At 51.5% G+C, this 122,936-nt stretch overlaps 4 protein-coding genes across 14 annotated transcripts; 1 reads left to right on the top strand and 3 right to left on the bottom strand.

Moving 5' to 3' along the window:
* Positions 1 to 7,047: 7,047 nt before the first annotated feature.
* Positions 7,048 to 10,617, bottom strand: LOC100343456 (putative testis-specific Y-encoded-like protein 3). The gene has a single exon (XM_051845132.2). It carries the CDS (start codon positions 10,418 to 10,420, stop codon positions 9,368 to 9,370), a length of 1,053 nt encoding a protein of 350 aa, XP_051701092.1. The 5' UTR covers positions 10,421 to 10,617; the 3' UTR covers positions 7,048 to 9,367.
* Positions 10,618 to 12,365: 1,748 nt separating this feature from the next.
* Positions 12,366 to 26,146, bottom strand: PLAGL2 (PLAG1 like zinc finger 2). Of its 5 annotated transcripts, none has more exons than XM_051845131.2 (4): positions 25,991 to 26,123; positions 24,115 to 24,180; positions 20,304 to 20,675; positions 12,366 to 17,375 (listed from the first exon to the last, which is right to left on the bottom strand). In XM_051845131.2, the coding sequence occupies exons 3-4, from the start codon at positions 20,561 to 20,563 to the stop codon at positions 16,139 to 16,141; spliced, it is 1,497 nt and encodes a 498-aa protein (XP_051701091.1). In that variant the 5' UTR covers positions 20,564 to 20,675; positions 24,115 to 24,180; positions 25,991 to 26,123; the 3' UTR covers positions 12,366 to 16,138. The 5 variants fall into 5 exon arrangements, with proteins under 5 accessions (XP_051701091.1, XP_069908063.1, XP_051701089.1 ...); XM_070051962.1 differs by lacking the exon at positions 24,115 to 24,180 and adding an exon at positions 18,588 to 18,709 and having other exon boundaries at positions 25,991 to 26,120; XM_051845129.2 differs by lacking the exon at positions 25,991 to 26,123 and adding an exon at positions 24,746 to 25,078.
* A 56-nt stretch (positions 26,147 to 26,202) lies between these two features.
* Positions 26,203 to 122,008, top strand: KIF3B (kinesin family member 3B). Of its 7 annotated transcripts, XM_051845118.2 has the most exons (12): positions 26,206 to 26,423; positions 27,919 to 28,040; positions 34,150 to 34,332; positions 35,474 to 35,586; positions 106,699 to 108,166; positions 109,459 to 109,560; positions 109,882 to 110,004; positions 110,118 to 110,236; positions 112,823 to 112,936; positions 113,507 to 113,612; positions 117,776 to 117,954; positions 118,606 to 122,008. In XM_051845118.2, exons 1-12 carry the CDS (start codon positions 26,291 to 26,293, stop codon positions 118,697 to 118,699), a joined length of 2,856 nt encoding a protein of 951 aa, XP_051701078.1. In that variant the 5' UTR covers positions 26,206 to 26,290; the 3' UTR covers positions 118,700 to 122,008. The 7 variants fall into 7 exon arrangements, with proteins under 7 accessions (XP_051701080.1, XP_051701081.1, XP_051701082.1 ...); XM_070051960.1 differs by lacking the exons at positions 26,206 to 26,423; positions 27,919 to 28,040; positions 34,150 to 34,332; positions 35,474 to 35,586 and adding an exon at positions 77,182 to 77,202; XM_008256144.4 differs by lacking the exons at positions 26,206 to 26,423; positions 27,919 to 28,040; positions 34,150 to 34,332; positions 35,474 to 35,586 and adding an exon at positions 77,457 to 77,612.
* LOC100342695 (small ribosomal subunit protein uS11-like) lies at positions 104,162 to 104,740 on the bottom strand. The gene has a single exon (XM_051845133.2). The coding sequence runs from the start codon at positions 104,672 to 104,674 to the stop codon at positions 104,291 to 104,293; it is 384 nt and encodes a 127-aa protein (XP_051701093.1). The 5' UTR covers positions 104,675 to 104,740; the 3' UTR covers positions 104,162 to 104,290.
* Positions 122,009 to 122,936: the final 928 nt, after the last annotated feature.

Here is a 122,936-nt window from a genome sequence, read left to right as displayed (position 1 = left end):
CACTGCCTCCCAGGGTCTGCATTAGCAAGAAGCTGGAGTCAGGAGCCAGAGCCGGGAGGTGACCCCACACATTCCACTGTGGGATAAGAGCATCCTAACAGGCATCCTCAGTGCTGTGGTTTTGACTTGCATCTACCTAATGTTAGTGACGTTGAGTATCTTCTCATGTACTGATTGGCCACTTGTATGTCATCTTTGGAGAAATGCCCATTCAAGTTCTTTGGCTATTTTATTTTATTTTTTTTTACTAATAACTTCAACAAACTTTTTTATAAATGAGTGAAATGAAAATATGTCTTTTTTACTTATTTACAGTAAATTTTAAAATAATCAAAGGTCATTGAAACTATTATTCTAATTTAAAGATTTAAAACAAAGTTTGATAGAACACTATGTTTGCAGGAAAACTGATACATTTCTTTTTTATTTTTAATTTTAGCTCCCACATATAAGGGGAAACATGCAGTATTTGTGTTTCTGTGTCTGACTTATTTCACTTAACATGTCTCCCATTTGCAACTGTTTTGATGCAAATGATAGAATTTCATTTTTATGGCTGCATTATATTCCATTCCATTATATTCCATATATATATATATATATATATATATCACATTTTCTTTATCCATTCATCTGATGATGGACATGTACATTTTTAAATTGCTTTTTGTTGTTGAGTTATAGAAATTCTTAATATATTCTAGATATTAATCCCTTACCAGGTAGATCTGGTTGTAAACATTTTTTCTCATTCTGTGAGTCATCTTTTCATTCTGTTATTTGTAATCTGATGCACAAAAGTTTAATTCTGATAAAATCCAATTCATTTACTTTTTTCTTTTGCTACCTCTGTTTTTGGTGTTATTTCCAAATCCGATGTCACAAATCTTTTCTTTTTGTTTTAAGAGTTTTCTAGTTTTAGCTATGAGGTCTTTGATTCGTTTTGAGTTAACTTTTGTATGTGGTAGAATGTAATGGTCCAAATCCATTCTTTTGCATGTGGTTAACCAGTTTCCCCCACCTTTCCCCCACTGAATGCTTTTGGCACCTTTGTCAAAAATATTTTTGTTAAGATTTTTTTTTTTTTAATTTGAAAGAGTGACAGAGAGAGAGAGAACAAGTGAGCTTCCTTCCATACCAGTTCACTCCCCAAATGGCCACATGTCTGGAAGTTGACAAGGCTGAAGCCAAGAACCAGAAACTCCATCCAGTTCTTCTTCCATCGGTGGCAGGGGCCCTGGTACTTGGGCCATCTTCTGCTTTCCTGGGCACATGAGCAGGAAGTTCAGTCAGGAGCAGAGCTTCTGGGACTCAAACTGGCGCTCCACACGGGAAGCCCACATTGCAAGCACAGCTGAACCCCCTGTGCCACAACAGCAGCAGCTGTCAAAAATGTTTCCACCAGGGGCCTGGCTGTGGCATAGCAGATTAAGCCACTGCACCAGTTCAAGTCCCAGCTGCTCCACTTGTGATCCAGCTCCCTGTTAATGGCCTGGGAAAATGGTGGAGGTGGCCCAAGTGCTTGGGCCCCTTCACCCATGTGGGAGACCTGGAAGAAGCTCCTGGTTCCTGGCTTCATCCTGGCCCAGCCATTTCGGGAATGAACTTAGCAGATAGAAGATTCATTCTCCCTCTCCCCTTCCTCTTCTCCAAGACTGATTTCCAAGTAAATAAATAACTCTTAAAAAAAATCTTTGACCATATGTGAGACAGTATGTGGTGGAGTGAGAAGACCATGCCAAGATGGCCGCTGGCAAGCGAGCATCAGTTACTCAGGAAATGGCTTCGAAACCTGCCTGGTAATGGAACCTACCTGGCAACATGCTGTGATTGGTTAGGGCATAGACCGCCCCTTGACTGGATTGGCTGCCTTGGCTATATAAGCTGCTGTACCAACTGAAATAAACGAGTCTGCAGGCTGCTCACCTCTGGCCCACTGTCACCTGACTCCCGGGGTCTGTGTGGTGACTCCACACCTCTTGCCCCTGCCGCGCTCTTCCTCTCAGAACAAATCCACAGCAACAAAAGTCTACTTAACTCTTTGAACGTAAGGAATAAAATGAGGATCCCTGGGCGTGTTCTCGTGCTGCGGTGTTAATGCTCCTGTTGTGGCTTCTCTGGGCTGCCCTTTTCCTTGTTCGGGGTTGAGCTGCCTGCCATTTCAGAGGCCAGGGCATGTTTGCTTGAACACCAAACACTGGGGCTTCACCTTGTTGGGCGCTGGCTATATTTGTCATCCTGTTCATCCTCTTCAGCCTTGTTCCGGGACAGTCTCAGTTACTTGGAAACAGCTAATCCTTCAGGTCTTGCTCACAAAGGCAAATCCAGACCAGTGCTCACTATAGAGCTGGTTGTTTGCCACTACTGAGACAACACCCCCCGAGACTGCCCAGTGCCAGTGCCACAGACGCCATTCCCGAGCTGGGGGAGCAGCAGGCAGTGTCCCGCTGAGCCTCACGTGTGCTCATGCGCCTTCTGCGGGTACCCACAGGGACCCTCTGCTGTGCAGGCTCCCACTCTGTCCTGGGCACAGGACATCTGCTCATGACCCTGCACCCCCTCTCTTCAACTGCTGGCGTTCACTGGTTCCGCCTCAATTTCCCCTTCCCCAGGCTCAGCCTGCAGCCCCTCTCTCGCAGCGCACGGGGGCAGTCACAGGGCTACCTTTGTTTCCCATTCGTCTGGAGTTCTGTCCTTGATCATTCAGTGTCCAGCTCCCCACAAAGCACCGTCTTCGGTATTGTGTGTGGTATTTCTGCTTGCTTCAAGTGGGCAGGTAGAGCCCACGCTGCTACTTGGAATCGCTAGAAACAAGTCTCTCGGGCTGCCTTTTCCCTGTGTGATCACAGGGTCCCTGGGAGGACCTGTCTGTGTTCTGCGAAGAGAAAGGGCGGCTCGCACAGTGGGTGCTCCGTTACTCCCACCTTCCCCAGCGCGGGGGACTCTCCAAGGCCTGCTTCCTAAGAATTCTAGTCTGGCAGGGACTTCACAGCTTAAGGAACTTCCCGCTTGCACAAACATTGTACGGGAGTCTGTGCACCCCCGTAGCCCTGATGCTCTGCCCAGTGCCAGTGTCAGAGGGTGGAGGTGCCAGGAGGGTGGTGACCTGCAGAAGGGCCACGTTGTGAGTGGGAGCTCAGCCACCGCACTGGCACATGCACACGCCCCTCTCCCCGGCACGCGGTCTAAGCCAGCCGTGGCATCCTGCTGCCTCTGCCGAGGACTAACTCAAGCGTGGCCATGGGACCCGGTTCCAGCCAGGAGACATGGAGTACAGGGCTGTCTCCAGTGGCTTCTGGAAAGGGTGTTCTCCACTAAAGGGGAGTGATGGGCAGACGCGTGTGCCTTCTGTGGAGTGGCCATATCCCAGTGTGACTTGCAGCTACCCCTACCATCGTGGCACTGACCTGAGGATGGTGGCAGGTGAGAGGAGGCCCAAGACATCCAGAACTGGTGACTCAGAGCCCCGAGCCTGGAGATTCAGGTTGGTGGAAAACAAATCCATCTGTTAGATGCGACCCAAAGCACTGCCCCTGGGCCAGCCTCCTGGAGGGCTGACGGTGCTGGTAGGGGAGGAAGTCCCCTGAAGGGACATTTTCCTCCTTTGGACGAGAAATCAGGCTGTGACAAGACAGGTCTGAGGCCACGCGGTGGCTGCCGGCAGCTTGTAGCTTTCCACCACAATCTGCGTCCAGGAGCCTGAGTCAGCCTTGCTGGGCAAGGGCAGACAGACACCGTGAACTTGTATGAATTTTTGTGCTGAAATCGTGTCCTTGGCAAAGATAGCAAAGTCCCCCAAGCTGCCAGCAGGGCAGGTGCAGACTGCATGAGATTGCCCAGTGTCGGGACAGACTTTCCTCCCACGGGAAAGAATTTGTCCCAAGTTCCTTCTCAGGTTCACGGAATAGGGCAGATGCTACGTGAGCAAAGCCCTGGGCCCTGGGCTGCTGTTTGCTCTACGTGCCACAGAGGAAGCTCTCCTTGCTTACCTGGCCGCCGCCCTCCACCCTGGGAGCCGTCTCCCAGCTGGACGGGCAGGAACAGGGTGGGGGCGCTTATTGCCTCCGCTCCCAGCTGCCTGGAGAAGGGCTGCCTTGGGATAGAGTCCCTATCCCTGGACTCGCCCCAGAAGGACTCTCAGCGCCCCTGTGCCTTTTACCTGCTGTCCCCTTGTCCACTTGGAAGACCCTCCGAGACCTCCTTCTCTCCATTACTAATCCACCAGCTGTGCCAGGCATACTCCAGGTAAGAGGGACTCAGCTGTGAATAAAACAGGGTCCCCAAGAGTAGAAAGCAAAGGGCAGATAGGAGCCAGCTCTGTGGCACCGTGGGTTTAGTTGTCACCTGGGATGCTGGCATCCCATATGAGCACCAGTTCATATTGGATTCATACTGGTTTCTCTTTTGTGCCCAACACCTGCCCCTGACACTCCCAGTGGCATGAGGGCGAGCCTCTAAGTACCCTGGCAACGCCGGAAGCTGGTGACCGCTCTGCCTGACCTGCACCTGGTGGCTGGCAGGTGCACTTTGATTCCTGCAGCTCAGGTGTGGACCCCGTGACATCTTCCAGGCCTTTAGGACCTGCACCGCGGTGCTTGATTAAGACAGGTGCTCAGGGGGCTGGCGCCTGTGACGCTGGCATCCCACGTGGGCACCAGTTCGAGATCCAGCTCCCTGCTGATGTGCCTGGGAAAGTGCTTGGGCCCCTGTACCCATGTGGGAAACCCAGAAGCAGCTCTGGGCTCTTGGCTTCCACATGGCACAATCCTGGCCATTGCAGCCATTTGAGGAGTGAACCAGCAGATGGAAGAGCTCTCTAACTCCGCCTTTCAACCAAATAATAAATCTTTAAGAAAAGAAACAGGTGCTCACCTGCTCTTCTGCTGCGCGCGCCTTCCACACCGCAGCCGCTGCACATCCCACTGCCTCAGAGCCCACTCCGGCTTGCTCACTTGTTCCTGCCCTGAGGGACTCTGTTCACCCACACTCCCAAGCCCCTCTGTACTGGACACTGGGGGCAGGACAGTTCTGTTTCCTGTCCTCAGCAAGCTCAAGGGTGCGATGGCAAAGCTGAAAAACAGGGATAACGACTGGTGTTTACTGAGCACCTGCCATGTGCCAGGGGCTTGCCGGGGACAGCAGCTAAGGGCAGTCCTGCTCCAAACCTGTGGCTCCCATCTCATGTAGGGGAGACCCTGGTGGTCTGACTTCCTCTCCTGCTGACCGCTGCCATCTCATGTAGGGGAGACCCTGGTGGTCTGACTTCCTCTCCTGCTGACCGCTGTGCAGCCACACCAGCCGCATGCTGTCTCCACACCTCATTGCTTCCTGCCCTCCTGCCCGGCACCTCCTCCAGCCTCATTCCGGGGTTTGCACCTCATAGCATTTGAAGAAGAGAACTGCACCTTTTCGGGGAAGCCCTCCCTGACCACCCTTCCTAAAAAGCCCCCTTCCCTGTGGGATTTTGTCAGCGTGCTTCTCGCTGCCGGATATTATGCTCTATGCTCATTTACTTCTCTGCCCTATTTTTTAAAAATCTATTTGTTTTGAAGGCAGAGCTATGGAGAGAGATCTTCCATCCACTGGTTCACTGCCCAAATGACTGCAACAGCTGGGACTGGGTCAGGCCAAATCCAGGAGCCAGGAGCTTCTTCCAGGTCTCCCACATGGGTGAGGGGTCCAAGGACTTGGGCCATCCTCCACTGCTTTCCCAGGCACATCAGCAGGGAGCTGGATCTCGAACTGGTGCCCACGTGGGATGCCAGCGTCACAGGCACCAGCCCCCTGAGCACCTGTCTTAATCAAGCACCGCGGTGCAGGTCCTAAAGGCCTGGAAGATGTCACGGGGTCCACACCTGAGCTGCAGGAATCAAAGTGCACCTGCCAGCCACCAGGTGCAGGTCAGGCAGAGCGGTCACCAGCTTCTGGCGTTGCCAGGGTACTTAGAGGCTCGCCCTCATGCCACTGGGAGCGTCAGGGGCAGGTGTTGGGCACAAAAGAGAAACCAGAGACTGCAGCCCAGACAAGCTCTGATGCCTCAAATTCTGGTTTTAGGCTGTACTTGGAAGATGACAGAGACTGCTCTGGGTAGGGACAGTCATGGAGGACTTCCTGGAAGAACTGTAGCCTAAACGGAAGGGGAAGGTCCAAACTGAAGACACTTGCCATCTACAGTTGCAGGCACTCTGCCCCCTGGCCTCCAGCTGCCCTGAGACCACCATAGTCTGCACTACACCTGACACCCCCACCCCCACCAGCCACAGGACAGTGCCTTGGCTCGGATGCAGGGTTCCTGTTTTCAGCAAGTAGCTCAACCCATCACGCAGCCTTGCCCAGGGGCTGTGCTGTGTCCCCAGCGCACGGTGCCGTCCCATCCTCTGCCAGGAATTGCCCCCAGCAGCTCCGTGTTCTAAACGCCGGCCCAGTCCTCAAAGGCCCCAGCGTCCCGGCTTCAGAGAAGTCTGCGCCCTCTGATCCCAGATCGCCTCCAGCCGGGGCGACCTGTCTGCCGGGCTGCGTCCCAGGCAGCCTCCGTCCTGGTGTGACCTTGGCGGTGACCCTTTTCACTCCCAGGAGTGCTCCAGCTGCACAGCACACTGCGGTCACCCTGCCGTCAGCCCACTGGCCTTCTCACCCTGCAGGAACCTGCAGGAACCCTGCCTGGTTCTCAACTTGGCCAGCGCCAGGCAGGGAACCCACACACGCTGGATGACGACACACCAGCCACTTCCGGGGGCGGGGTAGTGCAGCACGCAGCCAGGTCCCAGCTCGGACGCACGTGACGGGGGAGGGAAGATCATTTCAGAGGGAGGAAATCTGGAGGGGCGGCCAGAGGGTTCTGGTGCCACGACTGGGCAGGGGGCTCTCTGAAGCCTTGGCGGCAGGAACCTTCCAGAGGGCGAATGCGCACAGAAACCGGAGGCTGCAACGTGCTTGGTGCTAAGGAGCGGCCAGAGTGAAGGGGAGGCAGAGGGGAGATGCAGTGCGGGGTGCCCCCCGCCCCCAGCTCCCGGGGTTCCGGAAGGGGGAGTAACGGGATCTACGTTCTTTTCCCCAGACTTAAAGGTTTTTATTTTTCCATCATGCATATAGAAGACAGGAACGCCCCGAGTCTGTTCTGATGGGCCAAAGCCCCCGCAGACGCATTTCTGGTTAGGAGCTGCACCGGCCAACTCAGCGGTGCCAGCTACAAGGGCACAGACGCCCGGGTTCCCCTGTGGAGGTCACCGTCCCACGACACGGCCCCAGCCACCCGGCTCCCACTGCTTCGCAGTCCAGTGTGGTGGCCACACAACTCGATGGCAACTGTGACAAGTTATGGGAGTGTCCAAACGGCATAGAAAAATGACAGTGACAGTCGTCAGTGTCTTCCACTGAAAGCAACAAGCAGGCCGGTGCGCTGCAACAGCAGGGGATGCGAGGGTCTGCCTCACGAGCAGCAACACCCCGAGCGCACGGCACCAACATCCCCCGGACAAGGGGGCCTGGCCGAAAGGGACAGCTTGCGAAGCTCAGTTATCTGCTCTTTCTCCAACTTACAGAACACAGCAGCGGGTCCGAAACATGCACCCTCCTCCCTTCGCAGCCTCTGCCACCTCCCCAGGCTGGGGAGGCAGCAGACAAGGCCTTCTGTAGGAAGGCGCCTGGGCACACAGCCAGCCAGCCCCGCAAGCCTGGTGGGGGTGGTGGCAGTCAGAGGCAACCCAGCGCAGCACCCACAGGAGCCCCCAGGGGTTTGGACCTGGCAGCGGGAGAACGGAGTCAGGGTTACAGTTCTTCTAGAAGAACAGCATCAATGAAGTGATTAACCATCATGCCCAGGGACTTCCTGGATCCCGCTCAGCTGCCATGCACTGTCCAGGCTTTGGCGAAGCAGAGGGCACTGGCAGTCTATGGCACAGGGTCTCCCTCTCTGGAGACAGACACGAAAAGGCAAATTCAACGGGAAAGTCTGTCTCCTTACCTGTCTGCAAAACATTGCTTCTTCGGGCCGGCGCCGCGGCTCACTAGGCCAATCCTCCGCCTAGCAGCACCGGCACACCGGGTTCTAGTCCCGGTCGGGGCGCCGGATTCTGTCCCGGTTGCTGTGGCCAGGGAGTGCAGTGGAGGATGGCCCAGGTGCTTGGGCCCTGCACCCCATGGGAGACCAGGAAAAGCACCTGGCTCCTGGCTCTTGCCATCAGATCAACGCGGTGCGCCGGCCGTGGCGGCCATTGGAGGGTGAACCAACGGCAAAAGGAAGACCTTTCTCTGTCTCTCTCTCTCACTGTCCACTCTGCCTGTCAAAAAAAAAAAAAAAAAAAAAAAAAAAAAAAAAAAAAAAAAAAACAACAACAAAAAACCACATTGCTTCTTCCCTTGTTTTTTTGTTTTTGAGCTGTCACTTTAAGAAAAAAAAAAAAAAAAAAAAAAGACGTGCCGTACAGAGGCCCACGACTAGAAACGTTCCTGTCTGGCACCTGCTACCTGGCCGCCTAAAAGCAGGTGGAGGCAGCAGGGGCTGGCAAAGGGCCTGGATTCTGTGCGGGCCCGAGGCTCGGGCTCCTGGGAGGGCTCCCAGTCTCGCCCTCATCTGCAGCACACATCCAGACAGGCCGGCCTGGCGGAGCTCCTGGGATCAGGGGCTCTCCTGTGTGCTGGCACCAGGTCCGCCCGCAGGAACAGGCGGTTCCTGAGGCCCTTGTTGACCCAGGGACAGGCGACAGGGCTGACAGCGGGAAAGTAATGGCCAGGCGTTGCTGGGGCTCATGGGCCAAGAGCAGGCTGGGGAGCAGGACCGGGGCAGGAAGGGCAGTGTGACCACAAAGCAAGCGCTGCACTGCCCGCTGCTTCATGCCCTTGACCTCCTGACGCCCAGCAGACGCTCCGGGTGGAGGCCTGGCCTGTGGTCCTGGGGCCACAGCATGTCCAAGCCCGCTGGCACCAGCCCCCGATACACTTATTTCATCTTGAGTGATGCCTCTCGGAGCCACAAGGCAGGGCCGCCGTGGGCACAGGTAGCACCCCTGTGACCCCCAGCAGGTCGGGGCCTCGAAGCAACAGGCCTCCAAGAGGCAGCAGTCCCCCTAGGGATGCCCTGTGGCTGCCTGTTTCAAAAGTGGCCAAGGCCACGAAGCTGCTGGCAGCACCCAAGCACGGCACTGGGTGCCTGGTGTACATGCAGAGGTGACATGTGGCATCACGTGATGCCAACAGAACACGAAGCCCACGTGGAAACAGTAGGGACTGGCCTCGCATCTCGGGGCTGAGTTCACTGCACCTCCAGGGGAGCCTGAGGGCACGGGAGAGAAAGCAGGTGGCACAGCGCCCGCTGTGGCCTGAGCGCAGGAGGCAGAGGCGGTCCCGTAAGCGCCACATCCCGGCTGACCTAGCCAGACTGGAAGCCGTAGGGCCTTGGAGGGGACTCTGCAGGCCACCTTGCCAGGCCCCGCCTGGCTCTGTGGGGCCTATCCCCCAGCAGGTAGTACTGCAGGGGGTTGGGCCACAGGTCGTCTTTGAGAATCTGGGCGACCGTGTCGGCCTCCGGGAGGCTGTGCTGTGAAAACCAGCTGAAGAAGGTCCGGACAGTGTCGCGGTTCCTGTGCACCAGGGCGGGGGGCTCCTGGCCCAGGTGCCAACGGATGCGAGTTGCGACGGACACCACCCGGCCGGAGGCTCTGCACTCATACTCCTTCACGATCACCCTATTCCGGAAGTAGGGGTTGCTCCAGAATCGGAACTTGAACTTGCAGCCTGTCCTGGCGTGCCTGAGCTCCCGCACCTCCAGATTCATCAGGTAGCAGAGCATGTCTTCATCTCGAGGGCTGATCATGGCTGACAGCTGCGGGTGGTTCAGGAAGGCTGTGACCCAGAAGCCCGGAATATTCTGGATGATGAAGCTCCTCCGGGCAAGGTGCAACCGGCGCATCCGCCCAAACCGGCGCTCCAGCCGCAGGTAGGCCCTGTCGGCCTGGGCACTGACCGCCTCCAGCTCCCACTGGATTGCCTCTAGTGGGTCCACAATGAGGCCTTCCAGGTTGAGGGGGCCTGGGCCCTCCTGTGCCTCAGCGTCCCCCTCCAGCTTCTCCTCCCCCACCAGCTTCTCCTCCCCCATCGGCTGCTTCTCCACCCGCTCCACTGCCTCCTCCACGAAGATGGCGCCCTTCCCAGTCGTCACTTCCTCGGTCTTCCCGCCGGCTCCCGCCCGAGCCCCCCTGTCCTCTGAGCCACAGCTTGCTGGGGCCTCGTTCCCCACCGTGCCGTTCCCCAGGCTGGGGGCAGAGGCGGCTTCCCGGCGCCCGGGGGCAGGAGGCGCTGTCCCGGCGCCCGCTGCGGGGTCGGGCCGCCAGCGCGCCTCCGCTTCCCTGGACCAGGCGACGGGGGCCGGGCCAGCCGCCGGGCGCGCCGCGCTCTCTAAGGCCCCCGCCCCCTCGGCCGCCATCACCTGTGGGAGTCTCGGGCCTGGAGGGGCTCGGGGCGCGAGAGCCAGACTGCGGGTTCTGCAGGAGGCGAAGCGCGGCGGCGGCGGCGGGAGGCGCGGTCTCCTCCTCCGGGCGCGCTCCGCCCCTCGCGCCCCCTCTTCCGGATGTGATTTGCTGGGGTCCCCGGGCGGAGGAGCGAACGGTGCCTAGAGGCCTGACCGAGGGGGAAGGGGTCACAACCGGGGGGGGGGGGGGGGGGGGGCGGACGGGACCGGCCACAGAGGAGTCGGCCGCCGGCGGCGGAGGCGGGGGCCGCTCAGAGCAGGCACCCAGGCTGCAGGGCCCGGCAGTCAGAATCTTCCCGCCACAGCCGCCGCCCTAGGCTGTCGCTCCTCCCGGGCCTGCGGTGGACCGGCCAGGGCCGGGGCGGCCGCACAACTGCAGCCTTGCCGAGGGTCAATTACTCGGGCGCATGCAGAGGGCTCAAGAAGCTTCCCTTGCCCAAACCGACCAGACTCGAACTGAGAGCCGCAGATACCGGCGACTGCCTGGCACAGGGAGGAAGACACGAGGTCGGAGTGGAAAGACCGAGGGCAAGGGAGGGTCTTAGACCCTGCAGACCAGGCAGCAAGTGGGCATCTGTCTGCTTACGCCCAACGCGAGATGGCGCCTCCTGGGCTGCTAGGCTGGAACCAAGTGGCCCTTGCGTTGCACTGCCCTAGGGGTTCTTCTTTGCCCAGTACCACTCATCTCACAAAAATGTGCTCTAGTCTCAAGTGCAGCGTCTGTACTTGGGAGGCTTAGACCCCCGGAAGGCCCAGCTTCTGCACACCTGTCGCCTCAGCTCCCAAACAGGAAGCCAAGGAGGACCATGCAACTAATACCCCCACCTCTCCCATCAGCTTTCTCCTGCCCAATGGGTCCAATAGCGCCCTCACTTGAGCCCCCACACCTATCCTGGGGTGTACAGTCCCTCAGGGGCAGGGTGGACTCCCCTGGGGTCCTAGCCGGAGTTCTCTTTGGTGTAAAGCCTGACCATTTTTCAAGTAAAAAGAGATGAAGGGCTGGCCTGCTGCCTTTGCACATGCAACTCTTGCAAGTGTTCCTCCAGGGGCTCTTGGACCAGGCTCCAAGCGCTCTGCACTGCTTGGCTTCAAGTCACACAAAACAGATTCAGTCGGAGGCCTTGCTGTAAGGATCTCAGCCCAAGGGTTTCAAGACCCCGGTGAGGGTCACTGTCATGAGAATGGCCGAGCAACGATGTCAGGTGAAGCCACATCAGCCTCAAGTTTGGACTCTGGCTGGGTACAGTGTGGCACTCAGGTCCTAGCTCCGCCACTAACTGTGCAACCTGGGCAGTAGGGCACCATGGTAGACATGTATCCCTTCTTGGACAACCAGGATCCATTCCTCATCCTAACAGCAACCCAGATTTCCTGAGAAACCTCTCCTCATCTCAGCCTTGTCATTGGCTTACAGTGCCTGGGCCAGGAATGGCACAGAAGTCCACCAAGGCCAATGAGACCGGAGCTATGAGTAAGGGTCCCTTTCTCCTTCCGGTCAGTGCTATGTGAGAATGACGGGTCTGGAACCAGGTAGCAAAAGCCACATTGTAGGCCCTGGGGATGGTCACAAGTGCGCAGAGGAAAACGGGAATGCTAAGGCCCTCCCTGTTTGAGGCACCGCATCACCCCGACAGCCAGACTGTGCGACACCTGACAAGCTCGCTAACAGGAAATGTCACTGTTCAAAGGCTATGTTCTTTGGGTTTCCTGACCCTTGCATCCAGAAATGCCACTTACCTCAAGAACATCCACTTACCATCTTTCATTTTGAAGAACAAAGCTCACAGCTGCCAATATGAGGGGCTGTCACTGCCTGCCCCACACCCACCACCACCTCTGGCTGCCAGCCTCCCAGGTCCGGGCTCTCGCCAACCCTTTCCCAATCAGACAGGTTCACAACTTCCAAACACATCATTCAGAAGTTTTTAATAAACAACTTCATTATAAAAACTTTTTTTTGAAAATGTAATTCTGTAAAACATTGAAAAATCTACTTTAACAAAGATATGCCCTGTGCATTTTCTAATGGCACTTATATTTTACAATTAAAAACCTTGTTTTATATAAAGCCAAAAATACTCCAAGAGGTTATTCGCTGTGTTTACAAAGTGCTAGAAGGTTTTTGTCTTGTATTTTTCTCTTTAAATAATCTGGCGTTACGGAAGAGCGGCTCCAAAGCCTTGGCCGCTGGGAGGCAGGGAGGAGAAGTGTTTCGGGAGCCCCAGTGCCGAACAGGCAGACGGAGGGGGCCGCTGGGGGCTCCGCTCAGGAAGCCAGCAGGCACTGCCGGGGCGGCGCTGGACGACACCTCCATGGAGAACACCCCTTTCCCTGGCCAGACCCTCCTCTCCAGTGCTCAAGGTCACAGCCAATTCCTTCCACAGCAGGTTCAGAGATCCAGGAGAGGCCAGGGTAGGGTCCCAGAGGAATCTGGACTTTTCTGGCCAACACCTGCCTAAGGCAAAGTTTCTTATTACATAAATATCCTTGTTAAAAAGCAAAATATTGATCCTGTACAATATAACCTGTTAAAAAAATCGTGCTTAAAAATAGCTCCTAGATAAGGAAGGTGAGTGGGGTGGAGAAAACAGCTACAAAAAGGGAAAGGGGATTTAAAGGACTACTAGGCAAAGTTTAGGGCACTGGGAGACTTTCAACTTAGGACAATATCTACGAGCAAAAAAGTAATCACACCTGCTTCCCGGATTTCCATGAACAAAATGCCATTCGTCAAGGCTGGGGGAAAAACTCATCGGGCTCCTTTCCCTGCCTCCTGCCTCCTTCAGGTGGTGCAGCAATCCTCTGAGCTGTCACCTGGGCACAGGGCCTGCCCAGCCACCGTGCAGGGTGGGAGGGACCTGCCCCTGTTCAGGACAGAAGCTGAGGGAGGCATCGGGGAAAGGGGACATCACTCCTTTTTTTCTGGTCCCTGATTGGTCTGTGCCACATGCCATGGCCCCCGTCCTGGGCAGATGCCCCTCAGGCTCTCACATCCTCAGGACGAGTACTGAAATCTGGGACTGAGTCGGATAGAGCTACTCCTATCCTTTAAACCACTGGGCCGTAAGGCTTTTTTTTTTTTTTTTTTTTTTAATATAATTTTGGGAAGGTTTAAGAAACAGCTGAGTGGCTAAGAAAAAGAAAAAAGGCGAAGGCAGACAATATTCCTCTGCACCAGCGAAGTTCACAGTGACAAGAAAAATGTTTTGTGGGTTGTGAGGGCACTGAGAGAAGAGAAAGGAGAACCAGGATGAAGGGAGACGGGAGTCAGGGAAGCAAGGAGAAAAGCCGCGAGGCGGGGCCAGGCCCGTTACAAGATCTTAAACGGCCGCTTTGTCCGTCCTGGGTTTCCCAACATCAGCGTAGCGAGAGGGGAGAATTCGGGAAAGCGGCAGGAAAGGGCAGAGGACGGATTCCTCTAACAGCCCAGGACTTTACACTCTGCAGCCAGAGGTCCCTGTGCCTCACAGACAGGGCGCAGGGAGGGCTGCTGGCTCTCGTGCAGGCTGGCCACGGAGCAGCAGCGGCAAGCCCCCGCAGGCTCTCACAGACCAGTTCCTCTAACAGGAGTCCCGACGACATGCACAGCATGCAGGAGGCTGCGTCCCCAAACAGGCGCTTTTTAAATAAACCTTAATTAGTCCCTGGGACTCAACTGAAACTAATTTTTAGAAGCAAATCGCCTAGTCTGATTCTAACTTTGCCAGACATTTTGATATCTGGTTTTGTTCTTGTGCAGGTATCCCAAGCTACCTTGCCTAAATCAAAACACACTCGTTCACTCCATCTAGCTTCCAATCAGGGGCCACGGAGCTGAACTTTAAGGCTTTCACCTCTAACAAGGGTGCTGGCCTGGGCTGCAGCAGAAGCCTGGGTCTTGGACCTGCTCAGTTCCTGACGATAAACCAAAGGGAGTACAGATAGAAGGCAGGGCCGGGGCTTTGAGGGAACGGGTGGGAGTCTGAGGCAGTTCCTTGGGAGTTTGTCCTGAAACTCGAGTGGAGAAGCCAGCAGCAGGCACCACTGACGCAAGCGCCCTGAAACTGCCAGCTGCCAAGTGCCGGAGTTAACAGTAAAGAGGTAGAAGTGTGTTTCTGAATCAGAGTGGAGGTGTCTCAAGAGGTCCCACAGTGGTGGTCCCTGAGCTGCCTCCCTTCCAGGGTGGGAAGAGCCCACGCAGAACTGAGATGAGGTGGGGATGGGATCCGGCTGGGTTCTGGCAAGGGCTGTGCCGTGTGCAGCAGGGAGCCCCACATGTCAAGAGAGAACTCATCATTTGTTGCTAGGAACCCTGCTGGGCACTGGGGGCAAAACTGAGGAGGGGGGAGCACAGGAAGGTGGTGGAGGTTCTTTGTTGGAGAACAGAGAAGCCTATGCGGTGGCTCCGAGTCCATGGGGACTGCAAAATGGAGGCGACAGGAGGGACATCGCGAATAAGAAACATGTCCGCATGGGAGACAACGATGAACCCACGGATTAGGACTCAACTCTCTGCCAACTTCTAACTTTCTGAAAACTCTTCTTCCAACAACTCCACAACTTCCTGGTAGGGGGTAGAGGGAGACAAGGAGGGGCTCAGAGCCTCTCTGCAATCCACACCGGCCTACAACCCCTCCCCCCTCCCTGTAGCATCAACAGCGCAGGATATTGGGGGGGGCGGGGAGGATGGATGTGGGCGTGCCTTCTGGTTTCCTCCCTCTCCAGTTCACAAGGAGAAGGGGCCGTGATGTACTCGAAGAAAAGCAGAATGGCAGACCTGTGAAAGCCGCTCCAATCCTCTTGCCTGTCTCCGTGGACACTGCCGAGCAGGCCGAGCAAGGCCGGGACAGACGCAGTCAGGGAAGATGGCAGAGACTGAAGCAGTCCAAAGTCAGTTTATTTCCCCACAGGGGAAAAACGTGACCTCAAGTGAAGAGAAGTCAGCAAGACCCGACTCCGCCTTGTAAACAGGACTCCAGGTTACACCAGGGACCAAACGGTTCAGGCTGGTGCCGACTGGAATGGACTTGTGGGAATGGATTCACGGTGTGTAAACAGTGTCACTGCAATCACTCTAAGGCTAACAGCGTGGCGAGGGAGGTGAGATGGTGTCTGAGGCGACTGTAAACGGTACCGTTGCTGGACAACACTGACTGAAACAGAGGTGTTGGTGCAGTAGGGCTGGGGGTCGGGAAGGAGAGAGGCCCTCTCTCTCCTGCCTGATGGCTGCAAACAGGCGATGGAGCCAAGCAACCTTCTGCAGCAGGGCCTGACCAACTTCACTGCTCTGGGGTCTGCAGGTGGGGACCAGAAGGCGGGCTTCTTGGGCTATTTCTCTTGAGGTCATCCAAGGTGAAACCCTCTGTGTCTCCAAGAGGCCTTCCCCTTCTCCAAAGAGGAGGAGGTTCTGAGGAGGAGAGGGCCAATTGTGGCTCCCGATTCAGATCAAGATTTTTTTTAAAAAGGAAACATACCTGAAGTCCTATGGTCTGAGATCGTTCCACGGGCTGGGGCTGAAGACTCTGCCTAGAATTGATCCTGGAGCCTGAACCCCCAAACCAAGTGCTCCAAACAGACACTGGAATTTTTTGTGAACTCAGCTCTGAAAGCTAAGCTGCCTTCTCAGGGGAGGTGGATGGGGTAGGTACTAAAGCTCCCTGACAGAGCCGAGTGAGCGGGGGGCCTCTGGGGGGGCTACTGGAATGCTTGGTGGAAACGAGGCAGGGTGGTGGTGCTCAGGCCAGAGGTGAAGACAGGAGGCAAGGAGTGCAGAGGCCCGAAGTTCAGGGGTCCCCCAGCTCCCGGGGAATCCTGGGGCTGAGCTTGCAAAGTGGTGAGCAGGGGCTGTGCTTCCGCCTGAGAGTAGCCCATGACCAGGCCTCCTGTGGCCCCGGGAGGGTTACACGGGGGCAGGTTGAGGGGAAGAAAGCCCAGCAGGTGGGAGAAGTCCACATTAGCAGCGCAGAGGGCCTCGGAGAGGTTGGCGGGGCTCTTGGCGAGCAGTGCTTCATCTAGGAGGGCCGCCGCCGCCGCCGCCGCCGGCTGAGGTGAGGCGGGCTGGGGCTCGGCGGACGAGAGAGACAGGCTTCCAGGAAGCTCTGCCAGAAAACTTTCCACCTCCACTTTGGGCAATTTGTCGGGCAGGTATGAGGTAGATCCAAGCTGGTATTTTGGAGGGAGCTGAGCTGGGGAAGAGATGGGTGAGGATTCCAGAGGGTAGCTCATACCCATGGGCAGCGTGTTGTGCACCAGGGAGTGTGGCACGCCCGCACTGGGCATGGTAGGGATGTGGGCGCCATACATGCCCATGGGCAACATGCCAGGGAAGGCCTTGGCCCCCATCACGTCCCGAGAGGCCATGCACAGCACGGGGCTCAGCTCTTCCTTCACGCTGACTGTGGAGCTGCAGCTGAGGAGGCCCAACATGTCCACTGGCTCCGTCTTGATCTTGAGCAGCTCCTGTGAGTGGCTCTTCTTGACATGGCGTGTCAGGTGGTCCTTGCGGCCAAACCGCTGGGCACAGTACTGGCACAGGAAATCCTTACGGCCTGTGTGCACCACCAGGTGCCGCCGCACATCCTTCCGAGTATAGAAGCGCCGGTCACAGTGGTCACAGGGGTGCTTCTTCTCCTTAGCACCACCTGCGACCCGGCGGGAGTGGGCCTTCAGGTGCTCCAGCAAGGCCTGGGTACTCTCAAAGGTCTGCAGGCACACCTTGCAGCTGAGGTCACCGCTGCTGGCAGCATGCATGGCCAGGTGGCGCCGGTAGCCCAGCTTTGTATTGTAATTCTTACCGCACTCGGAGCAGTGGAGGGCCTCTTTGTTGGGGTCGTGGGTCTGCAAGTGATTCCGCAGATGGTCCTTGCGATGAAACATCTTATCACAGTACATGCACTGGTGGGGTTTCTGGGCCGAGTGGGTGGCCATGTGCCTATGGACAGGACAGAAGGGGAGAAAACAGCAGAGGAGGCGGCATCACAAGGGCTGACTGCACACTCAGGGTGTCCGTCAAAAGGGCAGAGAGCAACGGAACACGTGCCGGCTGCACTCCAGAGCTGTCCTGCCCACTGGCGGAACCACAGATGTACTGCTGGTCCCTGCAGGAAGTCTGGATGAGCCAGAAGTCAGAAACAATCCGACCATCCACTCTATCACTAGGGAATTTGTTCTGTAATTATGGAAAAGGACCCAATTTCCCAAAAATTGAGTCAGCTTTCTACTTGTAAGTACCTATAGGGAATAAGCTCCTAAAATACAGTGTAAATGGAAAAAGCACGGAGGTATATGTAGAATGGTGCTCTCTAGGTAGAAAAAAAGGGGGAAAATACGTATTTCCTTACTTGTATATACTTAAAGCATTTGTGGAAGGATGTATGAGTACAAGAAACTGGCATCACTGATTGCCTGTGGGGGGGAATTAGACAGCTTATCGATGGATGACTTATCACAGTTTTTTCTGTACACCTTTTGATACTGTATGAATTTTGAATTATGCAAATGCATTTCCTTTGCAAAAATCACATTTGAAATAATGCAACAAAGGGAAAACAAAATATATCTACATTTCCTGATCTGCAATGAGCTCTCATGATACCTAAGTCTACATGAAAATAGGACACTCCATAAAACATGTAACAAGATCCCCTTTGAAAAAAAGGAAGGGAAGGGGCCGGTGCTGTGGCATAGCAGGGAAAGCCACCGCCCACAGTGCCAGCATCCCATAGTGCACTGGTTTGAGTCCCAGCTGCTCCACTTCCAATCCAGCTCTCTGGTTCCTGGCTTCAGATCCGCACAGCTCCAGCCCTTGCAGCCAATTGGGGAGCGAACTAGCGGATGGAAGCCTCTCTCTCTGCCTCTCCTTCTCTTTCTGTGTAACTCTGCCTTTCAAATGAATAAATAAATCTTTAAGAAAAAAAAAAAAAAAAAAGAGGAGAATACAGGTTTGGAAGCCCCTGGCTGCCTGGGGAGAGGAAGAGCAGCTGCCCCGTGTGAGGACATTTCCCCTGCCCTGCCGCCACGCCCTCTAGCAGCGCCCCAGGGAATGTTCACCAGCACAGCACCTCAGTGTCCCTGGGCTTCCCTGCTTCCGTCTAGTTGGAAAGCAGCAATCCACAGCTCCACAGTATACTCAGGATCAACTTACCAAGACGTCAGGAGCCCATGATTTGCTAGGCCTTGCGTGCGCTGTTCTCTGGCGGAGGCTGAGGCCCAGGGCAGTGCCACTTACCAGTCAGTATGTGGCAGAGGCCAGATTTAAGCACAGACCTGCTGGAAACCTGCGTCATTTTGCTCGCTCTGGTATAGCACCCAGTGATCTCTTCCCAGGGGGAGTCACACACATCCACTCTCCTCACGCTCCAGCCTGGGTGGGCTGCTACCAACCTCCTGTGACGTAACTGACACAGTAATGGTAACAGGGGAGAGGGAGGTGCTGCGAGCTCCAGTCCGTTTCCCTCCTCTTCAGGGAGGAAACGAAGACCCAAGAGTGACCCACGTGGAGATCACGTGGAGAACTGTGGGTCCTGGCCTAGGACCCTTTCTGCAGCCTCTCAGGGGCACTCAGACCATCACTCAGAAAGTGACTGAGTGGTCGTAAGAAACAGGAGCACGCAGAGAACCCAAGTGTTCTGAGGACCACAGCACTTCATGAGGGCAGTCCTGGCTACCACACTACCCTGCTGCCTGTTTTAGTTCCTTCCTATCAACTGTTTCCCAGATGAGGAACTGAGGCTTTCTGTGGTCATCCTGTTCACGCTCCAGTATTAGAACAGTACACCCAAGGGGGGCTAGTCTGTCTGGCTCCCTACTCCGTCTCTAGCAGCGAGTCCTGTGCCTGGGACAGCAGGAGCTCAGGAAGTAACAGATGGGTAACTGAATGGCTGCCTGCATGATGGTCCATCAGCCCAATCTGACTTGTAAAGCGCAAGTTTATGGAACGGCAAGGAAAAATCAAAATTGTTTTCAACCAGGCTTGCCCTCCTGACCGAAACTTCCGTATAACAGGGCTTTTAGATTCTATTTCACTTTAAGTAGCAGTTCTTGGGCTTCCAAGTTTCAGAAAAGCAGCTGGCTCGGAGGGCAGCAAGGACTCCAAAGAGACAGCAGTCAACATGTGAACGGCAGGCTGATTCCAGAGAAGCACTGCACAACCTAAGCAGCTATGGGATCTGGGCTAAGTCACATGCCTGCACTGAGTCTACTTCAACGTCTACAGACTGGCCCAGATGCTCCCCTCTCCTTCTGAAGTTCTACACCGGTTCATAACTTCTGGCTAAGATTCTGACCACTGGCTGATAGGCATGGGGAAAAAGCAGGATTTAAAAAAATGTTCAGGGGCTGGTGCTCTGCTGTAGCAGGTAAAGCCACTGTCCGGTGCCGGCATCCCATAAGGCACTAGTTTGAGACCCAGCTGTTCCACTTCCAATCCAGCTCTCTGCTGTGGCCTGGGAAAGCAGAAGATGGCCCAAGTCCTTGGGCCCCTGAACCCACGTGGGAGACCTGGAAGAAGCTCCAGGCTCCTGGCTTTGGATCAGCCCAGCTCCATCAGCTGCAGCCATTTGGGGAGTGAACCAGTGGATGGAAGACTTCTCTTTCTCTCTCTCTCTGTCTCTGTATAATTCTGCCTTTCAAAAAAAGAAAAAAAAAAAAGGTTCAGTCTAGTCTGTTCATGGCTGACCTATCCTGTATGCATCCAATTCCAATATCCAAATCAAAAATGTGATCTTGACTGTCTAGTAAGTGACTTCAACTGGTTGGTGGTCAGACCCATGGGACAAATTAAACTCCAAAGCTCGCTCTGGCTTTATCCTCTGGGAACTTGAGGGCAGGAAGAGAGAAGAGAGAAGAGAATATCACCTACCTATACAGCTTGTACTTGGAGGCAAAAGCCTTGCCACAGTGTAGCTGAGGGCAGCTATATGGTCTCTGCTCTGGATGCGGGAGGCTGTGCGGTCTCAGCTTCTCCCCACTTGAGAAGGGTGTCCCCGAGATTTCACATTGGCACTTCACTTGACTCTCCGCCTCCCGGCCCCGAGGCCTGGGAACTAGTTTCCAGCCCACTTCCTCCTCCTGCTTTGCATCTTGAATCCAGGGGGGGACACTGGTGAAAAATGTGGTCATGGCAAGGCTAAGGGCGAAGGGCCATCTTATTCAGAAAGCCTCCCCATCAGCTCTACACGAGCCCTGCTCCGTCACGGCCTTCGACGCAGCCTTCAGAAAGCAATCTCTTCACCTGAAACATCAGAACACCTGGCATTAGGGCGCCCAAGCCAGAACACGGGCTGTGGAGGCAGCCATCCCACTCCAACCCCAGCCTTTTCACTTGGAAACTGTGTGATTCCCAGCCAGTTTCTCCTCTGAGCAGTTTCCTCATTTCTGTAACGGCAGAATGTTCTCCGCAATGACAGGATGTCTTGAAAACTAAAGAACTGCGCAGGCCGGCGCTGCGGCTCACTAGGCTAATCCTCCGCCTGCGGCGCCGGCACACCAGGTTCTAGTCCCGGTCAGGGCGCCGGATTCTGTCCCGGCTGCCCCTCTTTCAGGCCAGCTCTCTGCTGTGGCCAGGGAGTGCAGTGGAGGATGGCCCAAGTGCTTGGGCCCTGCACCCCATGGGAGACCAGGAGAAGCACCTGGCTCCTGGCTTTGGATCAGCGCGTTGCGCCGGCTGTGGCGGCCATTAGAGGGCGAACCAATGGCAAAGGAAGACCTTTCTCTCTGTCCACTCTGCCTGTCAAAAAAAAAAAAAAAAAAAAAAAAAAACACACACAAACAACTGCACAGTGGTAACTGTCATCACTATGCCACCGAGGTGGATAATAAGATCATCTGAGGAACTAACATTCCTAAGACGCCAAACTCTCTCCTAACTCCACTTTTACATCCTTTCCTTTAAACCAAGAGATAGCAGTTCCTCCTCCTCCTTTTTCCACCTCCCACTCATCTACGGTCTTCCGTTCATCCACCACTTTCCACAATTTTCTTCTTCATGGAGGTGCTAAGGAGCCATAAAATGCCCAAAAGGCCTCAGAGGATGAAGGCGGCAGCTTTACTCCAGGAATTTAAACCTGGAAAGCCAGCCCCTGAGCCAGATGTCTTCTTAACAGGTCAGTATCAGGAGGTTTGCCTGAGGAGGCAACTAGACAGCATTTTCCCATCCTGACCTCCACTGCCTGCCTGGGTCTCTGGGCTCAGACCATGTTTCTTCAGCAAAGCGCATCCAATATTCCAACGTGCTAAATGGGCCCTCCTACAGACCCACAGGGCACATTTTGAGCAGGTAACATACTCGCATTACTATCAAGTCACTTGCATTTCCCTATACTTAACATCTAGAAATCTTTTTTTTTTTTTAAATGGATACATCAGCCACTGCATGTAAGCTGAATCTCAGGAGCTAACGTGTGCCTGGGAAGTTCTGCTTTAAAATGGGTTCGTAGCCTTCTCAAAGAGGGAACCAAGTCTTCAAGTCGGATCCCTTTTCTTGTTGGAAAGAAATGTAGTGCAAAGGGAAGAGGATTGGAACATGGGTGACCCAACTCAGAGAAAGAGGACGGGAGTTGCTGTACTCAGACCAGAACAGACCCCACTCACACTCACAAGCTCACCACAGACTACCAACCACAATGCAACCTGCTACGTCAGGGGGATTCCCTTTGAAGCGTTCATGCCAGAATTTGCTCATGAGGCTTCTCCAAGTGAAGTGAGCAAAGGGGTGTGTGGGGCTTGTCCACGACAGTCTGCGGAGGGCTCCGACTGCACAAACGGGCTATGGGCCCCAGAGCGCTTGCTCAGCTCATTAGCACCTGCTGCCTCCAGTGACCATTCATCCAACAGACCAGCCGTGAGATGATGGATCAGCGGGTTCATGCCCCAGAGAGCTTTGCTCATCACTAACATGAGCTACGTCCTGTTCAGGAACCATTCCTCTTGTTGAAGAAACACTGCACTGTAATATGACAAACATGTCCCCATCACGAGTGGAGATTTGCCTAGAAAGGTCTGCACAAAGGTGGCTGCGCTCTGCATGAATCACACGCTGGGGAGGAGAGGTTCACCCTGAAGACCGGGCCCACTCCAGCCTCCCAGCGACTGGGGCACATCTGCCTGCTCCGCTGGCCACCTCAGGGGCCTCTGCCGTCTGGCTTTCATTGTTGAAGTTCCCTCCTTCACACGGGTGGAATTACCTGTTTATAATACCAGCAATTACTATGCACCTTGGAATCGGGTAGAGTGAGCCCGAGCGTGTATAGTGTGGAGCTTGGAAAGAATTTCCTCTACCTTCGAAGTCAAATCCTACACCCCCTTTGTACCTGAAAGTGTACCTGAGTCTCTCCAAAGTTGGGAATGGTAGCCACAGGGAAGCGAGTTACATCGCTCTGGCTGACTTGAGAGGGGGCCTGGCCCTGGAAATCCCACACAAACTCAGAAAGAGCAGAGCACAGCCCCCACCTCCCACACGGCCACTTCATCTGTTCTCCTGAGCGAGCACAAACAAGACGCAGCAGTTTAGCAGGCTGCTACTGAAAGCGTGAGTAATGGGCTTCTAGGAACAAGGCTGGTGGCGGCGGCGAAGCGCTCACGAGGTTGTACAGCTGGAAGCAAAGGCGGCAGGCGGCAGCCACGTGTTCCCCTCCATCTACCTGAACAGGGTTATGGCTTTCAGATGCAAAGAGCCGACACTCTGATCCTACTCCTCCACGCTTTTAAAAAGGCACAACAAAGTGCTTACCAACTGCTACCAGTCGGCTGATGGAGAACCAACACTGCTAGAGTTACCCAGAGCCCTTCTGGGGCTCCGGTCTCTCCTTTTAACATTCCTGGGCTTGGCTCACATAATCAGAAGTCCTGTTTCTTCAGACTTCTTCCTCGACAAAACTGTGAAAGAATTCTACTTCTCTTTCAAAGCTGCTCTTCTGGTCTCACACTCTAACCTTAACCACCACAAAGAAGCTGCCAGAACCTGTTCCCGTAAAACAAACACAATCCCTCCCTCCCAGCTACTGGTAGAACTCGGTATATTTTCAGCCTAAGATTCTTTCTGGCATCGGATCTGAAAGGCAAGCTAGCATGCGAAGAACCTTGGACTTGCTATCAGAAAAGCTGTCCGTCTCTGGCTGTGAAACCACGGTCAGCTACTTTACTTCTCTGAACCGCGCTTTCCTCCATTTCTACGACACAGATTGAGCCTTCTTACCTGTAAGAGTCTTAGGATTAAACAGTACTCTTGAAAGTGACATGTGTGTGCTGAGGCCAGCTGCCGCTTTCTGTTTAAGGTGACTTCCCAGGCCGCGGGGGTCCCCTTCCCAGTGCGGACTCAGAATGCAGCCTTCCCCTTTTTCCTCGCACCAAATCCTGGGCACCCCCCTCCCCCCAGCATCTCCTGGGCTACAGTGCTCCCTTGCACAGCCAGCGCCTCACCACACCTTTATTATCCCCTCTTCTATTTCTAAGGCTCCCTGCCCCAAGTAGGAATGCTGCCTAAAGACCATATGGCCTTCTCTGGAAGCTGGGACGGCCATACTGCTCCCCAGGCTGTGTCCTCCGCCGCATGCCATGATGCCTGCTGCCCTCTGATGAAACTAGTTTTTATGGTGTTACATCATCTCTATAGAAACTGCGTTCTTTCTCCATTATTAGCCTGTTTCCTCATCTGTAAAGCTAAAAATACTTACCTCACAGGCCTGTTTTAAGGATTATTTTAGTCAGGTATGCAAAAGTCTCGCATAGGGCTCGGCCTGCTGGAAGTGCCCAACAAAAGAGAGCTATTAGCTTTGCCTTTGTATGGAGTTGCGTGTCCCCACCTGCTGCTGCTACACACAAATTCTCCCAACTTCCCCCCAAAATACTCTCCAGCCAGCCTCCCTGCAGCAAGGAAAGGGTTAATCTCTGGGCGGTCTTAACTAGAGACCCGCAGAGGATTACCAGCTCACTCCAGCGGCCGCCCTAAAATAGCTTTTATCCTCCCTGCCCAGGAGCTCCTTGGGGATCTGAGGACAGTCCAACACCTGCTGAGGAGGACACACACCCAGAACTTCCCTTGGGGTGCACAGAATCCTCCCTTAAGCAGAACCTAAAATAGCAACTGGAAAATTATAAATAGACTTAAAGAAAAAAACCAAGTCCCGACCGGAGCACCAGAAACAAATCGAAAGAGAAGGAAGAAGGGAGTGGGCACAGCCGCCCCCTCACCCAGCCACGCTCGCTCACACACACACACACTCCAGGGTGGTGGGAGACTTAAATTACAGGGAGGCTGCAGTCTCAATGACTTGCATCACTCCAAGAAACATCAAATGGGATTACCAGGCGCTGCATTTACTCCCAGGCCGAGCGCTCTCAGTGGAGATGGGCCCTCTTTGCAGTTTCTTTGATCCACTATTTCCTCAGATTCCGGCTGTCTTCCTGCTCCCGGGGAGGCCCTGAGCAAATGGCTGGAACTCACCACAGCCCCATATTCCACAGAGGTAAAAACGGGTTTCCACAGCGCTCCCCACCCTCTCCCCAAATCTGGTGGCCTCCTCTAGGGAGGGGAGGGTTAGACACCCAAGGCCAGCCTCTAGCACAGTCCCAGGCTGACAGGTGGAAAAACACACAAGCCAGGAGACAGGCTACACTGGCGGTGAGGGCACCAACTCTCCCTACCCCCCCACCCCCCTCACCCCCCACCCCCGGCCAGGTCTCTTCCTCATCAAACTCCGCGGGCCACAACAGGGACTGGATTTGCAGGAGCCCGGCTGTTACACTCCCCCCAAGACTAGGAGAGACACGAGTGCATTCCGGGAGGATCTGGAGGAGGACCTCAGGGGTGGGAAGCAAGGGCAAGTATGGTAAGAAGGCACGAGCAAGTTCTCCGGGTCTCTGAGGGGCCCTCCGAAGAGTCCGGGAAGTTTTCGGGTTGGAGGGCTCCGAGGATTGCACACAGTTAGAAATCAAGTCTCTGAATTTTAAGAGGGTCTCCAAACCGTCGGGGATGGAGGCTGTCTCAAGTCCGGGGGTGAGATCCCTGAGCAGGGTAGGGCTTATTTGGGTTCTTCACACTCAGGTCCTGCAGGGAAGCCTCAAAGGGGGTTACGTAAGTCTGGAAAACCAAACAGGGTAAAAAGCGGACTATTCGGAGCAGGAAAGGGGGCATAACGTGGGTCTGAGTAGGCGTGTCCGAGGGAGGGAGCAGGTGCAGCTTATCTGCGTCCCCCAGACCCGAGTTCCCGGTAAGGTCAGCAGCACGTTATCTGGGTCTCCAGGGAGCCTGGGGGTCGCGAGTGGGGGACCCTCAGGGCTGCGACTCCAGGTATCGGAAGAGAAGGGGTCAGTGAGGCTCCTTCGGGGCCCCCAGACACAGGTATCAGGTCCCGGGAGAGTTTTCGTCACCCTGGGGCCTATCTGGGGCCGGGCTGGCGCAGAGACGGCCCCCGGTCGGTGGTGTGAGCGACCGCGCCGAGGGGCCCGAGTTGAGGGGCGCCGCCGCTCCGGGTGCCGGGCGCGCGGGCGCAGCGAGACGGCCTCCCGCCCCGCTCCCCGCCGTCCCCCGGGGCCCTCGCCGGCACTCACCGCGCTCGGGGCCCCGCGCTGCGGGCCGGGCCGCGCTCGGGCTCCGCCAGGCCCGCTCAGGCCCCGGTAGTGGCGGCGGCCGGGCCATTGTGCGGTGCATTGTGGGAGCCGCGCGAGCGGGCGCTCGGGCCGTGGAGGGGGCGGTGCCGCGGGATCTCTATGGTCCCGCCCGCCCGCGGGCTAGAGCGGCCGGGGCGGCGCGCGGGCGGCGCGCGGGGGCCGCCGGGAGCGGGGCGGACACTAGCGCCCCAGCTTTCTTCCCCGCCTCCACGGCGCTGCGCGCTCGGGCTCGGAGCCGACATGGGCGCCGCCGCGTGGGCACTGCCGCCCCTGGCGCTGCGAGTGTCTCTGCTGCTGCTGCTTCTGCCGCTCCCCGGGCTGCCCGCGGGCTCCTGGGACCCGGCCGGTTACCTGCTCTACTGCCCCTGCATGGGTAAGGCCTCCTGAGCCCTCTCCTCAAGTGGAGAAACTGAGGCTGGGAGTGGAGAAGCCACGCGGAGACACCGTGACAGGTCCAGGAGAGAACCCCAGAGCGGGACAAAGCCTGCTCTTCCCCTTTCTGCCCAAGTGTGAGAGCCCCGGGGGCCGCCGTGGCCAGCCTTGCATTTGACAGATGAGAAAACAGACTGGAGAGGTTGCGCGACTCGCCCAAGGTCTAAGTCAGCCTGGAGTCCGGGGTTTGGAGCTTAGCGGGGCCGCGCGTGATGTCACCGGGCCACGCTGGCGGCAGGCTTCTCCTTCGTGCGACAGATACTTATAGGGCCCTCCTGTCTGTGCAGGGAGTGCGGTGGTGAATAAAATAAACCCCTCTCGGTTGGGGAAGACAGACAATAAAAGATGTAAAAAGTAAGGAATTAATCGGTTTCTTAGGAGATGATGAATGCTAGGGGAAACAGGTAAAGGAGACTCTAGGGACCATTTGAGGGGCGCAGTTTGAATGGCCTGGTGGGTCACTACTGTGAAAGCCGTCACTTCTTACAGCCCTCCGAAAGCTTCCAGAGCGCTGGCCCTGGCCGTCTAGGCTCTGCGCGGTTTGACCCCGGTGGGTCATCCCCACAACTCCCTTCTGGCAGATCCTGCCGCTGCCGCCACAAGCCAGACTTGCCTCTGTTCCACCCCTCGCCCACACCGAGGTCCTTGTGCCCTTCCCCCTTCCTGGAACAGCCGGCCACCTCTCCTTCCATCCAGCGGGCCCCGGGCTGAATGTCACCAGAAAGGACTGCACTGGCCTCCACCCAAGTGATCCGGTCCCTGGCTGCCCCATCACCGGAGCTTTTCACGTCAGGCAGCGATCAACATGTATCACTATGTATTTGCTGTCATGGTGTGTGTGTGGGGGGGGGGGTCCTCCCCCACTGGCTGGTGGATACCTGAGGGCAGAGACCTGGTCCTTGCTGCTCATTCCTTAGCAGAGAGCCTGGCCCCTCGCAGCCTCTCAGTAGCATTCACAGTGGAAGGGACGGATGCCATGCTGGGGATGACAAAATCAGTGAGGGTCCTCTCTCCTGAGCATCCACAGGTTGAGGAAATGGCCAGAACGGAGGCCAGGACTGAGGAAGGACCTCTGAGGAGGAGTGAGGAGCTTGAAGTGGGAGGCAGAGGAGGGGGAGTGAGTGGTGCTCCTCATGCAGGGAGTGGAGATGCAGGTGCAGGGCACTCCTTACTGAGTGAGCAGAACAAAGGCAGGGGCGGGCATAGGAGATGTGGAGCCTCCTGGGGAAAAGCAAGGGTCAGAAGAGGCTAGGCGGAAGGAGCAGGGCCTGGAAGGCCTTGGGCATCCGGCCAGCAATCCAGACTTGCTCTCATGCTGCCGTGTCCCCTGTCCGCGTCCTGGTCCTCCTCCACCCATGGGTCCACACGCAGGAGCCCTCCATGCTAGCGCCCTCACTGCCCCAGGCCTCACCTCACCTGCAATGTACCGTTTCCAGGGCGCTTTGGGAACCAGGCTGATCACTTCTTGGGCTCCCTGGCATTTGCCAAGCTGCTGAACCGCACTTTGGCTGTCCCCCCCTGGATTGAGTACCAACACCACAAGCCTCCCTTCACCAATGTGAGTACTTCCCCCTGTTCACCCTGCCTGACCCTGACTCTGCCTCCGGCTCCCTTGAGCTTGTCCTACCCCCATCCAGAACTACTCTCTCTAGAATAGCAATGGCGGTCCTTCATCCAGCACCGTCGAGTGCCTGCACTGTTGTGAGCACGGCATGAGGATTAGCCGACTCCTCCCTGTCACATCCCTGTGAGGTTAGGTAACTCGTCCAAGGCCATGCAGCATGTGGATACTACATGCTGGAATTCAAGTCCTTGTCTGTCTAATTCCAGATCATGTAGCTTCAACCCGAAACCTCTGCTTCCAGTCCTGACTTGTTTGTCTCAGTCATTCCATTGATCCTCACACAATGGGAGCTATAATTGATTTCAAAGGAAAAACTAAGGCACAAGTTAGTTAATAACATGTTCAAGACCACAAACCCAGGGGCAGGCATTGTGGCACAGTGGGTTAAGCTGCCACCTGCATCGCCAGCCTCCCATTTAAGTGCCAGTTCAAGTCCCAGCTGCTCCACTTTAGAGCCAGCTACCTGCTAATCTACCCAGGAAAGCAGCAGAAGATGGCCCAAGTGCTTGGGCCCTTGCCACCCAAGTTGGAGACTGGGATGGAGTTCCAGGTTCATGGCTTCAGTCTCATCCAGCCATTTGGGAGACTGAACCAGCGCATATAAGTTCTGTCTTTGTCTCTCCTCTGTTTCTGCAACTACCTTTTAAATAATTTTGTTTTAAGATTTATTTATTTATTTGAAAGGCAGAGTTACAGAGAGGCAGAGGCAGAGACAGAGAGAGGTCTTCCATGTGCTGGTTCTCTCCCCAGTTGATGGCAATGGCCAGAGCTGTGTTGATCCGAAGCCAGGAGCCAGGAACTTCTTCCAGGTCTCTCATGTGGGTGCAGGGGCCCAATGATTCGGGCCATCTTCTACTGCTTTCCTAGGCCATAGCAGAGAGCTGGATCGGAAGTGGGGCAGCCAGGACTCGAACCAGTGCCCGTGTGGGATGTCAGCACTGCAGGTGGTTCCTTTACCTGTTACGCCACAGGGCTGGCCCCTTAAATAAATGTTCAAAAAAAAAAAAATTCCCACAAACCCAGCAGTCTGGCTCCAGTGACACCTCTTCCCATGAGGGCTGGCATGGTGATGCTTAGTGTCCTCTGATTCCTTGTGGTTTTTTGTGTCTTCTAAGGATCCCGTGTCCATCTTCATTCATATTGTATTCCCAAGGACCTGGCAATAGGAACTCAGTATTTCGTTAATTAACAAATACTTTTAAAGACATCAGAAATTATACTTAATATGTACAAAACAGTTCATTTTCTTTTTTAGATTTTATTTATTTATTTGAGAGGCAGAGTTACAGACAGAGGGAGAGACAGAGAGAAAGGTCTTCCACCTGCTGGTTTACTCCCCAAACGGCTACAACGGCTGGAGCTGGGTCTATCCAAAGTTAGCAGCTAGAAGCTTCCTCTGGGTCTTCCACATGAGTGCAGGGGCCCAGGCACTTGGACTGTCTACTGCTACCTTCCCAGGCTACAGAGAGCTTGGTCAAAAGAGGAGCACCCAGGACATGAACCGCATCCATATGGGATACCGGCGCTGCATGCAGAGGCTTAGCCTATTATGCCACTGCGCCAGCCCCACATTTTCATTCTTAACAGTCTTTTCTCTGCATCAGTTTTAGTTTTTCCTTTGCCTGCCTGTATTGAGAGAGGTTGTTAACAGAGGTTAGAAGCCAGAGTACCTGAGCTCAGCCTAAACACTTAGTAGTTTCTGTGGCCTGGGCCAGGTACTTGACCTCTTTGTGTCATAGTTTGCTCATCTGTGAAATGGGCTGGCATGAATTGTTCCTCTCTCCTATGGTGAGTATTGAATGCTGTGTATGTTGTCGTATTCATCTTAGCATCAGTTAATCAGTGTGGCAAGCCTGGGTCACAGGAAATGCTCAGTCACTGGCAGCCATCAGTGTCCGGGCTTTTTTTTTTTCCATCTTTTTTTTTTTTTTTTTAAGATTTATTTATTTATTCAAAATAGAGAGAGAGAGATCTTCTATCTGCTGGTTTACTCCCCAGTTGGCTGTGATGGCCAGGGCTGGAATGGGCCAGGCTGAAGCCAGGAGCGTCACTGGGGTCTCCCATGGGGATGGCAGGAGCCCAAGCACTTGGACTGTCTTCTGCTGCTTTCCCAGGCCCATTAACAGGGAGCTAGATGGAAAGTGGAGCAGCTGGAACACGAACCAGTGCCCATATGGAATGCTGGCACTGCAGGCAGTGGCTTATTCTGCTGTGGCACAAGGCTGGCCCCTGCACTCACTGTTTTATTTTAGCAATGCCCATCTGTCTCCCTCTGACTAGTTTGCTATCTGTCTCCTTGCCTCCAATGCCAAATGTCTTTCTGAGTCTTCATTTCTTGCTTTCTATGGGTTACTCAACCTGCCCCAATTGGGCTCCTCCCTAACTGTGGCCATTCTGGCTGAGGTCATTGAGGACCTCAGAATTGCTAAATCCAGGGATCATTTCTTAGTCTTTATCTCCCCTGACCTCCCAGTGGCTCCTGGCCTGTGGTTTCCCTCTTTCCTGAACTTCTCTGCTCCCCAGGCTTCCATAGTAGCACCTGTGCCAGCCACAGCCCTGAGCCGGAGCATTTCCTCTTTGCATTCTCGTGTGGGCTCCTCTCTCCACCCACTGTTTAGATGTTGCTGTGTCCCCTCTCTCTGCTTGTTAGCTCTGTGCCCTCTGTGAGCCATCTCGATTCTGTTTGCCTGGACTTCATAAGTAAACTAGAGATGGTTATTTTCCTAGCTCTTAGGAGCTTAAGCAGGGTCAGGCCTGGTTAGTACTGGGGTGGGAGAATTAGAGGAGCAGTGCATGTCAAATGGTAAGTGCAGCGCCTGGCACTAAATCATCGCTCAATAAATATGAGTTGCTATTATTGCCATCACTTGCTGTGCTATAAATTTCTGTTGACTCTTGTTATTCTTCCCCATGACTGCTCAAATCTATCTGAGGCCCACACTCCCTCTGACCACGGGCCTGGGTTTCTGACTCCTAGACCCTTGAGTCTAATGTATGTCCCACAGATATCTCAAATTCACAAAGCCAGAACTGAACTTGACACTTTCCCCTCTGACCTGTGTCCCTGCCTGGATTCCTAGCCTTAGCCTATTCCATGTCCCTTCAGCAGGGTACCAAGCCCGTAACCTAGAGGTCATCCTAAATGCCTTCCTTCACACACACGTTCAGCCCCCGGACCCTTGGCTTTGCCACCCTTTGCATCCTCTACCTGTCCCTGCCTCCCCAGCTCGTGTGCACAAGTTGGAGGTGCCTGTGAATGCATGTTGAAAGTGTAAGTTAGACTGGCACTGTGGTGCAGGAGGCTAAGCCTCTGCCTGCAGTGCTGGATCCCATATGGGTGCTGGTTCAAGTCCCCTCTGCTCTGATCCAGCTCCTTGCTAATGGCCTGGGAAAGCAGGCTCAGTGCTTGGGCCCCTGCACCCACATGGGAGACTCGGAAGAAACTCCTGGGTTCAAATTGGGCCAGTTTCGGCTGTTGCAGCCATTTGGGGAGTGAACCAGCAGAAAGAAGGCCTCTTTCTCTGTCTCTCCCTCTCTCTGTCTATAACTCTGCCTCTCAAATAAATAAATAAATAAATCTTAAAAAACAGTGTGTATGTGAACAAATAAAAAGATCTTTGCTGTGGCCTTCTAATTCCTCTCTCTTCTGATCTTACCATCAATATAAGTCTCTTTTTTGCTACCAAAGTGATCTTTCAAACAAGGCAAGTCTCATCTAATTTCTGCTTAAAATCCTTCATTAAAAACACCCCATTGCTAATAGTAAAGATGCCAAAGTCTATTCATTGGCATGCCAATAGCTCATGCAGGAAGGGTGCACTATTTAAATTAGCTAGAAAAATTATATTCTTAGGTTCCCATACCCCCAAATTTATAGGTTGACAGTGCACAATTGCACATTCACACAGCACACACATAAAGGCTCCAAGAAGTCCTACATTAAAGAAATCAGCTTGAAACAGCTTTCCCCAGGCTGTTTAACCCTGGAGACTTTTTATTACAGAACTCTTTGTCTACCCAGATGAGTGGGACATGTGTGGGAAACCCTGACCTGTAGAATAAAGTCCAGCTTCTATTTTTTATTCTGTGCTTTTTTTTTTTTTTTTTTTTTTGGACAGGCAGAGTTAGACAGAGAGAGAGAGACAGAGAGAAAGGTCTTCCTTTTCCATTGGTTCACCCCCCAAATGGCCACTATGGCTGGTGCGCTGTGGCTGGCGTGCTGCGCTGATCTGAAGCCAGGAGCCAGGTGCTTCTCCTGGTCTCCCATGCGGGGGCAGGGCCCAAGGACTTGGGCCATCCTCCACTGCCTTCCCGGGCCACAGCAGAAAGCTGGACTGGAAGAGGGGCAACCGGGACAGAATCCGGTGCCCCAACCAGGACTAGAACCCAGGGTGCCGCCACCGCAAGCGGAGGATTAGCCTAGTGAGCCACGGTGCCGGCCTATTCTGTGCTCTTTTAAGAATTGTTTTAAAATATGAAATATAGAGACGAATACAAGTACCCACCACTAGAGTGATCATCAGTAATATTTTCTCATCTTTGCTTCATCTTCTCTTTTTGTTAATAAAACAAAAATTTATAAAATATAAAATCTCACTTCATCCCTGGGGCAAACCTAGTCCCCTAATCACTATCAAGCTTTTAATGTATTCCGTGTGACATCTTCCAGGGTCTTCAAAGAGTTCATGGAAAAGTGTATTATGAAAAAATTATTCATGGATTTCAAAATTTTTGTTGCACCTGGGGCTGGTGTTAAGCGCCTCCTGCAATGCCAGCATCCCGTATGAGAGGCCTTGCTGCTCTACTTCTGATCCAGCTCTCTGCTAATGATCCAGGAAAGCAGCAAAAGATAGCGCAAGTGCGTGGGCCCCTGCCACCTACGTAGGAGACTCAGATGGAGTTTCTGGCTCCTGGCTTCAGCCTGGCCCAGTGCCAGCCGTTGCAGCCATCTGGGGAGTGAACCAGCAGATGGAACATCTTTCTGTCTCTCTCTCTGTAAATCTGCCTCTCAAATAAATAAAATCTTAAAGAAAAAATTTATTGAACCAAAATAAACTTACCTTTTCATTCTATTTTGCACAAACTTTTAAAGCACCCTTGTACTGCCGTGTGGTATTGAGCCTTCTTGTACCCATCTATTGGTGCAAAGTGCAGGAACTTCTCCAGAACAGATACCAGCAGGTAGAGTGAGCACTTGACATTCTATAAGATACTGACAGATCACATCCCAGAGTGCTGCTTCCACATGTGTGCGTCTCTGACCAGGCGTGTATGAGAGCACTTGTCTCCCCCTCACCCCATCCTCTGTAACAGCTGGAGTTAAGCTTGTAAATTTTTTGTTGGCCTCGCGGGTGAAAAGTGATGCCCATTAGAGCGGTGATTTCCTTTTTCCTGGTCCCAAGGAGGCTGTCCATCTTTCAAGCAGGTTGGCTGTTTGAGGTCCTTTGCTGTGAGCTATGCATCTCGTCCATTGCCCGTCTCTTCTCTTGGTGTCATTTGTCTTTTTAACTAGACAGCAGCAGTCTTTGTGTTGTTTTGTTTTAAAATTTATTTATTTGAAAGGCAGAGTGACACAGAAAGAGAGAGAGATAAAGATCTATCCGCTGATTCACTCCCGAATGGCTGCAATAGCCAGAGCTGGGCCTATCTGAAACTAAGAGCCAGGAGCTTCCCCTAGGCTTCCCATGAGGTGCAGGAGCCCAAGCACTTGGGCCATTCTCTGCTGCTTTCCCAGGCACATTAGCAGGGAGCTGGATCAGAAGTGGAGCAGCCGGGACTTGAACCAGTGCCCATATGGGATGCGTGCTCTGCAGGCAGCAGCTTAACCTGCTACGCCACAGTTGCTGTTTGTTCTCTAGTTTGCAGACATGTTCTACTGTTATGTGTCTGTCCCAACTTTGGTGTCTCTTGACAAACGGTTTCCATTTTTGCATAGTCTGAACTGTCCGGGTTGAGGAGTGCGGGCTATTTTGCTGTCTCTGAGGCAGCCCCTGGAACGTGTGCAGGATCTCTGCCCTTCCTTCCTTCCCTCCTCTCCCTGCAGCTCCACGTGTCCTACCAGAAGTACTTCAAGCTGGAGCCCCTCCAGGCCTACCATCGGGTCCTCAGCCTGGAAGAGTTCATGGAGAAACTGGCACCCACTCACTGGCCCCCCGAGAAGCGGGTTGCATACTGCTTTGAGGTTGCAGCCCAGCGAAGCCCGGATAAGAAAACGTGCCCCATGAAGGTGGGTCCTGGGGGGCTGGGAGTCCTTTCTGCTTTGTCCCGTGTTCTCTGGGCCCCCAAGACCATGTGATGGCAGTACATGAGGGGAGACATCACAAGGGCTTAGAGTAGGAAGACGGAGATGTGAGTTCATTTCTGGACTGTCACTTTGGGCATTCTTAGATTCTCTTAGATTCTCTGAGCCTTTATTTCTGCCTACAAAGTACAGATGCCAGTGCCTGCTCTGTGTGGCTCACCAGGTGTCATAAGGGCCAGGTGTGAGCGTGCTGGTGAGCTACAGGTGTCATGGTAGCACAAACAGCTAATACATAGCACTTACTGTATGGCAGCTACAGACTGAGAACTTTATGCATATTGACTAATTTAATCCTCAAGCTGCTCCATGAGGAAAGTACTGATATCACTATTCTACAGAGAAGGCTCTGAGTGTGGCACAGAGAAGCTCAGTGTTTGCCCAAGGTCACACAACAAACACGAATTGGACCTAGCATTCAGTCCTAGGTAATTTGGCACCATCGTCTACTCTTTTAAATATTTTCCTGACCCTCAGTGAGTAGATGAGGAGCTGTTCTGTTTTTCTCCTTTATTAAATTTTTTGGTTGTCATTTGTTTCAGTTTTTGTTTAGCTGTTGTATTTTATTCATAGAAGTGTGTAAGTTTCTGGCACTTTGGGGAATAAGGCAGTTCCCACCAAGTCTTTCAGTGCTTACGCTGAAGTCCGGGGAGAGCGGTTGGGACAGCTATGAAGTTCAGAGAGGAGGCCTGGCTTACAGCCCTCCCATGCTGTGTGACCTGAGCAAGAGCCTGACCCTCCGTAGACTTTGGCTTCCGCCTTGACAATGAGGGCACTGATGTAGCTGGTCTTGAAAGTTTCCTGGAGCTCAAGTGCTTGTGCTAAATGCAGAGTCTGCCCCTCCCCGGCCAGTGTTGCGGTGTCAGTGAGGCATGACAAGTAAGGAGCAAAGACACCTTCAGACACGGAGGGTCTCCTGCTGGGAACCAGAAAAGCCACGCCACTCTGGGCCCAGCAGACTTACCCTGTCCAAGGGTTTGGCCTGAACCTGATCCCCACCACCGCCCAGTTCCTCCACCCGATCCCTCTGGCTCCTTGGATTAAGCCTTCCTCCACTGTCTTTCTGCAGGAAGGAAACCCCTTCGGCCCATTCTGGGATCAGTTCCACGTGAGTTTCAATAAGTCGGAGCTTTTCGCAGGCCTTTCCTTCAGCGCCTCCTACAAAGAGCAGTGGATCCAGAGGTACTTGGAGGGGGTGACGTTTCTGGGCTGAGGGAGCGGCGTGGGGCTCCTGGGCGTTCAGTGCCCTCTTGGCCCTCTCCCCGACTACCCCACCCTGATGGATGAGACCAAAGGTGCAGGCGCTCTGTCTGATGAACTTGGGATCCTGTGTGATCTGTTCCCCGTCTTAACGCCTGACATGGTGGGACATTGACCCGCCACAAGGTTGAGCAAGAGTTTATCGGCTGATAAGGGATGTTATAAAAAGCACATTGTGCTGTCACATGAGTCTCGCTTTCCTCCTCCAGGCGTGAGAATCGCTCCCTTCTTACCTCCCTCTTAACAAGGTGCGGAGGGAAGCGGCTGCTCGGGAACAGCTTCAGGTGCCGACCGAGAAGTGATGTCATCCTGCTAATTACGGGCTGTGCTTTATTAATTACGCTGCAGTAGGAGCTATTAAAAAAATAGGTTAGCAGGTCATAGGCCCAGGCTGTGAAATATTTATGGAGCTTCTGTCGTGCGGGAGACATACTGCTCAGAGGCCGAAGGTGACACGTGGAAGTAAGAAAGACCCAGCCCCAGTCTCAGGGAGCTACAGTCTACTTGGATGGTGATCACTAACAGAGTACACTTGCCCTTGATGCTGGAGTGTGGCAGGGAAGAACATGGGCTTGAGCTGGGGCCAGGGGGCATGAGGAGCCTGAATTCAAGCCTGAATTCAATTCACAGCTCTCGGCACTTGGCAGCTAAAGGCAGGCGGACGTGGAGAAGCAAGCACAGGAGGAAGGTGGTCCTGAGCCCCGACCTCGCCCTGCCTTTCTCAGGAGACTGACGAAGCACTCCAGCTCTCTGGCCTGGCTTTCCTCCACGGTTTAATGGAAAGAGCAGTCCTGGTATCTTCCTCCCAGCCCACAAGGTGCATGGCAGCCAAGCAATGTGGTTGTTGCTGTTGTTATTATTATTCACACACTTCATTTAAGCCCTTGCGAAATTTCCTCAAGTGGGTGTTGTTATCAGTTTCCATTTTACAAGGAAGAAACTGAGCTGAGGGAGTTAGGTGAGTTGCCCAAGGTCACAGAGCTGCTGTGTGAGCCGCTGGGGTCTGTCTGCAAATCTTTAGTAACAAGAGCTCATATGTGCCAGACACTGTTCTCAGCCTTTATAGGTATTGACTCACTTAATTTTTCTGAGAGTCTGAGAGATAGGTGTTGTCATCTGTGCTTTACACACACACAAAAAAATGGAAGTAGGGAGGAGTGATGTGGCTTGCCCAATGTTTGGAAGCTGGAACTAGCAGAGTTGGGTTTGAATCCAGGAAGTCGGACTCCAAAGTACCTGTTCTTTTTCATTTTACTTGAAAGACAGAGAGACAGAAATCTTCCATCTGCTGGGTCACTTCCCAGATGCCACTGGCTGGGCCAGTCCAATGGCAGGAGCCTAGAACTCATTCTGGGTCTCCCAAGTGGGAGTCAAGAACCCAAGACCTTGAGCCATCACCTGCTGTCTCCCAGGTTGTGCATTAGCAGGAAGCTGGAATCAGAAGTAGAGCTGGGACTTACTCCAAGCACTCTGATGTGGGATGTGGGCATCCTCATAGGTGTCTCATCCACTGTCCCAATTGCTCACCCCCAAGACATCTGATCTTTTTTTTAAAGATTTATTTTAGCCGGCGCCGCGGCTCACTAGGCTAATCCTCCGCCTAGCGGCGCCGGCACACCGGGTTCTAGTCCCGGTCGGGGCGCCGGATTCTGTCCCGGTTGCCCCTCTTCCAGGCCAGCTCTCTGCTGTGGCCAGGGAGTGCAGTGGAGGATGGCCCAAGTGCTTGGGCCCTGCACCCCATGGGAGACCAGGAAAAGCACCTGGCTCCTGGCTCCTGCCATTGGATCAGCGCGGTGCGCCGGCCGCAGCGCGCTGGCCGCGGCGGCCATTGGAGGGTGAACCAACGGCAAAAGGAAGACTTTTCTCTCTGTCTCTCTCTCTCTCTCACTGTCCACTCTGCCTGTCAAAAAAAAAAAAAAAAGATTTATTTTTGTTTGAAAGGCGTGGTGACAGAGATAGAGGGAGAGACACAGAGAGGGATCTTCCGTTTACAAGTTCACTCCCCAAATGGCTGCAATGATTGGGGCCAGGCAAAAGCCAGGAGCTAGGAACTCCATCTGGGTCTCCAGTATGGGTGCAGAGGCCCAAGCACTTGGGCCATCCTCCACTGCTTTTCCAGGTGCATTAGCAGAGAGCTGGATCAGAAGCGGAGCAGCTGGGACTTGAATTGGCTCTCTAATATGGGATGCTGATGTTGTGAGCAAGTGCCAGTTTAACTGCTGTGCCATAATACCAGCCCTTCCTCACCAAAGCACCTATTCTTTTTTTTTTTTTTAAGATTTTATTTATTTATTTGAGAGAGTTACAGACACAGAGAGGGAGAGAGAGAAAGGTATCCATTTGCTAGTTCACTCCCCAAATGGCTGCAACAGCTGGAGCTGAGCCAATCTGAAGCCAGAAGCCGAGAGCTTTTTCTGGGTCTCCCACTTGGGCTGTCTTCTACTGCTTTCTCAGGTCATAAGCAGAGAGTTGAATCAGAAGAGGAGCAGCTGGGACATGAACCAGCACCCATATGGGCTGCTGCCACCACAGGCAGAGGCTTAGCCCACTATTCCACAGCACCGGCCCCTAACACCTGTTCTTAATCACCGTAGATTAAATAGCTGTACCTTTAACAAACTGCCAGTTCCTTTCTGGGATTTTGTAGAGCTAGTTCATGAGCTACTGAGCACACGCAATCAAAGCAAATTCTAATCTCCATCGTTGTTGATCCCAGAGAGGATAGTCCTGTTGGAGCACCTGCTTGGTTTTCCCTCTTCACCTCTAGATGACCTGGAGCTATCGCCAGAAGCCAAGCCTGCCCTCAGAAGATGGAGACTGGACCCAACTGACAGTATGTCAGGAGGACAAAAAAGCCACCAGCTCCAATGCAGTCTCCTAATGCAAGTTTCAAAAAGCCAGCAAAAGCACACAATCCTAGTGAGAAAAGGAAGGGACAGTGCTGCATGGAAAAATCAAAAATCAGCTGGGGACGTTGCTCAAACATTTGTTAATCTCCCCATAGTCTTTTTGTGTGTGTGTGTGTGTGTTGTTCATTGAATTATTTTTTGGTTTTTAAAGATTTATTTATTTATTTGAAAGGAAGAGTTACAGAGAGTCAGAGGCAGAGCGAGAGAGGTGGAGGTCCTCCATCCGCTGATTCACTCCTCAGATGGCTGCAATTGCCAGAGCTGAGCCAATCCGAAGCCAGGAGCCAGGAGTTTCCTCTGGGTCTCCCACGCGGGTGCAGGGGCCCAAGGACTTGGGCCATCTTCTACTGCTTTCCCAGGCCATAGCAGAGAGCTGGATCGGAAGTGAGGCAGCTGGGACTCAAACCGGTGCCCATATGGGATGCCAGCACTGCAGGTGGCGGCTTTACCCACTGTGCCACAGCACCAACCCCAGTCCATGGAGTTCTAAGAATTGTGGGTAGATTTGAGGAAGCTGAATCTGTGGGAAAGGAAGGCCAGTAGGGAAGATGTAGACCCTGGAGGCAATCTGGGGGAGTAGGGCCCTTGGGCAGCTGCCTTCCTTCCTTCAACACATATTTAAGAAGCACTTCCTGGGGCCAGTGTTGAGGCGTATTAGGCTAAGCCTCCACTTGTGACACCAGCATCCCATATTGGAGTGCCAATTGCAGTCCCAGCTGCTCTGCTTCCAATCCAGCTTCCTGCTAACACATCTGGGAAAGTAGTGGATGATGGCCCAAGTGCTTGGGCCCCTGCATGTCCTATGTGGGAGACCCAGATAGAGTACCTGCTTCCTGGCTTTGGCCTGGCCCAGCCCTGTCTGTGGTCATTTGGGGAATGAACCAGTGGATGGAAGATTCTCTCTCTCTCTCTCTCCTCACCACTTCTCTTTTTGTCTCTGTAGCTCTGCCTTTCAACTAAATCTTTAAAGAAAAAAGATTCTAGGAGAAGGGGGATAATCGATTTTTGTGAGTAGCCCAGCAGAGCTGTCATTCACCAGACTCTTGGTGTTGCAAGGCTGTGGGCTTTTTTGTTGACCCATTCTCACGCATAAAGGTTGTAGTATCTGAGCACATGGCTTGTCATTCTCCCTGGCTGCAGCCTCCCGAGGAGGGCATGATTGGCAGACTGCAGCCTGAAGGATGGGGAACTGGCCATGCAGAGCTGGAGGGAAAGGTAGCCTTTCAGCAGCAAGAGCAAGGCTCTGTCCTGTCTGTGGCCCTGGGTCCTCTGCACACAGCATGGTATTCTGTGCTGGTCCCACACAACTGGTTGCTGTGCGCAGAGAAACCCTGGTTTGTTGGGTAGTCTCAGCATGGATGTGGTGATAAAGAGCCCCAGGGATTCACCGGGCCTTCCTTCGCTGCGTAGCAACCAAGATGAGGGCTTGACCTGGCTGCACAGTCAGGGCTCAAACTCTCCTTCCAACCAAGGTCCCTCTCCCCCCTTTCTTTCCAGAGAACATATCCTGCCTCATTAGAAACACATGATTAAGTCAGCCTTGACCTGTTGCTGTTTATTAGGTCAGAACTGATGCCCCAGCAGGACAGCTGTGTGTAGGTCCAGATGTGGGTAGAAGAGACAGATGTTCCAAATCTGGAATTCTTCCAAGAGGTCAGGAAAGGCACAGGTCATGCCTGATGTCATGCTAACATGTCAGCTGCCCCGGAGCCCAGGAGAGCCTTGCTTTCCTTTCCCAGTCCGCAAGTTGAATCTGAAAGGAGATCAGCCGAGGGCCTGGCCCATGGCAGGTGCTCAGAGGATTCTCATTTCTTCTCCCTCTCGCTTCTGGCAACCTGATCCGGTCGTTCTGGTGAGGACCCCGAATCCCTCTCATCCCTTCACTCTGAAACTGTTCATTGTACAGACTGTGTGTTAAGGCCTGTGCAGGAGGCTGAGACTCAGAAAACCAGATTGTACTCTGGAGGTGCTCGATGATAGGGTGGAGATGGGAGTGAGTGCAGTAGCTACGACCATAGGTTCTAGAGCAGAATGCCTGCATTCAAGTCCCAGCTCCACCAGGTCCTGGCCCTGTGACCTTGGGCGTGTTCTTTAACCTCTTTGTGCCTCCTCTGTAAGCTGTCTCCTCATGGGAGATGAGAGTGGCAGCGATACTCACCTCATAGGACTCCTGTGGCAATGAAATGACTTAGTACAAATCAAGCAATGGGAACGTTGACTGGTACATAATAAGGCTCAGTAAACACTTCCCACATGTGTCATGTAAACAGAAAATTAGAGGCTGCAAGATGAACATCACGGAGCCAGCCGTAGAGAAACACGTGCTTCTGGTTTCCTTGGCCCAGGCTAGGACAATGTGGGTGGGAATCGTGGTGAGCAGTCTGCAGTGGTCCCCAGCCTCCCAAGTGAACAATGCCAAGGGCAGGGGTGACGGTTGGAATATATCAGTGTGCCAAGGGTGGCAAAGGAGCGCTGGGACAGGGAGCCATTCCCGAGGAGCTGGGTTTGGGAGTGGGGACTGATCTTGAAGGTTTGGGAGGAAGAGGTCTGCTGAGCGAAAGGCTGGGTTGAGTGTGGAGTATGAGTGGTGTGCCCATTTCAGCACTGTTGTATGCATGGAGGATTGGAGCAACCTCCATATCTAGCAAGATGGCGGTAGGTAGGTAAATTGCACCTTTTTCATATGAAATGGAAAAGTTCAGGAGAAGCCAGCATGACCCCACCACTCACACGATCAGCGTGGCCGAATCTCTGAAACCTAGAGTAGAGTTAGTTTGCATGCAGGATGAGAGTGATGGTGGTGATGGAAGCCAGCATTTCCTGAGAGCCTTCTGAAGGCCAAGCACTGTTTAAAATGCTTTGCTTGTGTTAATCCCTTGGATCCTGTCAGCAGCCCTATAAATAGACGTATTAATTGGCTTGGCGGTGCTAATCATTTAACTATAGACATGTGTATCAAGTCATCATGTGTCGCTCCCCCTCTTCGTGGAGGAACGACACTAAGCCCTGCCTAGGCTTCATATCCGAGTCACGGCACCATTATGTTGCTCCCCCTCTTCATGGAGGAACGACACAGGACCCTGCGCTGTTCTTTTGTCTGCTCAGCCCTCCCCGGGTTTGCTGCTGGTTCTTCCCGGGTTGGCTGCCGTCCCTTCCACCTCCGTGGAAGGGCGGTTCCCCCTGGCCACTTTCCCCACTTCCGCAGGGGAGCGGCACACCGCCAGCCGGCTCTCTCGGGGGCTGCACAGGTGTTCCTTCAGATAGATGTTCCCCTTAGATGTTCCTGGTGCATGTTGTCTCTCTCCTCCTTTATAGTCCTCTTCCGCCAATCCCAACTCGGCTGCCCACACGCCGAGTACGCTGCTCTCCTCCAATCAGGAGCAGGTCCTACAGTTTATTGGTTGAACTGGAGGCAGCTGTGTAGAAGCTGTTTCTCCCTTCTCAGCGCCATATTGTGGAAGAGCAGATGCATAGAATAAGTCTTAATTCCAGTAACTTAGTCTAGTCCGAGTTGCTCCCCACAATCATGTTGTGCACATGATGTACAACTTAAGAAAGGGAAAAAAACCAGCCTTTGAGGTAGGGATGGTAGCAGCAGAATGATACCGCAGTTGTGGAAACAAAGGCCAAGTGTCTGTGCAGATTATGCAGGGGTAATCATCATAAGAGCACATTAGAGGGAAAAAGGAGGAACTGTTATTCATGTGTGTTTTTTTAAAATCCAGAAACAAATCAAAGTGTTATACCTGCTAATTGGGGTCAAGGGTCTGTGGATTGTTGAATTATTTGCTGCATTTACCTTGTGGTTTAAAATCTTTCATAATTGTTCTTTGAAGGTTTTATTGAGGTAGTTGGAGGTTCTCTTGAAAGTTTTAAGAAATAATTCAGAGAAATCCTAGTAACCCTCCACCGGATTTCCCTTAATGGCAACATTTTACAAAAGTATAATACACTATCACCACCGAGATATGGGCATTGATACAATCTGCCTGTCTTATTCAGATTTCCTCTTCTGCTTATATTGTGTGCTTGTGTTTAGTTCTGTGCATTTTTATCACGGGTGCAGGCCTATGTGCCCAGCACCACAGTTGAGATCCTGAAGGGCTCCATCACCAAGACGATGCTGCCAGTTTATCACCACTCCCACCTGCCCCCACACACACCAGCCCCAACCCCAGCAACCAATCTCTTCTCTTTTTCTTCATTTAAAAAATGTTGTTAGGTAACTTGAATCACACAGTGATTGGAATCCGCTAGGGTACTTCTAGCCAAGTTGTTGCCTTTGTTGATAGTGAAATCTTTTTTTTTTTTTTTTTTTTTGAAGCTATAAAACAAAAAAATGTATTTTTTGAGAGATAGACAACAGAGAGCTCGCATCTGCTGGTTCACTTCCCAGATGCCCACAATGGCTGAGACTGAGCCGAGCTGAAGCCAGGAATTCCATTTAGTTTCCTACATGGGTAGTGTGAACTCAGTTACTTGAACCATCACTACTGACTCCCAGGGTCCACATTAGCAGGATGTTGAAGTCAAGAACTGGAGCCAGGCACCAAATCCAGGCACCAAATCCAGGCACTCTAATGTGGGACGAGGGCATTGCAGCCGCTAGACCAGAGTGCCTGTCCTGCTTTATTCCTCCCTCCCCCTCCCTCCCTGCTGCCCTCCCTCCCTGCTTCCCTCTCTCTCTTTCTTTTCTTTTCTTCTTTCTTTTTCCAATTTCCTCTCTCTCTCTCTCTTTTGAGATATTTATTTATTTGAGAAGGAGAGCTACAGACAGAGAGAAAGGTCTTCCATGTACTGGTTCGTTCTCTAAATGGCCACAACAGCTAGGACCAGACTGTTCTAGAACCAGACCAAAGCCAGGAGCCAGGAGCTTCTTTCAGGTCTCCCACATGGGTGCAGGGGCCCAAGCACTTGAGTTATCTTCCACTGCTTTCCCAGGCCATAAGCAGAGAGCTGGATCAGAAGTAGAGCAGCTGGGATTTGAACCAGCACCTATATAGGATGCTGCCACCACAGGCAGAGGCTTGGCTTACTATGTCACAGTGCTGGATCTGCTTTATTTTTTTTTTAAGATTTTATTTTTATTTGAAAGTCAGAGTTACACAGAGAGAGGAGAGGCAGAAAGAAGTCTTCCATCCTCTGGTTCACTCTCTAATTGGCCACAATGGCCAGAGCTGTGCCGATCCAAAGCCAGGAGCCAGGAGCTTCTTCTGGGTCTCCCATGTGGGTGCAGGGGTCTGAAGACTTGGGCCATCTTCTGCTTTCCCAGACTATAGCTATAGCAGAGAGCTGGATTGGAAGTGGAGTAGCCGGGACTTGAACCGGCACCCATATGGGATGGTGGCACTGCAGGCAGCAGCTTTACCCCTGCACCACAGCGCCAACCCCCTTTATTCTTCCTTACTGCAGTTGTATTCCATGCTGTGGATGTGCCGTGGGTTGTTGCACCATTTTCTCGTGAAGCAACCTGTGGTTTGTTTCCAGGTCTAGGCCATTTTGAATAAAGCTGCCGTAAACATTTCTGTACAGGTGTGTGTGTGGATATAAATTTCCATTCCTCTGGGATGGGTGCCCAAAAGTACAGTGCTGGGTCATGTGATAATTGCATGTCTGGTTTTACGTGAGACTGCCTGCCAAACAGTTTTCCAGAGTGGCTGTGCCTATTTCAGACATCTAAGAAAAGGATTTTGATGGGCAGAGGCAAGTGTTCCAGGTAGAGGGAAGAAGCATGCAGAGAGCTGCAGTTTGGACATGCTTTGCAAGTTCACGGGACAGCAAAGGTGTTTCACTTCGCTGGCGTGGAATCTGAGTTGAGCTGGAGAGGTAGCACAGGTTTGCTCTGCGGGCAGTCAGTCAGCATGCATTTGCTGAGCTCTTCTGCATGTCAGACTCTGCGCTGGGCTCGGTGGAGGTCTGAGCCCAGCACCTGAGACAGATCTGGCGGCTGCAATACACAGTGTACAGGGGGGAAGGAAGAGTCTGGAGGGTGTGACAAGGGCATCTGTGGACCTCCGCTACACTCCACAGGGCAAGCATTGTGCCTGTCTCGTTCTTCCCCGGGTCCTAGCATATAGAGGGCAATCAACAAATGCTGAATGAATGATCTAATCCAGTGTACACAGTCCCTGTGAGTGTGACCCAGCGGTTGGCTCTGTAAGCAGCTGCACGTCCCAGTCCCGCCGTGTGGGTAAAAGGGCAGGGGCTTGGCCCAGACACCCCACCCAGGGGTGAATGACTGCACCACGGATTGGCAGCCAGCAGATTGGAATGCTCTCCTGTAAATTTGTAATTGTTAAACAAGCACAAAGGGCTATAAATGCCGTGTGGCGGGACAGTATTGCACACTGTGCCTGGTGCCACCACCCATGGTTTCTTATCAGCCCGTTGGGATTTCACAACCTCTCGTGCTTCTTGCGTGTTATGGGGGGCCCTCCACAGGGTCTCTGGGACATGGTGCAATGCCATCTTTGATTCCCTGGCGGCGGCAGCCAGGCTGCCTGTGCATCCTGTGTCTGACTTCCCTCATTCCCTTCTCATGCCTAGATTTTCCCCAAAGGAACATCCGGTGCTTGCTCTGCCAGGAGCCCCGGCCCAGTTCCCCGTCCTGGAGGAACACAGGCCTCTCCAGAAGTATATGGTGTGGTCAGACGAGATGGTGAGGACAGGAGAAGCTCAGATCCGTGCCCACCTCATCCGGCCGTACGTGGGCATTCATCTGCGCATTGGCTCCGACTGGGTAACTTCCTCCTCCTCTTGCTGGCTGACTTGGATGTGCCTGTGGGGGTGGGCCTCACGTGCCAACTAGGGCAAAGAGCTCTCACTTGGCCAACTGCATAGAATTGTGTCCCATGATCCCACACATGTCAGAAATGTGTCTCTAGAGTGCTTGCCAGCCAGCTCCCATTTTGACACTTGCTTATTTTTTCCCTAAAAAACTTTTTTTTTTTTTTTTTTTTTTTTTTTTTTTGTGAGGCAGAGAGAGAGAAAGAGACAAGGAACTCCCATCTACTGGTTCACTCCCCAAATGCCCACAATGGCCAATGCTAGACCAGGCCAAAACTGGGAGCTGGGAACCACCAATCAATTCTCCTGTGTGAGTGACAGGAATCAAACCGCTTGAACCATCATCACTTCCTCCCAGGGTCCACTCCAGGAATCTGGAGTCAGGAACCAGAGCCAGGAATGAAACTCTGGCACTGGGGGTATAAACATCTTCTTCTTATTATTATTATTATCATCTTAATATACAGAGAGCAGATTTCATGTGTTTCATAGGCACAGGTCTAGGGATGTAAGCATTTTAACTGGTATCTTAACTGCTGGACTAAATGCCCACCCCAGCAGTGGCCACTTTTTTTTTTTAAAGATTTATTTATTTGAAAGTTGGAGTTACACAGAGAGAGAAGGCGAGGCAGAGAGAGGTCTTCCATCCACTGGTTCACTCCCCAATTGGCCGCAATACCCAGAGCTGCGCCGATCAGGATCCAGGAGCTTCGCCAATGTCTCTCATGCAGACTTAGGCCATCTTCTACTGCTTCCCCAGGCCACAGCAGAGCACTGGATTGGAAGTGGAGCAGCCAGGACTCAAACTGGTGCCCACATGGGACGCCAGCACTGCAGGGAGCGGCTTTTACCTGCTATGCCACAGCACCAGCCCCAGTTTTTATCCTCAGTTTGCAGATGGATAAACTGAGGTGTCAAGCCAGACCCCAGGTCAGGCAGCCAGCTGGAAAAAGGTACACAGCCCAACAGTCCTCTGTCCCAGCAAGGTGTTTAGCTAGTGGATTCCTTGTTGAAAACCAAACTGAAGATTGGGTGAGGCTTCCAAGAAATGAAGACGTCATGTTCCTAGAATGTGGAGGCCTGCTTACATTTGCACAAACCTAATTTAGATTTTCCTGCATGTGAAAATAACAGTTCCTTAATTTACACACACACACACACACACACACACACACACTTTAGAATGCTCTTTGTTGAAAACTTGAAAAATACTGAAACATAGAAATGGATTAAAATCCATTTGTAGTCTATTGACAAGGTAATCTCACATTTACCCACTAGGCCCTACCCCTGTACCCTTCCAGAAAGCAAAAGCAAGAACTAGAATGTTTTATGAGTGGTTTCAGTCAAACATTCAGAGAATACATAATTCCCATCTTTACTTTCCTAGAACATAAAAAGATAAAAGTGCTATAATATAGCTAACGTAAATAATACTCTTACCAAACTCAGGGCAAGTCAATGCAGAAAATTATAACCCTTTCTCAGTTATGAACATAGGTACACAGATCCTAGGTAAAATATTATCAAGTAAAATGTAATAATGTACTAAAGAAAACCTAACACAAATAAATAAAATCAATCCCAGGAATGTGATGAAATTCACTAAATTAACACCCAACGAAGAAAAATCATATGATCATCTAAATAGAGGATAAGAAAACATTTAATAAAAGTCAATACCCATTCATGATAAAAACACATAACCAGCCAGGAATAGACTTGGCCCACCTTAACTTGATAAAGGCTATCTCTCTGAAACCCACAGCAAACATTGTACCTCGAGAGTTATCGAAGCGTTCCCACTGAAGCCAGGAATCAGATAAACCTGCCTCTTACCACCAACACTGTTGAGAATTCTACTGGAGGTCTCAGATAATGCAGGAGGACCAGGAAAATTTTTTTCCCTTTTGCACAGACAATAACCCACCGCCCAGATAGAACCACTGTTACTGTTTTGATGCATTTCTCTCTTCCCTCAATGTGTTTCTAAAAAATGTATTTGAACTCCTCCTGCTTGGCCTGGCTTTTTCCACTGCCCAGTTCTTGACCTGGGGTTCCGGGGCAGCTGCTGGTCTTTAATTCTGTGCTCCCACCTCTCCCGGCAGAAGAATGCCTGCGCCATGCTGAAGGACGGGACAGCAGGCTCACACTTCATGGCCTCTCCACAGTGCGTGGGCTACAGCCGCAGTGCAGCGGCCCCTCTCACCATGACCATGTGCCTGCCTGACCTCCAGGAAATCAGGCGGGCCGTGAAGCTCTGGGTGAGGGCGCTCAACGCCCAGTCAGTCTACATCGCCACTGATTCTGAGAGTTATGTGCCCGAGATCCAGCAGCTCTTCAAAGGGAAGGTATGCCTGGGCCAGGTGGAAGTGCGGTGAGGAGGGAATGAAAGGAGATGCCTGGTGGTCGCCCTGCCCTTGCTGCAGCCCTGTGGAGCCAGAGGACATAGGTTGTGCCCACTGTGCAGCCTCGCGAAAGGGATCGACTTCTCTGTGCTTCCGTGCCCTCGTCTGTCAAATGGGACAAAACAGTACTTACCTCATAGGACGGGGTGAAGGTCAGGTATAGAAAAATTCGGGCAGTTCCTTGTTCAGTGGTGGTGGTTTATCACCAGTAGGAATAGGTGGTCAACAAAGTAAGGGAAGGCTCTTCTGTGCTTAGTAGATGTGTAAGGAAGCAGTGAATAGTAGGTTTGATACACGAAACAAGAGTAGAATGTGCTTGCCAAGTGCCTGCCATCCTTGAAGAGGAGGCAATGAGCAATTGCATATCAGGGCAATGAGGGGATTAATAGAGGCGTTCGGTACGATTGTGTTGATGAATGAGTGGGAAGTGCTGGGCAGCGCTAAGAGGCGGCCATCGGAGGTGCCCCTGGTGTTCCGTTGAGTGGCTCCCCTCTGTCGTCACCCCAGACACAGGCGGAAGCTCCAGCTGGTAGGGGAAAGACCAAGTCAGTTAGAAAATCAGAGCTGGGGGACCTCAGGGTCCTGCATTTTATAGTCTAGGAAGCCAGAGTTAGAAGAAGGGGTAGAATTTACACAGGAGGTCCCAGAGCTAATTATAGTGGGCATGACACAGAGCTGCCACGTTTCAGGGCGCAGGTGGGATTGTTTGGGGGATTTTGGCCGTGATTAACTGGTACTGTTTCTTTGCTGCAATCCACTTAGCAAGCTGCTGGCTTTTGTTATATCAGAAATTTCTGTGGAACAGCAAAGCACTTTCAGCCCCACCTCTGCCTGCCCCCACCCCAGCCCTCACCCCCTGTACTAAATTGAAGCATTTGGAGAGTCCCAGGGAGTTTTTTGTAAGTTTTTAGAGCTGATACATTTGTTACAAGGTGAACTTCTTGCCATTTTCTATTTCCTGTTCTTGTGCCCATCTTCTCACCCTTCCCCCTCTTCAACCCCCTTCTGCATGGACTCAGATCCCACCCTCCCTCCTGAACTGAGCCTTGCTCCTCCATTAAGCTGAGCTAGTGCTGAGTCAGGGGTATTCATGAATAAGACGTTCTCCTGCCCTCCAGGGCCCCTGGTGGAGACTCAGGACGAGAGAGTGAGTGCAGAGAACTGCAGCATCGAGTGAACTTCATTCACTTGTCCGTTCACCGATGCTACTGCGGCAGGCTTTGTGCTGGTCCTGGCCAGCAGTGGAGAGCAGAGCAACACAGCTCCGTTCCCTGTCGGGTGCAGGAGCCAGTGTTAATCAGAGTACCATTAAGTGAGTGTGCTCCAAGTAGACCACGAGGTCAGAAGACCCTGCCCTGACTGAGGGGCTGGGGAGGCTGAGAGTGGAGGACAGATAGGAGTTAACCAGGGAGAGAGGTGCACCCACACGGACCAGCACGTGCAGTCCTGAGGAGGAGAGGGGAAGAGCCCGGCGGGTGGTGTGGCTGCAGCGCAAGAGATGTGGGGGGAGATAGGCGAGGCGCCTGGGCAGAGCCTCGCTCAGCAGGTTCCGGACTCGGCATCTGGCTGAAGGGCAGTGGGGCCCTAGCATTGAGCAGGAGGGGGCTTGGAGGGCTGGGGCAGGGGATCTCGGGAAGGTCCTGGCCACTCTGTGGGGAGGAGAGCAAGGTGGTGAGCCCCGTGGAGGAGCTGTTACAGTTGGCCAGGCAACAGACGATGGTGGCCAGGCCCAGGGGGTGGCAGCTGCCTGAGAGAAGGGTTCACTCTGGGGATCTTGGGAACAGATTGAACAGGATGCTGGGCTCAGGTTGGGGGGCATGGGAGAGGGCAGCTTCCAGGCAGCAGAACTGGCTGTGTGAGGTGCCATTTGGTCTGATCTGCAGTTTGGTGGGGGTACGCCCATCACACTAGGACTCTGAGAAAGGCAGAGTATGAGCTGAGCCCAGAGAACCGGTCGGGGTTTTAATGAGTGGAGAACAGGTGTCCCAGCCAGAGGGAGCCATGCATGTGCAAACGGTGTGTTGGGAGCTGAGGCTGGAAGCCGGGAAAGGGGGTGGGGGTGGGCAACATCGCTCGCAGACAGCTGCACCCATGTCTCCAACCTCCCTGCCCTTCCCTTGGTGTCTGTGACTCCAGCTCGGGGAGCAAAGAATGGGAGCATGAGGCTGCAGGCCCTGGCTGGGCTGCCCCCTTGGCCTGCGGCCAGCCGGGCCGATAAGCTCTGCCCTTCCTCTTGCAGGTGAAGGTAGTGAGCCTGAAGCCCGACGTGGCCCAGCTCGACCTGTACATCCTCGGCCAAGCTGACCACTTCGTTGGTAACTGTGTCTCCTCCTTCACTGCCTTCGTGAAGCGAGAGCGGGACCTGCAGGGGAGGCCGTCCTCCTTCTTCGGCATGGACACGCCCCCCCCGCTGCGAGATGAGTTCTGACCCTGGCTGGAACGCGTCTGCAGCCTGAGCCCCTAGAATGCGAGCTCCTTCTCGCCTCCCCGGGATGCAGAAGAGCCAGGTCCTTCCTGGAGGAAGACGGCCATCTCCCAGGATCCTCAGAGCCGGGAATCTCCCCACCCCTCGTGCTTACTGCTGTTCTCCAGGCATTTCCCACAACGCAGAGCAGCTCAGCCTCTGGTCTGCCCTGCTCTGAGCGGCCTGGAATGCCGAACTTTTTTTTGGAGAGTTTTTTTATATGATATATAGAGAAGCAATTTTTATAGTTTTGATACAAGGTCATGACTACCCTAGATTTCTCCCTCTTTTTAAAAAAGCAGCAAAGTAACAAAGTCCGTTGATATTGGTACCAAAAGTGACCTTAACTGAATGTGGAAGAGGCCAGGACTGGGGTGGGCCTACAGGCCACTTTCCTAGGTGGCCCTCAGACTGATCTCCACTGCCTGGCTGGAGCCATTGTCATCGCCTACTTCCCAGGCTAGTTTTCCGTCATGGTGCAGCGCAGCACTCTGACAGCCGCTGGGCGCCACCCGCACAGCGCGTTCCCTGCGGGGCACATGCTGTGAAAACAGACCGCTCTGCTCCCTGGACTCCTGCAGAGCCTTTCCGTGGTTGCTGGCTGCCACACACCTGCCGTCAGGGCCCCGGAATGTATCACTGTAAGCCGGGGCTGCCTGGCCTGGCAGGACCCTTCCGCAGGGCCCCTTCCCTTTGCACCTTCTGCCCCACGCCTGTGGCTGGTAGAATACTGCTACCTGTGGCTGGAGCCCTCACCCCTGTTCACCAAGGAGCGTGTGTGCTGAGCCTCTGATGATGCAGCAGTTGCCCCAGCTCCAAGAGCCATCAGTTCCTTGCTTGGAAGCAACCTTTGTCCCTTTCCATCCCACGTCCTCTCAGCCAACACCATGAGGCATAAGGTGTGTTACGAATCATGAGTTTGTCTCTCATGTGCTACAGCTCTAACAATTCATGGCTCCTGAGAGCCTGTGGGTTCTCAACCTTGTGGTTCTAAAATTCCACAGCTGACACCTGTGCAGCTCCTCCCCACCATGTGACCTCCCTCAGCCTTTGATCCTGGAGAGGCGACACAGCCTCATTTGAGCCTGCCCAGACCCCCATGCAAGGGCTTCCTCTCTTGATCCCCTTCGGGAGGAAATGCTTTGTCAGGAGTAGACTGGGCCAGAGGTCAGAGGTTACAGGGGATCAAGGATCTCAGACGTCAGCCTTGGCATTTGCTGTTATGAGCTGCTGCCTAACTCAGAGAAACTTCCAGAAAGGGCTTTTTAATTTGCCCTCTTGGTCGAACAGTGAAGTGTTAGAATCCTGGGTGGACTACCAGAGACAGTCGATCTACACAGACTTGCACTGAAACCTCATCAAGAGAAAGGGCCACAGACAACGGAGCCCAGGTGCTCCCTGCCTGCATCAGGCCGTTAGGAGAGTGTGGCCTGCTGGCTGATCTGATTTCTGACTTCATATGTCACGCCCTTACCAAGTCTGCGCTCTAGAGTCTGGGGCTCCACTGGGCCACCCAAGCAATGCGGACCAGCTTTTCCATCACTCTACCTTGGATTCTGATAGAAAGGGCACCAGAACTCCCATCAGATTCGGTTGTGTTCTGTGGGCAGGCACTGTACGCCTTGGCCCTGTGTCTTCACTAGAAAATGGTGATAAAGCTGGCGCGTTATGGAGAGGCTCAAATCAACTGAAGTGTGTGGTCTGTGTACAGATGCAACTGTGGACTTGAAAGAGACAAAAGCCCATGTATGGCTGCTGGTGAATCTGCACACCTACTCTGCGCACATACTGAGTTTAGCGAGTGCTTCATGGGCATTCTGTTGTTAGTTCCTGGGAAGAAGGAACTGCTGTCAATCCTGCTCTTTCTGCACAAGGCAAAAATGAATACTCAGAGAATTCCCATAGCCTTCCTGAGGCCACCCTGCTGCTGACGTTAACGTTAAGCCAGGATCTGACCTCCCAGAGCCAGGCCTGTTGGCTGCCTGGCTCAACTGCCTCTGGTCCACAGAATGCCCTCCGTGTCGTGTGTGCCAAGGAGGTCTCAGCCAGCTCCACCAGACGCCTGCTGTGAGTCTGTGGCTGCAGGTTTCTGGAGGTGGAGGTCACCTAAGAAATAGGAGCCCATCCAAGGTTTTTAGCCCCCTTGGATAGTTATTTAGTTCAATATTCTCTAATGTAACAGGCATTTATTGATCACCTACTATGTGCCAGGCCCTGTGCATGGCAGTAGGGATGCAACAGAGCATCAAACACAGTCTGTTCTCAAGGCATTTGCATTCTAGAGAGTGGAAGACATAATAAACAAATGTGCCCTGGGAGGTGTTGATAAGTTCTAGGAAGAAGAGTGCAGGCTGTTGGGAGGTGGAGCAGCAGTGTTGTTTCAGATAAGCAGCCCAAGCAGGGCCTCTCCCAGGAGCTGCCATTATGGAGGGAGAGAGCACTGAATTCGCAGCAGCGCAGTAGCCACTGTGTGCCTCTGGAGCAGTGGGGAGGCCCGCGCGGGTGGAGTGGCTGGAGCAGGGCAGGGGGCAGTGCGGTGGGTCGCGGTGGGCGAGGCACAGCCTGGCAGCCTGGAGGGCCAGCGAAGTCCATGCCTGGCCTCTAGTGAGAAGGAATGGGAAGCCTTTGTCAGTTTCTGAGATTCTGCCATACGTTTTTGAAGGACCCCTCTAGCTGGCCTGTGGAATGGTGGCTGAAGAGAGGAGGGGGGAGAGCAGAGGCCTGTGTGGGCTGTGTTGGGGTGCAGGTGAGCCTATCTCCTGTGCCCCCTGGGTTAGAACCCTGGTCCCTGGTTTCCCAAGAGACAAGGGCTCTGTGCTGGAGCGTGGTGGGCTGTGGGAAGGTCCTGAGTATGGAAAAATCATTTTCACATTTCAGGTCCCTTTAGAAGATACCAATTTTTACATAGTCTTAATCATGCAGTATTTACAATTGAAATTGAATGTCTTTTTTTTTTTGCTTACTAGTGTATCATGTTTCTCCTCTTGGTACATAGCCCGAATAAATGCTTTTAAATATATAAAATTCCACTAAGGGTATTACATAGTTTATCATTTTCCTATGAAAAGATTTGAATATGTACCCCATTTTTTACTATTTTTATTTGAAAAATATTTTTATTTGTAAAGACTTTTTTCATTTATAATGTTCATTAAGATAAATTTTTCAGAAGTATATTTGTCATATCAAATACTTAGAGCATTTTATTATGGGAAAATTCAAATATGCGTAAAAATCCTGAGTAATAAAATGAACTCACAGTTTCAACAACTGTCAACCTTTTATCAGTCTGCTTGTATTTACTCTCCCACCCCCAAGTCTGTTTGCTAGAGTCGTTTAAAAATAATCCTAGTCAACAGGATTTGCTGACGTGCTGGGGGGAAGGGAAACCTGAGAAGCAGGGAGAAGTTTTCCTGTCCTCAAAGAGTGGCCCTAAGGCAGAAGCCCCCGCCTCCCCACCCCTGACTTCCAGGTCACAGGTGCCGAGTGGGCTCCAGGGGCTGGCTGATCCCGCAGAGCCCCAGGAACCAGTGTCTGGTGGGCAGGGCCCAGGGGTCCGCGTTTTCCCAGGCGCCTCCGTGATTTTGGTGACTTTGATACGGCATCAGCATCACCTGAGGGAGTTGTGAGAAATGCAGACTCCTAGGCCAGGGCCAGAGCTGCACACTCCGGGAACTGACGTTTGAGCAGCACGGATGGAGGGATGTGGGGAACCTTAGAAGAGGAAGGCCACAGGAGGAAGAAGAGCCGAGCTCTCTTGTGCATCCTGTGTGCACTTCAAAGGAACGTGAGGAGTAATAGTAACCAGAGTAATAACAAGGCTCCCCTGGCCTGCGAACACCCATCCTTCCTCTTCTCAGCTCATCCTTAGTGGAGTTGACAGGAAAAGCACATAGCCCGAAGGCAGACCCTGCACCCTGGATTATGTTGTCAGAATTCATTCAAGCTCTTGCTTGAAACCTGTTTTTTTTTTTTCCAGGATTGGGACCTTTCCCTTGAAGTAACACTGTTTCGGGGCAAGCAGGTTTGGTCTGTTTTCACATCTAACGCTTTATTGATCATCAGCCCAGGAGGAGACCGAGCGTAGCCAGGTAAACAGGGACAAAGGCAGGAACAAAAGGCATTTCCCAGCATCCTCCTCCCCAAGGGCAGTGACTGAGCACCACCCACCTGCAGGTGGCAGCGGGGAGGATGCCCCAGCCCTCTGAAAACCTGCTTCTCCAAAATATTTAGCACGTTGAGCCACGTGGCCCGCTTTTCTCCAAGTGTGGGGAGTGTTTTTCCCTCTCCAGTGTGTGGGAGACGGACCAGAAGGTACCGGGGTCCTAGCAGGATAGAATGAGCTTTCCAGTTCTTTGTCAACCCCACTAACAGTGCGGAAGAGGACATCTCAGTCCAGTGCCAGCGTGTCATGAACTCCTGTCCCCCAGGTGCTCAGCTGTCCTGGCAGTAGAGAGAGCAGGCCTCCCAGATGGGCGATGCTGTTTTCATTACTTTTTTGATACTTTGTGGTTTTCATTGATAGATATGACTTAAAGTTTCCTTTTAAGAAATTTATTTATGTTTTAAAAAGTGATTTGGTTCAGAGAACAATCAACAAGTGATGTGGCGTGAATCATGAAGAGGAAGTGTGGGAACCATGGACTGAGCCTCTTTATTCCCTCAGCTCAGAACAATACGTGAGGGGCCGGCGCCGTGGCTCACTTGGTTAATCCTCCGCCTGTGGCGCTGGCATCCCATATGGGCGCTGGGTTCTAGTCCCGGACGCTCCTCTTCCAGTCCAGCTCTCTGCTGTGCCCCGGGATGGCAGTGGAGGATGGCCCAGGTGCTTGGGCCCTGCACCCGCATGGGAGACCAGGAGGAGGCATCTGGCTCCTGGCTTCGGATAGGTGCAGTGCCAGCCGTGGCGGCCATTTGGGGAGTGAACCAATGGAAGGAAGACCTTTCTCTCTGTCTCTCTGTCTCTGTCTCTCTCTTTCTCTCACTGTCTATAACTCTACCTGTCAAGTAAAAAAAAAAAAAGAAGAAGAAGAACAATACATGCAGGGTGCAGGTACTGAGGTCACCATAGCCAAGAAACTGCTCTCTGTTCGGATTACACCCATCCACCCCATCTCCATACTGCCGTCTTCCCGTCCAGGATTTTCTTCTGTGCCGTTCTCCTTCAGGTTCCATAGCACCTCGAGATTATACTGATAATCAGCATGTGTCACTCGGCAGGTGCCAGAGTGTGTTCCGAGCACGTTCTGTGAAACAACTCATCCAATTCACAAAACAGCTCTGAGAGTCTGCTCTGCTCATTATCTCTATTTTGCAGGTGTGAGCCTGGTGAGGTGAAGCAGCTCGCTCAAGGTCACACAGCACATGAGTGGCAGAGCTGGGATCAAACCCTGGAGGCCGGGGACTAGCATGGGTGCCCTTGGGCCCCGTGCTGTGCCTCCTGTCATGTCACTTACTGGAGGATGTCCTGTGCTTGCCTGTTTCCCTCAGGAGCAGGGACCCTGTCTGAGGTTTCTCCTGGGATCAGCACCCAACCCAGGGGTTGGCTTAAGAACATGTGTTGCTCTAAGAGTTGAGTGAATGAACGTGCATAAGGAGTGGTCTAGACAGATGAGCTGACTCCCAGCGTCAGGGTGGACTCATGGAGGAGGTGGGAGTCGGGCTGAATGTGGGTAGGATTCCAGCAGCTAACCATGGGGAGAAGAAAGGATTGCGAGAAGGAGGGTACATGAACAAGGGTGCTGAGAGCTAAGTCTGTAAGGGCAACTGGCAGTGCCAGGCGTGGATCTGGGGAAGCAGAGACCAGAGAGAGCTGCACATGGAGAGCCTGGGAGGCCAAACAAACAGGCATGTGCTCGCCCTGGGGGAGCCGGGGAGGCTTCTCATCGGATCTCGGTCGAGGGCTGGCTCTGGTTCGGTGCAAGTAATGGGGTGAGCGCAGAAGCCACGGCTTTTCTTTTTTTTTTAATATTTTTTTAATATTTTTTTTAATATTTATTTTTATTTTTATTTTTTGACAGGCAGAGTGGACAGTGAGAGAGAGAGAGAGAAAGGTCTTCCTTTTCCATTAGTTCACCCTCCAATGGCCTCCGCGGCCGTTGTGCTGCGGCCGGCGCCCGCGCTGATCCGAAGGCAGGAGCCAGGTGCTTCTCCTGGTCTCCCATGCGGGTGCAGGGCCCAAGGACCTGGGCCATCCTCCACTGCACTCCCGGGCCATAGCAGAGAGCTGGCCTGGAAGAGGGGCAACCGGGACAAAATCCTGCGCCCCGACCGGGACTAGAACCCGGGGTGCCGGCACCGCAGGTGGAGGATTAGCCTAGTGAGCTGCAGCGCTGACCAATAAGCCACGGCTTTACAGAACAGGTCCCCCAGTGCCTCTTGAGGGAAGTGCCAAAAGACAGGGCCCTGGCTGTGTAAATATTTCAAACATGTTGTTGAAAATAAAGTCATGCACAAGGTAAGAAATTCAAAGAGTGCAAAACAATACAGAGTGAGAAGTACCTGCCCCTGCCAACCCAGACCCCTCCCGAGAGGCAAACGCTGCTCACGGTTCCTTTGCTTCTTGGAAATTTATTTATTTATTTATTTGGAAGACAGAGTAACAGAGAGAGGGAGAGATCTTCCATCTGATGCTTCTCACCCAAAAGAGTTCAATGGCCAAGGCTGGGCCAGTCAGAAGCCAGGAGCCAGGAACTCCTTCTGGGTCTCCTAACATGGGTGGACGGGGCCCAGGCATTTGGGCCATCTTCTGCTTTCCCAGGCACATTAGCAGGGAACTGGATCATAAACGGAGTGGCCAGAACTTGAACCAGCACTCAAATATGAGATGCCAGCATCAGAGGTGGTGGCTTAGCCCGCTGTGCCACAATGCAAACCCTTGCCAACAGTTTTTTAAACCTCCCACTGCTTTTTGTGCCATGTGCAGGCATACACCCTGTGTACCAGGACACTGTGTGTGCAGAATGGAATTAAAAGGTAAGTAGAGGCTGGCACTGCGGCTCACTAGGCTAATCCTCCACCTGTGGCGCCAGCACACTGAGTTCTAGTCCCGGTTGGGGCGCCAGATTCTGTCCCAGTTGCCCCTCTTCCAGTCCAGCTCTCTGCTGTGGTCCCGGGAAGGCAGTGGAGGTTGGCCCAAGTGCTTGGGCCCTGCACCCCATGGGAGACCAGGAGGAAGCACCTGGCTCCTGGCTTCGGATCAGCGCAGTGCGCCGGCCGTAGTGACCACTTAGGGGGTGAACCAACGGAAAAAGGAAGACCTTTCTCTCTGTCTCTTTCTCTCTCACCGTCCACTCTGCTTGTCAAAAAAAAAAAAAAAAAAAGGTAAGTAGGTAAGTTGAGGGGTAGGCATTTGGTGTAGGGGTTCAGTCACCACTCTGCCCACATCCCGTATCAGAGTTCCTTGCTTCAAGTCCTGACCGCGCTTCCAACTCCAGCTTCCTGCTGATGCTCACCCTGGGAGGCAGCAGGTGATGGCTCAAGGACTTGAGTCCCTGTCACCCACAAGGGAGAAACCTGGACTGAGTTCCAAGCTCCTGGCTTTGGTCTAGCTCAGTCCTAGCTGTTGTGGGCATTTGGGGAATGAACCAGCAGATGGAAGATCTTTCTCTGTCTGCCTTTCAAATACAATTAAAATGAATATAGTAAAGTTTAAAAATTTTATTTGGATGCAAACAGTTTTGAAGTGTCGCTCCCCCTCTTCATGGAGGAACGACACTAAACCCTGCCTAGGCTTCATATCCGAGTCACGGCACCATTATGTCGCTCCCCGTCTTCGTGGAGGAACGACACAGGACCCTGCGCTGTTCTTTTGTCTGCTCGGCCCTCCCCGGGTTTGCTGCTGGTTCTTCCTGGGTTGGCTACCGTCCCTTCCACCTCCGTGGAAGGGCGGTTCCCCCTGCCACATTCCCCACTTCCGCGGGGGAGCGGCACACCGCTGGCCGGCTCTCTCGGGGGCTGCACAGGTGTTCCTTCAGATAGATGTTCCCCTTAGATGTTCCTTGTGCATGTTGTCTCTCTCCTCCTTTTTTTTTTTTTTTTTTTTTTGGACAGGCAGAGTGGACAGTGAGAGAGAGAGAGACAGAGAGAAAGGTCTTCCTTTTGCCGTTGGTTCACCCTCCAATGGCCGCCGCGGCCGGCGCACCGCGCTGATCCGATGGCAGGAGCCAGGAGCCAGGTGCTTTTCCTGGTCTCCCATGGGGTGCAGGGCCCAAGCACCTGGGCCATCCTCCACTGCACTCCCTGGCCACAGCAGAGGGCTGGCCTGGAAGAGGGGCAACCGGGACAGAATCCGGCGCCCCGACCGGGACTAGAACCCGGTGTGCCGGCGCCGCTAGGCGGAGGATTAGCCTAGTGAGCCGCGGCACCGGCTCTCCTCCTTTATAGTCCTCTTCCACCAATCCCAACTCTGCTACCCACACGCCGAGTACGCTGCTCTCCTCCAATCAGGAGCAGGTCCTACAGTTTGTTGGTTGAACTGGAGGCAGCTGTGTAGAAGCTGCTTCTCCCTCCCCAGCGCCATATCGTGGGAGAGCAGATGCATAGAATAAGTCTTAATTCCAGTAACTTAGTCTAGTCCGAGTTGCTCCCAGTTGCTCCCCACATGAAGTCCATGCACAGTTTTTTCATACTATTCATTTTCCATGTATATGGGAAATCCTTTGTATATCTTTTTGTTGTTTAAACACAAAGTGTGCTAGATAGCTCTTGCTTTCTTCACAACATAAAATACTTTCGGGCTTTTCCCCTCTCAGATAGGTGGATATTTTCCATTCTTGTCTGCCACGTGAAGTTCCATAATATGAGTGGATTCCAATGCGTTTGCCTTATTGTGAGACACTAAAGTGACATTTTCAGCCGTCTGTTTCTGGACGAGAATTTGGAGATCGGAAGGATGTATGCATTTGTAATACACATTTGGCCACGGTGCCCTCCAGAGAACTCGTGCCACTTCACCCTCCCTGACAGAGTGCCTGTCCTCCACCCTGCCTGTGTCATTGGTTTTTCGTGTGACTCAGGGAGAAAGCATTTGTCTTGGGTCTGACACTGACTTCTGTCCTGGTGCTGTAAGGGAGGCTTGGGTTCAAACCCCAGCTCCCCCACAAATGTGTGACTCCGAGAAGTCATGACCCTGTCTGAGTCTCAGATTTCCCATCTGTAAAATTGAAATAATGTCTGCAGTTGAGTCTCACCTTACTTTATTTTATTTTATTATTATTTTTTTTATTCTTTGCCAGGCAGAGTTAGACAGAGAGAGAGAGACAGAGAGCAAGGTCTTCCTTCCGTTGGTTCAACCCCCAAATGGCCGCTACAGCTGGCGCACTGCGCCGATCTGAAGCCAGGAGCCGGGTGCTTCCTCCCGGTCTCCCATGTGGGTGCAGGGCCCAAGCACTTGGGCCATCCTCCACTGCCCTCCCAGGCCATAGCAGAGAGCTGGCCTGGAAGAGGGGCAACCAGGACAGAATCTGGCGTCCCGACCGGGACTAGAACCCGGGGTGCCGGCACCGCAGGCGGAGGATTAGCCTATTGAGCTGCGGCGCCGACCTCATCTTACTTTAAAGTCAGGTCCTAAAGAATTAAGACAAAATTTATTTTCCTTCTGCCCCAATGTGTTCAACCCATGTGTGACACACGCCATTCTGCTTTGCAGGGTTGTTGTGAGACTGTGAAGCGCTAGGTTACCCGAGCACCTGATCCGTGGTAGGTGCTCCGTCATGACCGTGTGTTGCTACTCAGTGGAGCTGCCCGAGCTTTCTGAGGCTCAGCTTCTTCCAGGATGGGTCAGCAGTTGGCACAGGGCCACCAGAGAGAGCCCAAAAGGCGTGACAATGCTTTGCAAGTCTTGGAGGGGCATCAGACACGGGCGGGGGGGGGGTGCGGTGTGAAGCTTTGCCGGGGCTCTGGCAGTCCCGCCAGCCACCCGGATACACTTGTAAGCTCTCTTTCTGCCATCCCGGCTCTTGCCCGCTGTGTTTGCTCAGCACAAGCCCGTGTTCTCGCAGCTGTTGCCAGCAAGCAGAAGCCCCGAGCAGCGCCCCTGCCGGCTTCTGAGGAGCAGCCCCGGAGCCCGGCCAGCAGTGGGGCAGGGAGGGACCGGAGAGAGGCAGAGCTGCCTCTGGCGGGCCCAGGTCCTCTCTGAACTCCTGTCTGCTCTTCAGCTGAAAATGGGGACTTGGGACTGCATGTCCCTTTGGGAATGGCACTAGGCTTGGAGCCCAAAGGCTTGGGTACAAGGCCCAGCCTCGGTGTCAGCACAGCGTGTGGCTGTCGGGACCCAGCACTCCCCTCTGTAAAATGAGCCTAGGAATCACACCTCTGAGCCATCATGTGTTATTTCTCTCCTCCCTCGGAGCTGGCATTCTAGTGGGAAAGAAACAGGTAAGAACCACACACAGGGCCTGCGCTGCAGCACAGTGGGTTAAGCTACCAGCAACCCATAGGAGCGCTAGTTTGAGTCCTGGCTGCTCTGCTTCTGATCCAACTCCCTGTTAACACACCTGGGAAAGCAACGAAGGATGGCCCAATATCCTGGGCCCCTGCACCCACAGGGAGACCTGGCCCACCCTGCCCTTGGTAGCTGTTGGGGATTGAACCAGTGGATGGAAGATAGCCCCCCCCAGCCGTGGGTGTGTATGTGACCTTCTCTCTCTGTAACTCTGCCTTTCAAATAAATAAAGACATCTTAAAATGCTTAATGTGTTAAGTGTGAAGGAGAATGAAACAGGGCGTGAAGAAGAGGGAGGGGCGTGGTCAGGAAAGACCCCTGTCCTGGTGACATTGGAGCAGAGACCTGAGGAGGGGACTGAGTGAGCTGTGGGGACGGCTGAGCAACAGCATTCTAGGCAGAGGGAAGGCCTGAAGTGGAAGTGAACTTGGTGCCACTGAGTGACCCTGGGGACCTTGCCCGGCTTTCTGAGTGACCCGAGAGGCTGCTGGCAGGTAAAGAGCAGAGGAGGGACGTGTCTGACTTGGACTTTATGTAGATTATCTATTGCTGCATAATTAACCCCAAAATACAGGATCTTAAAAATATATTTACGCCGGCACTGCAGCTCAATAGGCTAATCCTCCACCTAGCGGTGCCGGCACACCGGATTCTGTCTCAGTTGCCCCTCTTCCAGGCCAGCTCTCTGCTGTGGCCCAGGAAGGCAGTGGAGGATGGCCCAAGTGCTTGGGCCCTGCCCCCGCATGGGAGACCAGGAGAAGCACCTGGCTCCTGCCTTCGGATCAGCACGGTGCGCCGGCCAAAGTGTGCCAGCCGTGGCGGCCATTGGAGGGTGAACCAATGGCAAGAGGAAGACCTTTCTCTCTGTCTCTCTCTCTCTCACTATCCACTCTGCCTGTAAAAATATATATATATATCTACAAAATTTTTAAAAAAGATGTTTATTTATTTGAAAGGCAGAGATACAGAGAGAGCAGGGAAGAGAGAGAGATCCTCCACCTGCTGGTTCACTCCCAAATGGCCTCAATGACTGGGGCTGGGCCAGGCCAAATCCAGGAGCCAGGAGCTTCCTCCAGGTCTCCCACGTGGGTGTCGGGGCCCAAGCACATGGGCCATCTTCCACTGCTTTCCCGGGTATACTAGCAAGGAGCTGGATCAGAAGTGGAACAACCGGGGCTCGAACCGGCAACTATATGGGACCCTAGCACTGCAGGCAGAAACTTAACCACAGTGCTGGCCCTAATATTTGCAAATTTTATTGGCCAATTAACCAACAATTTAAAAAAATTAACTTACTGGTAACAGAATTTTAAGAAGACAGATTGAAAACGCTTAAACTAGAGAATTTATGAAATGAAGGGTTGTCAGATTCTAGAATCAAAAATATAAAGTCAACTGGGATTAAACCAAACAGGTGTGCTTTCCCCTTTCACGGCTGTGACCGCCACGTGCAGGCCTCCAGGACCTCCCGTGGCCTTGAGGAGCGCAGGAGGGGCACTGCTGACCCCAGGACACCCCCATCCGCCTTCCTCAGTCTCGAGGACCCTAAGTCCTGTCAGGCAGAATTCTGCTTGTTTTTTGTTTGTTTCCTACAGATTTATTTCTTTGAAAGGCAGAGCAACAGAGAGAGAAGGAGAGAAAGAAAGAGATCTTCCATCTTCTGGCTCACACCCCAGTGGCTGCAACAGACAGGTCTGAGCCACGCCAGAGCCAGGAGCCAGAGACATTCCAGTGGGGTCTCCCACGTGCCAGGGAGAGACCCACATAGGGGAGCCATCATCTGCTGCCTTCCCAAGTGCTTTCACAGGATGCTACATTGGAAGTGGGGCAGCAGGGACTAGAACCTGCACTACTATGGGATGCCAGCATCATAGTTAGAGGCTCAACCTGCTGCACCACAATACTGCCCCCCACCTAGGATTCCATTCTTGGGTCCCTATGACTCACTTGCAGGACCCAGGTGGCGTTCTAGGCTCCTGGCTTTAGCCTGGCCCAGTCCCAGCTAATGTGGTCATTTGGGGAATGAACCAGCAGATCTCTCTCTCTCTCTCTCTCTCTCTCTCTCTCTCTCTCTGTTTCTCTCTCTCTTTCTGTCTCTCCCTCTATCTCTGTCACTATGCCTTTCAAAAAATTAAATAAATCTTGGGGCTGGCATTGTGGTGTAATGAGTTAAGTTGCAGCTTGTGATGGTGGCATTCCATGTGGGCATCAGTCCCTTCTGATCCAGCTCCCTGCTAATGCACCTGGGAAAGCAGCAGAGGATGGTCCAAGTACTGGGGCCCCTGCACCCACTTGGGAGACCTGGAGGAAGCTCCTGGCTTCTGACTTGGGCTTGGGCAGGCCCAGCCCTAGGTGTTGCAAACATTTCGTGAGTGAACCAGTGTATGGAAGATCTCCCTCTCTGTGTCTTTCTATCTCCTTCTCTGTGGCTCTGTCTTTGAAAAAAAAAAAGTAAATCTTAAAAAATAAAATGAATTTTAAATATATCTATGTGGCAATATTCAGGAGGGCAGGCTGGGCTTGGGCCTTCAGGAACAGCGGAAGTGATGGCTCGGTGGGAGATCTGAAGGCAAGGGTGCAAGGCGGGTACCAGACGAGGAGCCTAGGGGACGGAATCTGAGGGAGTGTGGGTTCCCGATTTCTGTGGGTAGAAGGAAAAGGTCAGGTGGTAGTTTCCACTCGTGCCCAAGGAGGGGAAGCCCCCGCCCCCAGGCCTCACACAGGATGTGGGGGTGCTCACGGGTGGCTAAGCCTTGCCAGGAGAAGGTGGCATCTAAACCAGAAAGGTCAGAGCCAGTTCCCGTGGAGGAAGCAGGGCATGATTCTGCAGCTGCGCCAAGCGGACGGGGTGCTGCGGCCTTTCCTGGGTGGGGCGCTGTGGGAGAGGGGCCGCAGCACTGCTGCCCGTGCCCCGAGATGGCAAACCTGACGCCTCGTCACGCTGACTCTGCGCGAGGTAGGGGAGATGGCGACCTGGGTCTTTTTGTTCGTGTTATTATTAAAAGTCATTTCCTTTGAAAGGCAGAGAGACTGAGAAAATGAGAGAAAGATGTTCTACTCGCTGGTTCATTTCCCAAATGCCCGCAATACCGAGAGCTAGGCCAGGCCGAAGACAGCCAGGAAGTCAGTCTGGGCCTCCCACTAGGTCGTGTGGTCCCAGGAAGATGGAATCCTGCGAGAGCTGCCACTCAAGCCCGGACACTCCATGTGGGACGTGGGCGTGTCGAGGGGCATCCTGACTGCTGTGCTAAATGCCTGCCTGAGACTGGGCATCTGAAGATGGGTGTGACAAGGAGTTCTGCTCTATCCCTTTTGATATTTTTTAAAAATATGAAGCATGTATATGAGTTATCCCAAATTCAGCCACTGAAGACAGCAGACATTCGTCATCTCGTGCAGCGTCTGATGGTAAGGAATCCATGTGGTTCTACTTCTAGGCCTTTCATGATGTTACAGCCAAAATGTCGACTTGGGGGCTGGGGTTGTGGTGCAGGAGCTCACCTCCTGAGACGACAGCATCCCTTCTGGGCGCCGGTTCGAGTCCCGGCTGCTCTGCTTCCGATCCAGCTCCCTGATAAAGCTCCCAGGAAAGCAGCAGGGGATGGCATGAGTGCTTGGGCCCCTGCACCCACGTGGGAGACCTGCATGGAGTTCCAAGCTCCTGGCTTTGGACTGGCCCAACTCTGGCCATTGTGGCCATTTGGGGAGTGAAGCAGTGGCTGGAAGAACTCTCTCTCTCTCTCTCCCGCTCTCTGTCTGTAACTCTGCCATTTAAATAAATGAATAGATCTTTTATTTTTGGAGATTTATTTATTTTATTTGAAAGAGTTACACAGAGAGAGAGGAGAGGCAGAGAGAGAGAGAGAGAGAGAGGTCTTTCATCCACTGGTTCACTCCTCAACTGGCCGCAATGGCTGGAGCTGCACCTATCCGAAGCCAGGAGCCAGAAGCCTCCTTCAGGTCTCCCACGTGGGTGCAGGGGCCCAAGCACTTGGGCCATCTTCTACTGCTTTCCCAGGCCACAGCAGAGAGCTGGATTGGAAGTAGAGCAGCCAGGTGCCCATATGGGATGCCGGCACTGCAGGCGGCGGCCTTACTTGCTATGCCACAGTGCTGGCCCCAATAAAGAGATCTTTAAAAAAATGTCCACCAGCACTACTGGACACCTGACAGCTGACTGGGGAGCGGGGTTTGCGTCCAAGATGGTGCACTCGGGTGGCTGGCGGCTGGAAGCCTCGACCCCTTTGCTGCCCCTTGCTGGCCGCTGGCCCGAGGCCTTGGTTATTCTGCACGTGAGCCTGTGACAGTGGTCTTCATGTGGAAGCCGTCTCCTTAATACAAGGGATCCGAAAGAGAGAGAGAGAGAGAGAGAGAGAGAGCAAGAAAGCCGGGCGGAGGCCAGAGTGCCTGTTATAATCTCCCCTCGGAAGTAGGTGACGTTCTCTGTGAGCCGCACAGGCTGATGCTGCGAGTGCGGGAGGAAGGGCAGGGCAGCTGGCTGCCGCCACGTGCGAATGTGTCAGCAATTCAAGGTACTTGTGAGTTTAAGGGGATTGCGGGAACATATTGTTAGTAGGAAAAGCAAGTTGCTTTTTATATAACCTCACTTCAATGGAAAGAAGTAGAAAACCTGTATATTTATATTATATATGAAGGATCCTCAAGAAGTTGTTATAAAATGCATATTATGAAGAAACCTGCATAAATTTCAACTAAAAAAAATTTATTTATTTTAAAGACACAGTGACAGAAAATAAGCGACTAAGAGAGAGAAAGATCTTCCACCTGCTGGTTCATTCTGTAAATGGCTGCAACAGCCATGTCTGGACCAGGCCAAAGCCAGGAGCCAGGGGCTCCATCCAGGTCTCCCAAATCAGGAACGTTAGCAGGAAGCGGGATGGGAAGTGGAGCAGCTGGAACTCACATCAGCATTCTGACACGGGATTCCACGTCACAAGCAGCCGCTTTGCCTGCTCCACCACCACACTGGCCCCCCTGATTTCAATATTTGTCCACCAAAATGCACATCCTTTAATTCCATTTTCTGTGAACTTTTGAAGTCCCCTTGTACATATGCAAATATACGGGAAAAGCCCTGGAAAGATACTCCTTAAAGTATTAACAGTGTCACCCCTGGAGACAGCAGGAATCTCTCGAATAGAGATTCAGAGTAGGATGGCTGCTTATGCCACTGAGTTTGGAACAGTTTGCTGTTCAGCAGCAGAGAATTACAACAGTGGGGCGAGCTAAGACACTGCTTGGGACCGTGTCCCATGTCACAGTGCCTGGGTTCAAGTCTCAGCTCCACTTCCGCTTCCAGCTTCCTGCTAACACACACTCAAGGAGGTAGCAGCTGATGGCTCAGGTATGTGGGGTTCTGCAACCCATGTGGGAGACTCAGGGTCCTGGTTTTGGCCTGGCCCATCTCTGACTGCTGTGGGCATTTGGGGAGTGAATGGATGGAATACTCTCTCTCTCTCTCTCTCCCCCTCTGTGTGTGTTTGTGTCTGTCTGTCTGTGTGTGTCTGTCTGTGTGTCTGTCTCTGTCTCCCTGCATTTCAAGTAAAGGGAAAAGAAAAAACAAAATCAGAACAGCAACCTGAGAATGCATTGTTGTTGTAAAAGATTCAAACCACAAAGAACAATATAGTGTCAAAATAGTAGGTCCCCGGGCCATCCTCTGCTGCTTTCCCAGGCACATTAGCAGGGATTTGGATCGGAAATGGAGCTGCCAGGACTCAAACCGGCGCCCATGTGAGATGCCAGTGCCCTTTTTTTTTTTTTTAATTTCTTTTCAATACCTGGAGCCAAGCCTTTTTGGTAAATATTGATGTATGGATTTATTTGTTCCCCATGCCTTGTTCCAAAAGAAAAAGAATTTGAGGAAGCGTTCAAGAATTCACACAATAGAATCCTATGATTAAACATATATAAATAGATCAAGAAATTGAGGTGATGGCAAAGCAGAGGGTGCAACAGTAAGGTGAGACCAGAGGGGAAGTTAGTTATTAAAAATACGTGCTGCAAAGTCTTAAGTCAATGTTTGCCCTGGCAGGGCTGGGAGGAGTTAGACACGTTATCTGATCCAGTCCCCCAAGTGGCTTTTGAAGTCCCTCCCCAGCATCCCCAGCAGGTTAGCCGTGTAGCTTCGGTCGGCACGTCTCCTTACGACAGCAGCTCAGTGTACAGCAAGCCAACCCGAAGTGTGGACCAAGGGTCACGAACACCAGTGTGTCCGCAGCAGGGAGAATGGCTGAGGCAGCTGGGGTAGGGCAGCCTGTGTCCAGGCAGCGTGCACATGTCCTGCTTTGTGGTTGTAGCTGCCACTCCCTCCAGCCGGCCAGTGCCTTTTGGGAACCCAGGCCCTTTGCAGCCACGACTTTGCATCTGGATTCTCAAGAGAACCTGAAAAATCTGATTTCTTAAATGGGAAATCTGACTTTTTAAACATTGGCAATTAATTCTCTGGTTTATAAAACGCTAGGAAGGCTGGGGAAAACAACAGCAACACACACACACACACACCCCCAAACCGGAGAGGTGCTGTCCTCCCTCCAGTCCACTAATTTGCAAACACAGAGAAGGCAGAAGTCACAGGCTCAGAAGCTGGGTTAAATGGGCTTTGAGGGGCCAGCATTGTGGCATAGGAGATAAGACCACTGCCTACAACACTGGCATCTCATTTGGGAACCAGTTTGAGTCCTGGCTGCTCCACTTCCAATCCAGCTCCTTGCTAATGGCCTGGGAAAGGCATGCAATATGGCCCACGTGCTTGGGCCCTTGCACCACATGGGAGACCCAGATAAACCTCCTGGCTCCTGGCTTTGTTTTGCCCCAGCCCCGGCCACTGCAGCCATTTGGGGAATGAACCAGCAGATGGAAGACCTCTCTCTCTCTGTGCAAATCTGCCTTTCAAATAAATAAGTAAAAACAAAGGGAAAAAAAGAATAACCTTGAAATCTTACTCTGCAATTGGTAATTGGTAATTGAATTGTTCATTGGGCAATTGTTTCGAGTCTCTGTTCTCTTCTGCAAAACAGGAATAAAAATAACTCCCAGCTCTCAAAGAGGTAGATACGTGATACATAAAATAGTTCTTGGCACACAAGAAACACCCAATAAATGCAGTGCTATCAGCAAATAAATAAGTAAATATTTTGTAAATAAATTTGCAGTGCTAAAGAAATCCAATAAAGACACCATGATGAGGGCCTCTCTAGGGCTTCCATCCACTGAACCCAGCTCTAGCCAACAGAATAGCTGTTTATAAGAGCGATTGAGATAGGTTGCAATATTTGGGGGACTTTCATTTTCCTAACTTTTTAAAGATTTATTTGTTTTATTTAGTTGAAAGGCAGAGTTACAGGGAGAGAGAGGGAAAGACGGAAAGAGAGAGATCTTCCATCCAACAATTAACTCCCCAAATGCCTGCAACAGCCAGACAGAGCTGGGCCAGGTCGAAGCCAGGAGCCAGGAGCTTCATCCTTGTCTCCCACATGGGTGAAGGGGCCAAAGCACATGCGCCATCCTCCTGTGCTTTCCCAGGGAGCTGGATCAGAAGTAGAGCAGCCAGGTCCATATGGGATGCTGGCATCACAGGTGGTAGCTTTACCCACTACGCCATAATGCTGGCCCCTTGGGGGACTTTTTAAAAGATTTATTTATTTATTACTTGAAAGGCTGAGTGACAGAGAGAGAGAGATCTTCCATCTGCTGGATCACTCCCCAAATGCCTGCAACAGCTAGAGGAAGTTGGGAGCCAGGAACTCTGTACAAGTCTCCCACATGGGTGGCAAGGACCCAAGTACCTGGGCCATCATCCACTGCCTCCCAGGTGTATTAACTGGAAGCTGGATCAGAAGTTCAGAGGATCAGAAACACAAGCCAGGCCCTCTCGCATGGTCCCCAGTCTGCAGCTTAACCCTCTAGGCCATGACCTGGCGCCTGGGGTCTTTGATTTTAGTTGTTAGAAGTGCAGGTCACTGGCCGGCGCCATGGCTCACTAGGCTAATCCTCCGCCTGCGGCGCCAGCACACCGGGTTCTAGTCCCGGTTGGGGCGCCGGATTCTGTCCCGGTTGCTCCTCTTCCCGTCCAGCTCTCTGCTGTGGCCCGGGAAGGCAGTGGAGGATGGCCCAAGTGCTTGGGCCCTGCACCCCATGGGAGACCAGGAGAAGCACCTGGCTCCTGGCTTCAGATCGGTGTAGCGCGCTGGCCATAGTGGCCATGTGGGAGGTGAACCAACGGAAGGAAGACCTTTCTCTCTGTCTCTCTCTCACTAACTCTGCCTGTCAAAAAAGAAGAAGGAGAAGAAGAAGTGCAGGTCACGTGTTCCTCCTTAGGTGCCAGAAATACAGAGTTTTCCTTTGGCCAAACCTCAGTTGGGAAAGTAAGCGTGCTGGGCCACGCTTCGAAATGCAGATCAAGTATGGACGTGGTACATTGTGTGTGTCCTTGGAGAGGAGAGGCCAAGGTCAGACAGCACCTTACGCCATCCTGCTGTGTCCCTCCCTGGGTGACAATCAGTTGGTCCAGCACACACAGCCATGCTGGGTACACTCGCTGCCCACAGTCTCTGTGATCAGACCCACTGCTGCAGTGATGCAGCGCTGTGTTCAAATAATCCTTCACGCACGAGGGGAGTGGTGTTGGCAACTCAGATATGCCAAAGGAAGCCCAAAGTGCTTCCTTGAGTGAGAAGGCGAGAGTTCTCAACTTGACAGTGAAAGGGAAAGATTTGCATAATGAAGTTAGTGAGGTCAATGGTGAGAACCAGCTTCTTGGGGCTGGCATTGGGGTGCTGCGGGGTGAGCTGCACCTGCAGCGCTGGCATCCCATGTGGCGTCAGTTTGAGGCCCAGCTATCCCAGCTCCCTGCCAGCGAGCCTGGGAAAGCAGTGGAGGATGGCCCAAGTGATTGACCCCTGCACCACGTGGGAGACTCGGTAAACGCTCCTGGTTCCTGGCTTCGGGCTGGCCCAGCCTTGGCCATTGCAGCCATTTAGGGAGTGAACCTGCAGATGGAAGATCTCTCTCTGTAACTTTATAAAATAAATAAAAATAAATCTTTTTAAAAAGAACCAGCTTCTGTGAAATTATGTAGAAAGAAAAATCCAAGCAAATCTAGGGTTTTTTTTTTTTTTTTTTGTTATTGTTGTTGTTTTTGTTTTTTTGGTAGTATCTCAAATTGAAAATGTTATGGCCTCAGTGCATTGTAAGCGCTTGGTTAAGATGGAAAAGGCTGGGGCTGGAGCAAGCTGTGGCTTAGTGGGTAAAGCTACCGCCTTCAGTGCCGGCATCCTATGTGGGCACCAGTTTGTGTCCTGGCTGCTCCACTTCCAATTCAACTCCTTGCTATGGCCTGGGAAAGCAGTGGAAGATGGCCCAAGTCCTTGGGCCCCTGCACCTGTGTGGGAGACCCAGAAGCTCCTGGCTCCTGGCTTCGGATCGGCCCAGCTCCAGCCGTAGCTGCCTTTTTGGGAAGTGAACCAGTGGATGGAAGACCTCTCTCTCTCTCTCTCTCTCTCTCTCTCTCTCTCTCTGCTTCTTTGTAACTCTGCTTTTCAAATAAATAAGTAAATCTTTAAGGAAAAAAAAAAGATGGAAAAGGCATTAAGTGATAGGGTTCAGTACTAGCTGCAGGCTCAGGCATCCACTTGGGGGCTTGGGATATAGCCCTCTCCGAAAACGTGGGGCTACCAAATATTTGCTTTGTAGTGCAGCCAATCTAGAACTCATTCCATCTTGCAAAACTGAAATTTTATATCCATTCAACAGCTTCCCATCCTCTTCCTCCCTAGCCCCTGACAGCTGCCATTCTTCTGTCTACGAATTTGATTATTCTTGGTACCTCAGACAGGTGGAATCATACAGTATTTGTCCTTTCGTGGCTGACTTATTTCATTTAGCATAATGCCGTAAAGGTTTGTTCACACTGTGGCCTGGGTCAGGATTTCCTTCCTTTCAAAAGCTGAACAATATTCCGTTGTTTGTACCACTCTGTTTATCATTCATCTGTGATGGCCACTTGGGTTGCTGCCTCCTTTCGGCTGTTGTGAATAATGCCAAGGGGTCAGCTGTTGCTCTGGACACCGGCCTCCCATATCAAGAGCACTGGTTCAGGTCCCAGCCTCCTAACTTCTGGTCCAGCTTCCTGCTAATGCACGGGAAGGCAGTGGGTGATATCTCAAGTACTTGGGTCCCTGCCACCTATGTGGGAAACCCAGACGGAGTTCCAGATTTTTGAATTCAGCCTGGCCTTGCCCCGGCTACTGCAGGCATTGGACGAGTGACCTGGTAGATGAAAGATTGTGTGTGTGTGTGTGTGTGTGTGTTTTCTCTCTTTGCCACTCTGCCTTTCAAATAAATCAGTCTCTTTTAAAGATATGCTTAGATGATAAATGAATTGTGATAGACTTTTTTTATTTGACAGGTAGAGATATAGACAGTGAGAGACTATGGCCAGTGCTACACTGATCCGAAGCCAGGAGCCAGGTGCTTTTTCCTGGTCTCCCAGGTGGGTGCAGGCACCCAAGCACTTGGGCCATCCTCCACTGCACTCCTGGACCACAGCAGAGAGCTAGACTGGAAGAGGGGCAACCGGGACTAGAACCCGGCACCCATATGGAATGCCGGCGCCACAGGCGGAGGATTAACCAAGTGAGCCAAGGCGCTGGCCCCTTGTGATAGATGTTTTAAGTGTGATGTGTGCTGCTGTGGTCCAGCCACTGTGCTCAGTGCAAAGGATCCAGTGAACGAAACAGAACCAAGGCTTGGGACTTGGGTGTAGTCCGGCTTCTGTCAGCAGGCTCCAAGCCCTGCCTCTGCTCTAGGTTTGAACTTTGTAGGTTTTATCATCCTGCATCATTTTCTGTGCTCAGACCTGGGAGAGCACGCCGCACACAATCCCTGGGAAAACATTGAGAGTAAGCAGGGAAACAGGGCCCAGAAAGGTGAACGAACTTGCCCAAGGTCACACAGCCAGTTAAGTGCCTGAGGAGGAAGCAATTAGCAGCCAGCTCCTGTCTGGCTTTGCAGAAAACATCAAAGATGTGAGTTTAGAAGCCATTAGCTCATTCCCAGCCCTGCAAGCCTCCCTCGGGCCTGGGGTGGCATCCATACTGTGTCTGGGCACTCAGCCAAGGGAGAACCATCAAGCCCATCTCAGGTGCTTGGCCGCGGTCCAAGCCAGGCATCTCGTTTCTTCCCGAGAGGGCTTAGGATGCTGCCTGCTTGCATTCTAATAAGTCATCCGTGCCGCAGTTTCTCTGTGCGCCCGGCCCCCGCTCCACGCGGTCTGACATTTCCGAGAAGGCTGACCCCTCTCAGCGGCAGAACTCACCTTTGCATGCTTGCGTCCCTGGAGGGCACCGTGGCCCCACCCAACAAAGGGGCAAAAGGATCCTCGTGCATGGAGCACCAAGTGCCAGGCAGCGTCCTACACCACGTCTCGCTTAATCCTCACAGCAAGCCTGAGCTAGGGCATACCGTGGCCCCATTTCACAGACAAGAAAACAGAGCCCAGAAAGGTGAAGTGCCCTGTACCAGGTCCCTCAGCTAGTTGGTGATGGATGGAGCCGGGTGGGACTCACACCTCATGGTCCACATTTGCCATTTTTCCTAGCCCAGAGCTGTGCATCCAATGTGGTAGCCACTAGCCACGTGTGGGCATTTAAGCATACATCTAGTAAAATGAAATCAATAAATGGTGCACCAGTCTCATTTCCAATGCTCAGTAGCCCCGCGTGGCAGGTGGCTATGACCGTTCTGGACAGTGCAGGCACAGAACGCTTCCATCTCGGTAGAAAGATCTGTTGGATGGCACTTTTCTAAAATGTCAGAGAAGAAAGAAACCTCAGTGATTTCATGCTTGCGTGGGGAGCCAGGCCATCTGCCCTTGGTCAGCGCTCAGGGGGATATGCTGGAAGTCACTTTCCCTGCATGAGATCAGAAGAAAGGCAGTCCTGGCTCTCCGGGCTGTGTGCTGCCTTTCTCCTGGTTTGGGCTTCAGTCAGTTCTACCATGACAGGTGTCATCAGGTTCCTCCCCACTTCCCAGTGACTGTGTGAACTTCCCATTATCCTGGTAATAATTCCTCTCCTGCTGTCATCAGAGTTGGGCTCTGTTGTTAGACGAGCTGACACAATGGTACTCATGAGAATTAGATCAACTCGTTTCTAGGCTGGAGTTTGCTCCAGGAGAGGCGGGGGCAGGGGGTTCTGCTGGGGTCCACATGCTGCCTCCAGACCAGGACCCCTGTCCCAGCCCCACTGCCTCTTGCTACTATTGCAGCGTACTCGCTGCGTCTCCCCTTCATCAAACCGACCAGGGCTCCAGAATTTCTCAAGACTTCTTTCCTTCTCTGAGCTTTTGAGAATCAAATTTTCCCTGTTTATCTGCTGAAATAACTTCCCTTGGCAACAAGTGCTGCACAGTCCAAGCCGGGTGGGAAAGGGGACACGCTGTGAGAAAGCAACGCTGGGAGTGGACGCGTGTCAGAAAACCAGTCTAGGAGAACCCCTCATCCCACTCTGTCCAGACAGAGAGAGTTCCTGGGACATGGGAACTTTGATGATGAAGCATGGGAAGTCCTGGGCAGACCAGGACCGGCTGGTCACCCTGCACTGCACAGCTACCACTACTAATCCCATTTCTCAGCACAGGATGAAGGTCAGGTCCTCATCAACAATGTCTTAGCAATGCCCCCTCTCTGATACATAAAATCAAATCTCATTTTCATTTTCATTTCCTTTAATATGAGTGATTAGAAGCATCTTTTCCTGTGTTTGAAAGACATATTTTCTATTCTTGCTTTTCTGAATTGTCTATTAATACCATTTCATGTACCTGTGTCTTTGTCCTTGAAAATTATAAAGCAGTGACGACATCCAGTTAAACCTCGTGGGTTGATGACATCTATTTACTTTCCCCCATCATACCCCACCTGTTTGACAAGGAGGACTAGGAGCTGTGTAAACCCACAGTGCTAATAGAACAGGGGAAGGACGTTAGTGGCCTGAGGATTTCAGCAAGCTTTTGGCAGGCATTACTAACTGACTCCACATGGGGAGGAAGTTACAACCCAAAAGAAAATATTGATTTGATGATGAAAACGTGAGCCCAGAATCCTTCCAAGGAAGAGATGGATGCTAAAGATGGGGATGGGAATCTCCCAGAGAGAAGAACAAAAAAGCTGAGAAGAGGGAAAGTAAGAGAGAAACAATGAGAAAAATTAGGAGTTCAGTCCACAACATACAAAAGTTCCAGGAAAAGAACACAAAGGGGAAAGGGGGTGGATTATCAAAGAAATAATGAAACTTTCCTAGACTGGAGGGGGCCAGCTAATAACAAGAGAAGAAAGACCCTCAGTGAGGGTGAATCATCACACAGAACATTGTGGATAAAGAGAATAGCCTAGAAGCTTCTCATGATGTGAAGAAAAGAAAAAGGACTTGTCATATACGAGGCCTTAGGATTAGGAATGGCATGAGGTGTCTTAAATCTGGATATTGGAAGTGAGAAGTAATGCTATGCCTTGGAAATTTGAGAGAAAATAATTTTTAAGCTTAAATTTCTATACCTTGCTAAACTATTAGAACAAGTGAAGACACATTTAGACGTTCAAGGACTAAGCATATTTGCTTCTGTGTGCTCTGCTCCGGGAATCCACTAAGAGATGTGCTGCATGGAGACCAGGGAGTCAACACACAACCCAGAGGCACAGGGGACCCAGCCCAGGAGTAGGACATCAGGTACCCAGTATGTCTGGAGAGCACTGGTAGTAAGGAATTGGGATTTGGTTCTGAGAGCAGTGAGGCTGAAGTCATTAGGAGAAGAAAACAAAACTCACAGGCCGGCGCCGCGGCTCACTAGGCTAATCCTCTGCCTAGTGGCGCCGACACACCGGGTTCTAGTCCCGGCTAGGGCGCCGGATTCTGTCCCGGTTGCCCCTCTTCCAGGCCAGCCCTCTGCTGTGGCCAGCGAGTGCAGTGGAGGATGGCCCTGGTGTTTGGGTCCTGCACCCCATGGGAGACCAGGAAAAGCACCTGGCTCCTGGCTCCTGCCATCGGATCAGCGCGGTGCGCTGGCCGCGGCGGCCATTGGAGGGTGAACCAACGGCAAAGGAAGACCTTTCTCTCTGTCTGTCTCTCTCACTGTCCACTCTGCCTGTCAAAAAAACAAAACAAAACAAAACAAAACAAAACAAAAAAACTCACAAACTATTTGTAGTTGGTTTTTTTTTTTTTTAAAAAACAATATTTTAAAAAGATTTATTTATTTGAAGGTCAGGGGGTGGGAAGAGAGAGACAGAGAGATTGATTCCATTTTTCTGGTTCATCCTCTACATGGCTGCAACTGCCAGGGCTGGGCCAGGCGGAAGCCAGAAGCCTGGAGCTTCCTCTGGGTCTCCCATGTGGGTGGCAGGGACTCAGGAACTTTGGCCCTCCTCTGCCATTTTTCCCAAACCACCATCAGAGAGCTGGATTAGAAGTGGAGCAGCTGGGGCTTGCGATGCCAAATGGGATGCCAGTGCTGTAGGCAGCGGCTTAGCCTGTTATGCCACAATGCCAGTCCCTACTTGTTGCATTTAAGCATCCAGAAAAAAAGAAATCACTGCAAAGTACTTGCCTGATTTAGTGAACATACAGAAACAATTGACAATGGCAAAAAAAAACAAAACAAAACAAAAAAAAACAAACCTAATAAAAATGAAAAAAAAAAAATGAGGCAATTGTTAGCCTCAGAATATACCACAAGATAATGGGAGAAATGAAACGTAAACCTATACATTCCTTGGCTTAGTGGGCAGTAATATTTGTAATCATTAAAAGGTAATTATTGGCCAGTGCAGCTGCTCACTTGGCTAATCCTCCACCTGCGGCGCCGGCACACCGGGTTCTAGTCCCAGTTGGGGCACCGGATTCTGTCCTGGTTGTTTGTCTTCCAGTCCAGCTTTCTGCTGTGGCCTGGGAAGGCAGTGGAGGATGGCCCAGGTGCTTGGGCCCTGCACCCGCATGGGAGACCAGGAAGAAGCACCTGGCTCCTGGCTTCGGATCGGTGCAGCGCTGGCCATAGCGGCCATTTGGGGGTTGAACCAACGGAAGGAAGACCTTTCTCTCTGTCTCTGTCTCACTGTCTAACTCTGCCTGTCAAAAAAAAAAAAAAAGGTAATTATTGTTTATTGTTAAACATTTCAAATGATGTGGGTAGGGGAGTCAGGTAGGTTAAGGGAAGGTAAGTGAACTGGGACTTAAGGCTTGACTTGGGCTTGGGGGTCTTAGCTGGGGGCTCTACATCTCAATGGTATGAGCCAATACAAGTTCATTTCCAACCCTGATGATCCAGCTTCCTGGCCAGCTGTCCTTTTCTCAGGGGGCATCTCATTGGTGCAAGTCACTCGTGTTTTGCTGCTCAGTCGTCTCCTGCAGTAATGGAGTCGTTTAAAATCCTTCCTCTGGGGGCTGGTGCTATGACGTGGTGGGCTAAGCCTCTGCTTGCAATACTGGCATCCCATATGGACGCTGGTTCGAGTCCCAGCTGCTCCTGTTCCCATCCAGCTCTCTGCTATGGCCTGGGAAAGCAGTGGAGGATGGCCCCAGTGCTTGGGCCCTTGCACCTGTGTGGGAGACCTGGAGGACGCTCCTGGCTCCTGGCTTCGGATCAGCTCAGCTCTGGCCATTGTGGCCATCTGGGGAGTGAACTAGAGGATGGAAGACCCTTCTGTCCTTCCCTCTCTATCTGTAACTCTACCTCTCAAATATATAAATAAAATCTTTTAAAAACTTTTTATTTAAAAGAAAATCCTTACTCTGAAGTAGAGCAAGTGTAAGCGACGACGGGGGTGGGGGTGGGAAGGGTCGGTTTGTGGGCCAGGCCCGGGCGTGGCTCGCATACATCACTGCCTGGAACTCGATCTCAATTCCAGACGTGCATTCAGGAACAAGAAGTGAAACGTTCTGATCCGCAGAAAGTGGTGAGGTCCACCACACCAGGCACAAAGCGAGGGTGGGGTGGGGAAGAGCATCGCACGCAGGCGTGCATCCGTGCAGCCGCACCTGCGGCGGCTCCAGCCTGGTTCTGGGACTGTCTGTGCTGGGTTCTGGGCCTGTGCCCGGGCTGTGGGGTGGGTAACAGCAGGTGTGAGTTTCCGCGGGGCGGCGGTGGGACAGCCCCTGGCTGGAACAGGTTTTTAACTATTCTGCAGCAAGTAATAGAGATGTTGGATTTGACTCTAAGAGCAGTGAGACCCCGTGAAAGAGTGTTCGTTAACCAGAGAGTGACGTGGCCTGTTTTAATGGTTCTTCAGGCCGCCCTGTGGAAGATGGGTTCGCAGGGCAGGGCTGAACAAAAGCAGAGTCGCGGAGAGCAAGTGGAGCAGGCGCCCTGGAGCAGGGACCCGGCCTGGCCCGGCGCGGTGGCTCGCAGGACAGGGCGAAGGGGAAAGGAGAAACACCTCTGAGTCTCCCTGTTGGTGGCTGACGGGATGTGAACGGTGAGGGGCGGCGCGGAGCCAAGAACGACCCCTGTAAGGTGAGAGAGACACGAGCAAGGCAGATAATGGATGTGAAAGGCGGAGACGTCGGGCGGTGTGCCCAAGCAGGGCATCCATTTTCCAGACAGAGAGGCTGACGCGCGAGCTCCCGGCGGCTGGAGTGCGGCCGCGTGGCGCTCCCGGTAGGTGAAGGTACCCGCGCCCCAGAGGCGCGCAGTCCGCGCCGGCACCCCGCCGGGCCCCGCCCAGCCCGCCGTGTCCGCGCTCCCAATAAAGTTATTGAAATTGATAGCGGTTGCTAAGGAAGTGGGTCGCCGAGCCGGGTTGCTAAGGAAGTGAGCGGCCGCCGACTCTCCCCATCCGGGGCAGCGGGGAATGGCTGAGCCCGGGGTTCGCCGCCGCCCCCGCCGCCGCCGCCGCCGCCGCCCGCTTTCGGCTCGGGCTGCAGGTGAGTCGGGAGCGGCTCCGGCACCCACCCGGCACGGCCGCTCCCTGCGGCCGGCTGGGGTCTTCCCGACGGCCCGCGCCGCCGTCGCCGCCGCCGCCCGGCTTTGCTGCCTCGCCAGCCTGAGCATCCTCTGCCCTTCCTCCGGGCATCCTCAGCCTTCCCGGCGGCCTCGCCCCTCCTCCGCAACCCGACACCTGCACCGGCCGCCCGGGGTCCCAGTTCCCTGGAGGGGGCCTGGGGGCGGGCCCCAGCCCGGGAGGGGGCGGGGAAGGAGGCGCTGGGGTCCGGGCTTGGGCGCTGTCCCAGGCTCCCTGTGTGACCTTGGGCAAGTCCCATCCCTTCTCTGGCCTCGGTTGACCTGTTTGTGCAGTGGGGTCCTAACCCTGGCTGCTCAGAGTGGTGAAGATAGAGAGACGTGGATGTGAAAGTGCCCTAAATGTAGAGAGGGCAGCCTAGCTTGGGGTCCAGCGTCCAGTGTGAAGTCAGTGTCTTGAGTTTAGACTCTGCGTCTCCGCTTGGTGACTGTGTGGCCTTGGACACGTTAATCTCTTTGAGCCTTCTTTCCCTGATCTGTAAAATGGGCACATGGTAAGTGCTCGCAAGCTGTTGAGGGTCTGCAGTGGGATGGGCAAGCGTCCAGGGAGAGGCAGGATTTAGGTGTGTAGCGCACCAGCTCATTCGGGTACTGCCACCACTGTGGACGTGCTTCCACGCCCACTTTCACTTCTCCAGTCTGCTCAGAGCAAGACAGGTGGTTGACCTCTGCTGGTAACCCTGGCGGGAGAAGCCCTAAGGTCACCTGTTATGGCCTCGGTTTCTCCTGGTGCTTTGTTGGCGCTTCCAGAAGAGAAGGTTATCTTTGTGTCCTTTGGGAAGTGCTTAAAGCAGTAAAAATTATATTTACATGCATATTCATTTTTCAGGTGCATTATCCCAGTTAAGCTTTCTATAGACTGTACCAGGTAGCTGGTGATGTCCTCATTTGGCATATGATGAAGCAGGTTCAGAAAAAGCAAATGACTTGCCCAGTAATCTTACTAGGTGATGGAGCCGGACATGTTTCCAGGTGAATCCTGCGTTTCATGTCCCGTACCCTGGTGCCTTTGAAAGGGCTTATTTATTTATTTGAAAAGAAGAATGGCAGAGAGAGAGAAAGAGAGATATCAATCGATCTTCCATCCCCTGGTTCACTCCCCAAATGCCAGGAACAGCTGAAGCTGGGCCAGGCTGAAACCAGGAGCCCAGGACTCCATCTGGGTCTCCCAGATGGGTAGCAGGGACTCAGGCACTTGAGCCGTCATTAACTGTGTTCCCATGTGTGTTAGCAGGAAGCTGAATTGGAAGCAGGCTAGCTGGGACTCAGACTGGCAGTCCGATGGGATGCAGAAGAACCAAGTGGCCGCGTAACTGGCTGCGCCACAGCGCCTGCCCTGCCTCGGATTTTAGCAGTAGCTGTTACGAGGGCTGCAGAGGTTTTCTTTTGTTACTTCTGACTGCTTTGGCTAGAAGCTTTCCTTCCAACAGCAAGAAAACGAGATTGTACTTATAATAGACCCATTGCAAAGTGTGGATGTCAGAAAAGAGCCAGTGTGTTTAAAAAGGGCTTCTTGGGACTGGCGCTGTGGCTCAGCAGGTTAATCCTCCACCTATGGCGCTGGCATCCCATAATGGTGCTGGTTCTAGTCCCAGCTGCTCCTCTTCTGATCCAATGGCTCTGCTCTGGCCTGGGAAAGCAATGGAAGATGGCCCAGACGCTTGGGCCCCTGCAACCACGTGGGAGACCCGGAGGAAGCTCCTGGCTTCGGATCGGCACAGCTCTGGCTGTTGTGGCCATTTGGGGAGTGAGCTAGCAGATGGAAGACCTCTCTCTTTGTCTCTCCCTCTCACTGTCTGTAACTCTCTCTCAAACAAATAGATAAAATATATTTTTTTTGAAAAAGGGCTTCTCTGGCCATCGTACTATCCTCTTTAAATTTGGTGAGGGGTGTAGGCTGGGTGGCTCTGAAGGCCCTCGCAGTGGTGCTGTCACTGTGGTTAAACATTCAGTCTCCCAGTCGCCTCTGCCACTCGCCGGCCGTGTGCCGCTCAGCACTTCCCTTCCCCTCCTGTGCTGCCATGCTGCATCTGTGAAATGGGGCTACCAGTGACGCCCGTGAGGTGCTCGGCATGTTTGGTAAACACTGGCAGTCACTGTCTGGGTTTGACATAGCACCCCTACTGTACGTTACATTCCGTCGTGGTTGGTGCATGAGTAGATCACAGTACGTGATAATGCAGGTCTGTCCGCCTCGCGAGGGCATTGCAAGCATCAGCAGTAAAAGCCGGGAGAGCGTCATGGAAATGTTGGTGTGATTGCAGGGTTGCCCCAGGAGCCTGCGATTTTGTGCCAGCGTGGGTTGCAAAGAAAGGTGAAGGCTGACGGTAGGGTGCCAAGCTTGGGGGCTCGGCAGCCGTCCGGTAAATGTTCCCTAACTCCCTCTGGCCCAGGCGCGTGGAGGATGTGGCTACCAGTGCCAGTGCCAGCATCGCGTCCTTTAGGGGGCTCGGAGCCTGCCTGGTGATGACTGGCATTTGACTTCTTGAAATGCATCCCTGCCCTCTGTTTGCCTCTGTGTGGAGTAAAGACGCTGATTCACATCTCCTCTGTTGTGTGCCTGGCTCAGAAGCCACAGATTGTTCGCTGAGCCTTTGCGTCTGCTCATTGTGGGGCCCTGAGAAAGCGCCTGCCTTGTGGTGGCTGATGATGAATGCTCTCTCATGACACCTGATGGTATACACACGTGCTTACGTCTGCCGCCACTCATTTGGTCTTGGCGATAACTCTGTAAGGTGCGGTGAAGACCCACATTGTTCAGACCAGTAGCCTGAGGTCAGAAAAGCTGGTCAACTAGGAAGCGGCCCATTTCGTATTAGAATCCAGATCTTCTGACGCCACGTCCGGCATGCTGGCTCCTACGCTCCCTTGGTTTCAGCTCCTGGGCTGGTAGCACCGTGTAGCCTAGCAGTGTGAAGGCAGACAGGCAGATGAGGTGCTTGTTCCCAGATAAGATTCCAGTGGCAGCAAATGGAAAGTTCACCGGCAGACCACCAAGTAATTTGGATCGGAATAATTGCTGTGAAAACAGTGGGGAGCAGCTTTGCCAGGGGATTGCGGGCTTTGCCACTTCGAGTGGTTAGAGAAGGTCTCGCTAAGGCTGGGACATTTTTGCCGAGATTTGCCCCCCGGAAGGAGGCAGCCGTTTGCAGATGTACCAGAAGGAATAGCAAGGGTACAGCCACGGGGAAGAACCAACATAGTAAGCTCCAGGGACTGCCAGAAGGCCCACGGGGTGTTCAGGGGAGAGGAGCTGGGTGGGTGGAGGTGGCCGTGTGTGTGTGTGTGTGTGTGTGTATCTCAGATCGTGCAGGGCCTTGTAGGTTGGAGTATGAAGGGTGATTTTATTCTAAAAGCAGCGCGAACCATTGAGGCCCGAGAAGACGAGTGACATGATCTGTTCTGTTTGGTTTTGAAAAAGTCCCTGCAGCCTCTGTGTGGCCAGTGAATTTTAGAGGCATGAGAATGGCAGGCAGGAGGCTCGTCAGGGCCTTTGGTGAGAGATGATGGTGACCTTCCAGGGTGGGGGTAGTGAGGCAGGGAAAGCGGGTGCACTGGGGATGTGTTTGGGAGGTGAAAGTGGCAGGATGAGGGAGGGCAGAAAGGAAGGGATGTAGGGTTAACGTCCTGGTTTGTGGCCTGAGCAGTTAGGTGGATGTTGGAGTGCCATCGGCCTTGATGAGGACACTGTTTGCTAAGAAGCTTTGTGAGGGAGAATTAACCATGGTTTGCTCTGAACCCCTGAGAGGAGAGGCCTAAGGTACAGGCATCAGACCATCAGACCTTCGTCTGTGGGGAGGAAATCCCGGAGCGTGCTGGAGGAACCACGGGCGTAGCTTGTGCGGCTTCTGCCGTGGACAGCCTAAGCCCCGCTTGTCCCGCAGGCTGGCTCTTTGCCGGCTTGCGGAGCCGCAGGTGTGGGCTGTGCCAGGGCAGTGCCCATCTGTCTCATGCTGTTGGTGTTGCTTTCCTGCTTGGGGTTTTGGCTGATGGCAGGAAGAGTGACATCACTGGTGAAGTTCATTGTCGGTGCCCCAGGTGGCCATGCTGTCTCTGCCACAGTTGGTGTTTCCTCCACTGGATGACGGGTATGCAGTTTCAGATCTTTCGACCCGGGAACCCCTTGAGAAGCTGTTGTGTTCTGCCAGAGGGTCCTGGAATGGGACCTCTTCTGAGCAGGGGAATTCAAGCTCCACGTTCGTGTGTCGCGGTCATTGCCCTTGTGAATTTGGACACTACACTGCTGTAGGTTCAGCTTTGTGAATGGGAAGACCACAGGCTCTCTGCCGCCACAGATGGAGCTCTGTCAGCAGTTTGGAACGCCGTCTCCGTGCCTCCTTGTTTATCGTTTTCAGCCGCTTGAGGTCATGTGGCACACATATTGATCTCTCTTTCAGATGAAGACTGAGAGAAAGGTCATTTGGTATTTTTCTCCCCATTCAGTCAGCAGGGTTACGTGACACCCTCATGTTCACTCGGGGTCTGCTTCCCAGTATCCAGGGTCGTTTATTTTGTCAATAATATCAAGCTGGGTTGGGTGGATCCTTGCTGCTCAAAGTGTGTTCTGTCCTTGGGCCCCGCCACCCGTGTTGGAGACCAGGACGGAGTTCCTGGCTCCTGGCTTTGGCCTGGCTCTTCTTGGCTGTTGTGGCCATTTGGGGGAGTGAACCAGAGGAGGGAAGATCTCTCTCTCTTAGTAAGCGAGAAGGCTCACCCTGCTTTCAAATAAATGAATAAATCTTAAAAAAAAAAAAAAAAAGAAAAGAAAGAAAAAGAAATGCAGAATCTAGGCTTAGATCTAATAGACTGGAGTCTGCATTTTACTGAGACTCCCATACCAAGAGAGGTAGTCATCTAGGTAAATACCCTAGAAGTAGGACTTGCCAGTGGTATTGGCAGTGAGAAGTAATAGCAGTAGCTAGTTTATTTGGGACAAACACTCTCCAAACCACAGCAGCCCTGCAACAAAAGGCAGTTACTAATCCCACTTTCTGGAAGAGAAAATAGAGGCACAGAGAAGTCAGATAACTTCTCCCCATCGGCTGACTTCAGTTTCATTACTATTTATTTCAGAGGCAGAGGACAGAAAGAGCTCCCATTTGCTGGTTCACTCCCCAGTGCCTGCAACAGATGGGGCAAGTCTGGGCAGGAGCTGAAGACAGAAACTCAATCCAGGTCTCCCATGTGGGTGGCGGGAACCTGATGCCTTGAACCGTCATTACTGCCTCCCAGGGCTTGTGTTAGAGGAAGCTGGAGTCAGGAGCTGGAGCAAGGAGTTCAGCCTAGGCCTTCGGCCGTGGAATGTGGGCGGTTTACCTGCTAGGCCAAGCATCTTCCTGGTGACTCTTTCTGCCCTCATTGGTACTGGTTTTCAGATGGACAGTGACCATGTCCCTGGTTTCTTTCTTGTCAGAGGCCTTTCTGTTCTGTATTTAGGTAAATAATTTTAAATGCTGATTGAAAAAGTGACTTCAAAGAATGTTTGCGGAAATCAGGGGGAAAACCCTTGAGCTGTTTTAGCGTAATGCTGGGTGTCAATTACTTGACAAGCGAGGCCACAAACAGATACCCAGTTTGGCCAGAAACCTGCTACCTCTCACACTGCCTGGTGGTGGAACTCCAGGGTGGAAGCAGCTGAAGCAGATAGGAGCTGTGAGCTTGCTTTCTGAGTCATTTAGCCCTGAACTGTTTCTTGATTCTGGTGATCACATCGGTACCTCTGAGAAGAGGTGGGCTGAAGTCCTCTGGCACCTGCTGACTAATTGTAAAAGATTCAATTTCCTAGTGCCTCAGCTTTCCCTCTGTGCCCTGTGGGCTTATGGTTTTGCTTTCAACATCTCCTATCTCTAGAGTCATAAAAAGATTCTGTGCTATCCCAGGAAATTCTGGCCTGAGAGGTAATGGAACCAGCTGGGCCCAAAGGGCTGAGTGTGAATTGGGTGGTATTTTCTTCCTCCTTGGTGATTTCGTGTCGGGCTTTTCCCCAGACCTTCTGGGTGAGGCTTCTGGACCGTGTTTCTTGGCAGACAGAGAGCATTGTAATCAGCTCATCTTATCAGCGTCACACATCTGCACCGCAGCCTGGGCTGTCTGTGTTCAAGGCTCAGTTAATCCCATTGTGTCTCCTCACTTTGTCACCCTGATTGCGGACATTGAGCTGCTCATACACGAGCAGATCTGTCGTTAGGAGCAGATTCATCAAAGCCACAATTTGCATTGAAGAGTAAGCCCTGATAATGGTGGGGATATGGTTTTATTTTTAAACCTTTTGGCAAATTATTTGCAGCACTTGTATTTTCTCATTTCAGTGTAGTGTGTAAAGGGAAGTGGGTCCAGTGAAATAAATTGTCAGTACTGGGAGCTTGCGACTGAATACACTTACCCAGGCTGGGGTCCGTCATATCACCTTCCGCAGTGGCTTCAGGTGGCTTACTTGGGCTTTTGTGTGTGACATAAATTAAACAGAAACTGGGAGCTCTTAACAGGATCACCAGCAGCACGGTGGATTGTAGTAATCATTACTTTATTTAAAGACTTATTTTATTTATTTGAAAGAGTTACAGAGAGAGGTAGAGCCAGAGAGAGAGAGAGAAAGGTCTTCCATCTGGTGGTTCACTCCCCGAATGACCACAATGGCCAGAGCTATACAGATCTGAAGCCAGGAGCCAGGAGCTTCTTCCGGTCTCCCACGTGGGTACAGGGCACCAAGGACCTGGGCCATCTTCTGCTGCTTTCTCAGGCCATAGCAGAGAGCTGGATCATGAGAGGAGCAGCTGGGACTTGAACCGGCACCCATATGGGATGCCAGTGCTGCAGGCCGGGGCTTTAACCCACTTTGCCACAGCGCCAGCCCCAGTAATTACTTTATAACACATTTATTTCAAGAACCTGAGCAAAAAAAAAAAAAAAAAAAATCTAGCTGGTAAATTGTAAAAGATTTCACCAAGGTAAGGTAAGGTATCAGCTCAAGTACTTGAGATAACCACATGAAGAAAGTCCTTGTTGGAAAGTTACTGGTTTTGCAAGATCTGTGATAACAAGTTAGATGCTAGCCTAAGAAATATATCTAGTTTTTCCTTTAATTTTTCAGTTGCCACACCTATTTAAAAATAGAAGTGTTCTTTATTCTGATTATATATCTGATAAATTCCTGTTGAGGAAAAATTAGGAAAATCCTGGAAAAATTAAAGTTAGTAAGATTTGCCTTTACTTCCACCACCCAAAAGTAATCACTATTAACATTTTACTGTCCATATATAAATATATTTTAAGTACATTTTATCTCATTGATATGCAGTTCTTATCTGTTTCCTCCCTTGTTGTCAAGCTATTTTCAATGTTAGATATTGCAAATAATGCTATAGAAAACAACTTAATGATGATTATCTGTGTGTAAACTTTCATCTATATTTTTAAAAAATTGACTTGAAAGGCAGAGTTATATAGAGAGGGGAGACACACACACACACACACACACACACACAAATCTTCCAACTGCTGGTTCACCCCCTATGCTACAACACCGGCAACTCTGTAATGCAGCTTTAATTTTTTTTTTAAGTTTGTTTATTTGAGAGGCAGAGAGGCACACAGAGAAGACTGAGAACTCCCATCTACTGATTTCAGTCCCATAAGCTGGGAGCCGGGAACCCTTCCAGGTCTCCCACTGTATGGCTGGAACCCAGTTACTGGAGGCGTCGCTGGTGCCCTCTCCCAGGATCTGCGTTAGCAGGAAGCTGGGGTTGGGAATCGGGCCTGGGACTCTAGCCTGCTATTCCACTGTGGGATGTGGGTATCTACAGTGCTGTCTTAATGGCGAGGCCAAATGCCTACCCCTAAAGCATCTTTTAGCAGTGTTTTGTGTTTTTTTCCTTTTTCTTTTGCTTCTCCTGACTCTACTTTTCTTTCCGATCTAGAATTTACTGTGAATGTGAGATTTACATACGTTGTTCTCTGAATAGGCTGTTTGTTGGCAGCCTTCATCAGAACTGTTGCTTATACATTATTGGTTTTGTATACTCTGTGAGCTGTGAGAGAAGTGTATCATTATGGACAGTGAATCAAGACATTTCTGATGTACTTTAGGAGAAGGATTAAAAAAGTACTTAGCTTATTCTACTACTGAAGAAATCCTGTGATTTACAGGAGTTTCTGTTTGATCATTTTTTAAAAAGACTTATTATTTATTTGAAAGGCAGTTACAGAGAGAGGGAGGGAGGAAGGGAGAGAGAGGTCTTCCATCCTCAGGTTCAATCCCCAAATGGCTGCAATGGCCAGGGGTGTGCTAGGCCAAAGCCAGGAGCCAGGAGCTTCTTCCAGGCCTCCCATGTGAGTGCAGAGGCCCAAGCACTTGGGCCATCCTCCACTGCCTTCCTGGACACAGTAACAGGGAGCTGGATCGGAAGTAGAGCAGCCAGGTCTCAAACAGGCGCTCATATGGGATGCTGACGTCCTGCTACACCACAACACCAGCCCCTCAATCATCTTTGAGAACGGTTCACTGCGGAGTTAGCATATGTAGGCATGAACCATCAGGATCTTGACAAAATGCAGTCCTGATTCAGAAGATCTGCATGGGATCTTGTATTCTGCAGATCTAACCACATGGAACAGATGTGCAAACATAACATCCTAAATTAATGTTGAATGCTGTGATGAGAATTTCTCCTTTTTTTCTTTTTAAAGCTTTTGAAAGACAGAGTTAGAGAGAAAAGGAGAGACAGAGAGAGATATTCCATCCTCAGTTTCACTCCCCAGTGGCTTCTGGCTCCTGCTTTTGGGTGGGCCCAGCTCCAGCCATTGCAGCCATCTGGGGAGTGAACCAGCGGATGACAGACCTTGCTCTACCTCTCTCTGTAACTCTGTCTTCAAATAAATAAAATAGGGGCCAGCGCTGTGGCGTAGCATTTAAAGCCGTTGCCTGCAGTGCCAGCATCCCAGGTGGGCGCCGGTTCGAGACTTGGCTGCTTCACTTCTGATCCAGCTCTCTGCCATGGCCTGGGAAGGCAGTAGAGGATGGCCCAAATCCTTGGGCCCCTGCACCCGCGTGGGAGACCCGGAAGAAGCTCCTGGCTCCTGGCTTCAGATCAGCACAGCTCTGGCAGTTGTGGCCTTTTGGGGAGTGAGCCAGTGGCTGGAAGACCTCTCTCTCTCTCTGCCTCTTTGTAACTCTTTCAAATAAAATAAATAAATCTTTAAGAATAAATAAGTAAGTACAATAAATCTTTAAAAAAAAATAGAGCAGCTAAGACATGAACCTATGTACATACAGGATGTTGATGTCATAGGTCGTGGCTTTACCTGCTATGCCACAATGGCAGCCCCTCCACAAACTTTTTGAAGTACTCTCATATTTAGTGACAGTTTGTTTCATAACACTTGCTAAGCTCCCTTTCTGACCAAGCGAGATCAAGCCTCAGGCCCTAGGTAAGCCACAGTGCCTAGTCAGAATTGAGTAATGTTGTGTCTTGCTATGTTTATTTTCACAGTCACCTTCTAGTTACTACAAGTGGTACTGATTTTCCACTCATTGTAGTGGTGCAAAAAAAAAATTTTTTTTTAACATGAATTGTCTTAAAAGGAAGCCGATTTGAAGACAAACCCTAAGTAAATCATAGTGCAGGTGGTGCGTGGATACGGCAGAAATTGTGCAGGTGCACTCTGATGACTGACATTTGGGACCTGCTGGTAGGGAGAGAAGGCCATGGACTTTGGAGCGAGATAGACCTGGTTTCTGTTTGCTTTGCCACTTGTTAACCCTGTGTGCCGTGTTACTTCCCTGGCTGTGTCTCAGGGTTTTCTCGAGTAAATTGGTCAAGGCAGAAGGCACCACTTGGGAGCCAGATACTCGGTGCTTGTCCTTGTCTAATCCTTACACAGCCCCAAGAGCAGACCATTAGCCGTATTCCCGTTTATAGATGAGGACATAGGCCCAGAGGCCTGAACGAACTTGCGTGCAGTCCCAGAGTTAGGAATTGTAGAGTTGTGTGTTTTTTTGTTTTTTTTTTTTTTTTAAACTATTTTTATTGGGGCCAGCATTGTAGTCTAATGGTAAAGCTTACCATTGCTTACAATGGTGGCATCCCAAATGGCATGTTCATGTCCTAGCTACTCCATTTCTGATCCACCTCCCTGCTAATGGCCTGGGAAAAGCAGCAGAAATAAATAAATAAATAAATCTTGGGAAAAAAAGTATTTATTTGAAAGCTAGAATTAGAGAGAGAGAGAGAGAGCGCTTGTATCCACTGGTTTACTCCCCAAATGGCTGTAACAGCCAGGACTGGGCCAAGCTGAGGCCTGGTACTTCATCTGGTTCTTGCATGTGGGTCAGGGGTCCAAGCATTTGGGCCATCCTCCACTGCTTTCCCAGGCACATTAGCAGGGAGTTGGATGAGATGCTGGCCCTATAAGCAGTGGTTTAACCCGTTATATTCACAGTGCAGGCCCTGAGAGCTCTGTATTGCTGTTTAGGGTATCTTTGTTACATACAACTTTTGCTCTGGCTCTCTACCGAACTGATTGGTTCTGATAAATATGAGAAGCCACCGAGCACGCGTGTGTTCAGTGCAGCATTATTCACAGTAGTGAGTAGTGGAAGCACGGCAAGTGTCCGTTGACAGATAAATGATAAAGCACACTTCTTCAGGAAGTTCATGTAGGGGCTGGTGATGTGGCACAGCAGTTAACCTGCTGCTTGCAATGCTGGGCTTCCCACGTCAGAGTGCCAGCTCTGCTTCTGATGTAGCTTGCTGCTGATGTGCCTGGGATGGCAGCAGATGATGGCCCAAGTAGTTGAGGCCCTGCCACCCATATGGAAGACAGATTGGAGTTTCTGGCTTCTGACTTCAGCCTGGCCAGCCCTGGCTATTTGGGGCTGTTGAGGGAGTAAACCAGCAAACAGAGGATATTTCTTTCTCTCTCTCTCTCTCTCTCTCTCTCTCTCTCTGTCTCTGTCTCTCATTTTCCCTCTCTGTTGCTCTGCTCTTCAAAAAAATTTTTGTGTGTGTGGAAATGCCTGCTGTGAGACCATCATGCATGGACGTAACAGTTTTGTGTATCGGAGCCAGCACTGTGTTGCAGGGGTTAAGTTGCTGCTTGTGACTCCAGCATCCCACGTCAGTGCACCAGTTCCGGTCCCAGCTGCTGTGCTTCTGATCCAACTCCCTGCTAATGCACGTGGGAAAGCAGTAGAAGGTGATGTGAGTGCTTGGATCCCTGCCAACCATGTGGGAGACCCAGATGGAGTTCCAGGCTCCTGGCTTCTGCCCTGACCAGCCCCAGTCATTATGGCCTTTTGGGGAGTGAACCCATAGATGCACGATCTCTCCCTCTCTCTTCATCACCAACTCCTTTCTCCTTGTCATTCAGGCTTTCAAATAGATATTTAAAAAAAAAAAAAGATTTATTTATTTATTTGAAAGTCAGAGTTACACAGAGAGAGGAGAAGCAGAGAGAGAGAGAGAGAGGTCTTCCATCCATTGGTTCATTCCCCAATTGGCTGCAACGGCCGGAACTGCGCCAATCCGAAGCAAGGACCCAGGAGCTTCTTCCGGGTCTCCCATGAGGGTGCAGGAGCCCAAGGACCTGAGCCATCTTTCCCAGGCCATAGCAGAGAGCTGGATTGGAAGTGGAGCAGCCGGGACTAGAACCGGTGCCCCATGGAATGCCAAGGCGTTAACCTGCTGCGCCACAGCGCCAGCCCTTCGAATAGCTAAATTGTTTTAAAAGCGTTCATCAATTAAAAAATTTTTTGCACCAAAATATTTTTAAAATTTTTTGAAAGTTTCAGAAGCAGAGAGAGACAGACAGAAGTCCCATGATTTCATTCACCCTCTGGTTGCCCACAGCTAATGGGACTGAGGTGGGCCAGACAGGAGCTGGAACTCAATCAAGATCTCCTGTGTAGGTGATGAGGATCCAACTGCTTGAGTTATAACCTGCTACCTCCTAGGGTCTGTATTAGCAGGAAGCTGGAACCGCCAGGATTTGAACCCCGACTCTCCAGTGTGGGATGCAGGTGTCCCGCCCAGTGTCTTAACCACCATGCAAAGGCCTTCCCCTATACTTACCTTTTTTTAAAAAAAAAAAGATTTTTAAAAAATTTATTTATTTGAAAGGCAGGTTTACAGAGAGGCAGAGGCAGAGAGAGAGAGCCGGAGAGATCTTCCATCCACTGGTTCACTCCCCAAATGGCTGAAACAGCCGGAGCTGGGCTGATCCAAAGCCAGGAGCCAGGAGCTTCTGGGTCTCCCACGTGGGTGCAGGGATCCCAGGACTTGGGCCATCTTCTACTGCTTTCCCAGGCCACAGCAGAGAGCTGGATTGGAAGTGGAGCAGCCAGGACTTGTACTAGCACCCATATGGGCTGCCAGCACTGTAGGCAGCAGCTTTACCGGCTACACCACAGTGCTGGCCCCTATACTTACCTTTTAATTCCAATCCCCATGAACTTCTTGAATGTGCCTTGTACAATGGACTATTATACAGTCTTAAACAAGCAGGGAATCTTGTTACGTACTACATGGAAATGAGAACATTAGGCTGAATGAAATAAGCCAGTCACAAAGGACCAAATAGTGTGTCACTCCGCTTACGTGAGGTATCTAGAGTGGTGAAAATCATAGAAACAAGGTTACTGAGGGCTGAGGAAGAGGGATTTGGGAAGCTGTTTGAAGGGTGTAAAGGTTTAGTTCTGGAAGATGAAAAAGTTCTGGAGGTTTGTTATACAACAATGTGAATATTATCAACACTACCTAACTGTGCACTTGCAAATGAGTAAGTGGGTACATTTTGTATTAGTGTGACTGTTCTTTACTGTAATGAAGAAAATTCTGAGGGGGAACAGGTGTTTGGCACAGTGTTAAGATGCAGCTTGGGATGCCTGCATCCCATATCTGAGCACCAGGGTTCAAGTCCTGGCTCCACTTCTGATTCTAGCTTCCTGCTAATGTGCATCCTAGGAGGTAGCAGGTAATGGCTCAAGTACTTGGGCCCCTGCTACCTACCAAATTGAGCTCCCAGCTCCTGGCTTCAGCCTGGCGCAGCCCTAGCCATTGTGGGAATTTGGGAAGTGACCCAGTGGGTGGAAGATCTGTCTCTCATTATCTCTGCCTTTCAAATAAAATTAAAGTATTTTTAAAAATTAAAAAAAAATTATGGGAAGCCACTGGCCAGAAGATATATATATTTTTTTCATTTTGGGAGATCTCAAATATACATAAAAGTAGGATTATATAATGAGCCATGTGGGAGAACTGGATGGAGTTCCTGGCTCCTGGCTTTGACCTGTCCCAGCTGGCCTGCTTGTTGCTATCATCTGGGGAGTAAGCCAGTGGATAAAAGATCTCTTTCTGTCTGTCTCCTTTTGTCACGCTGCTTTTCAAACAAATAAAATATATCTCTAAAAAAAATAAAAGGTGAGGTGTGGTTGGAAGTTGGGTGCAATGGTTAACACACCATTTGGGCACCTGCGCCTTGAATCACAGTACCTGGATTCGAGTCTTGGCTCCAGCTTCCTGCTAATGTGCTCCCTGGGAAATAGCAGTTGATGGCTCAAGTATTTGGGTCCCTGCCACCCATGTAGGAGACATTGGGTTCTTAGCTACTAGCTTTGTCCTGGCCAAACCTTGGCTATTGTACGCATTTGGGGAATGAGCCAGTGAATACACGATCTCTCTCTCTCTGCTCTTCTCTCTCTCTCTCTCTCTCTCTCTCTCTCTCTCTCTGTGTGTGTGTGTGTGTATGTATGTGTGTGTCTACCTTTTAAAATACAAGAAAGAAGTAAAAATTTTAAAAAGAGGCATATACATGAAGCTCTTGGTATTCTTTGAGTTGTGACTTTTGAGTACAGTGAGAGGCCCAGGCCCACACTGACTCTGAATGGGTGCTGTTCTATAGACTTGAATAGGTTTTTATGAATGTGTTTTATGAAAGCTTCACAATTAAGTGCAAAAACAGGGTTTCTGCCGATCTTTTTTGCTCCCTTGGATAAAGGCCTGCTTTGTTTGCCTGTTCATATCAACTGATAGGGAGGCCTCGGCGCCAGTTTGAATTCAGGGCAAGCACTTATTGTTCATCTTATTTGTCCATGACCTTTTTAGGTTTCTTTTCAGGGAACTAGTTTGTTTTCTTAAGACACTTAAGCTGAAATCAAGGTATTAGACTTTTTTCCCAAAGAAAAAGCAATTAAACTGCTCCCCACCTTCATTATACAAAACAAAACACAGGACTCCTGAAAAAGTCCAGAGAAAGCAAAAAATAGCTCTTGGTATTTTATCTCTGATCACCCAGAGATCAATGTTCATTGCATTTCCTGAGTGTTATGCATCTTGCACAGGCTAAATATTTGACATTTATTAGCTTATTTAATCCTTAGAACAATTCTTTAAGATAGATTGTGTTTTTAATAACATTTTATGGAATAAGAAGCTATGACATGTAACTTTTTTAAAAGATTTATTTATTTATTTATTTTATTTATTTATTTTTTACAGGCAGAGTGGACAGTGAGAGAGAGAGACAGAGAGACAGAGAGAAAGGTCTTCCTTTGCCGTTGGTTCACCCTCCAATGGCCACCGCGGCCGGTGCGCTGCGGCCGGCGCACCGCGCTGATCCGATGGCAGGAGCCAGGAGCCAGGTGCTTTTCCTGGTCTCCCATGGGGTGCAGGGCCCAAGCACCTGGGCCATCCTCCACTGCACTCCCTGGCCACAGCAGAGGGCTGGTCTGGAAGAGGGGCAACCGGGACAGAATCCGGCGCCCCGACCGGGACTAGAACCTGGTGTGCCGGCGCCGCTAGGCGGAGGATTAGCCTAGTGAGCCACGGCGCCGGCCAAGATTTATTTATTTATTTGAAAGGCAGTCACAGAGAGAGAGAGAGAGAGACAGACAGACAGACAGACAGAAATTGATGTTCTGTGCTTTGGTTCACTCCTCAAATGGCTGAAGCCAGGAGGTGGGAGCTTTTTCCGGGTCTCCTACATGGGTGCAGGGGTCCAAGTACTTGGGCCATCCTCTGCTGCTCTTCCAGGCACATTAGCAGGGAGCTGGATCAGAAGTGGAACAGCCGGGACTCCATATGGAATGCCACTACCTGTTACACCGTAGCGTCGGCCCCATGTGTAGCTTTGTTAACATTTTATAGCTAGTAAATAGAATAGCAGAAATTCAAATCTAGGCTGCTTTTAACCATGACTTTGTACTGTGTCTCCGTGTCCATCTCTGCACATGTGTATATCCATACTTAAACAAATTACACCCTAATAATTCTCTTCAGTAGCCTGCTGTTTTCACTCAACAATGTGTCATGAACATCCTTGCCGTTCTTTAATGGTTCATTTATTTATTTACTTTGAGAGGTAAAGTTCAACAGAAAGAGGCTTCCTACTGCAGACTTATTCCTCAGATGCCTGGGAGCTGGGTCTCCCCTGTGGGTGGAAGGGACCCAGGTACCTGAGCCAACACCTGCTTTCTCCAGGGCGTGCACAGCAGGAAACTGAATCTGGAGCAGAGCTGGAACTTGACCAGGCTCTCCTACAGGGGACGTGGGTGTTCCGAGCAGTGGCTTTCCTGCCGCACCAGATACCCATACTCTAGACATAAACACGTACATGCATCTCTGTACATGTATTTGGTTCTGTCCTTAAAATGATTCCAAAAACTAGAGTTACTGTTTTAAGAGGATATTCACATTTAGAGTTTTAGTATGAATCACTCAACAGCCATGAAATAAGTTGTGCCAACCTGAGCTGCCTTGGCTCTTACATGTCCTCTAAGGGGCATTTTGAAACTTTTTAGATGGTTCACACAGTTCTCTGGCTTATAAAAAAATTGTTTATAAACAGTGGCTGTAATAACAACAAAATACATTTTGTTATTTTGACATCTTTCCTCTGTTTACTTAAATTGCTACATTGACATTAAAAAGTTCAGACATTCCATTGTGGTGGACCTCATAGAAAGTCTTTTTTTTTTTTTTAAGATTTATTTTATTTATTTGAAAGAGAGTTATAGAGAGAGGTAGAGACAGAGAGAGAGAGAGAGAGAGAGAGGCCTTCCATCTGCTGATTCACTCCCCATGTGGCCTTAACAGCCAGAGCTGAGCTGATCTGAAGCCAGGAACTTCCTCCAGGTCTCCCATGTGGGCGCAGGGACCCAAGCACTTGGGCTGTCTTCCACTGCTTTCCCAGGTGCATCAGCTGGATCAGAAGTGGAGCAACTGGGACTTGAACCAGCACTCGAACCAACAGTGCCAGCCCCATAGAAGGTTTTTTATGAAGCTTTGCTATAAAGTTGGGAAAAGCAGTTTTGGTCCCTTCCTTCATGAATTAAAACATTTTTATTACCTTATATTCATTGTAGTCAGTAAATATGGAAAATGAGTTTTAACACCTAGCTACTAGTTTACTTAATTCCGCAAAGCATTCCCATCTCTTTTTTTTCTCTTTATTTGCATTTTTTGACTGGGTAACATATCCACATGATTCAAAACTCAAGAGATAGAAAAGAATAACAGCGAGGAGCCAGTGTGGTGCACCAGGTTAAGCCACTGCCTACACTGCCAGCATTCCATATGGGCACCAGTTTGAGTCCTGGCTGTTGCACTTCGAATCCAGCTCCCTGCTAATCCAACTGGGAAAGCAGCAGAAGATGGCCCCAGTACGTGGGCCCCTGCACCTAGGTGAGAGAACCAGGAGAAGCTCCTGGCTCCTGGCTCCTGGCTTTGGTCTGTCCCAACTGCAGCCATTGCAATAATTTGGGGAGTGAACCAGCAGATGGAAGGTCTCTCTGTCTCTCCCTCTCTCTGTAACTCTGCATTTCAAATGAATAAAAAAATAAATCTCAGAAAAGGGTAATAATGGAAAGCCTCCTTCCTACCATTGGCTTGCAGGTCTTTTTTTTTTTTTTTTTTTTTTTTAAGATTTTGATTATTTATTTGAGAGGTAGAGCTGGGGCTGGCGCTGTGGACAGTGGGTTAAAGCCCTGGCCTGAAGCGCTAGCATCCCATGTGGGCATCAGTTTTAGTCCCAGCTGCTCCTCTTCTGATCCAGCTCTCTGCTATGGCCTGGGAAAGCAGTAGAAGGCGGCCCAAGTCCTTGGGTCCCTGCACCCACGTGGGAGACCTGGAAGAAGCTCCTGACTTCAGATCGGTTCAGCTCCGGCTGTTGCAACCATTTGGGGAGTGAACCAGCGGACGGAAAACCTCTCTCCCTCTCTCTGTCTCTACCTCTCTCTCTGTAACTTTGTCTTTCAAATAAATAAAAATAAATCTTTAAAAAAACAAATAGAAAGGTAGAGCTACAGAGAGTGTGTGTGGGAGAGAGAGGGAGAGAGAGAGAGAGAGAGAGAGAGATCAGTCTTCCATTTGATGGTTCAAATGCCCACAACAGCACAACAGTTGGTCTGGGCCAGGCCAAAGCCAGGAGCCTGGGTCTTCCACATGGGTGCAGGGGCCCTTCCCAGGGCATTAGCAGGGAGCTGGATCGGTAGTGTCAATAGTGGAGCAGGGAAGACTCAAACCAGCCCTGATATCGGAAGCCAGCATCGCAAACATCAGTTTAACCTGCTGTGCCACAATAGCAGTCCCCGCCCAGCTCTTCCAGGGACAACCACCTTGGTTGTTATCTGAGTTTTGAGTTTTCTACAGATAGATTTAATGCACATGTAAGAAAATATACAATTGTTTCCTGCATACAAGCACTGCGTTCTTTGGAAAGTTCTGAAGTTGTGGCATAGCCAGTTAAGGTACTGGCATCCCATGTTGGAGACCTGCCTGCTCAACTTCCTTTCCAGCTCCCTGCTAGCGTGCCTTGGAAAGCAGTGCAGGATGGCCAAGTGCTTGGGCCCGTGCCACCCATGTGGGAGACCCGGAAGAAGCTCCAGGCTCCTGGCTTTGGCCTGGCCCAGCCCTGACCATTGTGATCATTTGGGGGGTATACCAGCCAGTGGAAGGTTCTCTCTCTGTCTCTCTTTCTAAGTCACTCTGCCTTTTGCATAAATAAATCTTAAAAAAAAATTCTTAGGGGCTGTTGTTGTGGGCCTGTGATGCCAGCATCCCATATGTACACTGGTTCAGTTCTCAGCTGCTCCACTTCTGTTCCAGCTCCTTGCTAATGGCCTGGGGAAAGCAGTGGAGGACAGTCCAAATGTTTGAGCCCCTGTCACCCACATGGGAGACCTGGATGAAGTTCCTATCTTTGACCTAGTCCAGAGCTGGCTGTTGTGGCCATCTGGAATGAGAGTGAGCCAGTGGATAGAAGATCTTTTTCTTTCTCTCCCTCTCTCCCCCCTCTCCCTTTCTCTGTGTAACTCTTTCAAATAAATAAATCTTAAAAAAAAAAAAAAAGTTCTCTAGGGCAGTGGTGTTATTTCTCAACATGAGATGGATAATGTTGTTTGGGAAAGTGTGTAGCTCCTGTTAGGATGAGTGAACCTCACAGGAACCAGAGACCCAGGATTGTACTTGCTGTCTTGGTGTGGATTCCTGACACCTCAAAAACAATTAGAAGCGATTGTGAAGGAGAGTAGGGTTCATAGTGATGAGTTAGATACACAGAAAAACAGCTGCTTCCCCTGAAAAAAAGTTTTCACAGGGCTTTGGTTCACAGGGAGTTGCTTTTATCTTCTCGCTTCCTTGTTGCAGCTCTTTTGGATGGCTCCTGTGATCTGTGGCTCACGCTGCAATTCAGATACTCAGAGTCCTTGAACTCTGGGCCCGGCAGTTGGCAGGTGGCTGCCTGGTCTGGTCTCAGAGGACATTGTGTTGGGGTGCATTGACTGGAGATGTTAGTGTGTATGCCGTGTGCCTGCAGCTTGCTCCTCCCTGCCGGGCTGCTCCTGGAGAATTGCCAGACCTTTATTTCATTACTATTTGAAGATACCACCTGCTCATTAAAGAGAATTTTGAAAATACATCAGTGTTGAAAAAGCAGAGGAAATTACTCATAGTCCCCTCACCCAACATAGATCACTATCAATGTTTTGATGTGTCTTGTTTTCATATAATTGTGATTGCATGCATTCAATTCTGTAAACTGATTTTTCATTTTTAAATTTATCTATGTTTATTTACTTGAAAGACAGAGAGAGAGAAAGAGCTTTCATCTACTGGTTTAGTCCCCGAACACCTACAATAGCCAGGGCTGGGCCCGGCCAAAGCTGGGGGAGCTGGGAACTCAGTCTGGGTTTCTCATGTGAGTGGCAGGCACCCAACTGCTTAAGCCAGCACCTGCTTGCCTCCCTGGATGAGCATTAGCAGGAAGCTGGCCTCAGAAGTGGAGCTGGGATTCAAACTTGAGTGTTCCAACATGGGATGAGGTACTCAAAGGTGGGATGTAGGCACTCCAAGATGGGATGAGACACTGCAACATGGGATGAGGCACTGCAACATGGGATACAGGCATTGCAACATAGGATACAGGCGCTCCAACATGGGATGAGGCACTGCAACATGGGATGAGGCACTGCAACATGGGATGAGGCACTGCAACATGGGATACAGGCACTCCAACATGGGATACAGGCACTGCAGCATGGGATGAGGCACTGCAGCATGGGATGCAGGCATTCCAAGTGAACCAGATGTCTGCCCCCTACTTTTCATTTATGATAATTATTCTCCACATCATTATAGAGCATTGATAAGTGGCATTTAAAAAGGTGAACTAGTATGACAGGCTTTCTTAGATCATATTATACCTGAACTTTGTCACAGGGTTGCCTGTGGGAGCCTGCAGGGAGAACAAATGAGCAAGGCGTGCCTGGTGTGAAACTGGAGGGAAGGGACTTGGGGAGGACGCTGGGTCCTCCAGAGGGCGCTGTTGCTCAGCTCCCATTGCTGCGACTTGGGGCTTGGGTCCAGAGTGGTCAGATATTCCTGTTACTTCAGGGACATGGAAAATATGGGGGGCCGGTCCTGTGGCACAGTGGGTTAAGTCATGTTTGTACGCTGCCATCCCATGTGGGTACCGGTTTGAGTCCCGGCTGCTGCACTCCAACCCAGCTCCCTGCTGATGCACCTGGGAGAGCAGTGGAATGTGGCCCAAGTCCTTGGGCCCCTGTACCTGCATGGGAGATCCGGATGAAGCTCCTGGCTCCTGTTGTGGCCATTTGGGGAATGAACTGGTAGGAGGAAGGTCTCTCTCTGTAATTCTGACTTTCAAATGAAATTTTAAAAATAAAATATGTTTACATAAAATTTAAAAATGTGGGGTCCAGCGCCTTGGCTCACTTGGTTAATCCTCAGCCTGTGGCACCAGCATCCCATATGGGCACCAGGTTCTAGTCCCGGTTGCTCCTCTTCCAGTCCAGCTCTCTGCTGTGGCCCAGGAGGGCAGTGGAGGATGGCCCAAGTGCTTGGGCCCCTGCACCCACATGGGAGACCAGGAAGAAGCACCTGGCTCCTGGCTTCAGATCAGTGCAGTGCTGGCCATAGCAGCCATTTGGGGGGTGAACCAACGGAATGAAGACCTTTCTCTCTGTCTCTCTCTCACTGTTTATAACTCTACCTGTCAAATAAAAATTAAAAAAAAAATTTTAAATGTGAAGTCAGTTATAATAATACAGAAAATGCTCAGAAGTTACAGTTAACATTTTCTATTAATTGCTTGAATGTGTCATTTCTCCACTTTTTTTTTTAAAGATTTATTTTATTTATTTGAAAGACAGGGTTACACAGAGAGATAGAGATAGAGAGAGAGGTCTTCCATCCGCTGTTTCACTCCCCAGATGGCTGCAATGGCCGGAGCTGCGCCAATCCGAAGCCAGGAGCCAGGAGCTTCTTCAGAGTCTCCCATGTGGGTTCAGGGGCCCAGGGACTTGGGCCATCTTCTACTGCTTCCCCAGGCCATAGCAGAGAGCTGGATTGGAAGAGGAGCAGCCGGGACTAGAACCTTGTCCCATATGGGATGCCAGTGCTTCATTCCAAGGCTTTAACCCACTGTACCACAGCATCGGCCGCATTTTTCCACTTTAAAAATATATATTTTTTTAATTTATATGAAAGGCGGAGTTACAGAGAGAGAGGTCTTCTATCTTCTGGTTCGCTCCCCAAATGGCTTCTACAGCTGGGGCTGGGCCAGGCTGAAGCCAGGGACCAGGAGCTTCTGGGTCTCCTAGATGAGTCAAGGCCTAAGCACTTAGACCATTCTCTGCTGCATTCCCAGGTATATTAGCAGGGAGCTGGGTCAGAAGTGGAGCAGCCAGGACTCAAACCAGCGGCCATATGGGATGCTGGCTTCACAGGTGGCGGCTTAACCTGCTGCACCACAATGCTGGCCCTATTTCCCCACATTCTCAAAGTGATAAAGCATTACAGATAAAGGTGGAATATCCTTCCTGTCTCCAGTCTCCTCTTCCCCACTTCTCACTGCCTGATTTCGGTAGCCATTGTCGTGAATTTGATGTCCTTCTATTAATTTTTTAAAATTTATTTCTTTGTTTGAATGGATAATGATAGAGGGAGAAACAGAGAGAGGTCTTCTATCTTCTGGTTCACTCCCCAGATGGCCACAACAGTCAGGTCTGGTCACACCAAACCCAGGAGCCAGGTCTCCTGGTCTCCCACAAGGAGAGCAGGGACCCATAAGCCTGGGCCATCTTCTGCTGTCTTCCCAGGCACTTTAGTAGAAACCAGCACTCCAGCATTTGGTGGCAGCTTCACCTGCTCCGCCACAGCGCTGGCCCTCCGCCGTGTTGTTTTGTTTGTTATGCATACCTAAATGCAAGCCATACGTACTGTATTCTGTAAATTTCTAATCACAGTTATCACACTGCGGTTTACTTTGTCATTCTACCTATTTATCCATGTTAATATAGAAGGCCAGATAGTAAACATTTTAAGCTTTTTGGGCCTGTTTTATTATTTATTTATTGAGAGGTTAAACAGACACACAGGTAGATAGAGCTCTCAATCTGCCGTTCACTCCCCATATGCCTGTAATGGCCAGGGCTGGGCTGAGCCAAGACCCAGAGCTGGGAACTCAATCCACGTTTCCCATGAGGATGGCCAGGTCCCCCACTAAAGCCATCACTCCCAGGGTATGCAGTGGCAGGAAGCTGCACTCGGGAGCTGGAGCCGGGCTCTCTGATGTGGGACATGACACCTTAATTGCTAGGTTAAGCACCCGCCCTGCAGTGCTGTGTCTATTGGAACCGCTTGACTTTGCCATTTTATAGTTAATGCAGTCATCTTAATTTGTAAAGAAAGGATTGTGGCTGTATTCCAACAAAATTTTATTTATAGAAACAGGCTCTCAGGTGTGGGCATTTGACCTAGTGGTTAAGCCCATACTCTTTGTTTTTTCTTTTCTTAATATTTATTTGAAAGGTAGAGTTACAAAGACGGAGAGAGAGAGAGAGAGATCTTCCATCTACTGATTCACGCCTCAAGTGGCTGCAATGGCCGGAGCTGGGCTGATTCAAAGCCAGGAGACAGGAGCTTCTGTGTCTCCCACGTAGGTGCAGGGGCCCAAGGACTTGGGCCATCTTTCACAACTTTCCCAAGCTGTATTAGAGAGCTAGACCAGAAGAGGAGCAGCCAGGACTTGAACCAGTGCCCATATGGGATGTCGGCACTGCAACCGGTGGCTTTACCCACTACGCCACAGTGCTGGGCCCCTAAGCCCATATTCTTGCAGCCATTTTGGGGAGTGAATTAAAGTTGGGAGTGTGCTCTCTTTCTCTGTAACTCACTCTCCCTCTCTCTCCTCTTTGCCTCTCAAATAATTTTTTAATTTTAATTTTTAAAAAATATTTATTTATTTGAAAGAGTTTCAGAGAGAGAGAGGGGAGAGAGAGAGAGAGAGAAATCTTCTATCTGCTGGTTCATTCCCTAGGTGGCAGCAACAGTCAGGGCTGGGCTAGGTGGAAACTAGGAGCCAGGAGCTTCTTCTGGGTCTCCCATGTGAGTGCATGGGCCCAAGCGCTTGAGCTGTCTTCCACTGCTTTCCTAGGTGCATTAGCAAGGAGCTGGGTCAGAAGTGGAGCAGCTGGGACTTGATTCGTGCCCATAGAGGATGCTCGTTTCACAGGTGGCTTAACCCATTACACTACAATGCTGGCCCGTCAAATAATTTTTTAAAAAGGCTGTGGGCTGGATTTGGCCTGTGAACTATAGTTTGCTGAACACTACTCTAATTTATTTCTTTTAACTGCTGGGTAGTATGCTGTGCAGGATATAATGGAAATGTACCATGTTTTATTTTTTGATTTCCCTATTGATGGATGTTTAGACTGTTTCTGGTTTTCCCATTTTAAGAATGCCTCAGGAAGCGTCCGTATCCGTGCTTCTTGCACACATGTACAAAGGTCTTCACGAGGGTGTGCGTTTATATGGAAATGGAATTGCTGAGGGTTGGTTGATGTCTGTTAGAGCATCAAGCGGGCCAGGGAAATGTTTCAGCTGAATGTGACCTCTGTCCTAGCATCTCTATGGGAAACCCATAGTGCTGAGACCCCATTTGGCATCTAGTTCTAGGCTTTGTGGTGAGCTCCACGAGGCACTGGGAGAGTGCCTGCCATGGGGAGTGCGCAGCAGATGAGAGGTGAGGCTGGGGACTCGGTTTTTCAGGAGCCGTAGCCACTGAGACAGTGGGTGTTTGCATCCAGCAGCGCGTCCTGGCTGAAAGGTGTTCAGGGTGCCGGTGAGGAGCTGCTTCCCTGCCGCTGCTGTGGGCGCTGTTAAACACGGACCGCTCTGTAGTGAGGCCCGCAGGAAGGGGATGATACAGTAAAGAGAGACTGTCAGGGCATCCTGCTCAGGAGACTGTCTCCAGAACAAGGTTGTCCGTCCTGGTGGCAGCGAATTAAATCGTTCCATGTTCCTGCAATAATACACCAGTAACATGGGCCCAGCCAGTCCAGCTGAGTGAGTTCAGAAAAGAATTGTGTTCTGCGTTCAGAGTTGAGGAGATCTAATTAACAGGGTTCATGCTTTAGGAATTCCTTCCCTTTTAAAGGCTTTTAAGATTAATGTAGGTTATTATCATTCCTTTTTTTTTTTAAATCATTTTAGAGGGCTCAAAAAATATCCTGAGCTGTAATGAAGTAGCTAAACCTCAAGGTCACCTTGCTGCAGGATTTTTTGTTTTTGTTTTATTATTTTTAAAGATTTATTTTATTTTTGAAAGAGACAGAGATAGAGACAGATGCAGAGAGATATCTCTGACCCACTGGTTCATTCCCTAGATGGCAACAATAGCCAGGGCTGGGCCAGGCTGAAGCCAGGAGCCAGGAGCTTCTTCCAGGTCTCAACTGTGGGTGGCAGAGTCCCAACACTTGGGCATCTTCTGCTGCGTTCCCAGGCTGTTAGCAGGGAGCTGGGTCAGAAGTGGAGCATCTGGGACTTGAATCGGCACACGTATGGGATGCTGGCATTGCAGGCGACAGCATGACAGCTGCTGCATGGCAATGCTGGTCCTGTTTTGTTTTTAATCAGACTTGGGACCACATTGTTTTGGAAGGCAAAAGTCAGATACTCAGCCTCCTTGGGTGTTAATGCAGAGGACGCAGTCCTCTCCACTGCCCTGTCTGCCCTGCCCTTTCTCTGAGCCTCTACATTGCTCTTTTTCTTTCTTATTAAAACTATTTCATTTATCTTAAGGCAGAGAGCGAGCGAGAGCGAGCGAGCTCGCGTCCACATGCCTCAGCACTGGGCTAGGCCAGGTCAAAGCCAGGAGCCTGTAACTTCATCCAGATCTCCCATGTAGGTGCTCGGGACCCAGGTACCTGCGCTATCCCTTGCTGCCTCCCATGGTGCTCATTAGCAGGAAGCTGTAGCTGGGAGCAGGGCCAGGACTGGAACCGAGGCATCCCGATTCCGGACTCCGAGGTATCCCCAGCGCCATTCTAAATATCTACCGCCGTTTACTGCTCCAGTTCTAGGCTTTTGTCTGGCCATTCCAGACTCTATAGCAGAGGCTTCCCCAAGGACGCTCAAGGGCCTAGACCAGCTTAGTCAGGTCTCTGGTAAAATGGAGGGAAGTGGTAAATTGGCCATTCTAACCATATGGCAAATTCTAGTAGCTTCCATAAGGTGATGAGTGGACTGAAAGGCTGCTTTTTACAGCTTTTTTCCTTCTTTTTTTCTTTTTATTTATCTGGCAGCCAGAGGGACAGAAAGGGGGGGAGACAGATCCTCTATCTACTGGTTTACTCCCTCAATGTCCACAGCAGTGGGGGATGAGCCAGGCTGCAGGTAGGATCCAGGGATTCCGTATGGGTCTCCCACAGTGCTGGCAGGGACCCAAGTGTCTGGGACATCCTCTGCTGCCTGCAGGTGCGTTAGCAGGGAGCTCAGCCTGAGGCTCAGTCAGAACTCCGTCCTTGGCACTCTGATACATCATGTGGGCATCCCAAGTGGTGGCTCACCTCGCCACACCACAATACCCGCCCCTACAGTTTTCTTTTTCTTTTTTTAAAGATTTATTTTATTTACTTGAAAGAGTTCCAGAGAGAGGTAGAGGCCGGCACCATGGCTCACTAGGCTAATCCTCCGCCTGTGGCACTGGCACCCCGGGTTCTAGTCCCGGTTGGAGTGCCGGATTCTGTCCCGGTTGCTCTCTTCCAGTCCAGCTCTCTGCTGTGGCCAGGGAGGGCAGTGGAGGATGGCCCAAGTGCTTGGGCCCTGCACCCACATGGGAGACCAGGAGAAGCACCTGGCTCCTGGCTTTGGATCGGCGCGGTGCGCCGGTCGCAGTGTGCCGGCCCCAACGGCCATTGCAGGGTGAACCAATGGAAAAGGAAGACCTTTCTCTCTGTCTCTCTCTCTCACTGTCCACTCTGCCTGTAAAAAAAAAAACAAAACAAACAAAAAAAAAAAAAACAAAAAAACAAAAAAACAAAAAACAGAGGTAGAGATGAGAGAGAGCGGTCTTCATCTGCTGGTTCACTCCCCAAATGGCTTCAGTGCCCAGAGCTGAGTTGATCTGAAGCCAGGAGCCAGGAGCTTCTTCCAGGTCTCCCATGTGGGTACACGGGCTCAAGGACTTAGGCCATCCTCCACTGCTTTCCCAGCACATTAGGAGGGAGCTGGGTCAGAAGTAGAGCAACCAGGACTTGATTCTTTTGGGATTGAAAGCTAGGGATTCAGACAGTATAAATGACTGTCCACTTATCTCTCTCTCGACCTCTGAGACCCCCTAGGCCCTTGATTCTCTTGCTGAGCTATTACAAGGTCTACATGTGTGCTTCTAGTCATAGTGCCCACATATCAGGCATGCGGATGCCTCCCATTTTTTGTACATATTTGCTTGCTAATTTTTTTTAAAGATTTATTTGTTTATTTAAAAGGCAGAGTTACAGAGAGGCAAAGGCAGAGAGATAGAATCTTCCATCCACTGGTTCACTCCCCAAATGGCTCCAACACCTGGAGCTGCACTGATCTGAAGCCAGGAGCCGGGAGCTTCTTCCCGGCCTCCCACAGGGGTGCAGGGGCTCAAGCACTTGGCCATCTTCTACTGCTTTTTTTTTTTTTTTCGATGGCAATTTATTAACAGAAAACAATCTGGGGAGTCCTGTTCACAGGCGGCGACCACGGCGACCCCCCTTCCTGCGGGTGCTGTCGGAGGGGATGGGGGTGACATCCTCAATTCACCCGATTTTCATACCCGAGCGGGCAAGGGCTCTGAGAGCCGACTGGGCCCCAGGTCCAGGGGTCTTTGTCCTATTTCCTCCTGTGTCCCAGAGCTTGATGTGGAGGGCGGTGATGCCCAGCTCCTTGCACCTCTGAGCTACATCCTGGGCGGCCAACATGGCAGTGTATGGCGAGGACTCGTCTCGGTCGGCCTTCACCTTCATGCCGCTGGTCACTCGGCAGATAGTTTCCTTGCCAGAAAGATCAGTGACATGGACGAAGGTGTCATTGAAGGACGCGAAGATGTGGCAGACACCGAAGACATTCTCCCCCTCAGCCACCTGCGGCCCAAGGCTGATGACCTGTTCCTCCTTCGTTTCCTTCCCCTTGCGAGGTGCCATTGCTGTGCGTCTTCGCCGGACTCCGCTACCGGAAAGAGAAGGAAGGAGCGGGCATCTTCTACTGCTTTTCAGGGCCATAGCAGGGAGCTGGATCAGAAGTGGAGCAGCTGGGACTTGAACTGGCACCCCTGTGGGATGCCAGCACTGCATTCTCTATGCCACAGTGCCGGCCCCTGCTTGCTTATTTTTTTTTTTAAAGAGACTTTATTTTTGGAGGAGTTTTAGGTTCTCAGCAAAATTGAGCAGAAGGCACAGAGATTTCTGTTTCATTCCTGTCTTTACAAGTACAAGGCCTCCCCCATTATCAGCATCCCCCGCCAGTGGCACATTTGTTACAGGTGGTGAGTACATTGACACGTGGTTATAACCCTAGGTCCATTGTTTATGGTAGGGTTCATTTTTGGTATATATTCTCTTTTTGATACACTATGTAAACTATAGTAAACACAGTTCCTCATCTACTATTTTTTTTTAACTTATCTTGATATAGGATTACATTTAGATTACACATTTTTTTCTTTTTAAGATTTATTTATGGGGCCAGCGCTGTGGTGTAGTGGGTTAAAGCCCTGGCCTGAAGTGCTGGCATCCTATATGGGCACCGGTTCTAGTCCCAGCTGCTCCTCTTCGGATCCAGCTCTCTGCTATAGCCTGGGATAGCAGTGGAAGATGTCCCAAGTCCATGGATCCCTGTACCTACATGGGAGACTTGGAAGAAGCTCCTGGCTCCTGGCTTCAGATTGGCGCAGCTCTGGCCATTGCAGCGATCTGGGGAGTGAACCAGTGGATGGAAGATTCTCTCTCTCTCTCTACCTCTCTTTGTAACTCTGCCTTTCAAACAAAATAAATAATTTTTTTTAAAAATACTAAAACATTATTTTAAAAATTATTATATTAAATTATTATTATATAAAATAAAATAATAAAAAATTTTAAAAGATTTATTTTATTTAGTTTGAAAGACAGAGTTATACATAGAGAGAGGGACAGACAGACTGAGAGATCCTCCATCTTTTGGTTCACTCCCCAAATGGCACAATGGCTAGAGCTGGGCCCATCCAAAGCCAAGAGCCAGGAGCTTCTTTCTGGTTTCCGACGTATATGCAGGGGGCCAAGGACATGGGTCATCCTCTGCTTCTTTCCCAGACCATTGGCAGGGAGCTGGATTGGAAGTGGAGCAGCCATATGGCACCCATATGGGATGCCAGCGCTTCAGGCCAGGGGGTTAACCCACTGCACCACAGCACTGGCCCCATCAGTACAGTCTTGATCAGAATTGAAGGCCGGCGCTACGGCTCACTAGGCTAATCCTCCGCCTATGGCGCTGGCACACCGGGTTCTAGTCCCGGTTGGGGCGCTGGATTCTGTCCTGGTTGCCCCTCTTCCAGTCCAGCTCTATGCTGTGGCCCGGGAGTGCAGTGGAGGATGGGCCAAGTACTTGGGCCCTGCACCCGCATGGGAGACCAGGAGAAGCACCTGGCTCCTGGCTTTGGATAAGCGCGGTGCGCCGGCCACAGCAGCCATTGGAGGGTGAACCAACGGCAAAAGAAAGACCTTTCTCTCTGTCTCACTGTCCACTCTGCCTGTCAAAAAAAAGGAAAAAAAAAAAAGAATTGAAGTAGTCCATGGTCTGTTGCTACTGCAAATGATGCTACAATAAATATCCTTGTATATATATATCTTTGAATAAGACATGGATTTGCAGGATAACTTCTCTACGATTTCTGAATGTTGTACTCAAAGGTTATGGTAGGTCAGCAGGATATAAGGTCACGAGGGCTTATACGAGGTTTCTGGGTGCCTCAGGATATGGTGTGTAATAGCAAGTATTGATGGCGGGGAAGCTGGGCTGGCGGGTGGAGTTTGTTGTAACTGTGCTTTGACCACTAAGGCTGGTAAAGGTCCCGTGAGTTATTCAGTAGGACTGTCAGGAGATTAGCAAGATGAAGAACGCTTGGGTGTGTGTGCTGGTGTGCACAACTCCTGCTGACCACTGTCTGTACTCATGTTTGCTCTTGTTCTAGGACCTTAGTGTCCCGAGGCATTTTGGATTCATCGCCCTCAAGACTGACCCAGTCCGAGGTCATCATGTCAAAGCTGAAAAGCTCGGAGTCGGTCAGGGTGGTGGTCCGCTGCCGGCCCATGAACGGCAAGGAAAAGGCTGCTTCGTACGACAAGGTGGTGGATGTGGACGTGAAGCTGGGGCAGGTGTCTGTGAAGAACCCCAAAGGAGTGGCCCATGAAATGCCCAAGACCTTCACCTTTGATGCCGTCTACGACTGGAACGCCAAGCAGTTTGAACTCTATGATGAGACGTTCCGACCGCTCGTGGACTCGGTCCTGCAAGGTTTCAACGGGACGATTTTTGCCTACGGACAGACCGGGACCGGGAAAACTTACACGATGGAAGGGGTCCGTGGGGACCCCGAGAAAAGAGGAGTCATCCCTAACTCGTTCGACCACATCTTCACCCACATCTCTCGCTCTCAGAATCAGCAGTACCTGGTCAGGGCTTCTTACCTGGAGATCTACCAGGAGGAGATCCGCGATCTGCTCTCAAAGGATCAAACCAAACGGCTCGAGCTCAAGGAGAGGCCTGACACCGGAGTGTACGTGAAGGATCTGTCTTCCTTTGTCACCAAGAGCGTGAAGGAGATAGAGCACGTGATGAACGTGGGGAACCAGAACCGCTCCGTCGGCGCTACCAACATGAACGAGCACAGCTCGCGCTCTCACGCGATTTTCGTCATCACTGTCGAGTGCAGCGAAGTGGGCCTCGATGGTGAAAACCACATCCGCGTGGGCAAACTGAACCTTGTAGATCTTGCTGGCAGCGAACGGCAAGCCAAGACGGGCGCTCAAGGGGAAAGACTGAAGGAGGCAACCAAGATCAACCTCTCCCTGTCGGCCTTGGGGAATGTCATCTCTGCCCTGGTAGACGGCAAAAGCACTCACATTCCTTATCGGGACTCCAAGCTCACCAGGCTCCTCCAAGATTCCCTCGGTGGCAACGCTAAGACGGTAATGGTGGCCAACGTAGGGCCTGCTTCCTACAACGTAGAGGAGACTTTGACCACCCTGAGATATGCCAACCGTGCCAAAAACATTAAGAACAAGCCAAGAGTCAACGAGGACCCTAAGGATGCCCTCCTGCGAGAATTCCAGGAAGAAATTGCTCGGCTCAAGGCCCAGCTGGAAAAACGGTCCATTGGCAGGAGGAAGAGGCGAGAGAAGCGGAGGGAAGGTGGTGGCAGTGGCGGGGGTGGGGAAGAGGAGGAGGAGGAGGGAGACGAGGGTGAGGAGGAAGGGGATGATAAGGATGATTACTGGCGGGAGCAGCAAGAGAAACTGGAGATTGAGAAGCGGGCTATTGTAGAGGACCACAGCTTGGTTGCAGAGGAGAAGATGAGGCTGCTGAAGGAGAAGGAGAAAAAGATGGAGGACCTGCGGCGGGAGAAGGATGCAGCCGAGATGCTGGGGGCAAAGATCAAGGTACCGTGCCTCCCCGAGCCTGCGCCCCTGCCGTGGCGCCTCCCCGAGCCTGCGCCCCTGCCGCGGCCGCTGCCCCGCTGCCGCCGGAGCAGCTCCACCGTGCCCCGTGCTCACAGACAGCTGTTGAATTGAAGCAGAGCTAAGAAAATGGTTTTCTTTTCAGATTTAACAAAATGTGGATAGTGGGCATTGTGGCACAGCTGGTTAAACTGGTGCTTCCAGTGTCTATATTGGAATCCAGTTCAAGCCTGGGCTGCTCCATTTCTGATCTAGCTTCATACTCAAGTGCACTCTGGGAAGCTGCACAAGATAGCTCAAGTACTTGGACCCCTTCCGCTCACGTGGGAGACCCCGGTGGAGTTCCTGGCTTCTGGATATGGCCTGACCTAGCCTTGGCTGTTAAGGGTGTTTTGCAGAGTGAACCAGCAGATAGAAGATCTGTCTGTCTCTCTATGTGTCTCTCTTTCTCTCTCTGTAACTCTGACTTCCAAATAAGTAAGTCTTAGAGAGAGATCTTCTGTCCATTGGTTTACTCCCTAGATGGCCACAACAGCCAGCGCTGGGTCAGGCTGAAGCCAGAAGCTTCTTCTGGGTCTCCCATGTGGGTGGCAGGGGCCCGAGCCTCTGGCCCATCCTCTGCAGTTTTCCCCAGGCCATTAGCAGGCAGCTGGAAAGGAGTGGAGCAGCTGGCACACAAACTGATGCCCACGCGGGATGCTGCCAATGCAGGCCTTGGCTTTACCTGCTGTGCCCCTTTTTCTCCTTCCCTTTTTTTTTCTTTTCTTGTCTAGTTCCTAGGGTTTACTTCAGTTCCATGTCAGTTTCCCTTCAGACAGGAAACTTTCCCTGACTCCCTCCACAAGTCCTTCCCTGTGGGGTGCCTGTGCCACTAGTTAGCTGTCCGACGCCATGTTTCATGGCGTGTGCCATGCTTCCTTGTCGTGACACTCGGTGGACTCTGAGCTTTGTGCTGTGTGCTGATGTTTGCATCCCCAATGCCCAGCACATGGGAGACCCTCACTGTGTGCTAGATGGGATTAATACTTTGTATAAACCAACCAGAAGCTGTTCTGTTAAAGCCGAATCCTCGTATGTTTGGAGAAGGGGTGTTTTCCGTGTTCTGAGGTGTGGCCCCCGGGAAGGCAGCCCAGCCCTGTCCCGGGGAGGCAGAGCACCGCTGAGCAGCGCTGCTCTTCAGCCCGTCCATGCCCCTGCCTCAGCCCTGCGCTCCTTCCCCTTCCCGGACTCCCACGAGGCCGTTCACGAGCCGGATTCTACTGTTTCTTCCCCAGGCCATGGAGAGCAAGCTGCTGGTTGGAGGAAAAAATATAGTAGATCATACGAACGAACAGCAGAAGATCTTGGAACAGAAGCGACAGGAAATTGCAGAGCAGGTAAGTTCATTCTCTTCTGGGGAAACAGGTGGGCCAAGGGGCGTCCCAGCTACAGGGCAGGCTGCTCCGGTGCTAGGTTCTCTGGGAAGGGCAGGAAGGGAGGTGTGGCAGCCTCTTCTGAGCTGCAGACTGATCTGGAGCACCCAGCCGTGCGTGCGTGAGGGCCTGCAGAAAGCGCATGGAATGATGGAATCCAAAGATCCCTTTATTCTGGTTCCATCTGCCATAGCGCCCGCTTTCCGTGAGCTCTCTGGAGGCCAGTCCTGTTCTTGTGTAGACTTAGTCTCAGGGCCGGCTGACGAACTTTGTGATGTTGCTCAGAAACGTCGAGAGAGAGAGATCCAGCAGCAGATGGAAAGTCGAGATGAGGAGACTTTGGAGCTGAAAGAGACGTACAGCTCATTGCAGCAGGAGGTGGACATCAAGACCAAAAAACTCAAAAAGGTATAAAAGGGAGAAGGCCAGGCCACCGTGCCTGGGGACACGGGGAGGGAGAATTCTGCTCTTCGGCTGGACGCCCTCCTCACCTGCCCCCTCCCACCCCCACGCGCTTCCAGCTCTTCTCCAAGCTTCAGGCAGTGAAGGCCGAGATCCACGACCTGCAAGAAGAGCACATCAAGGAGCGCCAAGAGCTGGAGCAGACTCAGAATGAGCTCACCAGGGAGCTGAAACTCAAGTAAGCCAGGGCTCTCCCCCTGCCCCAGGCCACTTGCTGGCTCGGTGGTCTTGTTTGCTCAGTGAGAAGCACCCCTGAGGTCAGAGCCCCTGCCTGCCTCCCTCTAGCTCATCCCCCACCCTGTGTGTCTTCGGTTTATTCCCAAGATCCATTCTTTCCATCTCTGGGTCCCCTTGGTTAACTGAATGACCTTGCCAGATGACCTCTCAGTTCCCTTCCACTCTACCTGCTAGAAGCTTTGGAAAGTTCTGACCTTTTATTATTGGCTTTCATTATGAGAATTTTCTGGATGCTGTAATGAACACAGTACCCATAGCTCAGATTTCAGTAACAAGATCAGATGAATAGTCTTCTCTCCCTCCCTCCCTCCTATCCTCCCTCCCTCCCTCCTTCCCTCCCTCCCTCCCTCCCTCCCTCCCTCCCTCCCTCCCTTCCTCCCTTCCTTACTTCCTTCCTTTTTTTTTTTTTTTTTTTTTTTTTTAACATTTATTTGAAAGGCAGAGTTACAGATCGAGAGCCAGAGAGAGATTAAGATCTATCCCCTGGTTTGCTGTAACAGCCAAGGCTGGGCCAGGCTGAAGCCAGGAGCCCTGAACTTCTTCTGAGTCTCCCATGTGGGTGCAGGGGCCCAAGCACTTGGACCGTCTTTTACTGCTTTCCCAGGCCCATTAGCAGGGAGCTGGATTGGAAGTGGAGCAGCCGGGGCTTGAACTGGTGCTCATATGGGATCCTAGCATCGCAGGCAGTGTGTGCCACAATGCCAGCCCCAGTGGAAAACTTGTCAGGGATGTGAGTTGGGTGCAGAAGTTAAGATGCCACTTGGGACAGCTGCATCCCATTTTCAAGTACCTGGGTTCAAGTCCCAGCTCTGCTTTTGATTCTAGTTTCCTGCTACTGTGTACCCCAGGAGGCAACAGATAATGGTTCAATTGCTTGGGTTTTTGCCACCCGTGTTGGAGACTCAAATCAAGTTCCCAGCTCCTGGCTTCAGCCTGGGCCAGCCTGGAAGGGAAGTGAACCAGCAGATAAAGATTCCTCTCTGATGCTCTGCCTTAAAGACAGGCAGGCAGGCAGGCAGAGAAAGAAAGAAAGAGAGAAAGAGAGAAAGAGAGAAAAGGAGAGAGAGAGAGAGAAAGAGAGGAGAGAGAGAGAGAGAAAGAAAGAAAAGGAGAGAGAGTTGGGAGGAAGGAGGAGAAGGAAGGGATAAAAATGTTTTTAATGAGTGTGTAGTTATTTGAGAGGCAGAGCCACAGAAAGACAGAGAGGTCTTCCATCTGCTGGTTTACTTCCCAGGCCTGAACTGGGTCAGGTCAAAGATGGGAGCCAGAAGCTTCTTCCAGGTCTCCCACCTGGGTTCAGGGTGCAAGCACTTGGGCCGTCTTCCACTGCTTTCCGAGGCCATCAGCAAGGAGCCGGATCGGAAGCGGAGCAGCCGAGACTAGAACTGGTGCCGGTGTGGATGCTGACGCCACAAGCGGAAGCTCCACCTATTATTCCACAGGGCTGGCCCCAGGGAGAAAATTTTAAAAAGAAAGAAAAACTTTTCCAGGAGATTGTTTTAATGGCCAAGTTTCAATCTGGAAAGCAGATCTTAAAATTAAATGTATCATTCAGGCCTCTTTGTAGGTGTGTGTACTTTGAAAAAAATCAGGACAGAATATACCAAAAACCTAGTAATAGCTATCTCTGGGTGGTAAAATGGAAGGTAATTATGTTTTTCACATTTTCTAATGAGTAACCAGGACCTTGGTAATCAGAAAAAAAAACTAAGGTACGTTATAAAAATAATTTCTGAAATATCATACAAAGTGAAGAGAAAATATGTCCTCCAAATATTTTTTTCCTAAGGAAGCGTTTTCTATCTTTTGAATACACAGTGAGTCAACACCTGCCTCTCAGTGTCCTGCAACTTCCAGGGGCTTGTTCTGGCCCCGCCCATGTGCACAGCCCCTTGGCGTGGTCCCTTCCTGGGGACAGGAGACAGTTATCGCAGACCAGCGGCCCTGGGCATGTGTTGGATGGAGACTGCCCAGTGGTCTGCCTTCCCAGCACTCGCAGGGCCTGCGGTCCACTCAGTCCCGCTTCTGGTCTCGCTGACCACGTGGGACTGGAGGAAGGCAGTTTAATTTCTGATCAGTTTTTTAAAAGTGCTTTCAGCTGTACTGACTGCGTTAGCAGCATGTAAGAGATGCCCTCTAAAGGGTACATGAGACCTTCACTGCCAGTGACCGGAGACCCTGGGCACCACCCTGTAGCTGGCTGTGAAAGACCCGGGGCCTCTAAAAGACGCAGGAGCGGCAGACATTGACTCGGCTGCTGGCCTGGCATTGCCTCCATTTTCACTGTTCCCCTCCTCAGGCTGCTGCTCCCTGGGCAGGGGATCTCTCCACATGCCTGGGACAGACCTGAGAGTGCCGCACAGTTACCCGCTGTCTCAGGCGGGGACCAGGTGCCGTCCACGTGTGCTGTTGGGCCCGCAGTACCTGGTCGGAAATGTTTGCTGAGTGGTCTGGTGCCTACCTGATCCTTTTGTGTGAGGCCAGAAGTCCTTATCTGTGTTCATTCACATTGTGTGTGCCCCTACAGGCATCTTATTATAGAAAACTTTATCCCTCTGGAAGAAAAAAGTAAAATTATGAACAGATCCTTCTTTGATGAAGAGGAAGATCATTGGAAGTTACATCCGATAACGAGACTGGAGTAAGTTACTTTAAGCAGTGGCCTGTAAGGTGGGGCGGAGGGGAAGAAGGTTGATAAGCTGGTCCTGCCCAAGGTGGTGAGACAGTTTGATTCATTTAAACTCCGAGCCCCTTGCATTTTTGACTGCACGGCTGCTGTAAGTCCGCGAGGTAAGAGTTTGGTGAGTGTGGTATTAGGAATTGGGAGACTTTGTCACTAGTAAGCTAAGGACCTTTCCCAAGTCCCTGCTTATCTCTTTACCCAGCATGCCAGGCCAAACAAGTGTTACCTTGTGTGTCAGTCTGGGTCCACTGGGAAGGCCAGGAGAGTGGACAGCAATGCTCTGTGTCTGCTGTCTGGATGATGAGACCCCTCCCAGCTTACTAATGCATGATGCTCACGTGGGAGTCAGAAAACAACTCCTGCAGATGGTAGAAGCAGCTCCTGGCCCACTGTGTCGGCCCTCAGCCCAGGGAGTTGCTTGCTTCACTTTCTCCCTGGCTAAGTCTTCTGAGAGCTTGATCCACAGACTGGTTGGGGGCTCCTAGCCACACTCCCACCAGGCCCCTCACCACTGCACCCTGTCCCCAGGAATCAGCAGATGATGAAGCGGCCGGTCTCCGCCGTGGGATACAAGAGGCCATTGAGCCAGCACGCGAGAATGTCCATGATGATCCGTCCGGAGGCCCGATACCGGGTGAGAAGGTTGTCCTTGGCTTTCGTCCTCTCAGAGGGATTCAGACTTGTGTGGGCCCTCAGGCAGCATTTTACTGAGCCATAGAGTGGGAACCCTGCAGAGATACTTAAGGCCTTTATGATAATTACAACCAATGATAGGTAAAGCCGCCGCCTGCAGTGCCGGCATGCCGTATGGGCGCCAGTTTGAGTCCTGGCTGCTCCACTTCTGATCCAGCTCTCTGCTATGGCCTGCGAAGGCAGTACAAGATGGCCCAAGTGCTCGGGCCTCTGGACCCCCATGAGAGACCCAGAAGAAGCTCCTTGCTCTTGGCTTCGGATTGGCTCAGCTCTGGGCGTTACAGCCATCTGGGGAGTGAACCATTGGATGGAAGACCTCTCTCTGTCTCTGCCGCTCCTCTCCTCTCTCTGTGTAACTCTGACCTTCAAATAAATAAATAAATCCTTAAAAAAAAAAGAACCAATGATAAGTATATAACAATAATAATAAATAAAAAGGTAAAATAGAATGAGATTTGGAAAACTGGAACCAGGGAAGGAGGAGCGTACAAATGCTGTTGTTAGTGGCCGTAGCTGTTAACAGTGAGCTTCCGAGTGGCTCCGTGGGAGGAACCTTGATGTCTAGCAACAGGAGATGGACCTGTGCTGAAGAACTTTAGCTATTTCCATGCAACATTACATGTGTCCATCGTGTGGTCACTTAAGATGACACAACAGGACTATTTAACGACCTAAAATATTTTACAATAAAAATGCCATGGGAGAGGCAGGCGCTGGCGTAGCAGTTACGAACCCCTCTGGAGACACCTGCATGCCGTGTGGGAGGCCTTTGGTTTGCGTTCCAGCTCTGCTTCTAATTCCAGCTTCCTGCTAGTGCACTCTCTGGCAGGCAGCAGGTGGCTCAAGCGCTTGGGTCCCTGCCGTCCACGTGGGAGACCTGGATTGAGTCCTGGCTGCCAGCTGCAGCCTGATGTGGGCAGTTGAGGAGTGAAGCAGCAGATAGGAGCGCTCCCTGCATCTCGCTCTTTGTCTCTGCCTCTCAAATAATTATTTTAAAATGCCATAGAAGCTTCTGGCTATAAACACTCACTGTGTGCTAGACTGTACCCAGTGTGGACTGCTCTCTTCCATCTCCTCTGGGCAGTCAGTTCTGTTGCTCTCAGCTCCAGAAGCTGTAAATGGATGAACTCGGGGACACAACCTATAGTTAAGTTGCAAACCAAGTTGAATTGGAAGTGTATATGTGAATTATAAAGTTTGGTATAAAGTGCATCAAAGTGTGAACTGGTTAGTTCTGGTTGGTGGAAGTATATTCAATTTAACTTTTCTTCTTTTTCAAAATTTATTTTTATTTATTTGAAAGGCAGAAAGAACGAGGGAGACAGAAAACTCCTATTTGCTGGTTTACTCTCTAAATGCCAAGGCCAAAGCAGGACCCTCAAACTCAATCCAGGTCTCCCGGTTGGGTGACAGGTCCCCAGCTGCTTGGGCCATCACTTGTTGCCTTTCAGGTGTGCACCTGCAGGAAGCTGAAATCAGAAGCGGAGCTGGGACTCTGCCGTGGACATTCTGGTATGGGATATGTGATCCCAGCAGTAATGTTCACTGCTGCGCCCAAAAGTTGCCCCCTGAGTTTTCCTCTTTTTGTTTCTCTGTATTTTAAAACCATCAACAGGGATCTTGTATTATTTTTATAATGGAAGATTTTCACATAAATTTTTTAAAAATATTTTTTATTTGAAAGACAGAGTTACAGAGAGAGGTAGAGAGAGAGAGAGGTCTTCCATTGGCTGGTTCACTCCCCAGATGGCTGCAACGGCCAGAGCTGCGCCGATCCGAAGCCAGGAACCAGGAGCTTCCTCCGGATCTCCCATGTGGGTGCAGGGGCCCAAGGACTTGGGCCATCTTCTACTGCTTTCCCAGGCCACAGCAGAGAGCTGGATCAGAAGTGGAGCAGCCAGGACTCAAACCGGCGCCCATATGGGATGCCAGTGCCTCAGGCCAGGGCATTAACCCGCTGTGCCACAGCACCGGCCCCTAACATAAAATTTTAAAAATGTTTTTTAATCTCCTTTGGTGGCCAGAGCAAAACACATTAGTTAATTTCTCAGGTGCCATTCTTCCAGGCCCCAAGTTATTTAAAAGAAAGCAAAAACAAAAAAAGATTTATTAGGTGGGGTATGTATTGTAGAAGACTAGGTAGGTGTCGGAATGCTCAGAGGCGTTTTTCTAGCAGTTTCACATGGGCGTATCTTGCCAGTCATTTCATGGCTGCAGCCAGAAACGTGACTTTGAAGCCCACAAGTCCAGTCCTATGTGGCTTTCTGGGACTGACCTAATCCAGAGGTGGACTTTCTTTATTTTTTTAAAAGATTTATTTATTTATTTATTTGAAAGGCAGAGAGAGAGAGATTTTCTATCCGCTGGTTCATTCCCCAGATGGCTGCAATGGCCAGAGCTTCACCGATCCGAAGCCAGGAGCCAGGAGCTTCTTTTGGGTCTCCCATGTGGTGCAGGGGCCCAAGGGTGGCCATCTTTTACTGCTTTTCCAGGCCACAGCAAAGAGCTGGATCGGAAGTGGAGCAGCCAGGACTCGAACTGGCGCCCCTATGGGATGCCGGCGCTGCAGGCGGCAGCTTTACCTGCTGCGCTATAGCGCCGGCCCTCAAAGGTGGACTTTAAAGCTGTGACTGTCAGGTGTTCTCAGAGTGGACCTGCTTCATCAGGGAGGGTTTTATGCATGGGCTTAGCATCTAAAACTGATCAGTGGAGTCACTGCCTCTGCCCACCTTTCTCCTGCAGCGGCCCCTCCCGCCCCTGTGGAGCCCCGGGGCCAGGCCCCACTGAGAAAAGCCAGAGGAGAAGGTCGCATGCGTAGTCATGGGTGCTCTTCCCTCAGTATGCTTGTCTCAGTGTCCAGGAAAGGCTCACCACAGGATGTCTCCACAGCCAAGCCTGAGGCAGGGCCAATCTGATTTTAGTACTTATTGTAACATTTTTTATTCATTTATTTGAAAGTCAGAGAGCAGACAGTGATCTCCTGTCTGCTGGTTCACTCCGCAGATGTCCACGACAGCTAGGGCTGAGCCACGGCTAAAGCCAGGAGCCAGGACTCAGTCCTGTGGGTGGGAAGGACTGAAGTCCTGAGCCCCTGCCTGCTGCCTCCCTGGTGTGCACTGGCCGGAAGCTAGAACTGGGAGTGGGGCCAGGACTCTGACCTGGGTCTCTGATGTGGGATGCAGGTGTCCCAGGTGGCATCTTAGCGTCTACGCAAAATGCCACCCCTGTTGCTTATTTATTTATTTTGGTTATTTTATTTATTTGAGAGGCAGAGTTACAGAGAGGCCAAGGCAGAGAGAGAGAGAGAGAGGTCTTCCATCTGCTGGTTCACTCCTCAACGGCTGCCAACAGCAGGAGTTGGGCCGATCTGAAGCCAGGAGCCAAGAGCTGCTTCTGGGTCTCCCACGCGGGTGCAGGGGCCCAAAGACTAGAGCCATCTTCTACTGCTTTCCCAAGCCGTAGCAGGGAGCTGGATTGGAAGTGGAGCAGCCGGGACTCAAACTGGTGCCCATATGGGATGCCAGCACTGCAGGCAGCAGCTTTACCCGCTACGCCACAGCGTTGGCCCCAGAAGATTGCTGTCTCTCCCTTTCTCTCTCTAACTCTGCCTTTCAAATAAATAAATCTTTATTCACACACACACACACACACACACACACACGAGAGTCTTTTATCATTAGGGCATTATGTCTTTTTCAGAGCAGGTAGAATTTACAGAAAATTTTGCAGTCTGTTTTTCAAATGTGTTTCCAAGCATGTGTACGCTGCCGTGCACACCCTCGCCATACATGCACCACAGTGCCTCCTCCCCTGCGCAGCTGAGAGGTTCGTCAAAGCTGCTGTGACTGGAGACTGCTGGTGATTGCACTTCTTTACCCCTCTCTGTATTTCCAGATTGTGTGCAATAAATGAGTTTTTACTAGGGAAACAGAGAAAAGCATAGAGAAGAAAACAAAAATCATCTGCAATATTGCCACTTGTTCTGGGCAGGTTCTCGGTAGGCTTGGGCGGCAAACAATGTGCAGTTCTGTGCTTGGATGGGGTCTCGATCACCTGTCCTCTGTATCTGGTCGGAGCCTTAACCTCGATGGCTGTGCTTCTCAGGCAGAAAACATCGTGCTGCTAGAGCTGGATATGCCCAGCCGGACCACCAGAGACTATGAAGGCCCAGCCATCGCCCCCAAGGTGCAGGCTGCATTGGACGCAGCCCTGCAGGATGAAGATGAGATCCAGGTGGATGCATCATCCTTTGAAAGCACCGCAAATAAGAAATCCAAGGCCAGGTCAGTGGTGTTTGATGACCTGTGTTTGAACAAGGACGAACCAGGGCAAAGGGCAGCAAGAAGGCTTGTAGTGGTGGAGCTCCTTGCGGAACACACTAGAAAACGTCGCCACATTGCTCCTGTGTTTATTCATTTATCCACAGCTATCTGTGGTGGAGACACTGTGCCAGGCGTACTGAGTACCAGAGTACCTAATGCACCCAGGGTGCACCCGATAGGGAGGCAGTTCTTCAGTCCTTACCAGGTGCCGTGTAGTGTAATTCCCTTACAAGAATTCTCTTAACGATTTCCGGCACAGATGTATAAGGCAATACATATCATGCATCCATTTTACAGTGAGAAAACCGAGACTTAGAGAATTGAGAAAGCAGCCAGGTCTAAGGAAACCCAGAAAGTAGGTTGTCCGTGCCAGAGTTCAAACGTGGGTCTTTATAAATTACTGCAGTCCAGGCTCTGAGCCTCCACATAAATTCACATTGCCCCTTTGTGCACGATTTGGAATTCTGTCATGTTAAATTCTGGATTAGACATTTAAGGAAAATCACAAGTGAAGGAAATCCTGCCTGTGCGTTTAGTGGGTCTATTTACCAGCTCGAGAGGTTGGTCTCAGCACAGGGCCACGCAGTGTCAACATGTGCTTGCCTTTTGCAGGCCTAAGAGTGGAAGGAAGTCGGGACCCTCGTCTTCCTCAGGAACCCCTGCGTCCCAGCTTTACCCGCAGTCTCGGGGGCTGGTTCCCAAGTAGAGGCCGGTGCTGCCTCTCCCAGGGCATAAGCGAGCGTTTGCCTTCTGTGAGAAGAGACGAGCACCAGCTGCAGAGAGGACTGGAGCCCGAGCTCCACACCATTCCCCTGGGGAGACGCCATGGCCCTCGTGGAGTACCCAGCTTGGTCTGAGCAAGCCTGCTGCTCCCGACGTGGTGCTCGGTTCCCTGGGCAACGTCTTTTCATTAGCATCTCAGAACTGCATGGGTAAGGTAAAGTGCGGTAGTCCAAGTGGAAAGCAAGAGAATGAGCAGTGACCTTGCTTCCCCTCCCTGCCCTGGCACTGTCCCCTCCCCATTTCCAGCCTCTTGTTTATGCGGGGCTCCCTTCTTGCTGAACACTAGGGCAGAATCAGGAGTCACCCTAGTAGGACCCTTTGGAGCCTCAGGATAAAGTGACAGTGAGACTGAAACGTGAACGCTGTAGAACTTGAATGGGTGCCTGTTCTTGTAGGGAAGACTGAGAAACCACGTTTGGACCCGTGCCCCAGGCGGGCCCACCAGCCCTCTGGCTTCCATGCACCCCAGTAAGAAGTGGACCTGCCCTTGGGGATGACCTGAATGAGGACTCTCTTCTGATTTCTGCTCCTGAAGGATTCATTGTCAGTGGTGTTCCCTTCGCCTCTGTGGAGAGCTTAGGGAAGCAGCTTCTTTAAAACCTCAGATCCGAGACCACCCCATCAAAGACCTCTGTCCGTAAGCTGGTGCCACGTCCACACAGCATGCCACTCTGCTCCTGATTTGTCTCCACTTTCCCCCATGTGCGCAGGCTCGGAGCATCCTTGCGGGGGTCCTCTGTCTGCCTCCAGAGAGTGCTCTGCAGTGGGAGTGTTTTCTGGGAGAAGGGAGGCTGGTTCTGCCTTCTCGGATGGGACTAGAGCTGCGGAATGAACACGGGGTGGCACTTTGGTGTCCCCCACTTTGTTGCTTCTTGCCAGGGAGCAGAAGAGCAGCCAGGCGGAGGTGGAAATGGAGACACGGGAGTCAGTGCAGTGGAAAGGGAAGGTCTAACAGATGGAAGCCAAGGAACCCTGCCCGCTTTCTGCGGAGAACACGGCGAGTCCCAGAATTGTGGCTCCCCCCAGGTGCAGCCCGAGATGCTGGTGGGGAGTGGCCATGTACTTGAATAGGCTAGAGGAGAGAGTTCCAATTCCCATTTACATAGATTAGTTTGCTTTGTAAGTTTTAGTTTTCATATTACTGGGATTCAAAGGTTCGTTTTATGTTGGTCATTAGATGAATTTTCCTTATTTTTGCCCCAAGAGAAGCTCATAGGTGTGTATGGGTGTGCAAGCAGAAGGTGCCTGTGTCCTGTGAGTGTGTCTGTGTGTGTCTGTAAGAGAGAACGAGAGACCAAGAACTTGCCCAATTTTAGAATTACTCTAATGTGCAGTTTTTGCCTTTTGTCTTTATTAAAGGCCCATTGAATGACTAGTCCAGGCTGGAAGCCCTCCCTTGCGGGCGTTGAGTCCATGAGCCAAGCCTGAGGCGACAGTCTGAGTCCCCAGGTCTGCCACACTGGCGCACCTTGCTGGCATGGTGCCCCAGAAAGGTGGTGACTCGGGTGGGCCTGGAGTTACATTTTAACTAAGCTGCCCAGTTCCCAGGGCACATTTCTGGGTCAGAGCCCGTGGGAAAGAGAAGGTACCAAGTGCAATGTCTTAGCATTCTATCAGATGGAGATCTGCCGTCCAGTAGCCCATCTGCTTTGCCGTAACCATTCTTTCTGAACAGGGCTCTGTGCAGCACTTCCCAGAGCCTCACAGAGCCTTCCCTAGGCTTTTCTTGGATCAAACCCTGTTTCCTTCTTACTTACTAAGCATGTGTCTGACTAGAAGACAGATGCTGAGGTGTGTAGCCCAAGTTGGTTGGCCACTGGCGACATGTCCCTCAAAGCTAGTCTGAATTCTACAGGCCGAAAATATCTGTGTTGCAGATCAGAGAGCTGAAAACTCGAGCTCACGCTAAACCTTAGTACAGGTGTCTCAGAATGGCTGTGCTGACCAAAGGTGGTTAAGTAACACAGAGAACTTTACCAAGAAGGCAAACGAAGAACGCCAAGGTGACCGACAGGGTTACGGAAACAAGCTTGCCTTGTGCAAGGCTGTGTTTGTGGGGTGTGGAACAAAGGAGAACACTCCCTGGGAAATGAAGCTGTCCCTTCCTTGCCAAGCAGTTTCTGGTGCTTTTCTTCTCTCAAAATGGATCCGATAAATATTCGAATCGAGCAGATGGTAGTGTGTCTTGCTGCCATCAGAGCTGCTGCTCTGGGTTCTGGATTGAGCCAAGTGTGTAGAGGACCTACCAAGCCCACCGAGGGGCCAGGCGTTCATATCTAGTCATGCTAGAATGTTCCAAGCCATCCGAGGGCCTTCCTGCCAGCAGCAGCTAGTGAGGTGTGGGAGCGAGTCTCTAACTGGATCTGAGAAGACCTGTGGGAGAAGGAGGTGGAGGCTGTGCGCGCTCGTCAGATCCACGTGTGCGCTGATTAGTAGACTGTATCTGGCTTCATACAGAAAGTCGTGTGTCTCCTGGACCCCTGGAATCCAAACCCAAGGCTACACAAATCATCGGCATGAAGCACTTTGTTAGGGCTCGGACCCAGCGCTAGACTGTTCCCCATCGCAGGCCTGCACGCTGCTCCAACTGCTCCACCCACCCCTCCGCGACCAAGGGCGCCAAGTGCTCCGCCACTCAGGCGTGGGCCACTCGCCGCCTTTCCCTGCTGACTCTTGCAAGTCCTTCCTCACTGAATGCAGAATCGTCGCCAAGTTTGAAAAGTGTCGAGTCCCCGTTAATGTGGGGTATCAGTTCCGCCTCAGCCACCTGAGGTCAAAGCGTGCTGCGCACAACACCTAGGACCACCTGAACACCATCAGTGGACAAAAATGGGCTGTTAACAGACACCAAAAGCCATACGAAAACGCTCAGAGGGCGCTAGATAAGGAAGTGGCCTGGCTGTTGTCTGCTACGCAAGGCTTTGTCTAGTGCTGTCCAGAAATCTGCCATCTTTCTCCTGCCCTTGTTTGTTGAATGAAATGCTCTTGAGGCTATTTATGGAATGAGCGATCCCAGACAGGCAGGAGGCGTGTGGGCACTGTGGCTCCTTGGAGTTAATGGTGATCTTGACCTTCTCTTTGGCTACCTTTAGACAAAGAATATGCCAATACTTGGGGTTCTGAGTTTTACAGTTGATATTTATTTGTATCATCTCTTTGTCTAGGAATGTAAAAGTGATTCTAAGCTAAGATGTGTAATAAAAATCAATCAGATTTATTGTACCTACAAAAATTCGTTCTCATAAATGACTAATGCTTTTGAAAATGACATACCTGTGGCTGGTACACTGACATTCTTTAAAAATATTCTAATTTTCCTAGTGAAAGGTGGGCGGGAGTGGAAAATGAACATCAAGTTGGAATGCTGGCACTTGAGGAATATAGCAACAAGGGAAAGGGGCATGAAATGCAGACAGGGTGACGAATAAGCACTTTCCATGTCCTTCCACGGAGGTCCCTGAGCAGGCCTGGGCAGCAGGCGCGAAATTTCTTTTTGCTTCTCTGTTCTGTTTTTTGGATTCCTTTAAATTTATTGAACTTTAAAATATATCTATGTATTTTTTAAACCACAAAAATATTTTATGTTGTTTACTATTAGGAAAAAAAATTCCAAAAAAGGACCACACTCTGTCTTGTGGTTTCTCCTTGTAGGCTTACAGGAGCGCGCCCTGGGAGATTGTACACTCTAGAGGGGTGTGCACCTGGTGGGGGTGTGTGTGCCTTGGTGGTGGTTGTGCACCTGGTGGGGGGTGTGTGCACCTGGTGGCCTACAGGAGTGTTCTCTGGAAGATTGTACACTCTGGAGGGGTGTGCCCCTGGTGAGGGTGTGTGCACCCTCGTGGAGAGGTATGTGCACCTGGTGGGAATTGTGCACCTGGTGGGGGTGTGTGCACTCTGGTGGGGGATACACCCTGGTGGTGGTGTGTGCACCTGGTTGGGGGGTGCACCCTGGTGGTGGTGTGTGTACACTTAGTGGGAATGTGTGCACCCTGGTGGCCATAGGAGTGTGCCCTGGGAGATTGTATACTCTGGAGGGGTGTGCCCCTGGTGGAGGTGTGTGTGCCTGGGGAGGGTGTGTGCACCTTGGTGGAGGGGTATGTGTACCTGGTGGGGATTGTGCACCTGGTAGGAGTTATGTACCTGGTGGTGGTGTGTACACT

This window comes from Oryctolagus cuniculus, chromosome 11 (genome assembly GCF_964237555.1).
Source record: "Oryctolagus cuniculus chromosome 11, mOryCun1.1, whole genome shotgun sequence".
NCBI lineage: Eukaryota > Metazoa > Chordata > Mammalia > Lagomorpha > Leporidae > Oryctolagus > Oryctolagus cuniculus.
This window is presented reverse-complemented; position numbering and strand designations above follow the sequence as displayed.

Coding starts and splice junctions, on each gene's coding strand:
- LOC100343456 (XM_051845132.2), bottom strand. CDS start 10,420: ATGGCGGCCGAGGGGGCGGGGGCCTTAGAGAGCGCGGCGCGCCCGGCG.
- KIF3B (XM_051845118.2), top strand. CDS start 26,291: ATGGGCGCCGCCGCGTGGGCACTGCCGCCCCTGGCGCTGCGAGTGTCT. Junction 34,333..35,473: donor AGAAAACGTGCCCCATGAAG/GTGGGTCCTGGG, acceptor GTCTTTCTGCAG/GAAGGAAACCCCTTCGGCCC. Junction 108,167..109,458: donor TGCTGGGGGCAAAGATCAAG/GTACCGTGCCTC, acceptor TTTCTTCCCCAG/GCCATGGAGAGCAAGCTGCT.
- LOC100342695 (XM_051845133.2), bottom strand. CDS start 104,674: ATGGCACCTCGCAAGGGGAAGGAAACGAAGGAGGAACAGGTCATCAGC.
- PLAGL2 (XM_051845128.2), bottom strand. CDS start 20,563: ATGACCACATTTTTCACCAGTGTCCCCCCCTGGATTCAAGATGCAAAG. Junction 17,376..20,303: donor TCCAAGTACAAGCTGTATAG/GTAGGTGATATT, acceptor TCCTGTCCATAG/GCACATGGCCACCCACTCGG.